A 142,483-nucleotide genomic window follows, 5' to 3' on the forward strand; every position below is an offset into this window, starting at 1 on the left:
GGGGTGGTCCACTGAGCAGAGCATCCAGAGACATCCAGGAGGTGTTCCAGAGGGCCAAGGACTCACTGGCCAACACCACCCTTCAGGTACACGCGAGGCCAGAGACACCTACCACTCTCACAGTAGATGCTTCCAGCACAGCAGTAGGGGGCGCACTGGAGCAATTCATTGAAGGGCAATGGCAGCCTCTGGCCTTCTTGAGCAGACACCTCTGGCCACACGAACTCAACTACAGCACCTATGGCTGAGAGCAATCGGTGCTGTATCTGGCAGACTGATGCAGGTAACCTGACCTCAGCTTCACCGTGGGGAAAATGTTTCACGGAGATGTACGAAAAACTGTCACAAACACTGTGACACTGGGTTAACAGCAGTGAGAAGGTTTAACACTAATGTACGATAAACTGTGTAAGATATTGTGAAACCAGGTTCACAGTCGGGAGAAGGTTTATCAGTGATGTAAGAAAAACTGGGGCAGATACTGTGACACCAGGTTCACAGTCCGGAGAAGGTTTAATGATAATGAGATAGATACTGAGACAATGGGTTCACAGCAGTGAAAAGGTTTAACTGTGATGTACGATAAACTTTGGCAGACGCAGTGACAAATGGTTCACATTGGGGAGAACGTTTAACTTAATGTACGGTAGATATGGCAGATATTGTGACAACAAGTTCACAGTAGTGAGAAGGTTTAACGGAGATGTACGGTGGACTGTGATGGATACTGTGAAACCAGGTGCACATTAGTGAGACGGTTTAATAGTGAGGTTCAATGAACTGTGGCAGGTACTGTAACACCGGGTTCACAGTATGGAGGAGGTGTAAAGGTGACACGTGATACATTGGTGCAGATACAGAGACACAGATTTAACAGTGGGGAGAAGGTTTAACGCTGATGTATGGTTGACTGAGATAAATACTGTGAAACTGGGTAAGGAGAGGATTTAGCGGTGATATATGGTAGACTGAGGTAGATATTGTGACACCGGGTTCACAGTCGGGAGAAGGTTTATCAGTGATGTAAGATAAACTGGGGCAGATCCTGTGACACCAGGTTCACAGTGGGAAAGAGGTTTAATGGTGATACATGATTCAATGTTGCAGATACAGTGATACCGGTTTCACAGTAGGTAGAAGGTTAATGTACAGTAGAATTAGGCAGATTCTGTGACAGTGGGTTCACATTAGGGAGAAGGTTTAACAGTGATTTTCAGTAGATTGAGGCTGATACTATGACACAGGGTTCACAGTAGTGAGAAGGTTTAACAGTGATGTCCGGTAAATGTTGGCAGATACCATGAAAATGAGTTCACCAAAGTGAGGTTTAATATTGATGTACGATTAACTCTGGCTGATACTGTGACACCAGGTTATCAGTTGGGAGAAGGTTTAATGGTGATGTACAGCAGACTGAGGCAGACACAGTTACACCGAGTTCTCAGTGGAGAGAAGGTTTATCAGTGATGTATGATAAACTGTGGCAGAAAATCTGACAACAGGTTTCCAGTGGAGATAAGGTTTATCAGTGATGTATGATAAACTGTGGCAGAAAATCTGACAACAGGTTTCCAGTGGGGATAAGTTTTACGGTGATATAAGATAAACTGTGGCAAATACTGAGACACAAAGTTAACGGAGGTGATAATGTTTAACAGCACTGTACAGCAGACTGAGGAAGATACTGCTACACTGGGTTCACAGTGGGGAGAAAGTTTAACGGTGATATACGGAGGAATGAGGAAGATACTGTGTGACCGAGTTCACAGCAGTAGTTAGGAGGTTTAACAGAGATGTACAATAAACTACAGCAGATGGTGTGGCATCAGGTCAACAGTGGGGAAAAGGTTTCATGATGATGTATGTTATAATGTGGCAAACACTGTGACAATGGATTCAGAGTTGAGAGATAGATCAATGGTGATGTACGGTAGACTGAGACAGATAATTTGACACCAGGTTCACAGTGGGAAGGAGGTTTAACAGTGATACACGATTCAATGTTGCAGATACAGTGATACCTGTTTCACAGTAGTGAGAATGTTCAATACTGATGTCCAATAAACTGTGTCAGATACTGTGACATCAGTTTCACACTGGGGAGAAGGTTTAATGTTGTTGTCCAGTGGGCTGAGACAGATACTGAAATGCATGTCCTTCAATCCAAAAAGCAGAGTGACAGGTAGATGAGCTTAGAGCCTGGATTGGCACTTGGAATTATGATGTGGGGGCTTATAGTGAGACCTGGTTACGGGAGGGACAGGACTGGCAACTCAATATTCCAGAATACAAATGTTTTAGATGTGATAGAACAGGGGGTAAAAAAGGGGGAGGAGTTGCTCTGCTTGTGAAGGAGGACATTACTGCCGTGAGGTAGCAGGATGGTTTGGAGGGATCGTCCAGTGAGGCAGTTTGGGTGGAATTGAGGGGTGGAGGAGGCATGAGGGCACTAATAGGAGTGTATTATAGACCACCAAATGGGCCAAGAAGATTGGAGGAACAAATTTGTAAGGAGATAGCATATATGTGTAATAAACATAAGGTAGTGATCATGGGAGATTTTAACTTCCCTCACATTGATTGGGATACCCATACAGTAAGAGGGCTGGAAGGGCTAGAGTTTGTCAAATGTGTACAAGATAGTTTTCTTAATCAATACGTAGAGGAACTGACTCAGGACGGTGTAATACTGGATCTCCTGTTAGAGTACGAGATAGGTCAGGTGTCTGAGGTTAATGTTGGAGAACAAATTGAGTCTAGTGATCACAACTCTATTAATTTTAGGGTAGTTTTAGGGAAGAGCAAAGAAGGGCCTAAAGTTGAGGTTCTGGATTGGAGAAAAGCAAATTTCGAAGGAATAAGAATGGATTTGGGGAGTATTGAGTGGGACATGATTTTTTCAGGAAAGGATGTAAATGAAAAATGGAGAATATTCAAAGAAGAAATGTTGAGAGTACAGAGTAGATGTGTCCCAGTGAGGATCAAAGGAAAGGCTGGAAGTCATAGGGAGCCCTTGGTTTTAGAGGAATATTAGAAATTTGGTTAGGAGAAAGAGGGAGGTGTACAAGAGGTATAAACAACAGGGTGATGAGAAATTGAAAGAGGACTACAAGGAGTGTAGAAAAAATCTTAAGAAAGAAATAGGAAAGGCCGAAAAGAGACACAAAGAGGCTTTGGCAGGCAGAGTAAAAATAAATCGAAAGGGTTTCTATAGGTACATTAAAATAGTGAGGGATAGAATTGGACCCCTTTAGATAGGGAGGGTAGGCTATGTGAGAAGTCAGAGGAGAAGGGGGAAATTTTAAATGATTTCTTTTCCTCAGTATTCACTAGGGAAAAAAATATTGTACCAGTTGAAGTAAAGAAAAATAGTGGAGAGGTCATGAATCATATAAGGATAACCGAGGAGGTAGTGATGGCAGTGTTAAAAAAGATAAAGGTGGAGAAATCTCTGGGTCCAGACAAAGTATTCCCAAGGACACTCAGGGAGGCAAGTGTACAGATAGTGGGGCCATTAACAGAGGTATTTAGGATGTCACTGGTCATGGGGGTAATGCCAGAGGATTGGAGGGTGGGTGGCTCATGTTGTTCCGCTGTTTAAGAAAGAGTCCAAATGTAAACCTGGAAATTATAGACCCGTGAGTCTGACGTCTGTGGTGGGTAATTTAATGGTAAGTGTTCTGAGGGATGGCATTTACAAATATTTGGAAGAACATGGATTGATAGGGAGTAATCAGCATGGTTTTGTCAGGGGTAGATCATGCTTAACAAACCTTAAAGTGTTTTTCTAGGGGGGGGGTTACAAAAAAGATTGATGAAGGGAAGACTGTGGATGTTGTCTATTTAGACTTTAGTAAAGCTTTTGACAAAGTTTCCCATAGGAGGTTAGGTAAAAAGGTAGAGGCATTAGGTATAAATAAGGAGGTAGTGAAATGGATTCAGCAATGGTTAGATGGGAGGTGTCAGAGAGTAGTGGTAGAAAATTGTTTGTCAAATTGGGGGCCGGTGACTAGTGGAGTTCCTCAGGGATCGGTCCTGGGTCCACTATTGTTTGTTATACATATTAACGATCTGCAAGAAGGGGTGGTGAATTGGATAAGTAAGTTTGCAGATGATACAAAGATTGGTGGTATTGTGGACAGTGAGGAAGATTACCATAGCTTAAAAAGAGATATAGGAAAGCTAGAGGAGTGAGCTGAGAAATGGGTGATGGAATTTAATACCGATAAGTGTGAAGTGTTGCATTTTGGAAAGGCAAATCTAAATAGGTCATATACATTGAATGGTAGACAATTGAGGAGAGCAGAGCAACAAAGGGATTTGGGAGTTATGGTAAATAGTAGCCTCAAAGTTGATACTCGGGTAGATAGAGTGGTGAAGAATGCATTTGGAATGTTGGCCTTCATAAATCGGAGTATTGAATTCAAGAGTTGGGATGTTATGATGAAATTGTACAAAGCATTGGTGAGGCCAAGTTTGGAATACTGTGTGCAGTTTTGGTCACCAAATTATAGGAAGGATTTAAACAAAATAGAGAGAGTGCAGAGAAGGTTCACGAGAATGTTGACAGGATGTCAGGGTTTGAGTTACAGAGAAAGGTTGAGCAGCCTGGGCCTTTTTTCTCTGGAGTGTTGAAGATTGAGGGGGGATTTGATGGAGGTTTTCAAGATTTTAAAAGGGACAGAGTCAACGTGATTAGGCTTTTTCAATTAAGAGTGGGGGATATTCAAACCAGAGTCCATGGTTTGAGTTGAATGGGGAAAATTATATGGGGAATATGAGGGGGAAATTTCTTTACGCAAAGGGTGGTTGGGATGTGGAATAAGCTTTCAGCGGAGGTGGTTTTAAAATTTTTTTATTTATTTTTCATACTATAAACCACATTGATCAAGATACATACATTTTCCTTTTCAAATATATACAGTGTCATTTTCTCCCCACCCCTCCCTCTTCCCTTCCCACCCTCCCTACCTGCCCTCCCATTCATTCAAAGCTCAGAATCCAAGATACATCAAACCCGCCAAACAATGTTGTCACTCAACAAAAACAAACAAAAAATTCCACTGAGTCAGTTCTTTTCATTTTCTTCTCCTTCTGTCATTTTAGGTGGTAGATGTCCCCAGTAGGTTTTCTCTATTATGTTTCATGTATGGCTCCCATATTTGTTCAAATATTGTAATATTATTTCTTAAATTATATGTTATTTTTTCTAATGGAATACATTTATTCATTTCTATATACCATTGTTGTATTCTCAAGTTATCTTCTAATTTCCAGGCTGACATAATACATTTTTTTGCTACGGCTAGGGCTATCCTAACAAATCTTTTTTGTGCACCATCCAAATCAAGTCCAAATTCTTGTTTTTTATGTTACTTAGGAGGAAGATCTGTGGGTTTTTTGGTATATTGCTTTTTGTGATTTTATTTAATATCTGGTTTAGATCTTCCCAAAAATTTTTCACTTTTTCACATGTCCAGATTGCATGAATTGTTGTTCCCATTTCCTTTTTACAGCGAAAACATCTGTCAGATACTGTTGGATCCCATTTATTTAACTTTTGAGGTGTAATGTATAGCCTGTGTATCCAGTTATGTTGTATCACACGTAATCTCGTATTTATTGTATTTCTCATAGTTCCTGAGCATAACTTCAGCGGAGGTGGTTGAAGCAGGGACGTTATTTACATTTAAGGAAAGACTGGATGATGACATGGAGGGGAGAGGATTGGAGGGTATGGACCAGGTGCTGGTCAGTGGAACTAGGAGGGTGGGGATTTGTTCCGGCATGGACTAGTAGGGCCACACTGGCCTGTTCTGTGCTTTATATGGTTGTATAGCAATGAGAGTTTTAACAGTGTTGGATGATAAAATGTGTCAGAAAATGTTTCATGAGGTTCACAGTGGGGGGAAGCTTTATTGGTGATGTACAGTGCATGGAGACAGATGTTATGACACCCAGTTCACAGTGGGGAGGTTTATCAGTGATGTATAATAAACTCTGGCATAAACTGTTATAATGAATTCACAGAGGGGAGAAGTTTTAAGTGTGATGTTCGGGAGACTCAGACGGATACTGTGAAACCAGGTTCACATTAGTGAGAAGGTTTAACAGTCAGGTTCAATTAACTGTGGCAAGTATTGTGACACCAGGTTCACAGTGCGGAAGAGGTTTAAAGGTTGCAGATACAGAGACACAGAGTAAAAAGTGGGGAGAAATTTTAATGGTGATTTTCGAGAGACTGAGGCAGATATTATTTCACTGGGTTCACAGTAGGGAGAAGGTTTAATGGTGATGTATGGTTGGCTGAGGTAGATACTGTGACACCAGGTTCACACTGGAGAGGAGGTTCATCAGAGATGTACAATTAACTGTGGCAGATCATGTAACACCAGGTTTACAGCAATGAGAAAGTTTATCAGTGATGTACAATAAACTGTGGTGGATAATGTGACACCAGGTTCACAGTGGGGAGAATGTTTAACAGTAGATTGAGGCAGGATATCAGACACCAGATCACAGTACTGAGATGGTTTAACGGTGAGGTACAGCAGACTGAGGCAGATACTGTGACACCGGGTTCCCAGCAGCAGTGAGAGGTTTAACATTGATGAACAATATAGCAGATGCTGTGGCACTAGGTTAACAGTGGAGAGAAGTTTTAATGGTGATATACTGTAGACTGATGCAGATACGGTGACACTGGGTTTGTAGTGGGCAGAAGTTTTGTCAGTGATGTTCAATAGAGTAAGGCAGATTCTTTGATGCCAGATTAACAGTTTTGAGAATGTTTAACAGTGTACGATAAATTTTGTCAGATGCCGTGAAACCAGGTTCACAATGGGAAAAGAGTTAATTGAGATATACGGGAGATATACAATAGACTGAGGCAGATACTGTGACGCCGTGTTCACAGTGAGGAGAATGTTTAACGATGATGTATGGTAAATTGAGGTAGATACCATGACTCCAGGTGCACAGTAGGGATAAGTTTTAAAAGTGATGTACGGTAGACTGAGGCAGATACTATGAGATCATGTTTACAGTGGGGCAAGGTTTAACTGTGATGTACGATAAACACTGGCAGAAACTTTGACAAATGGTTCACATTGGGGAGAAGGTTTAATGGTGATGTATGGTAAATTGAGATAGATACTGTGACACCAGGTGCACAATGGGAAATAAGGTATAACAGTGATGTACGGTAGACTGAGGCAAATACTGTGACACTGTGTTCACAGTGGGGAGAAGATTTAATGATGATATACAGTAAATTGAGGTAGATACCATGACTCTAGGTGTACAGCACGGAGAAGGTTTAATGGTGATGTACGATAAACTGTGGTAGGTACAGTAAAACCGGCCTCAGTGGGGGAAAAGTTTACTAGTGATGTACGAGAAACTGAGGCAAATGCTGTGACAGTGGGGAGAACATTTAACAGTTCTGTATGATAAACTGTGGCAGAGAAAGTGACACTGTTTTCACTGTTGGGAGAATGTTTCATGGTGACGTACGATAGACGTACGCAGATACTCTGACACCAGCTTCACAGGGGGGAGAATTTTTATCAGGGATGTACGGTGGACTGAGATAGATACTGAGACAATGGGTTCACGGGAGTGAAAATGTTTAACATTAATGTACGATAAACTGTGTCAGATACTGTGTCACCAGGTTCACCGTGGGGAGAATCTTTAACGAGATGTACAATAAACTCTGGCAGATTCTGTGACGCTGAGTTCACAGTGTGGAGAACGTTTAATGGTGATGTACAGTAGACTGGGACAGAAACTGTGACACCAGGTTCAGGGCAGTGAGAATGTTTAACAGTGATGTATAAAAAAACTCTGGCATATACAGGATCACAGTGGAGAGTATGTTTAATGGTGATATATGGGAGTCTGAGGCAGATACTGTTACATCAGGTTCGCAGTGGAGGGAAAGTCTATGGGTGATGTAAGGTATATTGAGGCGGGTATTGTGACTCCAGGTTCACAGTGGGGAGAAGGTTTAAGTGTCCTGTACGGGAGACTGAGGCAGATACTGTGACACCGTGTTCAAAGTGGGGAGAATGTTTAACATTGATGTAGGATAAATTGTGGCAGATCGGGTGACACCAGTTTCTTAGTTGAGAGAAGGTTTAATGGTGATGTTCGGTAGACTGAGGCATATACTGTGACACTGTGTTCACAGTGGGGAGTTGTGTCAGTGATGTACGATAAACTGTGGTAGATACTGTGGACACCAGGTTCACAGTGGGTTGAAGCTTGAACGGTGATGTATGGAGGTGTGACAAGGATAATGTGACACCGTTTTACATTAGTGAGAAGGTTTAACAGTCAGGTTCAATGAACTGTGGCAGGTACTGTGACACCCGGTTTACAGTACTGAGAAGGTTTATAAGTGATGTACGATAAACTGTGGCAGAAATTGTGAAACCAGGTTCACAGTGGGAAGAATGTTAAAAAGTGATGCATATAACACTATTGCAGATACATTTACACCAGGTTCACAGTAGGGAGGAGATTTAAGGGTGATGTATGGGAGACTGAGGTAGATGCTGTAACACCAGGTTTACAGTGGGGAGAAGGTTAAAAGATGATGGACGGTAGACTGAGGCAAATACTATTACACCAGGTTCACAGGGGGGAGAAAGTTTAACGTTGATGTCCGATAGACAGAGACAGAAACTATGAGACAGGATTCAGATTCGTGAGAAGGTTTAACAGTCAGGTTCAATGAACTGTGGCAGGTACTGTGACACCAGGTTTACAGAACTGAGAAGGTTTAAAAGTGAGGTACATTAAACTGTGGCAGATACTGTGAAACCGGGTTCAGTGTGGGAAGAATGCTGAAGGTGATGTACAGTTAACTTTGACAGATACTGCTGACACCGGAATCAGTGCAGTGAAAAAGTGATGTACAATAAATTCTGGCCTATACTGTGACATCAGGTTCATATTGGGGAGAAGGTTTAACGGTGATATATGGTAGAGGGAGGCAGATACTGTGATACCAGGCTCATTGTATTGTTCATTTATCTTAATTACAACATCTAATTTATATCTCCATTTTTTTGTGGCAACTTCCAAACATTGCATAAACTTCTATTCTAGACAGATTTTGTTCATTTAAATAGGTCACCACAAAAAGCCCAAATCGTTTGGTCTCTTAAGTACACTGCACAAAATTAAATTTTTACTTGGGTTTAGTTCAACGGCACTTCAGTCTGCTTCATTATTTTTTCAGTCCCTCGTTTTGTGTTTTCTGCTATGCCCAGCCGTTTCGCCAAATAGGCATCCAACCTCTGTCTTCTCAGCTTGACCCAACATCTCCTCTGTAAACTTAAGCAAACCAAGGAGATCAAAGATAAAATTTTCACATTTGCATTTTCAAAAACAAAAATGGTGCTGTGATTTGCAGTTTCACATCATAAGTCCACTTGCTAAACTTGCAAGCAACTGCATCGCATCCTACAGCTGGAAAATTGCAAGAGAACTACTTGGTTAAAGCAAAGATTCCACCCAGCCACCCCATTAAAGGTCTCCAAGTTAACAACAGAGAGCAACCTGAAAGTTAAATACAAAGATCTCTATCAGGAAGATTAATGGGCTTTTAAAAAAAAATCATTTCCACTATTGAAAGAAAACTCCTCAGGGAACACCAGGCTCTTGTTGAACAATTTCTGTTGTATTCCTCAAAATGGTTTGAATCTTGATTTCAAGCAGTGTCATTTGGTTAGATTGTTGGTCTAGAACAAACCCTGCCCACACACTCCCTTAAATACCTGCAAAGTCCTGGTTCAGCTCTGCTGCATGCTAAAGCTCTCAGAGCTTTTCTGAAGAGATAGCGGACTTCAGATGCTGGTACGTTGAGTCACAAAAACACTAATGCTTCCCTGAACAACACACCTCTCTCTGAAAACCAACAAAAACCTTCCCGAGTGGTAATCATTCACCTTTTGAGCACCAAAATCTGGTGAACTTGATATATGTTAAATTCTGTGCACAGTATAAGAATGGCCTGCAAACAGTGGACTTGGAGGAATTAGAAGTGAGATTGGACTGTGAACCAAAGAACTTTTCTGAACTTACACACACATTACACACACGTGCACTTTGAATTAGAAGGGGGGTAAGTTAGATAAAGTAAGTTAAAGTAGTAAAATAGTGATAAGTTAAAGTCTTATCTGTTTTCATGTTTAAAGATAATTAAAATCAGCTTTTGTTTAAGTAACCATTTGTCTTGGTGAATATTTATTGCTGCTGGGTTTTGGGATCCTCTGGTCTCGTAACACAGCACCAAGCTTCAGAACAACCCCCATTCTTTAGGTTATAATAATATTCCATTAATGGGTCCCGGCATCTTTTCAAAGTTATTAATTGACTCTTCAATAATTTTTGTAAATATCAACAAGACATAATATCATTTCACTGTTGTGTCTGTATCGTAGGAGAATTCCCTTTCCGTTCGATCAGAATTAGAGTTTTGGGTGCTGTATTTGAGAAAAGATGTGCTGGTGTTGGAGAAGGTCCAACATTAGTGAGAAGGTTTAACAGTCAGGTTCAATGAACTGTGGCAGGTACTGTGACACCAGGTTTACAGTACTGAGAAGGTTTAAAAGTGATGTACGATAAACTGTGGCAGATACTGTGAAACTGGGTTCAGTGTGGGAAGAATGCTGATGTACAGTTAACTTTGAAAGATACTGCTGACACCGGAATCAGTGCAGTGAAAAAGTTTAACAGTGATGTACAATAAATTCTGGCCTATACTGTGGTGAGTGTATGAGGAACAATTGTCGACTCTTTGACTGTACTAGTTGGAGTACAGAAGGATAAGGGAGACCTCAGAGGCATTTCAAATGCTGGAAGGCTTGGACAGAGTACATATGGCAAAGATGTTTCCCATGGTAGGAGATTCTAGAACAAGGGACATAATTTCAGAATAAAAGGGTGTCAATTTAAAACGGATGTGGAAAAATTGATTTTGTCAGTGGGTCGTGAACCTGTGGAACTGAGGTCATTGGGTGTATTTAAAGCAGAGATTGACAGGTAGTTGATTAGTCAAGGAATCACGGGTAATGGGGAGAGAGCTGGGCAGTGGGGGTGAGTGGAAGAATGGTGGAACAGACTCAATATGCCTACTTTTCCCCTATATCTTGTAATCTATATCCTGCGAAAGACCTAGACAACCCTCCTCTTGTATTCCATTTTCAGAAAACAGTCTGCATCATGAGTTTACGTCACGTGAACCCATTTCTGATTGAATCCCATATTACATGTGACACAAAACAAATTCTGCATTCAGAGGATTGCAGCTTCCTCATTTTAAAAATTGTTATCGAGCAGCTCAAATGAGATTTCTTGCTTCTTTTTGTGAAAGGGGAAAAATTGCCTTTAAAATGTATAAAATAGGAGAGAGAAAAGCAGAAGAATTTTTATACAAGTGGAAATTGAAATTAATGGTTGGTAATAAAGATACACCATTGTTGAAACATTTGATTAATATATGGAATAAAATAATTGATGAAATTGGTGGAAGTGGATGTACATCACCCAGAATGGCTTTGATTCGAAATCCTCGTCTCTTTTTCAAAGGATCATCAATTTCTGGATAGCTGGTTTCGTAAGAGGATTATAAATGTTGAAGATTGTTATGAAAGGGGTCAATTCATGTTATTTGAGCAACTGAGAAATAAATATCGTATAACTCATTGCAATCTTTTTTGCTATTTCCAACTAATAGCATATTTGAAGGATAAGTTAGAACCAACCATGTTGTACTGAAATAGAAATTCCTTATAAAGAGGAATTGTTAAAAAGTTTACTTCTGTGATGTCCTCTTGATTACAAGTAGGAACTTTTAAATGAGGAGTTCATAAGTCGAGACAAACGTGGGAAATGTATCTGAATATTGTAATTGATTGGCAAATATTGGCAGATCCATACAAGTTTCTCAATGTATGATACGAATTAGTTCAGCATAATTGTTTTTACATCAGTCATGTAGCAGATGTCAGCAAGGATTTTATCTGAAAGCTGCACCTGGAGTCAGGTGACTCAGGCAGTTGGATTTGAAAAGCTCGACAGGAAGCTGATTTGGCAACAGAGATCATTTGATCCAGGGGAGTTGTATTAATTCACTTCAACTCAGCAGTCTGGAACTATTGACCAGAGTTCCACACTGCAGCAGTGAGGAAGGAATTCACAACTCGTTTTTCTTCTACAGTTACTTCTTCCACCAGAGAAATTGAATAGAATAAAATCAGAATTATCAGATCGATGTTTGAAGTGTGGTGAAGATGTAGCAACTTTATTGCATTCAACTTAGCTTTGTCCTAATGTGAGATCTTTTTGGGGAGAATTACAAATTTTTTGGAACAAGTTACAGAGTTGTTTATCCGCAAAATCCAACTCTATTTTTATTAGGAAATATTGAAGGAATAAGGCCCAAATTAAAACTAGTAATATATCAATTGAAATTTGTTAAATTAGCATTAGCAGGGATGTGGAAATGTATTGAACTTACTCGGAAATCAGATAAATTTTTAGGGATGCCAAGATGACATGCAAAATTTCAAAATTGTCTTCCTTTAGAAAAAATTACATATAGCTTGAGAAATATATACTCTATCCTTTTGCAAATTTGGCACATGAATATTCAAATATTAGGCTTCAATTTGTAATAATGCCCTTTCCATCCCTCCAGACATGTGAGATTCTCCTCTAAGATGTAAAATTTTTAATTAGGTGTGTTAGATTTCCTCGCCACCGCGAACTCTGTGGAAATAGAGGACTAGCACAGGGCACAAGAAAACATCAACATCTGAGAAGCAGAGGATTCAATACAGTGACCATGGAAGCAGACCAGTGAGGGGTTCTGCAGCTGAAGGACCCACATAGGTGACAGGCTGTTGGTAAATTGAGGAAAGGAATCTACGCAGGCTGTGGGCTTCTGGACAAAGACGTCAAGGAACTTACACCACGCTGTGGATTGCTAAATACTGGTTGGAAATTGGCTAAAAGGGTGTCAGGTATCAGACCTGGGATAAGAGTGGGTCCTAATGGGTTCCTAATCATGTCAGAGGTTCAAAAGTGGAGCTCACATTGCCAATGACTTGGATTGGTCTGTGAGCATTGAAAGACAATCCACAGACCATCAGTGACTTGGCCCAGGATTCAGGATGGTGGAGGGGGGGAGCAGGAGAGTATGAATTTTTTTTGCTTCCTTCTCTGACCGCAAGAGGCATTTCAGGCAACTTCTGTCAATGGCGAATCTGTCTGTCTTACAGCAGGAAATCAAATCAATTTTGTATCATATGATACTTTTTAATTACATGACAGTAAATTGTCTCCTAAAATAGAGAGAGAGGTTCAAGTTTCAAACTATTACAAACTCCACTCACCAGAGCCAACTGGATTATACCTCTTCCCATGTTTTTTTTTGCAAGGACACCATTGATTTTATCACAACTCCTCTGCTGCATCTGTCCTGTGACAGATTATATATTTTATATTGTATGTAAATACGTTTTTGATGGACGGATTGTAGGAGTCATGTAGGTCACAAACAAACACTAACAATTCGCAAAACATCTCTTACTTAAAATGCAAGAGCTTTGCTGAGAGTGAGTCATTCAGGCGCCGAGAGCCTTTGCAAAAACAAAACAAGGAGACTGTTTTGCTAAATAATTTCAAAAGCAGGTGTAAATGGATTATTGTTTTTAAAGCAACAGATAAATGGACTCAGAAGTTTTCTGTTCTAAGAAGGTCATGTGCTTTTGCAAGCAGAGAAGAGTCACCAAATAGGCTTTTTTCTAAAAGATAAAGATGCAAACTGGCATCTTGTTGAAACCCGATTTTGAAGACGGGTTGTGAGTTCTCAGTTCAGCCTGTTGAAAAACCTTGTTCTACATACAAGAGGAAATGGCTGGCTAGAAATGGTGTTTCAACTGAAACAAAAGGAACTCAATGGTGTCCTGCAGAAGAGGTTATTATTTGGAAAACCCTGATAGTGAAAGTTTCTTTGGCAAGTCACCAAAGTGACTGATCAGAGGGAATCAGTTTTGTGTGTCCAATGAACAAGAAATCCCTCTCTGAAACCAACAAGGGCCTTCCTGGAGGGTAAACATTTACTTTTAAGCACCAGATCTTGGTGAAAAGTCATAAATGTTGAATTCTGTGCATAGCATAAGAATTGATAGACACCAGTGAATTTGTAGGAGTGTCAAAGCACTTTATACACTTTAAATACACCTGCATTTAGAATTAGGAGTTACATTAATAGTGATAAGTTTAAGGTTGATTGTTTTTTTGTTTAAAAAAAATAAAAATTTCATTTGTTTAAGTATCCATTTGTCTTGGTGATTTTCTATTGCTGCGAGGTTTTGGGGTCCTCTGGGCCTGTAACAGTCCCAAGATGAGGTCTTCTACTCCAGGACACCCAAAATGTCTTGTTTCTTCAATAAATGCAGATTCCCCCTTACTGTCATTGAAAAAGCCTGCACCTATATCTCCAATTCTCTTTCTGCCCTTACCCCACCTCCTCTTCGGCACTACAAGGACAGAATCTCACAGGTTTCTCACTTACTACCCAACAGCTGCCACATCTGACACATTATCTTTTAACACTTCCAACTTCAGCACCATCCTCTAACCTGCAACATCTAACCTGCTCCACTCATATCCTCTTTTCACAGGTGCACGTCTTTCTGTGACTCCCTCGACGGCACTACCCTCTCCACCCACCACCACCTGATGCACTCCCCATTGGAACTACAGAAATTGCCAAACTTGTCCCTACATCTCCTCTCACCTCCATCCAAGGCCACAATCAGACCTTCCAGTTGAGGCAGAGTTTCACATGAACCCCATCCATCCTAATTTCCTACATTTGGACGACTCAGTTGACCTCGATATCTGCAAGATCAAATACAGACTGGGTGAACACTCTGCTAAACACCTGGGCTCTGTGGATCTGTGAACACAAATGTTTCTAATTTAAGTCGCCACTCACCTCTGTCTGATTTCACTGTTTCCATCTCTTGATCTATTGCCCATTTCAATATATTTACTCCTTGAAGGCAGAAGACTTGACAGTGGTGTTTTCTCCATATAGTTTACCTTTGAACAACTGGCAAAATTAAGTGGCAGTTGTTGCAGAATGAATGAGGTTATTGTTCAAAATCTGCCTGTGATCGAACGTATTCTTGGACTGAATAGACATCTGGGCCAAATGGCTATTTAAAGACAATCTGTACATGATTGTACATCCTAAAGTACAATGACTACTTCTATCCACTAAAGATTGTTAAAGAGCAAGAATAGTCAATACAATCACATAAAATTCTTATCCACACAGCACACGTATTACTACACCAAACAATCACTCCTCCTTATTGGTCAGGAAGGGCCTACACTTCCCAAGGAGGCTGAGGAGGTCAAGGCCAACGCCTCTCATCCTGAGATTTTACAGGAGCGCAGTTGAGTCTCCTGTCTGGCTACACCTTTGGATGGTCTAGTAGCTGTAAAGCATCAGTCAGGAATGATGCAAAGAGTTGTGAGGATCACTGGGGTGTCCCTTCCTTCTGTAGATGACATTTACTGGGAGTGTTGTTCAAATAGGGCTCAAGGAACAGTAAAAAGACCATTTCCGTGCAGTGTACAGCATCTTTAACCACGTCCATCATCAAAATCAGGACTGCCAGGCTGGGGAATAGCTTCTTCCCACAGGCTGTGAGATGGATGAAAAGTATCCTGTAAGTGCGATAATCACCCCAAATATTTATGTATTTAGCGGCTACTTCGATAGAGCTACTAAAGCAACACACACACACACACACACACACACACACACACACCACACACACACCAGGCTAGTCAACACAAGACTGCTTTATTCAGACTTTACAGGCTTCTTTAATTTACTGCATGTCCCGGGCTCCATGGGTCAAGGTGGAACATCATTATGAGTTTGCTGCCAATCCACAGGACCACAGGTTTAAATTAAGCCCTGAGAGTGTCCCACGCCTTTCAGCAGGAGAATCCATAGATCAATGTGCCATTCCTCAGCACACAGCACCACGCGTGGTCAGTCAATTAAATGAATGAGTTCCCAGCTGTCTGTCTTATGAATTCACGCACCTGCCAAAGAACCTTGCCCACTCGGCCCACAAGACAACTGCTACATCCCCCCCCCCCCCCAGAACCGTCACCAGAAACTAACCCGCTGTCTTGCTGACCATGGATCCGTTATTTTGCTGAAGGCAAAAATGAGTGGCTGGTGGTCTGTGAACACAGTGAAATGCCGACTCTCCAAAACAAATCAGAAGTGCCGTGTGCCTTGATACAATGCACGATATTTCATATCCAATGGCCATCAATGTCGGCTAAAGAATGTGAGATGTTGGCAATGGCCCTCGATGTACTGTTTTGGAGGTATTGAAATTCGGAGAGATAATACCGGGAAATTCATTGAGCAGGACAGCGTAGGCATCTTTGTGCAGGGTCTGGACCCCGAGATGGGAAACTCTCCCTTTGCTGCAGACTAGTGGGTATGTTTGAAAAGTGGTAGCATGAACCAATTTCCTCCAATTCACGTCTACTAGCAAGTCATGGGACTTTAAAAAATTTGCACCCATAATGGGTTGTGCAATGGAAGCCAATACGCAATTCCAATGGAATGTCACACCTCCTATCCCAAACATGACCCGTCATGTGCCAAAGCAGGGAATTATCATCCCATTTGCTGTTTGAAGAGCCAGGTATTGTTATTGATGTGGTTTATATTTCAAAATAGGTTGGGTGGGAGCAAACGGACCTCAGCACTTGTGTCTACAAGAAACGTGTCGTCTTGAAGATAAAATAGGCCCGTTCTTGTACCAGCTGCCGAGGCCAATAATAGAAGCTGGTTTTTCGTTTCCTGCCTTTCTTCTGTAATAGGTACGTGGCAGGACACATTTATGGGCATTTTTCCCACAATGGCGATGGTAAAAACACCATTTTTGCCGCCCGTCAGCGTCTTCATCCTTCTTTGACTGAACTGCTCTTCGAGGGAGGCAGTGTGGGTAAAACTAAAATATAAGAAGGGTGAGGTTATTATTATAAGGGTATATTATAGGCCGCCAAATGGGAAGAGGGAACTAGAAGAGCAAATGTGCAAGGAAGTAGCTGAGATGCCCAATAGGAATAGGCTTGGGGAAAAAGAGACCCCCATTCAAAGTTGTCTCATATCGACCAATTTATTTTTTAAATGTAGATTATAAGATAGTAGCTAATAGACTTGCAAAGTATTTGACACGTTTAATACGTTGATCTAGCAGGTTTCATTAAGAATAGATTTTCTTCTGAAAATATAGACCTCTGTGAAAAGTTTACTGCCCATTGGCAACAATCCTTGAAAAGAGATGAATCATCACCCAACAGAGCAGCCCAGGAATAGGTCATTTGGTGAACAATGTCTGTGGTGACCATGATGCTCATTTAAATTAATCCCATCTGTCAGCACATGGTCCATACACATCACCCATTCCCTCTTGTTCATGTGCCCAACCAAATGCCTCTTAAATCGTGGTGATTTCACCATTATCTTGGCAGCGTGTGCCAAACCCCCAACGCACTGTGCAAAACCCTGTCTCACTTCTCTCCTTTTCCTCTCTCATGTTCAATATAGGTATTGTAGTATTTTTACATCTCCCACAGGGGTGGGGGAAGAAGAAATCTACCTTCTCCAGGACTAAAATAATTGGATAAATTTCAACCAGGTCATCTCTCAGCCTCAAATACTCCAAATTTGTCCAACCTCTCCTTAGACCCAATGCTCTAAACCAAGCAACCCCCTGATAAACTCCTTTTGTCATGCAGCAACTAGAAATGCAGAAAACACTCGAAATGTGGCCTAACCACATTTATATTTCATGCCCTGCTCAATGAAGAATACTTTCTTTAACACCCTCCACTTGTGTTGCCTCTTTCAAGGAGCTCGCGCTTGGACCCCAAGATCCCTCTTTGCAACAGTATGACAAGTTCTCTCAAAGTGCAAGACACTTGTCCAGATTAAACTCCATCTGCCATTTCTCTGCCCACATTTATAAGTCATCTGGTTTGGAAGAGAGAATACAAGGGGAACTGGGTGAATCAACAGGAGTGAGAGTGAAACCTGGGGAGGGGAAGGGTGGTGGGCAGGGGTGGTGGGAAGGGTGGTGACCTAGGACAGGGAGGAATGTGTGGAGAGAGATTAGCAAACCAGAATGACAGGATGAAAGCAGTCCCTGGTAAAAGCAGAAAGGGGGAGGGGAAGATGTGACTCCAGCGTGTCGTAGGTGGCAGAAATGATAAAGTGACTGGGGATTGCATGTGGTAATTAGGAGTCCGTAATTATTTGAAAGATATTACTGCAAAATATATCAACAATGAGTAGGAAAGTAGCTTCAGTCTATTCTCCCTCTCAGAAAGAATTAGTTATAAACAAAACAATCTTTCAGCACAGCCAGGGGCAAAAGGGCTCTTAATTTAGTCTTACAATCAACAGACTTTGAAGTTACCCACCGTAAATGACTCAAAATTCAATTCTCAATTCACTGGTGGAAGTATAAGAGCCAGTGGCTTGCCTAATCAGATTAGCCTTATTCTGAGCATCCATATCGACTTCCACGCCATCAAATGCAACCCCAGTTGTTGATCCCCAATATTTTCTATCCTTACCCACTTTGCGACCACACCTACCTGAAACTGGAACAAACAACAACTAATTTTTCCATGTATAAATCATATGCAAAATAATTTACCCACATTTTCACATCACTGTAGCCACTGAGAGATAACTTCTGCCCATCAGGAAACTGCACCAGCCACTACAGGGTGCTATTTACCTTGGTGTTACTGACTCTTTTCCAGTGTTACTTTCAATCATAATGACATACTCAACATGCACAATATTTCTTTTCTTACTGACCAGAACTATAAAGCATTGAGTAAAAATGAGAAAAGCTCAAGTCAACCAGGAGATACAAACTCCTGACCGCAATGTTGAGGTGCACATTTGCTACATTATTGAAGTCTCACACAGCTTACAACAGATATTCAAAGTCAAGCAATAACAGAAATAACAGAATATTACAGCACGGTACAAGCCCTTTGGCCCACGATGTTGTGTTGATCTAGATATTCCTAACAAAAGAATAATACACTGTAGCAGCTACTATGGTAGATGCTACTTCTTTTCTTTTGCTTGGCTTTGCGGACGAAGATTTATGGAGGGGGTAAAAAGTCCACGTCAGCTGCAGGCTCGTTTGTGGCTGACAAGTCCGATGCGGGACAGGCAGACACGGTTGCAGCGGCTGCAGGGGAAAATTGGTTGGTTGGGGTTGGGTGTTAGGTTTTTCCTCCTTTGCCTTTTGTCAGTGAGATGGGCTCTGCGGTCTTCTTCAAAGGAGGTTGCTGCCCGTCAAACTGTGAGGCGCCAAGATGCACGGTTTGAGGTGATATCAGCCCACTGGCGGTGGTCAATGTGGCAGGCACCAAGAGATTTCTTTAGGCAGTCCTTGTACCTTTTCTTTGGTGCTCCTCTGTCACGGTGGCCAGTGGAGAGCTCGCCATATAACACGATCTTGGGAAGGTCCCAAGAAGGTAGATGCTACTAAATAAAGGCAAACACATACAAAGGTAGTCAACTCAATACTGCTTTATTGCAGACATACACAGACCTTTTGTTCCCTGCCTGTAAATTAGCTCGTTAGTGAATACCTTCCGGTCCACAGGATCAGCAGGTTAAGGCTACGAGCCATGAGTGCCCCACGCCTTTAGGCAGGGGCCTTCATCTGATCCACTCACTGTACTTTGCCTCCCAGCACTGTTAGCCCACGATGTGTGAGATAAGTCTGTGCACTGACGGTGGCAGTTCGTAATACCGTACTGTGCGCCCGCTTCAACCCTGTTTTTCTTTCACCCATGTATGCCTGTCGAAGAGTCTCTTAAATGCTCTTTATGTTATTGTAATGGATAAATATATTTGGAGAAGTTGGTAATATTTGGGATTTTGGTAAGATTGAGTGTAGGTTACATAAATACACACACACATTTTAAAACAGATCTTATTTGAAAGACTGAAGAAATATTGAAGATCTCTGGAGAATGTTATTCACATTCATAAAATGAATGACCATTGTTTGGAAATGGAGCCGGATGACTTAAAGTACCTTTCTGCGGGGTGCTTTGAGGAAAATCACTCCTGGGTTTTGTTTATATAGCAGCTTGAGCAGAAGAAATTAGTTCTGTTGTGAGCAATGAACTCTGTGGTAGCGAGAAGAAAGAAGTTACCATCTGGAAAACCCTGACGGGGCAAGTTTCATCAGCGAGACATTGAGGTGAATAATGGTGGTACCTCAGTTTTGGAAATCCTGGAACAACAAATCTCTCTCTAAAAACCCTACAAGAACCGTCCTGATTGGTAAACATTTACCTTTCAAGCACCAAAACCTGGTGAAGTTTGTACATGTTCAATTCTGTGCACAGCAGAAGATTTCCATGCATCCAGAGAACTTGGAAGAAGGAGAAGTGAGATTGAAATGTGAACCAAAGAACTTTTCTTAAATTTATACACATTACAAACATGTGCACTAAGAATTAGAAGGGGGTTAATTTGGGTTAGTTAAGTATAGAGTTAAATTAAAATTTCATTCTATTTTCATGTTTAAATTTGATTAAAAATAACTTGTTTTAAAAACCACTTGTCTGGGTGAATGTCTATTGCTACTGGTTTTGGGATCCTTTGGGCTCGAAACAATATCTGCTTGGGTAATGACATTGGGCCTGTTTAAAATAGGAAATGGCTTCTACCAGCAGGAGTTTCTATTTGAGGGAAATATTGATAGGTGGCTGGTCACATACGTTTCCCAAAAATTAATACCCTCTCCCTCCCTAAACCACATTCAGCCCCATGACATCTTTCTACGTTGCATTACTGGGACCACCAAGGACCTGATCCATTTCCCATCTCTCCTTGCAATGCCAATATGGCAGCTGCCATTAAGAACTGACAAATCACATTTTAATTCAGCAAGCAAGATGAAAATCATCCTGACGTCCTGCTTAAAAACAAGGGTCAACAAACCTTCCTAATTTTGTCACTTCATTTTTATTTGGATTCCCATGGGGCATTAGTAAAAAATGTCCCATCCATTGGCTCACCAAATTATGAGTAAAATCATGATCCCTGTTCATGAAAACCCATAACATTCAATGTTACACAGATAATCTAGGAAGAATTCTGTAATAAAGTTGAATGAAACATTGAAAGAATTTCCCCCTTATAAACGCTGAGATTATGGTGCGCCAAGAGACCAGGTGAGCAAAAAGAGGTCAAATCACTGCCACACTCGGATAGTCCAAGATGGCACGGACTCCCCTTCACTGATGAGAAGGAGCCCACTCCTAGCACCATGTATGGGCTGAGGAGCCCTACACTTCCACGTAGCGGCAGCCAGCTGGAGAGTGACAACACGACACAATGACATAAAGCTGGAAGTCGGGAAGTACGTCACCAGAAGTGGGTGGGCCAGCGAGCACACATGGGGAGTTTAAAACAGTATGTGGTAGCACTTCCACAGCGGATGCTACAAGGTGATAACTTCTTACTTGCTGCAACCAAACAGGTCTGCAAGATACACCAACCTAAATAGAAAACATGACCAGAAATTCAAGAGATCATAAATTCAAAAGGATTGGTGAAATATAACCATATAACTATTTACAGAGCGGAAACAGGCCATGTTGGCCTTTCGAGTCCGCACTTGTTCACTGATTTTGTGCACCCTCTTCAGGCATTGGTCCTGGTAGATCTTCATTCAATAACGATGGACGAATTCCTTCTTCAGCTCCCTGAGCAGCGCTCTCTCTTACTCTGTATTGTTAACACCAAAGTCCCTATATTTTTCAAGGCATTCGGACGTAACTGAGAAACATGACATTTTAGACACATGGTACGTCAGGATCAGAAGGGTTGGAGCATTATTGTTCAGGTGACACAACTTTAAAAAATAACATCTAACTTTATGAAGAATGTGATGCTACAACAGGAAAAAGGAATGGAATCAGACACATTCTATGAGCATTGGGAAGCAAAGAACATTGGATTGGTTTTCCATCCCTTCCTAAGCGACTCAATGACCCCGACAGGTCCTCCCCGACCTGCGACCGTAGTACCACGTCGGGGGAGGGTGGGTCCACGATGGTCGCAAGTCAAGGTTTTGACCGCGTGCGAGGAGATCTGAAGTCTTAGAGCCTATTTTTAAAATCAAATGATTTGACAAATGAGAACAGAGACACAGGACACGTCAAACCCAAAATGTGTGGATTGACTTTGTGACTCAGTGTCTGGGGGTCCATGGGCTGGGGGCAGCCATCTTAATTTCAGTGCACATGCGCGAGTCCTCGGTTGGTCCTTGCGCAAAAGGTTCACTCATTGGCCGTCCGTTGGCACATGCGTATCAGCCGCACATGGTCGAACCGAACACCAAGTCGCGAACCCACCACGCATGCGCCAATCTCCTTCTTACCCCCTTGCCCACCCCCTCCCTCTGGGCAGCTCCCAGCCTCGCCCTGTCGGCACCATCAGGCCCTGCACCGACGCCTCGGCTCTGGGGCCTGGCGGGCTGCAGGACCGTGTGGCTGAGGAAGGTCCCGACGCCGCCACTAACTTCTTCCATTTTGCGCTCGCGGCGACGCGACAGACTCCGATCAGGCGATGCTGCCGCCAACGTCCCGCCTCCTCACAGCAAGAGCCAATCAACCCGCGAACCCGCCCATCAATCCAACCTGACTCAGCGTCCAATCCAATAGCAGCCTCACCGAATCAACCCATTGGCTCGCACAATTGATGCAACCAATCAGCGAGCGAGCGAACACACAGACGCACCCAATCAGCATCGCAAGACAGAAAGCAGAGCCAGAGGAAGGGGCAGCAAACCATTTGGCCCATCAACTTACAACTACCCCAACAACTCAATCAAATCCTTGGGAAACACGGGATCACTTTGTCCTGGCTCCAAGATTCCTCTGATCTCAAGGAATACATTGTACCCCAACTGCAAGGGAGACTATTTATTATCAATCTTTTCCTTCATATTTATTACCACTTACAATTTAATGCCTGTTACTTTTTTCAAAGTATCTGCATCTAAGTTTGATGCATATTATCCCGCTACGAATGGATATGGCAATAAACTCATCACAAGTCCATGGATCCCAATTTCAAATGAACCTTCAACAGGGAAGAGAATTCCAATGATATTACATTTTCATTGAAGACATTTCTTCAAGTCCAAGCAGCCGATCGGTTATTGGGAAATTGTGACACTTGGTGTTCGGCTTCTTTGCATTATCCTCTCTCGATCCAAGCTACCGTGTCCTCTCATAATGTTGTCAGGTCATCTCCCTCGTTCCCAACGACAAAGAGATCCATATTCAAACTTTCCTCCTATCACCCGCTTAAAACAAACCAGAAACAAGTCTGACGATCTTTGCTGCACTTCTCACGCTTTAGGTAAGGAAACCATACATGTGACTCCCGATGTAAATGAGGAAGACCATTTGATGTTTAATTGGAGCATGCGCGCTACTGTGAAGGGTGGAAAGAAGGACACACACTCAAGAAATCAAAGTCAAAGACTCCTTTATTACACTGGCAGCTCTACTTCTATTCTCTCCCCGCTACTGTCAACTAGAGTGTTGTCACATCCGTGTCGGCCTCCAATTGGTCAGTGTTCCCATCCTTGTTGATTCCTGCTGTGTGGGTTCGCCCCTGGGACGAACGTTGTTGGTCCCCATTGACTCTGCGTGGTCACCACATTCATCGGCCATCTTGTGTACAGGGTGGCATCCCAGTTAACATGATCCCCCACCACCCCAGAACCAGTGATTGGAGCACTGTTCGCTGCTTTTGGTCACCTATATCTGCATTGTTGGGGCTGAGTGGAGACCAGTTTGCTAATGTCCAGATGTGGTGGCTTGAGGTGTTCAATGGTGAAAGTCTTCACAGTTACCGTGAAGTGTGGAATGAACGATACACACCCAAGAAGTCAAAGTCGAAGAATGGTTTGTTGAACAGGAATCTCTTGTATACCCTCCCGCTGCTGACGACAGGACTTTTAAGAGACGGCAGCACTGGCCTAGGATTGGTGGGTGTTCCCGCCATTGCTCATTGCTTCCCGCTGTGCAGGATGTCACCTGGGATGAAGTTTGTTGGTTCCCGCGTGATCTTCGCAGTCACCGGGTTCGTCAGGCATCTTGTGTACTGGGTTGCGTCCCGGTTAGCGGGAGGCAACAACCATATATTATGGAAGAATGTGGAGCCCATATTTACAAAGGGTGGGTGTGAATATTCCCTTTCTCCTTTAGGCCTCAGTTTATGAAAAGGGACAATAAAGTAATCAATGCTCCCGTTGGTGGTCCCTTGTACTCATTTTTCTTCTTTTCCTTTTAGCAAGGGGATGGAGGGGGCAATGGGGGTGGTCTATGGGGAGATTTCTTTCTTCTTTCTTTTAACGATGCCAGATGTATTTGTATTTGATTTGTTTCATTATTAAGTGTGTGAATTCTATGGAACCAAACTGTGGAACACCTTTTCCAATTTCCAAATTTGTTTCCAGCTCTTCTATTTCTGACATGTATTTCTTCTTCATCCCTTTTGTATGTGATATTGTTTGTCCCCATAATATACAAAACAAGTGGGCGAGGAGGCACAGTTCGACTCGCAGAATAACTTTATCTGGTCACTAATATCCTTCCCAAAATCTGGTTTTTGAAGATGGGTGGGGTTCAAAGGCCATCTCTGTGAATTAGTTGTTTTTTTTCTGGCATCAAGATAGACAGGGTCAAAGGTTCAAGATAAGTATTCGCACGAATGTTCTCCGAATTTGCTGTGTTGATAACAAAGAAAGGCCAATCCGAGTCGAGGAATAATGGGGGGATTGGCCTCCACACATCTATATCAAATTTCAATCTTTCAGAAAAGCCAAGGTAGTTTTGGCTGCTTTTATTCGGGATATTGTCGAGGTTGACTTGTCCAGAACAGGATCCAGCAAAAACTAAAGTCACCCCTCCAAGTATATTTTGTCGTTCCCCCGATACCCTGAGAAAAATATCCTGAATAAAGAATCATCACTGTTAGGTGGAGGGAAATTTAAAAGTATCCAGGATTCTGAGTAAATCTGACCATCAACTAATACATCTCAGCCTTGTGGATCAATCATCGTCTCTCAAAGTGTTGTTATTGATCGCCCTGGCCTTGGAGTGAAAGAATGACGATGATGCCTGTCCTACCGATTCTTTCCTCAGTTTCTTATGCTCCTGTGTGGGAAGATGGATTTCTTATAGAAAGGCAATATCAATTTGCAGGTTTTTTTTCTGTAGGGTGAACTGGCCACTGACTTCACCAGCAGGCCTCGAAGTGACCCCGCCATTTTCATCACCATGAGACACCTCGATCTATTCTGGAGGTTTCCATTTCTATTCCTTACCGTGTTTGCTTTCAGATTTACTTTTTATGTCATTCTGCTGATCCAAGTTCTTTCCTTCTTTATTTGTAAGTATTTGGACTCCTTTTTCTTGGCAGCCAGCCCCAAGAATAGTTTTCTCCACAGATGTTGGAATTTGCTCAATAGCTGAATCTAGTTGCTTCGACTTTGGTCTGTGGTCCATACTGCAGCTGTCTGACCATAAGTGGGGTTGAGGGTGTTTAAAAGATGTAAAATGTATGTGTTTGGAGAGCCCCTGGGCCAGCGTCCGTCTCACTTCACTACATCATGTGACCCTCATGAGGAGATTTTGATGAAGGTTTGCTTGGATGGGAATTTGTGGAGGTACACCACCGGCCTACTGCAGGGGGAATCTTCTGTACCTGTAAGGGGACTGGACAACACCTGGCCGGCTGTCAATCAGTCGGCCTGAATGGATCAAGCCCCACCCAATCGGGTGTCAATTACCCTATGGGATATAAGCCTGCGCCAGCTTCCCAAAGCTCACTCAGAGTTACTACAGCTACAGCCAGCCTGGCTCTGTGGAAGTCTTTGTGATTTAAAGCTTGTTGTGCAGTCTTGTGTGTGTCTGATTCTGGCTAACAGCGCACCACAATTTAATCCACAAAATTTTCCCATGGCTGCCATGGAAAAACTCCTGAGTGCAGGGAGCCTTGAAGTCGTCCCAGAAGCCCAGACATGCTTCGAGATCTGGCAGCACGCGGTCAAGGCAATCATGGAGGCACACACAGGCGGCATCCTGGACTCAGATCGGAAGAGGCTGGACCTACTCCGGTCAAAGCTGGGTCCCCATGACTTCCAGGCACCAAAGGCTGCTCCACGTACAAGAGCACAATGGACACTCTCAAGAACTTGTACAAGCCCCCCATGAATGCGGTCTGTGCAAGATACCTCCTCAGCTCCCAAGCCCAGCAACCCAGGGAGATGGCTGAGTCTTACCTGGGACACATGCGAGAATTTGCCTGACCGTGTCTGATTGAACCCAGGGAAGGCTGATCCGGGACCCCTTCGTCTGAGGGCTACACTCAAGGGCCATCCAGCAGAAGCCGCTGGAAGATAATATCTACACCCTAACTAAGACAGTGGAAGTGGTCCGAACCCTGGAAACCTCAGCCCTGCACCTCGAAGCCTTTGATTCCAGGTTCCCCCAGGCTCCCTCATGGCCTTCTCACACTACAGCTGCAGCCCTAGACCGAGCTGGGGAGGAGAATGTCGCTGCGGCAGGTGCTCTTAAAACCAGCCGGCAGCTCAGCGGCCCTCTATGACCTCCCTGTTACAACTTCTGCCTTCCCTGACTACAAAGGTGCAGCATCCGGCTACGCCAGCGACGATTGCCATGTGTGCCCTGAGCACCTGGACCAGACCCCGCCCCTGACAGTGCCGCTCGGCGACAACTACAGCGACGTCATTTCCAGCTCATGGTGTGACGTCACTTCTGGCTGATGTAATGGCGTCGATGCCACCATCTGCAATGACGTCACTTCTCCCGGCACAATGAACATGAGTGGGGAAGGAGGACAGCCACACAGCGGGCCCCCACGTGCTGACACCAGATTGGGTCAGGCAGTGGACGACACGGAGGGCTCCCGACAATGATGAGAATGACGTAGTCAACACAGGTGATTACCAGGCCGCTCTGCCGATGCTCTCCATGCCTGTGTCCACCATCGGCTGTCGCACGCTGCATCCTTCAGCCCAGGACGACGCCATCTGGGCGTACATCCCCATCTCCAGGCAGCTATGGGGTGCGCAGGACCTCCTTGACCACCAGGGGCCGCTTCAGCCCTGGGGGACGAACATATTTATTTATGAATATTTTCAAAAATATACTTAATAAATGTTTCAATATCATAATATATGAAACTTTTTCTTACAAACAATAAACAAAAGCCAAATGGTCCCTCCCTCCCTCCCTCCTTCCAAACAAATGAATCCGCTCACCATCAAAGTTTATATATCTTTAAAATATATAGTATCCAATTGGGGAAACCATGCTTAAATAAATTTAATAGTTGCATTTATTGTCCTTTTTCTTTTTTGGGCCCCAATGTGGTCCAGGTCTGGCTGCCAGATCTTTACAAAAGTGTCATATTTGTTCTTTACGTTAGATGTGATGTTTCCATGTGTTTCCAGCTGTCCATTTCTGCCGTCCATTCTGCGATAAGTAGAGGGGAGTCCGACATCCAAGTGATCGCACCACTTTTTTTTGCTCCAGCCAATGCTATTTTTATCAATGAGATTGTATATTTGTTCAATTTGTTGCTGACATCCATAACATTACCTAGTAGATAGCACTCTGGGCTGCCTGTGAAAGCCACTCCTGTTATCCCGATTAATTTTTCGGTGATGTCTTGCCAAAATGGCCTCACCTTCACCCACGTCCATGTGGCCCGTCAAAAGGTTCCTGTCTCAGTCCCACATCTTTTTTTGTTTATCATTTACATCAATTCAAGCGTTAACTCAATAAAGAGAATATCATATAACAACAGAATACAAAATGATCCAAAACCTTTGGTCTATTTTCTCCCCACACCCTCCCTCCTCCTCCCCAAAGAATAATACAGTAGGTATTATTCCCAGAGTTATTTGATTTTCTAGCTAATAATTCTTAACCATGAACTAAAAAGAGTGGGTGATGTGGAGGATGTGGATGGACTTTTATTCTCCATATCCATGTACCATTCCCGATCTGATTCCTTCAACCAGAAGTCTTTTTTTTAACGTGACACCGTTTTGCATTTCATTGTCCCATCCCTCGTTACAAAACTCTCTGCTCTCCACGTTAGTGCTGCACATTGCTTCACTGCTATGTTTGATGTTTATCTAACTTCAGTTTTGTATCTGCTTCATATATATGACCAAGCACAAATATTCTCACGTCCTTTTGTATTTTAATCTTCATAATTTGTCCTTATAATTTACTGAAATCCTTCCAAAATTCTTCCACTTTTACACAGCTCCAAACCGAATGGAAAAAAAAGTCTCGATCACCTGATTACATTGAAAACATTTCTCGGAATAATTGGAGATAAGTCCATTTAATTTATATGGAGTATAGCAGAATTGATGTGGAGATTTTTATTTTTATATCTGGCATTAATCATATTTGTAACTCCCTTGACACAATCTTGACCCTATTCTTGAATTTGTATATTTCAATCTGCTTTCTACCTTTGTTTCAATTTATATAAATCCTTTTCCCCATATTATATTTGATGTCTAGAAAAACTCCTTCCCACATCTGAAACACATTTCTGATGTTTAGGTCATTTCTCTGGGGTAAGATAAAATTGGTGTAAAATATTAGACTGAACCAGTCCATATCCTGCTTTTCTAATTGATGTCGTGCTGTCCTTACACCAATCTGACCAGCTTCTTTCTGAAATCGTCAAATCCAAGTCCGACTCCCATCTTTTTCCTGTGAACTCTGCTATCCTGGTTTTAAATTTTCTCTCTGGAGAGCATCGTACATTTCATTGATAAATTTGGGTGTATTCCCTATCCAGACTCTTTGTTCCATTTAACTAATTTTAGGTGGGGTCAATGTTGGTCCCCATCTTTCTCTTAAGAACAATCTAAGCGGGAGAAAATAGAAGAAGGTCCCATTGGCCACTCCAAATTTGTGTTTAATTGTTTGAAGAATTTCTTCCGTGTTGCAATCTTCAAAATATCTTATACCTCTGTCATAACACAAATTTAATATTCTATTGCCTTTGTTCATATTTTGACACATTGGTACTTTTCTTGAGATCCCTACCTTTTTTCCCTACATTAATTTCTTGCCATGTTCTGAACGGATATATCTGTCTTTTTTTCTCGTGATTTGATTCTCCATTTATTGATAAAATACTTTGCTTCCCTCTTCCATTGTTGTCAGGTTCATGTGGGTCCCACAGGTTGAGAACCAGACCAAAGCAAAGGTACAAAGCACACATTTATTTCCGGGATGGAAGCAGGACAAACCTCAACACACACAGTACGCAGGGGGTAAATATACACTTCCAATAACAAGGGAAAAACTGACAGAGACTGGGGGAAATTACATGAACGTACACATTCAACAGTCAGGATCAAGGTTATACTACGAACCCCCACTCCTTGACTGGTACAGACACGGCTCTTGCTACCTGACCTCGAGTCTCACCCCAACCCAGTGTGGAAGGTGCTACTTATGAGCGACGAGGACTCGAAAGAGGCCGACCAAAGGGGCACATGGTCCTTATAAATTCTGGGGGCAGTACTGGGAGGGCCAGTCACTCAGGGCAGGCTGGGCCCCATTGGCTGCTGTGGTCAATGGCTCAAAGCTAAGTGCAGGGGCTCAGCAGGGGCCAGTCGAGGTGATACACCTGGGCCATTTGGGTGAAGGTCAAGGCTGAGTCTGAGTCTGGCCGGGCTGCCTGCATTGCAGCTCCTGGTGATTTAGGTGGGCCAATTGGGTGAAGGTGAGGCGTGAGTCTGGCCGGGCTGCCTGCACTGAAGCTCCTGGTGATTTAGGTGGGCCAATTGGGTAAAGGTCAGGGTTAAGTCTGGCTGGACTGCCTGCACTGCAGCTCCTGGTGATTTAGGTAGGCCAAATGCAAGGGTCACCTGGGTGACCTTGATTGGCAGGTAGTGTGTCCTCTGAACATGAGTGCAGCAGCGCCACCTGGTGATGGACACTGCCTCTCCATAACACACACACATGTGAAGGCATAAATGCGCACACACAAACACACACACAATCATACAGATGTATACATGCATACACGCATACACACTCACCCACTCCTGCACACACTCACACACAGGCATGCAGATTGATGTACACACACACACGAGTGCATGCACACATATACCTTCATACAAACATGCACACACACATTCATGTGCACACACAAATGAACAGATACACACACAGGCGTGCAGTCACACACACATGCACCTACGCCTCCATCCTCATGAACTCGTGCACAAACACATGTACACATGCACATGCACTCACACATGGTCTCACAGACTCTCACACACAATTGCATAAATCAAGATGAAAGTGGGAAAATGTTTTAGGCAGAAAAATAGATCAAAATGATTGGAAAATGTTACGTAAAGATAATCCCACGACTGCGGAGATCGGGCCGGCACAACGTGCGGAAATAAACAGTGGCATAGAATCATAGAAGATAGGAGCAGGAGTAGGTCATTCGGCCCTTCGAGCCTGCTCCGCCATTCAACGAGATCATGGCTGATCTTAAAGTTCAGTACCCCGTCCCCGCCTTCTCTCCGTAACCTTTAATACCCTTATACTGAAGAAATAGATCTAACTCCCTCTTAAATATATTTAATGAACCTGCCTCTACTGCCCTCTGTGGCAATGAATTCCACAGATTCACCACCCTCTGGGTAAAGAAATTCCTCCTCATCTCGGTCCTAAATGGTTTGCCTATTATCCTCAAACCATGGCCCCGGGTTCTGGACTCCACCACCATTGGAAACATCCCATCTGCATCCATTCTGTCCAGTCCTGCCAGAATTTTATATGTCTCTATGAGATCCCCTCTCAATCTTCTAAACTCCAGCGAGTACAATCCCAATTTGCGCAATCTTTCCTCACAAGTCATTCCTGCCATTCCAGGTATCAGCCTGGTGAATCGCCTCTGCACTCCCTCTATTGCAAGAACATCCTTCCTTAGATAAGGTGACCAAAACTGCACACAATACTCCAGGTGTGGTCTCACCAAGGCCCTGTACAGCTGCAGTAAGGTATCCTTGTTCCTGTACTCAAACCCTCTTGATATGAAGGCCAACATACCATTTGCCTTTTTAACCGCCTGCTGTATCTGCATGCTCGCCTTCAAAGACTGGTGTACAAGTACCCCTAGGTCTCTCTGCACTTCCCCATCTCTTAATCTATTGCAATTCAAATAGTAATCTGCCCTCCGGTTTGTATTACCAAAGTAGATAACCTCACATTTATCCACATTGTCGTGCATTTGCCATGTATCTGCCCAGTCCCTCAATTTATCAAAATCACACTGGAGCTTCCTGACCCCCTCTTCCATCCACACAACCCCTCCTAGCTTAGTTTCATCTGCAAATTTGGAGATATTACATCCAATCCCCTCATCCAGATCATTAATGTAAATTGTGAACAGCTGGGGTCCCAGTACAGATCCCTGTGGCACCCCACTGGTCACCGCCTGCCACTCAGAAAACTCACTAACATGATCCCCAGGATCGCAAACCAGCGTGGTTGGAGGCTCGGGCAGTACAAGACACGCAGCCCTAGAATGGGGCTGGCCAGACTGCCCATTACCAAAGCAAGATCAGGTTGGGGAAGAAGGCAAGAATGCAAGAATATTCCCATGGGCGGGAATCCCATTTACGTTAATCATGCGGCTGATTTCAGCCAATCAAACCAACGGCGAGAATTCCAACTGTATAAAAGGAGCCTTTCCAGCCACAGTAAAGTCAGAGTGTGTGGGTTTGTTCATAGTAGACTCTACAATCACCTACGTGAGTTGGGCCTTACAATCAACCTGGCCAAATGCCAGTTCAGACTGAGCAAGATTGACTTCCTGGGTCACAGGATTACCAAAGACGGGGCCACACCACTACCCAGCAAGGTGGAGGCCATCCGCAAATTCCCGAGCCCCAGAACGACCAGAGGACTACAGGAGTTTGTGGGGATGGTCAAGTTTTCTCACAGGTTAATCGCTGCAGCTGCTCGAGTCATATGCCCAATTTTCACCCTAGCAAAGGACTTGACCTGGGATGACTCTGCACGAGTATTTGTGGAAACTACGCTCCAGTCTACCCAGGCCAAACGCACCCACAGCCCTCACAGTCGATGCCTCAGGAACAGCGATTGGTGAAGTTCTGGAGCAGCAGAAAGGAGAAAGTTGGCTTCCGCTAGCTTTCTTCAGCAAGCATCTGCAGCCCTCAGGATTTCGACAGAGAGCTACTGGCGCTGTACTTAGCCATCTGCCACTTCCGGTACTTTCTCAAGGGAAGGGCTTTCACGGACCTCAAGCCACTGACATTCACCCTGGCTAAGATCTCCGATCCCTGGTCGGTACCCCGATGGAGACACTTGTTTTACATCTCGGAGTACACCACTGATGTGACACATCTCAGGAAAAGACAACATGGTCACGGACGCCTTGTCAAAGCAGAGTATCTACTGTCTGGCTAATGGACTGGACTTCGTGACACTGGAGAAGGCACAGGAGCAAGACGACGAGATCCCTCAGTACGGTCCGCCGTCACGGGGCTCCAGCTTCAGGACATCCCAGAAGATACAGGTAACACTGACCTCCTGTGTGATGTGGCCGCCAGACAGGTTTGACCCATCGTCCCAAAGGCATGGAGGTGACAAGTTGTCAACTCCATCCACGGGCTGGTGCAGCTATCAATCAGGACTACGGTCTTGCTAAAGACCAGGAAGTCAGTGTGGCATGGATTGTGGAAACAAGCCAGTGGGTGGGCCAAGATGTGCACGCAGTCCCAAACAGACAAGATACAGCAACACACCAAGGTCCTCCCACAGACTTTCAAGTCAATGGAAGGAAGGTTTGACCACATCCACGTGGACATAGTGGTGCCTTCACCAATCTCACAGGCTTTCCACTGCCTGTTCATGGTGGTTGACCGTTTCACCCGGTGGCCAGAAACAATCCCCTGGCTGACACATCCACTAGGTCCTACTCCAAAGCACTCCTCTAGTCCTGGGTACCAAGGTTTGAACTACCACACCACATAACCTCTGACATAGGAGCACAATTCACCCCCAGCCTGTGGAGTGATGATGCCAACCAGTGGGGCATTCAGCTACACCAAATGATAGCATACCACCCGCTGTCCAACGGGATGGTGGAGCACTTCCACAGGCACCTCAAGGTTTCCCTTAGGACCAGACTCAAGGACTCCAACTGAGTGGACAAACTTCTGTGGGGTCTGCTAAGCATTCATACAGCACTGCAGAAGAAGACCTCCATACACCCTCCACCGAGCTCGTCAACGGAGCACCACTCATGGTCCCTGGGTATTTTGTCCCACTGTCCAGAAGACAACAGGAGGATACAATCACCTTCCTGGATAGCCTGTGTGCACAGGTCAGTTACCTGGCTCCGATCCCACCCTCCAGACACAGGCAAGCCAACTTCAACATCTCCAAAGTCCGTAAAGACTGTGAGTCCATGTTCGTGCACAGAGGGCCAATACAGAAGCCTTATGAAGACCCCTTCCAAATCATCCCAAACAACAGAGCCATCTTCGAATTAGACATTGGTGGCAAACCATAGGTTTCCACCACAGACAGGCTCAAGCTGACACACGCGAACCCGACACAACCTGTGGAGATGCCAGCACCTCGTCACAGAGGCAGATCTCCAAAGGCATTGAGGACTGCATCCACGGACACTAGAAACTGTAGCAATGTTTCTTAGGGGGCGGGGTGGGTCATGAACCGCCACCACGGAAATCAGGCTGGCACAACGCACAGTAACAAACAGCGGCATAACTCATTAACTTGACACCCGTATCACGAACCAGCGTGGTTGGAAGCTGGGGCAGTACAAGTCAGGCAGCCCTAAAATGGGGCTGGCCAGGCTGCCCAGCTAACAGAGCAACACCAGGCTGGGGAAGAAGGGGATTCGTATGGAAGAATTTTCCCGTGGGCATGAATCCTGCTTATGTTATTCATGCGGCTGATGTCAGCCAATCAATCTAACGGCGGGAACTCCAACTGTATAAAATGCACCTTTCCAGCCTCTAAAAAGGCAGAGCTTCAACTCCCAGGGCTACAACGCAAATTATTAATGTTACCTACAGATTTGTACAAAATCATTGTTTGCATCAACTCTCTTTAATGCCTCAAAAATTAAAAAGATTTAATATCTTCAGAATTATGTCTCAGATGTGATAAAGAGATAGGTTCTTTTTGTCATTTGACTTGTCTGTGTCTTAAGGTTCAACCATTTGGGATATAAATTAAAGTATTTTTGGAGGAAATATATTAAGGTTAAACTTCCATTGGATCCAATGTTAATTTTGATGGGAAATATAGAGATGAAAATGAAGGTTTACAATGTCTCAAACTGAATTTTAACGATCAACTTCAGGTGTTTGAAGGAAATGTGCAGCCATGATTCGGAGATGGGGGATGGATTTGGGGATTCAGAGCTGGGATCTCGAAATGAGATCTTGTATTCCTCTGGAAAAATAACATAATTTACATGATAAATATCACTTTGGTTTGGAAAATATGGAGCCATATATACAAGAGGTTGGTTGGAAAACTGAAGCTCTCAATGGCTCATCCTGGTGGAGATTCGTGGTTTCATGACAATTGGTTCGAATTTATATTTCTCTTTGATAAGCTCCTTTTCCTTTTTTTTCTTTTTGGTCGACTTGTGAGGGAAGAGGTGATGGGTAGGAAGGAGTTGTGGGGTAATGGAGAGGGAGGGGGTAATGGGTAGGGAGGTGTTGGTGGGCAGGGAGGGGGTGGTGCGTAGGGAGGGTTGTTGGGGAGGGAGGGGTGATGGGGAGGGAGGTGGTGATGGGTAGGGAGGGGTGATGGGGAGGCAGAGTTGGTGGGTCAGAAAGGGTGATGTGAGGGAGGGGTGATGTTGACCCCCAAGTCCGAGGTGCTTTGGTGCTCTTCGAGCAGTGGATGAACTGCTTCAGTAACTTCCTCGATGCTGCTGCTGAGGTGGTCAACGTCGACAAGAAGAAGTTAAAAATCCTCAGGCACGAGTCGGCCAGTGGGCCTTCCTGACAATCCAAGGCAGTGCGACTCACAACGAGGCAATGTCTGAGCTACAGCTGCTGTACAAGACTAAAGTGAACGTGGCATACCCCCGTTACGTGCTGACGTCCAGAAAGCAACAGCCTGGTGAATCCACTGGAGTTTGTCTGGTCCCTGGTCACACAAGGAAAAGACTGGGGAAACTCATGACCACTATATCCCTGACCCAATGCGTGGAAGAACTGATTTGAGACACCTACGTGTGGGATTTGAGGTCAGATTATATCTGGCAACGACTCCTCGAGGAGGACTGGCTCCCACTCAAAAGGCTCAATCAGAACCTTAGACTCAGCCCAGCGCCATACGGTGTCGATCGCGGGCAGAAAGGAACCATCTCCGTATGTTCCACCACAAGGGCCTTCCGCATGGGACTATGCATCAGGCGCTACCGACCTGACTACGGCTGCAATCACGCTGTCAGCATCGTTGAGATGCAACTTCTGTGAGCAGTCCAAGCATTTGTGATGCCTCTGCCCCACGAGGGTGAGCTACATGTTCAGTCTATGGGAAGAGGGGCCATTACCAGAAAGTCTGCAGGTCTCAACTACAGTCCGGGAGCAGTGCGGCGTGCATTCCTGAGGAACTTCTGGCGCTGACCGCATGCGCGATAAGGGGAGCGCCATGTTGTTGGCCATCACTCCCAACCTCGGCACCTCCGCCTACCACCCTGACAACATCACTTCCGACCAGCACTACTCCATTTCCGTCTTCTTCTTCATCGAACATTGCGTGGTCAACATGGGGGTCACCATCTTGGGAAGGCCTCCCTGCTGATGACATCGATGAAGGGATGTCTATCCTGCATCAGTCACCCTGAATCAAGCCAGTCCTCACGCGATCTCAAACTCCATGATGTGGATCAAGTTGAATGGGCACAAAACAAATGGTCTTTTCAATAGCGGCAGCACGGAAAGCTTCGTGTACCCTGACATGGTCCAGAGACTTTCCCTACCAGTCCGACCCATGACCAGGATGGTTTCAATGGTTGCAAGGGACCAACAGACCAGTATCTGGGGGTATTGTGTAGCATCACTTATGGTGGTGGTGTGGGGGGGGGGGGGGGGAGTGTTATAACAATTTCATATTGTTAATTTGGCCTCGCCTCAGCGCACGGATCCTTCTGGGCCTTGACTTTCAGAATCAGTTCTGGAGTGTGATGATGGCATTCAGGAGACCCTAAGTATCGCTGACCATCCACAGCCATCAGTGCCCGACACTGCCTTGTGGTCCTAGCACGCAGCCACCGGCACCGTCCTGCGGACTCAGTACCCAGTCTCCGGCACCATACTACAACCACACCATGCTACGGGTGCTGCCCTCCATCACAGTTCGTGAACCTCACCCTGGATTGTAAAACAATGGCCACCTAGAGTAGATGCTATAGCTTGGAAGACATGTAGTTCATCCGGGCTGAGGTTAAATGACTCCTGGCAGAGAGGATCATAGCCCCTAGCACCAGTTCCTGGAGGACACAGGTCCTCGTGGTCAGAGGTGCGGTCAAGCCCTGGATGGTAATTGATTATATTCAGACCATCAACCATTTCACCCAGTTGCATGCGTTCCCGCTTCCCCGTATCATCGACTTGGTCAATTAAGTTGTTTAGTACAGCATTTTTTCGACAGTGACCTCAAGTTAGCCTACCATCAACTCCCCCTCTGTCCAGCTGATCAAATATATACAGGCTTTAAGCAGACGGAAAGCTCTTTCACTTCCTGCGGGTGTGTCTCGGGGTTACTAACGGTGCTTCTACCTTTCAGAGAGTGATGGAATAGATGGTGGAGGACAGACAGCGACGTTCCCCTACCTTGACAATGTCACCATCTGCAGCCATGACCAGCAGGACCACGACGCGAATCTCGCAAAGTTCATGCATATGGCCAAGTCCTTCAAATGCGTGTTCAACACGCAGCGCCTGGCCCTTCTTGGATGTATCATGGTACATAGTGTCATTGCCCCCAACCCAGACCGCATACAACCCCTCATGGAGTTCCCTGTCTCAAACTCCCTGAAGTCGTTTAAGGGGTGCCCAGAGCTATTTTCATATTATGCTCAATAAGCTTCGCCGATAAGGCCCACCCCCTAATTCATACAAACACCTTCCCATTGTCGGCGGATGCCCAGGCTACTTTTGACCAAATTAAGGGATACATCACAAATGCCACGATGCATGCCGTGGATGAATCTGTCCCCTTTCAAGTGGAGAGCGATGCCTCCGATGTCGCACTGGCTGTCATGTTAAACCAAACAGGCAGTCCGATTATCTCGCACCCTGCACAGTCCCGAACTCCCGAACTCTGGTACTCCTCTGTCAAGAAGGAGTCTCAAGCGATCGTTGAAGTGGTGGCCACTGGTGACACTAACTGGCCGGTAAAAGATTTACTTGTTGACTGACCAGAGGGCAGTGGCCTTCATTTTCAGTGCCAAACAACAGGGTAAAATCAAGATTGACAAGATTCTGAGGTGAAGGATAGAATTGTCCACCTACATCTATGACATCTTGTACCAGCCGGGTAAGCTCAATGTCCCCTCGGATGCCCTAGCCCGAGAGACGTGCGCCAGCATGCATCTCGACCATCTCCAGATCCTCCATGACCACCTATGTCACCCCGGAGTCATGAGGTTGTATCATTTCATTAAAACGTGAAACCTCCTGTACTCCGTTGAGGATGACTGGTCCATGACCAGACACTGACAAATGTGCGCCATGTGTAAACCTCAGTTCTACCGACCAGAAAAGGCACACCTCATCAAGACCGCCCGCCCTTTCGAATGACTCAGTATCGATTTCAAGGGCCCCCTCCTGACCACAAATAGGAACGCCTATATCCTGACGGTGGCGGACAATTTCTCCAGGTTCCACTTTGCAACCCCCTGCCCAGATACGACCTCAGCTATGGTCATCAAGGCCCTGAGCAGTATCTTCTCTCTTTTTGGGTGCCCTGACTACATCCATAGTGACCGAGGGACCTCGTTCATGAGTGAGGAAATGCAACAGTACTTTTTTGGCCTGAGGCACAGCCACCAGCAGGATCACCAGCTTTAACCCCAGAGGTAATGGCCAGGTGGAAAGGGAGAACAGCACCGTCTGGATGGCAATGGCCCTGGCCCTCAGATCTAAAGATTTGCCAGTATCCCGCTTGGTAGGACGTCTTGCCCAAAGCCCTCCACGCCATCTGGTCTTTACTATGCACCGCTAATATGACAACCCTGCATTAACACCTCTTTGCTTTTCCTAGATCACCGAATGGTTCCTCCATCCCTCCCTGGCTGACCACCCCAGAGCCGGTTCTGCTTCGGAAGCACGTCAGGGGACATAAGACGGACCCACTGGTTGAAGCGGTGCACCTCATCCATGCAAACCCTCAATACGTCTTGTGGGGGGGAGAGACCAGCAGCGTGAGTCGGGTAGGGGGGGGTGCGTGGGAGGATACCGGCAGTGTGAATCAGGTGGGGGGGAGAGACAGCAGCATGAGTGCCAGGCAAGGAGGGAGGGGAGAAGACTGGCAGCGAGTCGCATATTAAAAGTAAAAGAGCCACATGTGGCTCACGAGCCGCTGATCGGCCACCTCTGCTCTAGCTGTTGGTGGTGGGAGGGGAGTGCTTTTCCCGCCCCTGGTTTGCTGGGTTTTGTCCTGCTGCTGTTGTGTTATAGCTGTTACTATGGTTGTGGTGTCACCCCCGCTTGTGGATTATGTTCTGGTGGGTTCCATTTTTATTAAAGGTGGGTGAATGTAGTGATATGATTGTATGTGCTGGCTGCCCCTCTCTACGGGTGTCCTTCTAACTTGGCTCCTCCCTTAGTCCTGCCCATGTGACCCCAGCCATAAAGGTCGAGTCCCCTCTCCTTCCCGCTCCTTCCTAGCCTTGGACCCGGGCCAGCAGTCTCTAGTACAATAAAGCCTATCGTTCCCCTCAGTCTTTGTCCGAGTCATATTGGGGATAATGAGAGCGCCCAACAATGATCTATTTAAAAGACTGGAAAGAATGGGAACTTGTGACAAAGCATATGACCAAATAAGGATAAGACTAAATAAAGAGTTTGGGGTCACAAAATCAGGGAATGGGAGAAGTAAACAAGGGCGGGCTTTAAGACAAGGAGAGGAACAGCATTTGAGAGGTTAAATGAACAGTTCCTCAGTTAAATGACCAATTCAATTAAGAAAGGAGTGGTTTATGAACACAAAGAAATGCATAAAAATGAAAGTAAATATATCAGTGAATGTGCCTTGTCTGAAGGACACCCGCTCTTGCAAGAACGTTGAATAAAAGGTTCTATCACTTCACCCACTGACTCTGTGAAATGATTTCTTCACTTAGCTGGGTTTCTCACAGGAATCAGTTACAATTTAATTCTGTTTTCTTCTTCAAATATAATTAACAACTACTTTTCTTGAAGTAACCCTGTGCTGTGGTGCCTATCTATTGCTGCTGGGTTTTGGGGTCCTCTGGACTCCGTAACAATATGTACTGGAATGGAGTAATTCATGTTCTATTCTGTGATTTTAGATGAAATATTAAGAAAGAGAGAAAGTGTTGGGCCTGGACGAGAAGGGCCAGGCTGCCTGTTTCAGAGCTGGAATTGTGAGATGGTTCTAGGAATCATCTTTGAATATCTGTACCATGTCCAAAGTCTGGTAACTCGTCATGTAGAACTGTAAAGTCAGGCAGTTTTTACACCTTAAAAGGAGATTTTCTTTGTGGGGGGGGGCGTTTCCTCAACTTATAATCATATAAATTATAACAGATCAACATCAGGCAGCTTTTACACCTGAAAAGGAGATTTTCTTTGGGGGGGGGGGTTTCCTCAACTTATAATCATATAAATTATAATAGATCAACATCAGGCAGCTTTTACACCTTAAAAGGAGATTTTCTTTGGGGGGGGATGTTTCCTCAACTTATAATCATATAAATTATAATAGATCAACATCAGGCAACTTTTACACCTTAAAAGGAGATTTTCTTTGGGTTTTAATTGGCTGGTTTCAGTGACATCACAATCGCCATTTACTCTATAAACATCGTGCAGTGGGCAAGTTGTCAGACTACTTCACGACTCTTGGATATCCTGACGACTTAGCTGAACACATATCACGATGCCGCAAAGAATTACACCGATTTACTTCCCATCACATTGGACCATTCATCGAATGAGTACGATCTCAGAGGAACAAGATTTCACCATCTTCCTACAAGATGAGGGAAGTTCAGGTCACTGTCACCCCAGAGAACATCCCATTCGAATTGCGTGGGAGGAGGATCTGCCTCGAAGACCATGGCAGATCCTCCTTAGAAAGATCCTGAACCGGGTGGCAGTGGCCTGCAGAATGTGCTGCGGTCACTCATAGACCATTCCCTGACCGAAAAACATCCTCGTGCACCAGTCAGTTGCTTAACTGACAACATCAACATTACGCTGCCCATCATCTCTGCATCGAAAGTGGATAATAGGTCTAAAATGTTAATAAATTATGGAAGGTTCACTTTCAAAAAACCGAGAGTGCAAGTGTCCTATCTGCTTTTACCTTGAGGTCTGGCAGTTCATGCCCTCTGCATATGAAGTGAATATGCTGGGTAGAAGAGTTAAGATGTTATTATAACTGTATTCTGAAAGATAGAGCAGACTTTTAAATGATTGCTGTGAATGACTAAGAAATGGGTATTGGGACACTCACACAGACAGGTCAGCTACAACTCACAACATTCCAGACAACTCTCCATTCTCACCTCTTCCCTAAAGCCAGCTCCTGGTCCTCTGCACAATAACACGAGGACCTGCTGTTACACAAACCAGCTGTCAGACGCAGCCCATTCATAAACGGCTTCCCGCCCACAAACAGCTGACGGTGCGACAAGCTTGTCAAAGAGAATGTGGAAACATCATAAGCCTGCAGACCGAGCAAGGGCCCTGATGGCTTGGCTTTAGTGTCTGGAATTCAACTAACCCCGTTCCAAATCATGAAGACTCTCCTCCCCTCCCCGACTCGCGCTGCCAGTCTCCCCCGTTGGAACCAAGGGGTTAAGTAATCATGGAAAATATGCCTATGTACTATTCATTATATATTCATTATCCATTACTATGTAACAATTTACTATTTACTTCAATTATACTGTTTAAGGGAAATATTAATGCAATTAAGTAACAGCCACAGTATGTAGAAAAGTTGGCTGATTATTCTTCTTTTCTTTGGCTTGGCTTCGCGGACGAAGATTTATGGAGGGGGTAAAAAGTCCACGTCAGCTGCAGGCTCGTTTGTGGCTGACAAGTCCGATGCGGGACAGGCAGACACGATTGCAGCGGTTGCAGGGGAAAATTGGTTGGTTGGGGTTGGGTGTTGGGTTTTTCCTCCTTTGCCTTTTGTCAGTGAGGTGGGCTCTGCGGTCTTCTTCAAAGGAGGTTGCTGCCCGCCAAACTGTGAGGCGCCAAGATGCACGGTTTGAGGCGTTATCAGCCCACTGGCTGATTATAGTATGTGTAGAATTTGCTGCCTCCAAATACAAAGAGAGAAAATACTTTCATCCCCAAAGTTACACTGCTCATTGTAAAGCACACATGGGAGTAAGAGGATAGCAGATAGGAGAAGTTAGACAGGATGAGGTTGGAGGAACCATAGGGACAGTGATTTATTCTGAAACAGGCCAGTGACAGGAAGATAAGTGTATTGCAAGGATAAGCGATAAGACTACCATGACTGAGAATGTCAGAGACAAATAAAATGGATAAACCAATTTAGTAGGAATGATGTCATAAGGGTACACGGGAGGTGTTGATTAGAACAGAAGACTATGGCCAGCCGAGAACAAAGAAATAATTAGAAATATCTGGGGTATGAATTGACTTCTGATCAAAACAACAGGATGTTCTGGCCTTGGGGATTAAGATAGGAGGTCCACATCATCGATAATTGCAGAGCAGGAAATTGCTTGAGATAAATCTTATGCAAGGAGTCTATCAAAGAAAGCCAACTCTTGGTCAATGTAACAATGTTGATGTATATAAACAGAAGAGACTGGACAGTAGGTGTGAGTCTTGGGGAATAGCTCACCGAGAAGGTGATTTAAGAAACAAATGACTGAATCAGAGCTCTGTTAAGTTTTATTCTTGTACTATGTAATAAACTGATTGTGAAACCGAATACCTTCTCCTATCACTTCATTCAACGAGCACGCTGGACTCAGACGACACAGACCAAATTGAGGGTAGGGTAAGGCCAGAGTCCGACACAAACTAAACCATCCTGTCCCTCAATAGCTACCCGAGTGTTACCCTGGGCAGGTGTCACTATTTCCCCTTTTACAGGAGGGCCACTACCTGGTGATGCCACCCATGCCTTTTGTCCGACATTCTCTAGCTCGGGAATGGGATCAATGACTGTTTTTCCACTGGAATAGGCTGTATATTTTTAACCTACTCTAATTTTACCAGATTCTCCCAAATATATATTCCATGACAATGGGGTTAAGGGCGTAACCAATGTGGCCTTCATCGTGTGAGGTTGCATCAGACTGAGCATGGAAACTAAGTACAAGGGCACCGAGTGCCGCTATGAACCAAGGATCTACCTGTCTCAGGTGTTCTGAAAGATTGGTGCAATGTTCCAGTCAGCTAGACTTTGCCACATCATCTTCGTGGAAATGTTTTCATAGACAAACATTTATGACCACAAAGCCATCAGGTAGTCGTCAGCACGGAATTCCTGCTGACACAGAGAGACCAGGACTTGATGGATAATGTGGGGTGGTCCTCTGAGCAGAGAATCCAGAGACAGACATCCAGACCTCCCTCTGGTTAAGGAGAGTGAGGCCATCATGGACAAGGAGTGTGGCCTGAAGGACCAGGTCAAGGAACTTGAGCTGCAGCTCGATGATCTTACTCTGGTTAGGGAGAATGAGGCTATTGTAGACAATAGCTACAGGCAGATGGTCGCACAGGGGCTCACGGGATGAGGGTCAGTGGGTTACCGTTAGGAGGAGGAAAGGGAGGGGTCAGATTCATGTGCAAGCACCCAAGTCTGTAATCTTCAGAAATCAGTACTCCACCTTGAATACTGAGGAAGGGGATAGTCAGACTATGGTGGGCAGAGGTGTGGTGTCAAACTCTGTAGGGAAAAAAGGAAATGGGCGATAGTGATACGGTGAGGGTTGGTAGGATAAGGAAAGAGACAAGTTTAAATAATTTGAGGGAGGAAAAGCAGGAAGTGTTAAACAGATGTTGCAGTGAAAATTGTTAGAATGGTAGAGAGGAGGATATGCAGAAGGTAGGATATAGGAGATACCTGAGTTATATTTATTTTAATGCGAGGTGCGTAGTAAGGAAGCTGGATGAGCTAAAGGAGTGGATTGACATGTGGCATTATGATATTGTGGCCATTAGCGAGATATGGTTGAAAGAAGGTTGTGACTGGCAGTTGAATGTTCCAGGATTTTGCTGCTTTAGGTGTGACAGAGTTGGTGGATTAAGAGGGGGAGGTGTGGCATTACATGTCAGGGAGGATATTACAGCAGTGCTGAGGCAAGACAGACTGGAGGGCTCGTCAAGAGAGGCAGTGTGGGTAGAGCTGAAAAATAAGAAGGGTGAAGTTACTATTATGGGGTATATTATAGGCCTCCAAATGGGGAAAGGGAACGAGGAGAGCAAATGTGCAAATAGGTGAGATATGCAAGTGAAATAGGGTGGTGTTGGTTTGGGATTTCAATTTTCCAGACATCGATTGGGAAATGTAGTCAGTAAAAGGGCAGGATGGCTTAGTATTTATGCATTGTGTTCAGGATTGCTTTTTGCAGCAATATGTTGTGACGCCAACTAGAGTGGAAGCAGTGTTCGATCTGTTGTTTCGGAATGCAATGGGGCAGGTGACAGAGGTGAGCGTTAGGGCGAACCAGATCCAATGATCATGGGTCCATTAGTTTTAGCTTAATGATGGAAAGGAATAGGTCGGGTCCGAGGTTGAAGGTCTTCGAGTGGGGGAAGGCCAGCTTTGGAGAAATGAGAAGGGATTTGCAGAGAGTTGTGTGGGCTGAACTTTTTCCTGGAAAGGATGTAGAGAAAATTTGGGGGACATTTAGTGGTGAGATTTTGAGAGTACAGGATCTTTATGTTCCAGTCAGGCCAAAGGGGAAGAGTAAAGGTTCGAGGGAGCCATGGTTTCCTGGTGAAATTAAGAGGTTGGTTCGGGACAAGAGGGAGACCTACACCAAATATAAAAAACAAGGGATTGAGGAGATAGGTAAAAAGGGATGAGGTGTCCATAGCCAATCAGGCAAAGGTGAATCCTCAGGGTTTTTTCAGATATGTGAACAGTAAAAGGAGGGTTAAACATAGAATAGGTCGACTGGATGATGGGACCAGTGAACTATGTCAGGAACCGTATGAGATGGAGAAATATTGAACAATTTGTTCTCATCTGTATTCACGAGGGAAGCAGACATTGGGCTCTACAAGATAAGAGAGGCAAAGGGGTTAGTTATGGAAAGAATATGGATTAGTAAAGTGAGAGTTTTGGAGCTTCTTGGGTCAGTTAAGGTGGATAAGTCTCCTGGTGCTGATGGGATTTTTCGCAGGACTTTAAGGGAGGTGAGGGAACAAATAGTGGGGGCATTGACAGTGATTTTTCAAAGATCACTGGAGGAGGGTGTGGTGCCACGGGATTGGAGGGTTGCAAATGTAGTTCTGTTGTTCAAAAAAGGCAGTAGGTGTAGGCCAAGTAATTATCGGCCAGTAATTTTGACTTCGGTGGTGGGGAAGGTTATGGAGGGTATTCTTCAAGATAGGATGTACAAATATCTGGATAGGCAGAGATTTATTGGGGCACCCAGCATGGGTTAGTGAAGGGAGAATCATGTTTGATGAATCTTGTTGAGTTTTTTGAAGAGGTGAGGAGAAAAGTAGATGAAGGTAGGACGGTTGACGAGATCTATTTAAATTTTAGTAAAGGCTTTTGATAAGGTACTGCATGTAACGTTAGTTAGGAAGGTTCATCACTAGGGATTAATAGATAGTGAGATGGGTTCAGAGGTTGCTGGGAGATAGACAGCAGACAGTCATGGTGGACAACTGTCTGTTAGGATGGAAGCCTGTGACAAGTGGTGTGCCTCAGGGATCGGTGTTGGATACCCTGTTCTTTATCATTTATATTCATGATTTGGTTCAGGGGGTGGTTAACAGGGTAAGCAAATATGCAGACGATACAAAAATTGGGGAAGTGGTGGATGGTGAGGAAGGTTTTCTTGGATTACAGGATTTGGTTTGTTTAGAAAAGTGGACTGATGGAATTTAATGTTGACAAGTGTGAGGTGCTGCATTCCGGAAAAAATAATCAAAATATGACCTATGCAGTTAAGGGGAGGGTGACGAGGAATGAGGAGGAACAGAGGGATCTTGGAGTTATGGTACAGAGTTCACTGAAGGTGGATTCCCATGTAGACAGGGTGGTTAAGAAGGCATATGGTCTGCTGGCCTTCATAAATCATAGCATAGAGTGTAGGAGCTGGAAGGTGATGCTGCAGCTCTTTAAGGCATTGGTGAGGCCAGGTTTTGAGTTTTGTGCTCAGTTCTAGTTTCCAAATTATACGAAGGATATAGATAAGGTGGAGATGGTGCAGAGAAGATTTACAAGAATGTTGCCTGGCTTACAGCATCTGGATGAGAGGGAGAGATTAAGGAGACTGGGACTTTATTCATTGGAATGTCAATGACTGAGAGGGGACTTGATGGAGGTATTTAAAATTATGAAAGGAATAGATAGACTAGACATAAACAAAATCATTCCTCCGAGGGCAGGGAAGTTTGGAACAAGAGGCCATGAGTTAAGGGTAAGAGGGCAAAACGTTAGGAGAAATATTAGAGGATGCTTCTTCATTCAGGGAGTGGTGGCAGAATGAAATGTTCTTCCGAATGAGATAGTTGCAGCAGGGTCCCTTCTGTCATTTAAGAGATGGTTGGATGTGTGCATGGAGGTGAGGGGGTTGGAGGAATATTGGCGGAGAGTGGGAGGATTGAGCTAGTGGATTTGTTCTCGTGAACCGGTGATAACTCGAAAGGCTGACATGGCCTGTTTCCGCTCTGTAAATGGTTATGTGGTTACATGGTGACACAGTTTTGCATTTCAATGTCCCGTCCCTTGTTACAAAACTCTCTGCTCTCCACGTTAGTGCTGCACATTTCTTCACTGCTGCTATGGCTGTTTGAAATTTTTCCAAATTCATTTTTGTATCTGCTTCATAAATATGATTCGTATTTTTATCTTCAGAATTTGTCCTAATAATATACTGAAATCCTTCCCAAATTCTTCCACTTTTACACAGGTCCAAACCGAATGGAAAAAAAAAGTTCCGATCACCTGATTACATTGAAAACATTTCTCGGAATAATTGGAGATAAGTCCATTTAATTTATATGGAGTATAACAGAATTGATGTAGACAATTGTAATTTTATAACTGACATAAATCATATTTGTAACATTCTTGACACAATCTTGACCCTATTTCTTCTTGAATTTGTATATTTCAATCTTCTTTCCACCTTTGTTTTGATTTATATAAATTCTTTTCCCCATATTATATTTGATGTCTATAAAATCTCCTTCCCAAAAATTGAATATTCTATTCCCTCTGTTCATAGGCAATAACACATATTTACACACTGGTGCTTTTCTTGAGATCCCTACCTTTTTTCCCTAAACATACATTAATTTCTTGCCACATTCTGATCAGATCTATCTGTTTTTTTTCTAGTAATTTGACTCTCCATTTACTGATAAAATACTTTGCTTCCCCTCCTCCATTGTTGTCGGGTTCGTGTGGGTCACAAAGGTTAAGAATCAGACCAAAGCGAAGGTACAAAGCACACTTTTATTTTGGGGATGGAAACAGGACAACAGGGTCGATGTGTCAAGAAAACCTCCACACACAGAATACGCAGGGAGTAAATGTACACTTCTAATTAGGAGGGAGAAACCATCAGAGCCTGGGGGAAATTACATGAACGCACACATTCAACATTCAGGATCAAGGTGATACTGTGAGCTCCCACCCCTTGACCGGTATGGACATGGCTCTTCCTAGCTGACCTCGAGACTCACCCCAACCCAGTGTGAAAGGTGCTACTTACTAGCCATGAGGGAGTCGAAAGAGAAAGAAGAAAGGGGGACATGGTCCTTTAAAGTTCTGCGGGCCGTGCTGGGAGGGCCAATCTCTCGGGGCAGGCTGGGCCCCGTTGACTGCTGTGGCCAATGCTCGAAGCCAAGTGCAGGGGCTCAGCAGGGGTCAGTTGAGATAATTCACCTGGGCCAATTGGGTGAAGGTCAGGCGTGAGTCTGGCCAGGATGCCTGGACAGCAGTTCCTGGTGATTTACGTGGGCCAATCGCAAGGGTCACCTTGATGGCTTGGAGTGAGTCTTTGGCCTTGATTGGCAGGTAATGTGTCCACTGAACTGGAGCACAGCAGCGCCTCCAGGTGGTGGATACTGCCTCTCCATTGACAATCCACCCCTTCGGAAGACATGCTGATTGCCAATAAAGTGCGACAGGTAATAAGAAGATTTAATGGGGCAATGCAAGGGTGCATATAAATTGACAATCACATCATGGAATAACTATAGCAATGATAACAAAAATAAGTGCAATCCCCCAGTGAATGATAGTCACCCAAATGCCCCTCATGGAGCCAAATGGCCCCCAGGATCCCCATGAGGTGGTGATGCTGGTCCCTGGATTTTTGAATTTTGGCCATTGAGTCCCGAATGTGGTCAGTCAGGTGGGTGATGTTAAAGGATTCCTTGGGAATGTAGGTGCAGCACTCCTGGCCAATGACAGCACAGCCGCCAGCAGGTAGTCCAGGGCTATCTGATTTGGCATTTCCACCATAACTCTCTCCTTCAGCTCCACAACTGTCCAGGTCAGGGTGTCCTGTGTATGGTGCAGGGACACTGCTGTCTCGTTGGCCAACATCTCTAGGAGGGTGGTCATCTGGGTCACTTCGTTGGAGAGCCATGCGGTGCCATATCTGAGGAAGGCGATCATCCAGAATAATTCGCCTGCAGTAAGGGCACGTTGCAGTGGTCGCTAAAAGGCTGGGTGCTCCCATAGGTCATCAAGAGAGTGGATGTAGGGCACCTTGAATGTGGGGAAATGGCAGCCCTACCAGGTGGCAGTAAGCTAGGAGTAGATATGGTGGCCACCTACCCAGTGGGTCCCATTTATGGTCCAGGGGCCCCCCACCTTGCTGACACCAACAGAGGTGGTGATGTGGAGGCCGGTTACATTGTGTGCTAGCCGTCACAGCTGCCGTCTGGGAGGGTGGAGGTGTGTCTTTGGGGGAGTCTTAACCAACACTTCTTTGGTCTATGGAGGAGCTGTGGGATGATGCAGAGTGTCGGGACTCGAGTGGTGGTCCAATTTTAGGCAGGCAAATACTGGTTCCTGAAGCATCCACCCCATCGGGAGTCAGTGGAAGGAATAGTGTTGAGTTAACCCAAACCCACTGAAGCAAAGAGTCTCGGTAGGCAGTTCATCTGAGAGTCGTCTAGTTGGTTGGGGTTGAGTGGTAATGCTTGATTGGTGTGTGCTGGAGTTTGGACACAGACCCTGCAGTCTGAACTATTCGTGGTGGTGATGAAATCATAGGTAATGCAGAGGAACGTGATCACCGATCTGACATTGCCAATGGTTGCCGCTAGCAGCAAGGGTAGAAGCAGTGCTTGCATGTCCTGTGGGGTTGAAAAAAAATTCATTGTCCCTTTGTGAGATGGTGGGTGTGGAGACAGGAGAGTTTGCTTTGGCCCAGAATTGCGAACTACTGGGAATATCCTGGACTGAACGTGACAATCTCCCCCAACTCTCCCCAATACCTCACTCTCAGGGGTTTTTGGGGGCTCTGGTTCCATGGATGGGAGTGTTGAATGTGGTGAGATATGGGGTTGTCTCCTTGGCTGGTGGGGCGTGGGTTAAAGTGATCCACAGCCTGTTGCAGCACCGTCAGCTCCACCCCCCACCGACCCACCTTGATGTGTGCGAGTGGGTCAGAGTGCAGATGCTCTCTGTGAACTGGCCTTTCATCCTTTCAACCAACCAGGATGCCTGGGGGTGATAGGGGATGTGGAGCAGCCAGGATATCCCCACCTCAGCAGCCCAGTCTTGGGCTTTAGACCCCGAAAAGTGTGAGCCAGGATTGAATCGCTCCTCCAACAGGATTCCGTAAATGGAGGACAGGGGCTGTAATCCTTTAATGGTGTTATTCTGGTCGGCTTTCTCACAGGAAGTCGAGCACGTCGATTTTGGACTGATTCAGGGTGAGGGCGACCCTGAACTGTTCTGTCCATCATCATGTGCTGTAAACCCCTAGATGGCTGCTTTTGCGGTGAGCCCAGGCAGCCAGTGCCCCATTGTCAGTGTCTGGTGGGGAGGTGGAGTCAGTGCATCTTTGAGCAACTTTGGCCAAGGCCACATTGTGCGCAGCCTCCTCTATGGTGTTGCAGGTCTGGATGTCTACGTGGTGAACTGTGATCTCTCTGTGGGGGCTTGGTCCCAGAGCAACTGCCCGTGGTGCTGTCCCCAAAGGGGGCATCGTGGATTTCTCACCCTGTCTCATGCCATTGGGCCATACAGACCACCATGCCATTGGCCACTGCCCATGAATCGGGGTGGATGTTAATGGGCCCAGTGGTGTCCTGAAGTGTGAATGCCATTGCTGCCAGTTCAGCAAGTTGGCTGGAGCCCCCCTCTCCCTCTTTGATGATGACGTTCCCCATGGTAGAGTAGAGAGCCGCTGCCTTCCGGTATTGATTACCCCCTTTCCAGCGGCTCGAGCTGCCTGTGATCCAGGCTTGTATCTGGCTGTGTGGGCTCACTGCAAAATCAGCCACCGATGGGCTGACAGCACATGACAATGGGCAGAACAGTTCAGGGTCGCCCTCACCCGGAATCAGTTCAAAACCAACGTGCTTGACTTCCCCATCTGTCAGCAGGTAAAGTCAAGAGGAAGGCCAACAGGGCCTCCGGGACAAATTTGCTGTGGCATGGGAGCTGGTCGTGTATGGCAGATCAATGATATTGGACTCCTCCCTCACCAAGATTAAAAAAATACCTAGTATATCCTGACCATGGTGAATACGTATTCTGCTGCACTGGTGGCAGTGTCCTGTGAGAAAGCCAACCACAATAACACCATTAAAGGATTACAGCCCCTGTTCTCCATTTACGGAATCCTGTCGGAGGTGCCGATCCAATCCGGGCTCACACTTTTCGGGGTCTAAAGCCCAAGAATGGGCTGCTGAGGTGGAGATATCCTGGCTGCTCCACATCCCCTATCTCCCCCAGGCATCCGGGTCAGTTGAAAGGATGAAAGGCCAGTTCACGGAGAGCATCTGCACTCTGACCCCCTTGCACACATCAAAGTGAGGGGGGGTGGCTGACGGAGCTGCAACAGGCTGTGAATCACTTTAACACACGCCCCACCGGCCAAGGAGACATCCGCATATCTCACCACCTTTAACACTCACATCCCCGGAAACAGATCCCCCCAAATCCCCCGAGACTGAAGACTTGGGGAGAGTATGGGTACAACAGCCATGAAGTCCACCCCAAAAGGGGGGAGATTGTTGCTTTCAGTGCTGGAGATTCCCAGTGGTTCGCAATTCTGGGCCTAACCAACCTCTCCTGTCTCCACACCCACCATCTCACAAAGGGACAATGAGTTTTTTTTTCCACCCCACAGGAACATGCAATGCCTGCTTCTACCCTTGCTGCTAGCGGCAACCATTTGCAATGTCAGATTGCTGATCACGTTCCTCTCCATAACCTATGATTTCACCACCACCACGAACAGATCGGACTGCTGGATCTGTGTCCAAACTCCAGCACACACCAAACAAGCATTACCACTCACCCCCAACCAACTGGACGACTCTCAGATGAACTGCCTACCGAGACTCTTTGCTCCAGTGGGTTTGGGTTAACTGTATGGGGTGGACCTAATGGCAGCTCACCACCCCTGGTATCTCTGCTTAACACTATCCCTTCCACCGACTCCCAATGGGGTGGATGCTTCAGGAACTGGTATTTTTCTGCCTAAAAGTGGACCACCACTCGAGTCCCGACACTCTGCATCATCCCACAACTCATCCATAGACCAAAGAAGTGTTGGTGCAGACTCCCCCACAGACACACCTCCACCCTCCCAGTCGGCAACAGTGACGACCGGCACAGAGGGTACCCGGGCTCCGCACTCCATTGGTGTCACCAAGCTGGGGGGCCCCTGGACCTTGAATGGCACCCACTGGGAAGGTGGCCACCGTGCCTACTCCTGGCTTCCTGTCACCTGGTAGGGCTGCCATTTCTCCACATTCGTGGTGGCCTACATCTACTCTTTTGATGACATAGGGGAGCACCCAGCCTTTGGTGACCACTGCAACAAGAGAGCTTTTACTGCAGGCGAATGGTTCTGGATGATCGCCTTCCCCAGATATGGCACTGCATGGCTCTCCAATGAAGTGACCCAGATGACCACCCTCCTGGAGATGTTGGCCAATGAGACAGCAGTGTTCCTGCACCATACAAAGGACACCCTGACCTGGACAGTTGTGGAGCTGGAGAAGAGACCTATGGTGACAATGCCAAATCGGATGGCCCTGGACTACCTGCTGGTGGCTGTACTGTCATTGGCCAGGAGGGCTGCACCTACATTCCCAAGGAATCCTCTAACATCACCCATCGGGCTGACCACATTCGGGACTCAGTGGCCAAAATTCAAAAATCCAGGGACCAGATCCACAAGCATCACCACCTCATGGGGACCCTGGGGGCCATATGGCTCCACGGGTGGCATTTGGGTGACTATCATTCACTTGGGGACTGCAATTATTTTTGTTATCATTGCTATAGTTATTCCATGATGAGATGGACAATTTACATGCACATCGGCATATAATAAGACCTTCTTATTACCTGTCGCACTTTATTGGCAAGCAGTGTGTCTTCCGAAGGGGTGGATTGTCATGGAGTGGCAGTGTCCACCACCTGGTGGCGCTGCTTTGCTCCAGTTTGGTGGATACATTACCTGCCAATCAAGGTCAAAGACTCACTCCAAGCCATCAAGGTGACCCTTGTGATTGGTCCACCTAAATCACCAGGAGCTGCAGTCCAGGCAGCCCGGCTAGACTCAACCATGACCTTCACCCAACTGGCCAAACTCAATCACCAGGAGCTGCAGTCCAGACATCCATGCCAGACTCACACCTGACCTTCACCCAATTGGCCCATGTGAATCACCTCGACTGACCCCTGCCAAGCCCCTGCACTTGGCTTCGAGCATTGGCCACAGCATTCAATGGGGCCCAGCCTTCCCTGAGTGATTTGCCCTCCCAGCATGGCCCGCAGAACTATAAAGGACCATGTCCCCCTTTGTTCTGCCTCTTTTAACTCCTCGTGGCTAGTAGGTAGCACCTTCCACACTGGGTTGGGGTGAGTCTCGAGGTTAAGTAGGGGAGGGAACTCACAATATCACCTTGATCCTGAATGTTGAATGTGTACATTCATGTAATTTCCCCCAGGCTCCCTGCGTACTCTGTGTGTAGAAGTTTGCCTAACATATCGACCCTGTTGTCCTGTTTCCATCCCCAAAATAAAAGTGTGCTTTGTACCTCCGCTTTGGTCTGGTTCTTAAACTGTGGGACCCACATGGACCCGACAACAATGGAGGAGGGGAAGCAAAGTATTTTGTCAATAAATGGAGAGTCAAATCACAAGAAAAAAAGACAGATAGATCTGATCAGAACGTGGCAAGAAATTAATGTATGTTTAGGGAAAATTGTAGGGATCTCAAGAAAAGTACCAGTGTGTCAAAATATGAACAGAGGCAATAGAATATTAAATTTGTGTTATGACAGAGTATAAGATATTTTGAAGACTGCTACATGGAAGAAATTCTTCAAACAATTAAGCACAAATACGGAGTGGCTAGTGGGACCTTCTTCTATTTTCTCCCACTTAGATCATTCTTAAGAGAAAGATAGGGACCAACGTTGACCCCACCTAAAATTAGTGAAATGCAACAAAGAGTCTGGATGGGGAAAACACCTAAATTTATCAATGAAAATTCAAAACCAGGATAGCAGAGGTCAGGAGAAAGATGGGAGTCGGACTTGGATGTGACAATTTCAGAAAGAAGCTGGTCAGATTGGTGTAAGGACAGCACAACATCAATTAGAAAAGCAGGATATGGACTGGTTCAGTCTAATATTTTACACCAATTCTATCTTACCCCAGAAAAATGACCTAAGTATCAGAAATGTGTTTCAGATGTGGGAAGGAGATTTTATAAACATCAAATATAATATGGGGGAAAGGATTAATATAAATCGAAACAAAGGTGGAAGGAAGATTGAAATATAAAAATTCAAGAAGAAATAGGGTCAAGATTGTGTCAAGAGTGTTACAAATATGATTAATGCCAGATATAAAATACAATTCTCCACATCAATTCTGCTATACTTCATATAAATTAAATGGACTTATCTCCAATTATTCCGAGAAATGTTTTCAATGTAATCAGGTGATCGGGACTTTTTTTTCCATTTTGGTTTGGACCTGTGTAAAAGTGGAAGATGTTTGGAAGGATTACAATATATTATTAGGACAAATTATGAAGATAAAAATACAAAAGGACGCGAGAATATATGTGCTTGGTCATATTTATGAAGCAGATACAAAACTGAAGTTGGAAAAATATCAAATAAACTTTCTGAGTCCAGCCATAGCAGCAGTGAAGAAATGTGCAACACTAACGTGGAGAGCAGAGAGTTTTGTAACGAGGGATGGGACATTGAAATGCAAAACTGTGTCACCATATAACCATTGACAGAGCGGAAACAGGCCATGTCAGCTTTTCGAGTCCACACCGGTTCACCAGAACAAATCCACTAGCTCAATCCACCCACTCTCCGCCAATATCCCTCCAACCCCCTCACCTCCATGTACACATCCAACCTTCTCTTAAATGACAGAAGGGACCCTGCTGCAACTATCTCATTCGGAAGAACATTCCATTCAGCAACCAGAATCTGAGTGAAGAAGCATCCTCTAATACTTCTCCTAAAGTTTTGCCTTCTTACCCTTAACTCATGGCCTCTTGTTCCAACCTTCCCTTTTTCTCAGGGGAATGATTTTGTTTATGTCTATTCTATCTATTCCTTTCATAATTTTAAATAGCTCCATCAAGTCGCCTCTCAGTCGTCGACATTCCAATGAATAAAGTCCCAGTCTCCTTAATCTCTCCCTGTAATCCAGATGCTGTAAGCTAGGCAACATCCTTGTAAATCTTCTCTGCACCCTCTCCAGCTTATCTATATCCTTCCTATAGTTTGGAGACTAGAATTGAGCACAGTACTCCAAACCTGGCCTCACCAATGCCTTAAACAGCTGCAGAATGTCCTCCCAGCTCCTACACTCTTCACTATGGTTTATGAAGGACAGCTGACCATATGCCTTCTTAACCACCCTGTCTACATGGGAATCCACCTTCAGTGAACTCGGTACCATAACTCCAAGATCCCTCTGTTCCTCTCCATTCCTCGACACCCTCCCCTTAACTGTATTTGTCCTATTTTGAATATTTTTTTCTGGAATGCAGCACCTCACACTTGTCAACGTTAAATTCCATCTGTCAACTTTTCCAAACAAACCAAATCCTATAATCCAAGAGAACCTTCCTCACCATCCACCACTCCCCCTATTTTCGTATCATCTGCATATTTGCTTTCCCAATTAAGCACCTCCTCAACAAAATCATGAATATAAATGATAAACAGGGAACCCAACACTGATCCCTGAGCCACCCCGCTAGTCACAGGCTTCCATCCTAACAGATAGTTGTCCACCATGACTCGCTGCTTTCCATCTCCCAGCCACCTCTGAACCTATCTCACTATCTATTAATCCCTAGCGACTGAACCTTCCTAACTAACCTTACATGCAGTACCTTATCAAAAGCTTTACTAAAATTTAAATAGATCTCGTCAACCGCCCTACCTTCATCCACTTTTCTTATCACCTCTTTAAAACATCAACAAGATTCATCAAACATGATTTTCCCTTCACTAACCCATGCTGGGTGTCCCCAATCAATCCCTGCCTATCCAGATATTTGTACATACTATCTCGAAGTATACCATCTATAATCTTCCCCACTCGGAAGTCAAACTTACTGGCCGATAATTACTTGGCCTACACCTACTGCCTTTTTTGAACAACAGAACTACATTTGCAACCCTCCAATCCCGCGGCACCACACCCTCCTCCAGTGATCTTTGATAAATCATGTCAGTGGCCCAACTATTTGTTCCCTGACCTCCCTTAAAGTCCTGCGAAAAGTCCCATCAGGACCATGAGACATCCACCTTAATTGACCCTAGAAGCTCCAAAACTCTCGCTTTACTAATCCTTATCCTTTCCATAATTAAGCCCTTTGCCTCTCTGATCTTGTATAGCCCAATGTCCGTTTCCCTCGTGAATACAGACGAGAAAAATTTGTTCAATATTTCTCCCATCTCATACGGTTCCTGAAATAGTTCACTAGTCCCATCATCCAGTGGACCTATTCTATGTTTAACCCTCCTTTTACTGTTCCCATATCTGAAAAACCCTGAGGATTCACCTTCACCTTATTAGCTATGGACACCTCATCCCTTCTTTTTGCCTTTCTAATTTCCATCTGAAGGTTCTTCCTGCAATCTAAGTAATGACCAGACATCTCCTTAATCCCTTGTTTTTTTTATATTTGGTAATAGGCTTCCCTCTTTTCCCAAACCAACTTCTTAATTTCATCAAAAAACAATGGCTCCCTCGAACCTTTAGTCTTCCCCTTTGGCCTGACTGGAACATAAAGATCCTGTACTCTCAAAATCTCACCACTAAATGCCCCCCAAATTTTCTCTACATCCTCTCCAGGAAAAAGTTCAGCCCACACAACTCTCTGCAAATCCCTCCACATTTCTCCAAATCTGGCCTTCCTCCACTCGAAGAACTTCAACCTCGGACCCGACCTATTCCTTTCCATCATTAAGATAAAACTAATGGACCCATGATCACTGGATCCGAAGTTCTCGCTAATGCTCACCTCTGTCACCTGCCCCATTGCATTCCCAAACAACAGATCGAACACTGCTCCCCCTCTAGTTGGCGTCTCAACATATTGCTGCAAAAAGCAATCCTGAACACAATGCATAAATACTAAGCTATCCTGCCCTTTTACTGACTGCGTTTCCCAATTGATGTTTGGAAAATTGAAATCCCCAACCAACACCACCCTATTTCACTTGCATATCTCACCTATTTCCTTGCACATTTACTCTCCTTGTTCACTTTCCCCATTTGGAGACCTATAATATACCAAAATAGTAACCTCAACCTTCTTGTTTTTCAGCTCTACCCACACTGCTTCTCTTGACGAGCCCTCCAGTCTATCTTGCCTCAGCACTGCTGTAATATCCTCCCTGACATGTAATGCCACACCTCCCCCTCTTGAACCACCAACTCTTGTCACATCTCAAGCAGCGAAATCGTGGAACATTCAACTGCCAGTCACAACCATCTTTCAACCACGTCTCGCTAATGGCCACAACATCATAATGCCACATGTCAATCCACTCCTTTAGCTCATCCAGCTTCTTTACTACACTCCTCACATTAAAATAAATACAACTCAGGGATCTCCTACATCCTACCTTCTGCAAATCCTCCTCTCTACCATTCTCACAATTTTCACTGCAACATCTGTTTACGACTTCCTGTTTTTCCGCCCTCAAATTATTTAAACTTGTCTCTTTCCTTATCCTACTAACCCTCACCGTATCACTATCGCCCTTTTCCTTTTATCCCTACAGAGTTTGACACCACACCTCTGCCCATCATAGTCTGACTATCCCCCTCCGCAGTATTCAAGGTGGAGTACTGATTTCTGAAGATTACAGACTCGGGTGCTTGGACATGAACCTGATGCCTCCCTTTCCTCCTCCTAACGGTAACCCACTGCACCTCGTCCCATGGGCCCATGTGCGACTATCTGCCTGTAGCTCTCGTCTATGATAGCCTCTTTCTACCTAACCAGAGTAAGGTCATCGAGCTGCAGCTCAAGTTCCTTGACCTGGTCCTTCAGGCCACACTCCTTGTCCGTGATGGCCTCACTCTCGCTAACCAGAGGGAGGACTAGATATCTGTCTCTGGATTCTCTGCTCAGGGGACCACCCTGCAGTATTCATCAAGTCCTGGCCTCTCTGTGTCAGCAGGAATTCTGTGCTGACCACTATCTGATGGCTTTGTTGTCAAAAATTTTGTCTATGAAAACTTTTCCACAAAGGTAATGTGCCAAAGTCCAGCTGACTGGGACATTGCGCCAATCCTTCAGAACACCTGAGACAGGGAGATCCTTGGTTCATAGAGGCACTTTGTGCCCTTGTACTTAGTTTCCATACTCAGCCTGATGCAGCCTCACACGATGAGGGCCACATTGGTTACACCCTTAACCCCATTGTAATGGAATATATATTTGGGAGAATCTGGTAAAATTAGAGTAGGTTAAATACATACACACATTTTAAAACAGATCTTATTTGAAATACTGAAGAATTCATATTCAGTTACATCACAGAAACGATGGAGAATGCTATGCACATTTCACAAGTAGCTGCTAATTGAAATGAGGTCATGAAATAACTAGACCATTGTTTTGGTTTGGAGACAGGCTGGCTGGTTGAATATCTACAAAATGCCGACAGAAAGGTCACCCCAGGGTTTTGTTTAGCTAAGACAACAGCTTGACCAAGAAGGATAACTTCTGTTGTTTGCTGAAGAGGTGGGTGGGGGGGGGGGGGTTTGCAAGTGAGAGAGTCACAAGGGCTTTCTAGTAGTCTCAATTGGAGTGAGAGAGAGAGAGAGAAAGGGCTGAAACAAGCTTTCTCATCCAGAGTGTGTGTGGCACTGAAAGCAGCTAAACAGTGCAAGCCAGGAGAAGATTGTATGAACCAGAGTGGCAGATGGCTGGAAGCGCTATCTGTCTGATGTTTCTCTCAGAATAAGTGGAACAGGAAGGAACACAGTGCTAGCATGAAAGAAAGAGGTTATTATCTGGAGAACCCTGATGGGCCAAGTTTTATCAGCGACACATTGAGCTGACTAATGGTGGTAGCTCAGTTGTGGAAATCCTGGAACAACAAATCTCTCTCTGCAAAGCCTACAGAACTTTCCTGAGTGGCAAAGCCTGATGAACTTTATACATGTTCAATTCCTTACACAGTATCAGAATTGCCTACAACTAGTGAACTTGGAAGAATGAGAAGTGAGATTGAACTGTGAACCAAATAACTTTTCTTAAATGTACACACACATCATACACATGCGCTTAGAATAGAAGGCGATTAAGGTTAGTTAAGTTAATAGAGATAAGTTAAAGTTTGATTCTGTTTTAATATTAAAAGATAAATAAAACAACTTATTTTTAAATAACGACTTGCCTTGGTGAATGTCTATTGCTGCTGGGTTTTGGGGTCCTTTGGGCTCATAACACCATAGTCTGGTGACGTACATGGACCTCCTTCCCACTCCATCCATTTTGGACCCCCACATGAAGAGGGAAACTGCTCTGGTAATAGCCAGGGCAGAGGTGTGTGGGATGGGCCACGCCTGCATCACACGCAGCAGTACCGAGAGCACCTTGCACCTGATGACCAGGTTCTTCCCCATTACTGCTAAGGAATGTCATTCCCACAGACCCAATTTCTGGTGAACCTTTACAATCGGCTCTGACCAATTCTTGTTGCATGCCTCGGCCTCTCCAAGCCAGTTCCCCGACACCTTCAGGTAGTCAGATCTGACTGTGAAGAGGACAGCGGACTGATTTACCAAAGTGCATTCCTCGCTTTTGTTCCAGTTTACCCTGGAACATAGCATTGTATACTTCTGGGCCCAGCCACTTCCAGACTTGTGTACAACTCAGCCGGTCTTCCAGAACTGGGGGTCTCTGTGCTGGTCCCTGTCTCCTGGAGCTGGGGGACTCTACACTGCTCCCTGTCTCCTGATATTGGTGCTTTGTTCTCTACCAGTCCCACAACACAACCCTGACCCCTTTACGGAATGTAGAGGTACAGAAGGATCAGTGAAAATATGGGTAGTTTTGCCAGGGTGGGGTCCATCCAGGAGCCTGATAACAGCAGGGAACCCGTGGAAGGGGATGGAGGGCATTCGATGGTGCACCAGCAGGACACTGCTGAGGGTGCGGATTCCCTCGGGCTCTCGAGGGTAGAAGGCGCAGGTTATTCCAATGGTTTAGGTGAGGTCGACCGTTTACATCCTGTACCACACGGATTGCAGGCTCTTCAATCTGAGGCACCTGCAAGCTCACTCCAAGACACAAGAGGAATTTGTCCGTGAACTACTCTTTGCAGATGATGCCCCTTTTGTTTCCCATTCAGAGCCAGCTCTCCAGTGCATGATGTCCTGTTTTGCGGAAACTGCCAAAATGTTTGGCCTGGAAGTCCAGCCTGAAGAAAACTGAGGTCCTCCATCAGCCAGCTCCCCACCATGACTACCAGCCCCACCACATCTCCATCGGGCACACAAAACTCAAAACGGTCAACCAGTTTACCTATCTCGGCTGCACCATTTCATCTGATGCAAGGATCGACAAAGAGACAGACAACAGACTCGCCAAGGCAAATAGCGCCTTTGGAAGACAACACAAAAGAGTCTGGAAAAACAACCACTTGAAGAAACACACAAAGATCGGTGAGTACAGAGCCGTTGTCATTACCACGCTCCTGTTCGGCTCCGAATCATGGGTCCTCTACCGGCATCACCTACGGCTCCTAGAATGCTTCCATCAGCGCTGTCTCCGCATCATCCTCAACATTCATTGGAATGACTTCATTACCAACATCGAAGTACTCGAGCTGGCAGAGTCCGCAAGCATTGAATCCATGCTGCCGAAGACCCAACTGTGCTGGAATGGACACATCTCCAGAATGGAGGACCATCGTCTTCCCAAGATCGTGTTCTATGGTGAGCTCTCCACTGGTCACCGAGACAGAGGTGCACCAAAGAAGAGGTACAAGGACTGCCTAAAGAAATCTCTTGGTGCCTGCCACATTGACCACCACCAGTGAGCTGATAGCGCCTCCAACCGTGCATCTTCGCACGTCACAGTTCGGCGGGCAGCAACCTCCTTTGAAGAAGACCGCAGAGCCCACCTCACTGACAAAAGACAAAGGAGGAAAAACCCAACACCCAACCCCAACCCCAACCAACCAATTTTCCCTTGCAACCGCTGCAACCGTGCCTGCCTGTCCCGCATCAGACTTGTCAGTCACCAATGAGCCTGCAGCAGACGTGGACATATCCCTCCATAAATCTTCGTCCACGAAGCCAAGCCAAAGAGAGAGGTGAGGCCAGGGTCCAAATTAGAGCAGGCGCAGGTCATCAAAGGTGAACATAACAGGTGCCTGGAACTGTGATGAGGATACTAAGGGCTGGTAGAGGTAGGTAAGGAGGGGGTAGTTGTGTTCCGATGAGGGATTGATGAGGGAGAGGCCACATGGATGGGACTTCGAGACAAGGAGCCTCTGATTGTCCAGGGATGGGGCCTGTAAATAGACCCGCAGACATCCAGCACATAGCATCTTTGACCCAGTACCATCAGGAAGGAGATATGGAGGAACAAAATCAGGCTGACAGGCAGGGAAATAACTTCTTCCCACAGGACGTGAGATTGACAATGTAATGTGAGTTGAATGGGTCTGTGGAATGAAAAGGTTGAGAGGGATGTGGACTGTTTCCAAGCAGCTTGGCCAGCAGAAAAGAAGGGCCGAAAGGACTGTTTCGGAGTTGTCTATCTGGATCACACTTTTGAGTTGAATCCTTAATAAAATTCATGACAGGCTGGACTATCATTTTAGATGGAGATTTTAGATTGACACATGCAGCACGGGAACAGGCCCTTTCAGCCTATGAGCCACAACCACTCAATTACACCAATGACCTACAACCCCCAGTACATTTTAAATGGTGGAAGGACCAGGAGCACCTGGTGGAAACCCACGCAGACACAGGAATAATGTACAACTCCCCAGTGACAGTGTCAAATTCAAACTCGGCTTGCTGGCCTCTTGACAGCATTGTTCTAACCGTGGCACTAACCTCACCACTCTCAATGATTCCCAGGATTCTTCCTCCTACTTTCCATGAGTTGTGATTGCTTCCAATACCAGTGCCCTTGTTTCCCTAATGCTCTGACCCCTGCCCAGTGACTCTGTCCCCAATGCCTCTCCCTGGCCGGATGATCACCACTCTCTTTCCCAGGTCTCACCCAAATTTTAATACCCCAATTCCACTCACCCACAGGGCCAAGGGTAACGAGGAGGGGGAAGCTCCTGGCTGTGGTCACAAAGCTCGTTGAAGGACAATGGAAGCAGGAGTCCTGGAGCAAGAGGTGAAGGGCAGAGTTTACTGTAGCAACCAGCTGAACTGGGCTACATTCTCCAGGGTCGGGGGAGAGAGAGGACTGGCTCAGATGGGACAGATATCCCTGTGCCAAGGGTCAGGGGATTCCCCAGCTTGGTGAAGGTATGGGACGCTGCCACCGGGAAGGAGATGGAACACTGCCCTCCCCACATCTCCACTGTCTGGGGGTCCCAGGAGCAGCTCAGATTCCAAGGCCTATAGGTGGGGAAGGGGGATGGGTGATCGATTGGAGAGGATCCCAGTGAGAGAAAGGGTTTGGTGGGAGGACAGACCTGATGGAGGATGGGCTAATTGGGGTGGGGTTTGGGGATGGGGACTTTGGGCTGCGCATGTTGGGGGACAGGGGCTTGTTAAAGGCCCTGGTGGGAGGCAGGAGCTCTGGGGATGGTCCAAGAAATGGGCAGAGCATTGGGGAAGGGCCCAGAGGGGGACAGAGGCTTTGGGGATGGGATCGGTGGGGGAGAGGGTCTTTGTTGACAGGCCCGCTGGTGAACAGGGTTTTGGAGATGATCTCAACAGGGGAGGGGGTTGGGGACAGGCCTGGTGGGAAATGGGGGCTTTGGGGATGGTCCTGGTGGGTGACAGGGGACAGTATTGGGGATGGACCCAGAGGACGGAGACCACCCTTGGAGCTCTGCTTCACCATCGGGTCACTTACATTGGCCCACGGACGTGCTTTGATCTGTGGGAACTTGAATTCGGTGCACTTGGGGTTCATCTCCCGGATCTGCACCCTGGTTGAGGTCCCCAACACCTGTTGGAACAGAAACCACCTTTACTACTGGCTCGAGGTGAGGGGAGCAGGAGGGTGACAATGGGAGGGGATGCAGTGTATGTGTACCAGGTCAGGGACATGGGACGAGCCCTAGAACTGGGGTGGTGGTGAAGGCTGAAACCTTAGGAGCATTTAAGAGGCTCTGAGTCACGTGGATGAAAGAAGAACGGAGGGTTATAAGGGAGGGAGGGGTTAGTTATTTTTATTTTGGTAGGAATACATCGGTCGGCACAACATCGAGGGCTGAAGTGCTTGTACTGTGCTCTCGTGTTCTATGTTAAACCTGTTGGTCTTTCAGCAAGTGGAGATGTCAGGGCGGCAACGCTGTCGACTGGCACATTCCAGGCTGCAGGAGTCATGCGGAGGGATGGACAGTGGGTTGGCGCAGCCAACACGAAGGCACTATGGGGATGGATCATAATCCTCCCATTACCAGGCACTGAGAGGCTGAGACCAAGGGGAACTCCTCTAACAGCAGAGGGGGACAGTAACCACACGGTATCAAAGTGGTGGCAATGAAGGTAAACAGAGACGTATACAGCAATGTGCAGTGAAGGGAATATCTGGATACAACAGGAGGAGGAGAAAAGACTTGCAATGGTCTTCCTCTTTGTAAATAATTTGTAAATAAAGTCAATTTTGTGGGGGGGTGGGGCGGGCAAGAGAAAAGCCTTACTCAGTCAACTTTGCTTCATGAGATACATTCTCCGATCCAGGACATCTCTTCTGCACCCGCTCCAAAGTACAAGGTCAAATTTATTACCATTGGATAGCACAAGTACGACCTGAGAAATAGGGTTTCTGGGGTAAACACATGCCAACACACAACCAAGCCCTCACACCAACAGACAAATGATACATGTGCAGCACGTCCAGAAAAATTACTTGATATTGTTGAATAAGTAGCAGAGTCGAGGAGTATTTGTATGAGCAGCTCATCAACTATTGTTCCACATTTTCCCTGCCCAGAGGGAGAAGTTGTTCTTGGGCCTGGAGGTACTGGCTCTGAAATTCCCAGATCTCTTTCCCGACGGGAATAGCTGGATGATGCTGTTGGCCGGGTGAAGGGGTCCTCGATGATTTAGTCAATGATCGTAGTGGATCACATTGATATTTGGGGTGGTGGGGGGCAGGAGTGTATCCCCAGTGTTGCTCTTGGCCACTTTAGGTCCTGTGGATTGACCTCTGATATTTTTTTAAAATATAATTTATAAATTAAATCCACAAACATTTCACAATTAATAATAACACAAATCAAACGCAAATACGTGTCATAGTTAAAAGAAAGAATAAAGAAATCCCCCCATAAACCACCCCATTCCCCTCCATCACTTTGCTAAAAGAAAAAGAAAAATGAGGACAAGGGACCCCCAAACAGGAGCACCGATTACTTCAACATGTCTTTTCATAAACTGAGGCCTTAAGGAGAAAAGGAATGTCAGAGCCTCATTTAAATATTTAAACACACCCTTTGTAAATATGGGGTCCATCTGCTTCTAGAATATATGGTTATAGTGGCCTGCGACCGGGACGAAACCCATTACACAAGATGGCTTATGAACGCGGTGACTGAACAGACCCTGTGAGAACCAACAAACTTCATCCCAGGTGACATCCTGCACGGCGGGAAGCAATGAGCAATGGCAGGAACACCCACTACTTCGAGGCCGGTGCTGCAGTCTCGAAAGACCTGTCGTCAGCAGCGGGAGAGTATATAAGCAGAGCTGCCAGTTCAACAAACCCATCTTCGACTTCTTGGGTGTGTATCGTTCATTCCACACTTCACGGTTAAATATGCTGGATATTGGTGCGAAGCAAGAGACTTTCAACATCGACCACCTCAAGCCAGCACATCTGGACATTATAACTGGTCTCAAGTCAGCCCCCACGACGCAGATATAGGCAACCGAAAGCAGCGAACAGCGCTCCAATCACTACTTCTGGGGAGGTGGGGGTTCATGCTAACTGGGATGCCACCCTGTACACAAGATGGTTGACGAACTTGGTGACCGCACAGAGTCCACGGGGACCAACAACTTTTGTCGCAGAGGAAAAACCGCACTGCAGGAATCAACAAAGGTGGGAGCACTGACCAATTGGAGGCCGGCACGACTGTGACATCACTCCAGCAACAGCAGTGGGGAGAGAATTGAAGTAGAGCTGCCAGTGTAATAAAGCAATCTTTAACTTTGATTTCTTGAGTTTGTGTCCTTCTTTCCACCCTTCACAGTAGCGCGCAAGCTCCAATTTCACATCGAATGGTCTTGTTCATCTTACATCAGGAGTCATGTGTACAGTTTCCTTATCTGAAGCGTGAGAAGTGCACAAAGATCGTCAGACTTGTTTCTGGGGTGTTTTAAGCAGGTGATAGGAGGAAAGTTTGAATATGGATCTCTTGGTCGTTGGAAAAAAGGAAAATGACCTTACAACATTATGAGAGGACACAGCAGCACGGATCGAGAGAGGATTGTTATATAGAGAATTTAGGTTAAAATGACTTAAGTTAAAATGTGATGATTAATCATAAAAAGGGAAGCCAGAACGGACAGGGAGCTTACTAGCAGCCAAGGACACAAGGTTCAGCTGGATATGTTTTTTTAAACATATCTTTTCATGGTCATAGTGAGAGACATGCTGGAGACAAAAGATTGATAAGAAGGGTGAGAAACAGAATTTAGTGTATGTAGAGTTCGCAGCGTACGTAACGAACGTGATAATTAAAAATGCAGTTATACTTAGAATGCTTTTGCAATACTAACCAATTAAAACAGTATTAATAAGAAGGGGAAGGGCAAACAATAAGGGCATAAAAATCAATGCACTGTATGTATCGGGGCTTAACTGGTGAGAAGCCAGTTGAGTCCAACTCTGCAGACTTGTAAATAATGCTTGTCGTGTCATCAGTTTTAAAGAGACTCATGTGTGAGAAGTTTTATTTCTGACAAATGGGCTTCGTCCGGGATCTACACTCCGGCCGTGAGGGGAGGCGAGAAGAGGGACATCGGAGGCGGTGCACCCCGCTGAGTTCAGCGGCTCCTAGTCCCTTGCTCGTCGCTTCGGGCGGCTTGAGCGAGTGGTATCCGGACAAGGTGACACGACAAGACGGAGAGGAGAAGGGTGACGGTTCAATCCCCGGGAAGACACCGGTAAGTGACGACTTACGATTGTGGTGTGGGGATTGGGTAACAGGTGTAACGGGATACACCTGTTTGGAAAAAAAACCTAACGTAATAGATCAGGTATAGAGCTTTTGTCGTGGCGTGAGGACCCTGTTGTGGGACTCTAGGATAGACCCCAGGGAAACCTCGGCGGTAACCGAAGGAGGGTCAGCACCTCCGACGAAGTGCCGAGAAGAGAGGGGTCAACCCCAGGGAAACCTCAGCGGTAACCGAAGGAGGGACAGTACCTCCGACGAGGCGTCTGAGAAGAAGGGAGTAGGGTCCAGAACGAGAGGGTCCTCAGCAACGATAAACAGATCTAGGTGGGAAAATGGGAGGATCAAAATCTAAGGGCTCGTCTGAAAATTCAGGACAATTCCTGGGAGTTCCCCTTGACAGCCCTTTGGGGAGAATGTTTGAAAATTGGGATAGTAAAAGATATCGAGACAAAAACAAGAAAAAGATGGTCCAATATTGTCTCCTTTGGTCGAAACAACCTATTAAAGGTTCCTCGATCTGGTGGCCGAAATTTGGATCTGATGAGGATTGGGTTAGACGAGCATTAAACATATATGTAAATTCGAGACCAAAGGTGAATCAAGAAGAGTCAGCGTATGCATTTTGTTGGGTTCCCTGGCCAGGATCCTTAACAAAATGTTTTAAATTGAGGGTAGCGGGAGAAAAAAAGTGGGAACCTCTGGACAACCTTCCCCCTCCTTACATTCCCCCGGTGCCTACTGCGCCCGAGGAAAGCTCATTACCGGAGGGGAAAGGTGATGAATCTGATTGCCCAGAAAGGGGCCGGGAAAAAAAGGATGAATTAAGGGAGTCGGACCCTAAACTTCCACTGGTAAACCGACCCTGGACAAGATCCCAGACTGGTCCAGGACCATCAAAGTTTTCAATAAGCCTAAATCCCCTGAGGGAAGTTCCTATGGGAGGACCGGGAGGGGGAACGGGATATGTGAATGTTCCCCTAACTAGTACAGAGGTGCGGGGATTTAAGAAAGAAATGAAAAAGTTATTGGAAGATCCTATAGGACTGGCTGAACAGCTCGACCAATTCCTGGGACCAAACACATACACGTGGGAAGAGATGCAGGCAATAATGGGAACATTATTCTCACCCCAGGAGAGGCAGATGATTCGACGGGCTGCCCTCCTCATGTGGGAATATGAACAACCTGGGGACCCCAGACCCCATGAACAAAAATATCCCTTAAATGAACCCAGGTGGGACAAACGAACACCCGAGTGATTGGCAAGTATGAGACAATATAGAGAGTGGACAATTAAAGGGATACGGGAGGCTGTGCCAAAGGGTCACAATTTCACCAAGGCATTTGGGAACCACCAGGGGAAAGATGAGTCCCCTACTGATTTTTTGGAGAGGGTGAGAAAGAATGTCCAACAGTATGCGGGCTTGGACCCTAGTACACCAATGGGTGAACAGCTTATTCGAATTGAATTTGTTTCCAAATCATGGCAGGACATTAGAAAGAAACTAGAAAAGGAGGAGGACTGGAGCGAAAAACCCCTAAGTGACCTGTTAAAAAAGGCGCAAAAAGTATATGTGCAGAGAGAAGAAGATCAAAAGAGGGCGACAAAGGTTATGGTACAGACTATCCGACAGATGAATGCCGAATCCAGAGGGGAAAGAAAACAAAACCTTCCTCTAAACAATCCAAGATATCCAAGAGAGGGAAGACCCCGGAGGTTCGTTAAGTGCTATTACTGCAATGAGGAAGGACACTTTAAGAGGGAATGCCCCCGATACAAGAGGGAATTGCGTGCCCTCGAACTTATGGAAGAAGATTAGGGGGGGTCAGGGGTTCCAAATGTTAGGGACCAAGTATAAGAGGGAACCCCTGGTAAAACTAAAAATTGGTCCCAAGGGAGAAGAGGTGGTGTTTATGGTGGACACAGGAGCGGAACGAAGTAGTGTAATAACTGTGCCAATCGGAACTGAGCCTGTAAAAAGTAATTTGACAATTTCTGGGATAGAAGGGGCTCCCAGAATGGTATCAATAATTCCCCAAGTAACAGTGAAACTGGAAGAAAGAGAAGGGGTACAAGACCTCTTGTTGTTACCGTCGGCTGGATTTAACCTCCTAGGAAGGGACTTACAGGCTCTCCTAGGTTTGGGTGCTCTCCCTGTGGATGGAGAAGTGCGAGTCCACCTCTGTGCTCTAAAGGAAGAGGATGAACGGCAGATTGACGAGAGAGTCTGGTATAAGGAGGGAAATCGAGGAGGTCTGGACATCCCACCTTTACATGTCACATTAATACCAGGTCATCAGCTGGTAAGGAAACGTCAGTATCCTATTTCTTTGGAAGGGAGAAAAGGGCTACAGCCGGTAATTGAGACTCTAATACGAGACGGACTATTAGAAGAATGCATGTCACCTTATAACACCCCTATACTCCCAGTGAAAAGTCAGATGGATCCTATCGCCTAGTTCAGGATCTAAGAAGTTTGAATGCTATTGTTCAGACCCGCCACCCAGTGGTGCCTAATCCCTATACTATTATGAGTCGGATTCCCCCAGACCATGAGTGGTTTAGTGTTATCGACTTGAAGGATGCCTTCTGGACGTGTCCATTAGAAGAGGAAAGTAGAGATATGTTTGCGTTTGAATGGGAAAATCCATGGACAGGCAGACGGAGACAGCTTCGGTGGACTGTATTGCCCCAAGGGTTCACTGAATCTCCAAACCTGTTTGGACAAATGCTAGAACAAATCCTGGTGGACTATCCACAATCTGATGATTCCCAACTAATGCAGCATGTGGACGATTTACTATTATCAGGACCCAAGGAACAAGAAATGAGGGGAGATACAATTAGACTCTTGAATTATCTGGGGGAAAAGGGTCTACGGGTGTCCAGGAACAAGTTACAGTTCGTTGAGAGAACTGTGGTATATCTGGGACACCAGATAAGTAAAGGACAGAAACGGATTACCCCTGAACAGATTGCGGGAATCACTAGAATGCCGTTACCCCATAATAAGAAGGAAATAAGACAATTCCTGGGACTCTTAGGTTACTGTAGGTTATGGATAGAGGACTACTCAGCTTTGGTGAAGTTTATGTATGAAAAATTGACAAATGAAAATGAATATCCATTGAAATGGACCCAGGAGGAGGAGGGATGGTTCGAGGACTTGAAGCATCGCCTGACACGAGCCCCAGTACTCACTCTGCCCTCTTTAAAACAGCCCTTCCAGCTATTTGTCACTCATAACCAAGGAACAGCTGTGGGAGTTTTAACACAGGAAAAAGGCGGTCAGCGACACCCAGTGGCTTTCCTTTCCAAAATGATGGACCCAGTGTCTCGCAGATGGCCGACGTGTATCCAGGGAGTAGCGGCTGCTGCTCTGTTGGTAGAGGAAGTACGTAAACTTACTTTTGGAGGAAAGATGACTGTGTACACCTCCCATTCTGTGAGTGTTTTATTAACACAAACTGCCCATCGATGGCTGACTGATTCTCGCATATTAAAGTATGAAACCATTTTAATGGTCGGAGAAGATCTACAGTTTGCAAAGATTAATAGCTGCAACCCAGCTCAGTTTTTATACGGCAGTGAAACAGAGAGAGAGGTGGAGCACGACTGTGTCGAGTTGACAGATCTTCAGACCAAGACCCGAGAAGACCTTTGCGATACTCCGCTGGGAGAAGGATATGAATTCTACATTGACGGCTCCGCTAGATGTGTTGACGGAATGAGAAGAAGTGGGTATGCTATAATAGAAGGAAATACTTGGAAAGTAGTAGGATCCACGAGACTACCTGGAAGCTGGTCAGCACAATCCTGTGAACTATATGCCTTGCAGAGAGCCCTCAGAATACTGGAAAAGAAAATTGGAACGATTTACACTGATTCCAAATACGCATACGGGGTAGTGCATACCTTTGGTAAGATCTGGAAGGAGCGTGGTCTAATTACATCAAGAGGAAAGGAATTGGCACACGAACAGATGATTACTCTGACTTTAGAAGCCTTGACATTACCCCAGGAAATAGCAGTGGTCTACATACCAAGCCATCAAAGGGGAGATACCCCGACAGCAATTGGAAACAGACTGGCTAATGAAGAAGCCAAAAGGGCAGCCATGCAACAAGAAGTCCGTTTGCTGACCTTAATCCCAATAAGACAAGGCATAAAGAAGGCTCCCATTTTCACTGCTAAGGAAGAAAAGGACATGGCTCAGCTGGGCGCAAGCCAGCTGCCTGATGGAACATGGAAGACACCAGATGGAAGAATGGTTCTAAATAAAGAAATAACTCGCAATATTTTAAAACACCTGCATCATCAGAGCCACTGGGGCACCCAAGCCTTATGTGACACAGTGCTTCGAGAATATGTGTGTAAGGGAATCTACACCTTGGCCCAACAGGAGGTGCAGAATTGTCACCTATGCACAAAAATTAATAAGAAGGTAATGAGGACAGGGACCATGGGAGGTCAACCATTAGCCATACGCCCTTTTCAACGTATCCAGATTGACTTCACAGAGTTACCTCAAGTCCAAAGATGGAAGTATCTGTTGGTGATAATAGATCACTTTACCCGATGGGTGGAAGCCTTCCCAACAATAAATGCTACAGCCTCTACAATAGCTCGCCTCCTCCTAGAACAGATAATCCCCAGATATGGTATAATGGATTCTATAGACTCAGACAGGGGTCCACATTTTTCTTCAAAAATCCAGCAATTGATTTGTAATGCATTACAGGTCTCTTGGAAATTGCATACCCCTTGGCATCCACAAAGCTCAGGGAGGGTTGAACGTATGAATGGAACCCTAAAAATGCAATTGACAAAATTAATGGTGGAAACTAAAATGCCTTGGATAAAGTGTCTGCCCCTGGCTTTATTGAGAATTCGTACTGCCCCACGAAAAGATGTAGGATTGTCCCCTTATGAAATGATGTTTGGGCTTCCCTTCTGGAGTACAGTTGAGGGGTGTCCCACCTTAGGGGAAGGGGATATATTTGTTAGGAACTATTTACAGGCACTGTCACGCTCTCTTACAGATTTACGAAAGAGAGGACTATTGGCACAAACACCGCCTCTAGACTTTTCTTTACACAAAGTGGAACCAGGAGATTGGATCCTCATCAAGACCTGGAAAACTGAAAAATTCCAGCCCCAGTGGGAAGGTCCATACCAAGTTCTCTTAACTACAGAGGCTGCAGCACGAACAAGAGAGAAGGGGTGGACGCACGCATCCAGATTTAAGGGACCTGTAGAGGCGCCTCAGGACCCTGATACGAACTCAGATTGGACTTGTGTTCCTGGAGAAAAACCTCTTACCTTGCGATTTCGCAGAAAGACTTGATTCACAATGTTATTGTTATGTTCTTTGATTTTTGTTAGTTTGCCTATGTCTTTATCAGGTGTGAAATGTAAGAAATGCAGAGACACAGTGGTCCTGTTTCAGGACCACATTTGGGGAAGAAAGGAGGGTAATTTTATTTCCCATACCTCAGTTCCTGAGAAATGCTGGGCAGAATATACCACCCAACATCCATATACCCCTTGTGTGGAAAAAGAAGGAAATAATATGGGTCATTATATACAGATTCCTAATACCACTCCTTTCCCTCTTAACAGTTGGAAGGGTGACTCAGGCCCACCATGCCCTGATGGACTCTGGTTTTGCATACACCAGCGTACTATTCCAATGAAAAGTTCCACTCCACACTCGAAAGTGCCTGCCCCTTTAAGACAGCCGGACTTAGTTCGAGTCCATCCAAATAACCATGAAAGTTTCGGTCATGCAGTTGGGGGAGATAACCTTTTTGTAGATCTTGCAACTAAAATTGCAGGAACTTTTAATGTAACCAATTGTTGGGTCTGCGGGGGTCCACGGATGTCAGAGCAATGGCCTTGGTGGGTGGAGTCCCTCAATTCATTGACCATGATTTCCCGTATTTGGACAACTAACCGAACGAGATCAAGAGAAACTTGGTCTCTCTCTAACGTCCCCTCTGGTTTTTATTGTCTCTCACGAACCGGCAAATACCCAGTAGGAAAAAGTCCCTGCAAGGCTGTATGGATTCGCATTTCGCCTGGTATTTTCACTTGGTTTCCTAAACCCCTGACTTGGTTCTTATCCACTGTTTTTAAAACTAATTGCCTACCCCTGTCTAATAGCAGTATTCAGTTTTGGAATTGTACCAGTTCCACCATCACAGGACCATACCAGTCAAACCCTGTTCTTAAAAGAGTTTGGGAAAGGGGGTATGGAGTATCCCCAAATGGATTATTCTGGGTATGTGGTAATAAAGCTTATACTCGTCTTCCCTCACAGTGGAGTGGAACTTGTTTCCTAGGAATAATCCTCCCAGAATTTTTCCTCCTACCCCACGATCACGGTCATAAATTAGGAGTGAAGGTTTTTGATACATTACACCGTCAACCCCGCTCTAGCACGGTACATTTGGGACAATGGGGAGATGATTGGCCTCCAGAACGCATAATTCAATATTATGGTCCCGCTACATGGGCTCAAGATGGATCCTGGGGTTATCGTACTCCTATTTATATGTTAAATCGCATTATTCGCTTGCAAGCAGTCCTTGAAATTGTTACAAATCAAACAGCTCTAGCCCTGCAATTACTTGCATCCCAGCAAGGTCAAATGCGCTCTGCTATGTATCAGAACCGTCTGGCCCTAGACTATCTCCTAGCCACAGAAGGAGGTGTATGTGGAAAGCTTAATTTGACTAACTGCTGCTTACAGATTGATGATAATGGCCAAGCCATTCGAAAAATCGCTGATAATATTCGTACTTTGTCCCATGTACCGGTTCAAACCTGACATCCTTTTGCAAAATTAAATTAGATAGACAAATGGTTTGGAGGAACCTGGTGGCGTACCTTATTGTGGGTCATCGGAGGTATTTTATTCCTCCTACTTGTTTTGCCCTGTATTATTCCCTGTCTACGCAGCCTGGTGATTTCCATGGTCCAACAGGCTATGCAACCAGGGGGACTGGGAGACCCCGTTAGAATTTTACTTCAACACGAGATTAATTTATCATGAAACGTTTCTCTTCCCCGAGTTAAAATCCCCATTCATATATATATAATACACACATTTTAAAGAGAGAAAGGGGTGGATTGTTATATATAGAGAATTTAGGTTAAAATGGCTTAAGTTAAAATGTGATGATTAATCATAAAAAGGGAAGCCAGAACGGACAGGGAGCTTACTAGCAGCCAAGGACAAAAGGTTCAGCTGGATATGTTTTTTTTACACATATCTTTTCATGGTCATAGTGAGAGACATGCAGGAGACAAAAGATTGATAAGAAGGGTGAGAAACAGAATTTAGTGTATGTAGAGTTCGCAGCGTACGTAACGAACGTGATAATTAAAAATGCAGTTATACTTAGAATGCTTTTGCAATACTAACCAATTAAAACAGTATTAATAAGAAGGGGAAGGGCAAACAATAAGGGTATAAAAATCAATGCACTGTATGTATCGGGGCTTAACTGGTGAGAAGCCAGTTGAGTCCAACTCTGCTGACTTGTAAATAAAGCTTGTCGTGTCATCAGTTTTAAAGAGACTCATGTGTGAGAAGTTTTATTTCTGACAGTACGTTGAGTTAAAAACACCGTAATACTTCCCTGAACAACACACCTCTCTCCGAAAACCAACAAGAACCTTCCTGAGTGGTAATCATTTACCTTTCGAGCACCAAAGCCTGGTGAACTTTATATATGTTCAATTATGTGCACAGTATATGAATGGACTGCAACAAGTGGACTTGGAGGAATGAGAAGTGAGATTGGACTGTGAACCAAAGAACTTTTCTGAACTTACACACACATTACACACATGTGCACTTAGAATTAGAAGGGGGGTAAGTTAAGTAAATTAAGTTAAAGTATTAAAATAGTGATAAGTTAAAGTGTAAATCGTGTTCATGTTTAAAGATAATTAATATCAGCTTTTGTTTTAGTCACCATTTGTCTTGGTGAATATCTATTGCTGCTGTGTTTTGGGATCCTCTGGTCTCGTAACACAGCAACTTCAGGTTATGATAATAGTCCAAAAAAGGGACCCGGCATCTTTTGAAAATTATTAATTGACTCTTCAATAATTTTTTGTAAATATCAACAAAACATAATATAATTTAACTGTTGTGTTTGTGTCGTTGGAGAAGTGCCTTTCCATTCAATCAGAATTAGAGTTTTGGGTGCCGCATTTGAGAAAAGATGTGCTGGTGTTGGAGAAGGCCAGAGATGATTTACTGGAATGATATCAGGAATGAAAGGGTTAGTGTATGAGGAACAATTGTCGACTCTTCGAGTGTACTAGTTGGAGTACAGAAGGATAAGGGGGACCTCAGAGGCATTTCAAATGCTGGAAGGCCTGGACAATTAAAAACAACATTTGTTAAAGTATCCCTTTGTCTTGGTGATTTCCTATTGCTGCTAGGATTTGGGGTCCTCTGGGCCTGTAACAGTCCCAAGATGAGGTCTTCTACTCCAGGACACCCAAAATGTCTTATTTCTTCAATAAATGCAGTTTTCTCCATACTGTCTTTGATAAAGTCTGCACCCGTATCTCCAATTCTCTTTCTGCCCTTACCCCACCTCCTCTCCAGCCGAACAAGGACAGAATCCCTCAGGTTTCTCACTTACCACCCATCAGCTGCCACATCTGACTCGTTAACCTTGAACACTTCCAACTTCAGCACCATCCTCTAACCTGCTCCACTCAGATCCTCTTTTAACAGGGGCACATCTTTCTGTGACTCCCTCGACGGCACTTTCCTCTCCACCCACCACCACCTGATGCACTTCCCATTGAAACCGCAGAAATTGCCAAACTTGTCCCTTCCTATCCTCTCACCTCCATCCAAGGCCACAATCAGACCTTCCAGTTGAGGCAGTGTTTCACATGCACCCCATCCAACTTAATCTCCTACATTTGGTTGACTCAGTTGACCTCGATATCAGCAAGTCCAAATAGAGACTGGGTGGCCATTTTGCTGAACACATGCGCTCTGTGGATCTAAACTTGAGCCTCCTGTGGCCTACCATATCAATTCTCGAACCCTTCCAACAACATTTCTGTTGGCCCCATCCTTCACCAAGGTGAGGGTAAACAATCTTAAAGAAAACACATTATATTCCTCCTGGGCAGCCTTAAACTCTATAGCATGAACACGAATGTTTCTAATTTAAGCAGCCACTCACCTCTGTCTGATTTCACTGTCTCCATCTCTTGATCTACTGCCCATTTGAATATAATTACTCCTTTAAGGTAGAAGAGTCGACATGGTGTTTTTCCTATATAGCTTGCCATTGAACAACTGGCAAAATTAAGCGGCAGTTGTTGCAGAATGAATGGTGTTATTGTTCAAAATCTGCCTGTGATCGAAAGTATTCTTGGACTGAATAGACATCTGGGCCAAATGGCTATTTAATGATAATCTGTACATGATTGTACATCCTAAAGTACAATGACTACTTCTATCCACTAAAGATTGTTAAAGAGCAAGAATAGACAATACAATCACGTAAAATTCCCATCCATACAGCACACGTATTAATACACAAAACAATCACACTTCCTTATTGGTCAGGAAGTGCCTACACTTCCAAAGGAGACTGAGGAGGTCAAGGCCAACGGCTCTCATCCTGAAATTTCACAGGAGCGCAGTTGATTCTCCTGTCTGGCTGCATCATTGGATGGTCTAGTAGCTGTAAAACATCAGACAGGAATGATGCAAAGAGTTGTGAGGATCACTGGGGTCTCCTTTTCTTCTGACGATGACATTACTGGGAGTGTTGTTCAAATAGGGCTCAAGGAATTGTACAAAGACCATTTCCATGCAGTGCTCAGCATCTTTAACCACGTCCATCATCAAAATCAGGACTGCCAGGCTGGGGAATAGTTTCTTCCCACAGGGTGTGAGATGGATGAAAAGTATCTTGTAAGTGGGATAATCATCCAAAATATTTATATATGTAGCGGCTACTTTGATAGAGCTACTAAAGGAACACACATACACCAGGTTAGTCAACAAAAGACTGCTTTATACAAACTATACAGGCTTATTTTATTTACAGCTTGTCCCGGGCTCCATGGGTCAAGGTGGAACATTATTATTTGTTTGCTGCTGATCCACGGGACCACAGGTTTAAATTAAGCCCTGTGAATGTTCCGCACCTTCCGGCAAGAGAATCCACAGATCAGCGTTCCATTCTTTGGCACGCAGCACCACGCGAGGGTTGTCAATTAAATGGATGAGTACCCAGCTCTTTGCCTTATGATTTCACGCACCCGCCAAAGAACCTTGCCCACTCAGCCCACTAGACAGCTGCTACACCAACCCCCCCCACCCCCACCCAGAACCCGTCGCCAGAAACTGAAACACCAGCTGCATGCACCTGAGGTGGACCCCCTCGCCGTCTGGGCTTGGGGCACTGAAGAGGTGAAGCGGGATCCACATGGGCAGGCTTGAGTCTGTCCACATTAAACAGCTGTGAATGCCCACCAATGTCCAAAGTATAAAGAACCCCATCTATCTTCACCACGTGGAAAGGACCCTCATACAGTCATTGTAACGGAACTCCTGGGATAAAAACAAAATCAATATCCAGGAGTGGTGGGGGAACATTCTGCTTAGAGGATCCAAGCCAGTGGTTAGGAAAAGGTTTGCTGATCGCGACACCATGTCGAAGCTGCTGAAGGATGTTCAGATCAGAGTTGGTTGTGAAATGAAAGTCCCATGAAACTGTAAGGACCGTACCATAAACCATCTCTTCGGACAATGCAGACCTATCTTCCTTTGGAGCCGTGCACACTCCCAATAGAACCCAGGGCAACTCATCAACCTAATTGAGACCGGTGAGTTGGGCCTTAAGTGCGGACTTCAGATGCCGGTGGAAACATCCACAAAGCCGTTGGACCGTGGGTGAATTCTGTTCCGCGGTCTGAAGAAATGTGGGTCGGGAAACCAAATCTAGCCATCCAATTGAAGATGAATGCTCTGGCCTTTGTCTCAGTGTCACTGGATGGCAAAGGGACGGCCACTGGCCAGCGTGTGAAACATTCTACGTCTGTTAGAATGTATCTCATGTTTTGAGATACTGGCAATGGTCCAAGCAGGTCCACATGCATGTGTTCCAACTGCCTGCGTACCGATGGGAAAGGTTGAAGAGGTGCCTTAATGTGGCACTGAATTTTGGCAGTCTGGCAGGAGGTACATGTTCAAACCCATTGAGCGACACATTTTTTCAGTCCATGTCATACATATTTATTTGACATGAGCTTGACAGATGTTCTGATGCATGGATGAGACAAGCTGTGTATCTGGTCAAAAAGACGTTGCCTCCAAGATGGTGGAATCACTGGTCGAGTGTAGCCCAAAAACATGTCACGAAGTAAGGTTGGCCACCCAGTTGTGCTGCCCCCTGCTGTATGTCCAGGTTAGTAATGGCCGTACTGTATGCCTGAACATCGGGGTCCATTGTCTAGACACTGGCTAATTCCAGAATATCAATGTCACGCTGAATATGATATACAGTCAGTCTGGACAGAATATTCGTGACGGCATTGTTTTTACCAGAAATATAGCGCACGTCCATGGTAAATTCTGAAATATATGATAGTGACCCTGCTGTCTTGCCGGCCATGGATCCGTTATTTTGCTGAAGGCAAAAACGAGCGTCTGGTGGTCTATGAACACAGTGAAATGCCGACCCTCCAAAACAAATCAGAAGTGCCATGTGGCTTGATACAATGCACGATATTTCATCTCCAATGGCCAAAGATGTCAGGAAAAGAACATGAGGAGTTGGCAATGGCCATCGACGTACTACTCAAGAACCACACCCAGGGCCGTACTCGAGGCATCAGGACTAAATGTCAAGGAAGTGTCGGGGTTAGGATGGGGGAGCATTGCTGCGTTGATTAAAGCATCTTTGGCATTGCAAACTCAACCTCTGCCTCTGTTCTCCAGGGATCATCCCTGTGCTTTGTGGTGAGGATCGGAAACCATGGTCGAAGAATGTCAGTAGCTGCTGGAATGAATCGGTGAAGAAGTTTTTCATGCCCAAGAATTTCTGCAGGCCCTGAACCGTGGTAGGTGTTGGAAAAGCACAGACTGCCTCTACCTTGATGGTTAAGGGAAATACACCATTGACCATGATCTTGTGTCCCAGGAAGTCGATGGTGGACTTGCCAAATTGTTATTTGCTATGGTTGATGGAATTCCTGCAGCCATTGGAACAGACAGCCTAAATGCAGTTGGTTATATCCTGTTCAGTTTGACTGGCTTTGAGGACGTCATCCAAGTAGATGGAAGTGAACTCTGCCCAAAGCATCTATAAGATGCTAGAAAGTTTGAGTGGCATTCTTCAGCCCAAATGGTATCTTTAAGAAATTCAAAAAGCCCAAAAGGGGTAACAATGTCATCCTTATAGACCAGGATCTGACTGTATCCCTTGACAAGATCAACTTTGGAGAAAACATGGAAAATGTGCAGATGGGCAGAAAAATGTTGCATATGAGGGAGAGGGTATCTGTTGGGTGTAGTTAATGAGCCTACAGTAATTGCCGCAGGGTCTCAATCCATCTGTTTTTTTGGGTACCGTGTGGAACGGTGATGCCCAAGGACTGTTGAAGCACTGAATGATGCCTAATATCTCCCTTGCAGTAAACTCTGCCCTTGCCTGCCGCAGTGAATCAGTTGGAAGATGATGAGCCCTGGCGTAAATCGGCAGGTCTGAAGTGTCTATGTAATGGGACACACCTTGGTCTGTTTTGGAGGTGTTGAAATTAGGAGATAATGGTGGGAAATTCATTGAGCAGGACAGCATACGCATCTTTGTGCGGGGTATGCATCCCGAGGTAGGAAATTCTCCCTTTGCTGCATACCAGTGGGTATGTTTTCAAAGTGGTGGAATGACCAATTTCCTCCACTTCACGTCTACTGGCAAATCATGGGACCTTAAAAAATTTGCACCCAAAATGACCTGTGCAACGGAAGACAATACACAATTCCGACGGAATGTCACACCTCCTTTCCCAATCGTGACCCGTCCTTTGCTAAAGCAGGGAATTGTAGCCCCATTTGCTGCTTGAAGAGCCAAGTGTTGTTATTTATGTTTTTTTTTCAAAATAGGTTGGTTGGATATTTGCACTTACTAGCGTCGTCTTGAAGATACAATAGGCCAGTCGGTACTTGTGCCAGATGCCGAGGCCCCAACTGGCAGCCGTTCTTTTCATTTCCTGCCTTTTTTCTAATAGATAAATGGCGGGACACATCTATGTGCTTTTTTCCCCATTGGCGATGGTAAAAACACCATTTTCACCGCCTATCAGTGCACTCATCCTTCTTTAACTGAACTGCAGATATAGGAGGCTTGTAGGACACGGTAGATGGATCTACTGATCAAAGAGGCTGTTTGTGAGCAGATGATTGCATTGCAGTATGATCGAGCCTGTCAGCCTCCCACGCTACATCATGGGGATGGCAGAAATCCATGTTAACGATTGGTATTGCGACACGACCTGGGAGTTTGGACAGGAATAGAATCTCAAAAAGTAAACAATGAGAATGGCCATCTGCTAATACGAGCATCTCATTCATTAGATCAGATGCATCCCTGTCACCCAGGCCCTCCATATTTAAAAGCTCATGTCTAGTCAATTCCAGGAGAAATAGGCAGAACCTGGTTTAACTGCAGCCGTGGTGGCAGCTGCTGCAGTCGTTGTGTCCATGATCACTGGAGATTCAAGCTTCGGCTGAATTTTGCATTCGGGGCTCACCATTTCTGGCGGCAACTTCGGTACAGCTACTAAAGTCATATACATACCCATGTTAGTCAACACAAGACTGCTTTATTCAAACTTTACAGACTTCTTTTATATACCACATTACTTGTCAGGGAAGATATTACAGCGGTGCTCAGGCAAGAGACTGGAGGTCTCATCGAGGGAGGCAGTGTGGGTAAAACTAAAAAATAAGAAGGGTGAGGTTACTATTATAGGGGTACATTATAGTCTGGGAAATGGGAAGGGAGAATTAGAAGAGCAAATGTGCAAGGAATTAGCTGAGATCTGCAGTAGGAATAGGGTGGTGTTGTTTGGGGATTTCAATTTTCCTAACATCGATTGGGAAACACAGTCAGTGAGAGGGCAGGATGGCTTAGAGTTTATACAATGTGTTCAGGACTGCTTTTTGCAGCAGTATGTGGAGATGCCCACTACAGGGGGTGCAATGTTCGATCTGTGGTTAGGGAATGAAATGGGATGGTTAACTGGGTAAGCAAATATGCAGATGATATGAAAATAGGGGGAGTGGTGGTGGTGAGGAAGGTTTTCTTAGATTACAGGATTTGGTTTGTTTGGAAAAGTGGACTGAAAGATGGCAGAAGGAATTTAATGTCGACAAGTGTGAGGTGCTGCATTCCAGAAAAAATAACCAAACTAAGACATATGCAGTTAAGGGGAGGGCATCGAGGAATGCAGAGGAACAGAGGGATCTTGGAGTTACGGTACAGAGTTCCTTGAAGGTGGATTGCCAGGTAGACAGGGTGGTTATGGCATATATCATAGCATAAAGTACAGCTGGAAAATGATGCTGCGACTGTTGAAGGCATTGGTGAGGCCAGGTTTGGAGTATTGTGTTCAGTTCTGGACTCATTTGTCAAAGGAAGGATATAGATAGATGGAGAGAGTGCAGAGAAGATTTACAAAAATGTTTCTTGGCTTACAACAGCTAGAATCCAGAGAAAGATAAAGGAGGGCTCATCGAGGGAGGCAGTGTGGGTAAAATGAAAAAATAAGAAGGATGAGGGTATATTATAGGCTGCCAAATGAGACATGGTGAGACATTATTAAGAGTTTGCTATCGATCCATGGAACCAGCAGGTTTAAATTAAGCCCTGTGAATGTCCTGTACCTACCCGTAGAAGACACCACAGATCAACGTGCTGTTCCTCGGCATGCAGCACCGTGCACGTGTGGTCCATTAAATGGGTGAGTGCCCAGTGGTCTGTTTTATGGTATTGCGCGACGTCGGAGAACTGCGTCACCAACGGTTCACAACGTGGGCTGTGTGCCCGCTTGGCCCTCTACATATATTTATTTAGTTGATTCATTTGGTCATTACGTGCTGCATATTGTGTGCTTTTGTGCAGGCACCATGGTAGTTTTGTCGGGTTGTAGATGTACGACCCAGTGCATCACTCCATGGATTCACAGAATATAACAGCACCGATACAGGCCCTTCAGCTTTTCTAGTCTGTGCCAAACTCTTATTCTGCCTTGTCCCACTGACCAGCAACCAGTCCATCACCCTCCATCTCCCTCGTATCCCTGAACTTGTCCAAACTCTTCATTGCTAACATTGAGCTCACATTTCCTCATGCAGCTGGCAGCTTGTTCCACTTTCCCACCACCTTGTGTGGAGAAGCTCCCCCTCATGTTTCCACTAAACTTTTCCCCTTTCATCCTTCGCCCATGTATTAAGGACTTTTCCAAGAGGCAGTCTCAAGAAAACAACCTCTATCCTCAAGGACCCTCACCACCCAGACCAGGCGTACTTCACACTGTGATCACCAGGGAAACAGGTCCAGGAGCATGAAGACGAACACCCAATGGTACAAACACAGCTTCTCCCCCTCTGCCATCAGATTTTTGAATGGACAAGGAACCACAGTCACTCCCTCACTTACTCTTCATTTTGCACAAATGGATTTCTTTTTTTAAAATGTAATTTAGATCAATATTTGCACCTGTATTATTGCCACAATATGACAAATTTTCTGACATGTTCATCACAATAAATTTTTAATTCTGAACACTGCGCGTACATCAGAAAACAATCATAGCTCAAAAAACATTTCAAAAGATGAATTAACTATTTCCATGCACCCTCCCCTTTTATGTCTATTTTTCTAAATCCACTCCATGATCTAGACTTCTCCACTTAAACCCAACCCACATTTCTTCTCCCATTCAAAGTACTCAGTAATACACCAAGAAAGTAAAATAAAATCTCAATGCTGGAAATACTCAGCAGGTCATCTACTGGAAAAATAATCGGAGTTAAAACCTTCAGGTCGATAACCTTTCACTGGGATTCAGAAAGATGATCAAACAAACCTGATTCTCTTTGCTGAGAAAAAGAAGAGGGGAAATAACAAACTGAATACGTGGGATGAAAAGCCCAAGCTGCAGAAATGGCAGTGGTGCTGGATGAGTGGAGTCGACTCATTGATCACCACATCTGTCTGGATGGAGGGGTAAAGGATAAACAAGACAAACATGATGCCGTCACTGTGAGGAACAATACCACAGCTGCAGAGAATCTGAAATGAAGGAATGGTGAAAATACTTGTTTTTGGATCAATGTGACAAAATTTGACCTGACAAAAGAAAACAAAATTGTTTTGCCCTGCCATTACTCTCTAGATCAGGGGTGTCAAACTCAAATTCACAGAAGGCCAAAATTAAAAACTTGGACTAAGTCGAGGGCCGAACTAAATATTTATTGAAAATTTTCAACAACATCTGTATGTTTTCTCTTCTTTCAACATATGTAATGCTGTGTCCATTTTGGCCTGCATCAGGACTCAGCATTTCCTGCTCACTCCTCAGGCTCGAGGCCTCTATTCACCCTCGACCCATCATCTCTCTATCTGACCAGTCCTTTACCCGACCTCTACTCACCCCTCACTCCACTCGCTCTGCCTCTACCTACCCCATCCTATACACGCCCCTCTACTGCCTCTCCCCTCAACCTGTTCCTCCCTCTACCCGTCTCTCACCCTCTAATCACCCCTCCCCTACTCGCCCTGCCCCTTCCCTTTTACCTCTTCCCTATCCACCCCTCCTTCTACTCATCCCTCCCTCTAACTGCCCCTCGCACCACCATAACTTCCCCTGCCCATTACTCCTCACCTACACCCTCTGCCTACCCCTGCTTACCCACCCACTCAGGCCCAGTGCGCTGCCGATCAGCTTTTGCGGACAGCCACCATCTCTCTCTTCATGTGCAGGGCCAAACCAGCTGTCCCTGGGGTCCGCGCGGGTGCAAGCGCTGAAGGCCGTGGCGACTGGGAGAAGTGCGCTTGTGCTGTGGAAGTGTTGTCCGGTGCCAGTCGCGCGGGGCTCGCGCTTCCCAGGGGCCATACGCAGCCTGCCATGCCCGTCGCGCCGACAGGAAATCACAGGCGCTCGCCAATCCGCCGCACCGCTCGACAGGTGGGAGAAGTGACTGGTTGTGCGGGGAGCGTTCCAACCGGCTTGCCGGCTGATGACATCGACAGACTTCTCGTGTTACAATTTCTCGTGTTACAATGGGGAAGGATGTGCAATGAAGGGGGAGGATGGTGGGGGTGACATTACCAAAAAACAGCATCGGTGGGCCACCTCTAATACATTTTTGAAATGATCTTGCGGACCAAATATAATTATATCGCGGGCCACATTTGGCCCGCTTGCCAGAGTTTGACATGTGTGCTCTAGATCAAGGGCACAATAAAATAGTCCAGAAGCCAACATTATGAAATTGAACAGAGAAGTTATACCAATCGGCAGCAAGAGATAAAACACAGTTACATGATTCCATGAAAGTGGTGTCACAGGACGACAGGGTTCTAAAGACAGCTTTTGTCATCTTGGCCTTCATTAATTAACATATTGAAAATAGGAATTGGGAAGTTATGGTGAGGTTGGATAAGTAGATGGTCAGGCCAAATTTGGAGTATTGTGTGGAGTTCTGGTCACCTAGCTACAGGGAGAGTATTAGTAAGATTGAAAGAGTGCAGAGAACATTTACTAGGATGCTGCCAGGTCTTCAGGAGTTGAGCTACAGGGAAAGGTTGAACAGGTTGGGACTTTATTCCTTGGAGTGTTGAAAAATGAGTAAGAGATTGCTTAAAGTGGAATATGAATGGGAATAAAGGCTGAGAAAGACTGCAGTGGACCCAATTGTGAAGGAAATATTTTGCCTGAGAAAAATTGTCACTGGCCCATTTCCTCTGGAGTTATGAAACCACGCACAGAACAAGTCAATGAGGTACACTTAAAACAGTGGTTTTCAAACTTTCTTTCCACTCACCTCCCACTTTAAGTAATCCCTTACTAACAGAGCACTTCTGGCATAAGGATTAAGTAGAATATGATCCGGGGGGTGGGGGTGGGGTTGAGGAGGAGTTTGAAAATCACTGCTCTAGATGAAAAGGTTTCTGCATCTCAGTTTTAAACAGACATCCTTTTATTCTGAGGTTGTTCCCACTGATCCTAAACTCTCCCACGACTGGCAACATCCTCTCTATCCAGCCCTTTCACTATTCATCAGATTTCAATGAGGTCCTGTCTCATTGTTCTAAACTCGGGCGAGTCCAGGCCCAGAACCATCAAATGCTCCTCAAACATTATTCCTCTCATCACCAGGATCATTCTTGTAAACCACCTGTGGGCCATCACATCCTCTCTTAGAAATGGGGCCTAAAATTGCTCACAACACTTATTAGATCAGGACAACCAGAAGGTGGTCACGGGAGGGGAAGCCAGCTGCAGGACTGCCTCGAGTCCCTGGATTGGATCGTGTTCAAGAACTCACCTGAGAAACTGAATCACTGTACCAGGAACATAGCGAACTTTATCAAATCAGCTGTGGACAAGGGTGTCCCCACCAAATTGTTCAGGGAGTTTTCTCAACCAGAAATCCTGGATGAACAACAATATCCAGAAATTGCTGAGAGCCAAATCACAGTTTGGAGATACAGATACACAAGGAGCCAATACGAACCATGGAAAGCCATCTCGCAGGTAGTGGAGATTCAGCATGAGAATGGAAACAACAAAGGATACCCATCAGCTGTGTCAGGGGCCTAAATGACATAAAGTGCTGCAAAAACAAATCTGGTGCAGTGGGAGATGGCAAAGCCTCACTCCACATGAACTCAATGCCTTCTACACCTGATATGACCACTAGTACAGGGAAGAACCACTGCACACCCCTCCCCCCCTACATCTCTTGATGATCTGCTGCTATCAGTAACCGAAATGACAACATGGGCTGCCTTCAGGAGAGTGAATCAAAGGAAAGGATCAAGCCTGGATGGAGAACCCAGCAGAGGACTGATAACCTGTGTTGACCAACTGGCCATGGATATCTTCAACATCTCACTCCGACAGGGAGTGGCACCCACCTGTTTCAAATAGGCATCAAACATACCAGTTCCAAAGAGTGGGGTAATCTGCCTAAATGATGATTGACGAGTGACACTCACATCCAGTGATAGGGTGGATTGAGGGGCTGGTGTTGAAGTACATCATCTCCTGTCCAAAGGGCGACATGGATCAATTCCAATTTGGTTAATGCAGTACCAGACCTATGGCAGATGCCATCTTCACTGGCTCTGCCAAAACCCTGAAACACCCAGATGACAAAGGTGAATCCATCAGAATGCTCTTTATTGACTAGAGTCTGGCATTCCAAACCATCCTCCCATCAAAGCTGATGAGGAAACTCCAAAGTCCTGGGTCGCCACAACATACTGTGCAATTGGATCCAGAATTTCTTCACCTCCAGTCCCCAATTAGTGTGGATTTGCCCTCCTCCCCCCCCTGCCCTCCTCCCCCCCCGCCCTCCTCCCCCCCTGCCCTCCTCCCCCCCCCTGCCCTCCTCCCCCCCCCTGCCCTCCTCCCCCCCCTGCCCTCCTCCCCCCCCTGCCCTCCTCCCCCCCCTGCCCTCCTCCACCCCCCTGCCCACCTCCCCCCCCCTGCCCTTCCCTCCCCCTCCCCTTCCCTCCCCTCCCCTCCTTGCCCAGCCTCCCCCTCACCCTCCAACTCCCCCTTCACCCTCCCCCTTACCCCTGCCTGGCCCCGCCCCCTCCCCTCATTCACCTGCCCCGCCCGCTCCGGGCTCCCGCCCCTCCCATCCCCCTCCCTCTCCCTCATCCGCCTCCCCTCCCCACCCCCTGCACCGACGCCTCGGCTCCACCCAAACACCCCGCCGGTACCGGCCACTCCCGGATGGGTCCCGGCGGGCTGCGGGTCGCCCGCTTTCCCTGGACCGCGCGGCTGAGGAAGTTCCCGGCGCTGCCGCCAACTTCTTCCCATTCGCGCCCGCGGCGACGCGACGGACCCCGATCAGACGACGCCGCCGCCAACGTCCCACCTCCTCACAGCACGAGCCAATCAGCCCGCGAACCCGCCCATCAATCCAACCCGACTTCAGCATCCAATCCAATAGCGGCCTCACTGAATCAACCCATTGGCTCGCGCAACTGAAGCAACCAATCAGCGAGCGATCGAGCGAACACACATGTGAAACCAATCAGCATCGCAAGACAGAAAACAGGCAGTGGAAGGAGCAGGAGACCTTTCGGCCCTTCCACTTACAACTACCCCAACAACTCAATCAAATCCTTGGGAAACACAGGATCACTTTGTCTTGGCTCCAGGATTCCTCTGATCTCAAGAAATACATTGTACCCCAACTGCAAGGGAGACCATTTATTATCAAACTTTCCTTTATATTTATTACCGCTTCCAATTTAATGGAGGACACAAGTGGTTGTGTCAGCCAGCTGGACCGCCTCGGGGAACCTCATGGAGCAGGCAATCATGGTGAGAAGGTAACTCATCCCGCGGGAGGCCAGTAGTGACCCTACAATGTCATTGTAGATGTGGCTGAACCTATGTGGTGCTGGCTCGAATGTCTGGCATGGTGCCTTCACGTATGTCTGTATTTTGATCATCTGGCAGAGTGTGCAGGCCTTAGCCCACTGACAACCTGTTTCTGGAGGCTCAGCAAGACCAACCGATTGACCACCATTTTGACAGTACTGATGGCCGGGTGCGTCAGATTGTGCACCTCATCATAAAACTGCCATCTCAATGCTGTCGGCACGATGAGGTGGGGTTTGCCATTGAAATGTCGCAGAGGACCGTCTACTTACCAGGATCGATGTTAACATCGTCTAGCCTGAGCCTGGACATTGCTGTCTTGCTTGCAAGGATCTCAGGGTCATCCTGCTGTCCCCTGCCGAGGGCTAAGTAGTCTATTCACTGGGACAGGGCCTGGACAGACTTGATTGCGGGGATGGGGCAATGCGTCACCCACGATGTGTTGAATGTCTGTAGTGAACTCAGACTCATATGAGAGGAGTCGCTGCTGCTTGGCCGACCACAGGTCTAACACTTTATGGAAGGCAAAAAATAATGGCTTCTGGTCCATGAAGACACTGAATTGTCTACCTTCCAAAAATACCTTAAGTGCCTGACTGCCAGGTACAGCACCAATTGTTCTCAGTCAAAGACGCTGTATTTGAGTTCAGGTGGCCAGAGGTGTCTGCTAAAGAAGGACAGGGGCTGCCATTCCCCTTTGATGAATTACTCCAGTGCATCCCCTACTGCTGTGCAGGAAGCATCTACTGTGAGAGTGGTGGGTGTCTCTGGCCTGGCGTGTACCACAAGGGTTGTGTTGGCCAGTGCGTCCTTGGCCTTCTGGACGCCTCCAAATCCTATTGTCCCAGGTAATGTCTTTACCTTTCTCCGCATGATGAGGGCCACGGGGAGGCGTGGCAAGATGGCGTAAGGATCAGACGTGCCTTCCAGTCCTCTCCTGACTCTATCTTAATGTTTTGTCTAGAAATGCCCGTTAAAATTCTTTAAAAGTTTAGATAACTTCAGTGCTGTTAATTTAACTTATGATGGTAAAATTGGTGGAAAAGAGCAAAAAAAAAACGACAACAGATTATCAAAAAACTACATTTTCCAAAAGTTCAAGTTTTGGAGCCTACCTACAGGAAAGACATCGAGACTCAGCCTGAAATGGATCCCAGGAGAAAGGTACAGCTTTCGGATGTTGAGTTCAATATTACATCGGTAGAGCCCTCTAAAGAGGATGCCAAACAGCCTTTAGAACAAAGAGTTACTCAGGTTCGCACATGTGCAGTAGCATCTGACGGCAATGTTATGAATGAACCACTTGTAGTAACATCAGTTGAAGTACCGGCTGGGGAAAGGCATTTGTCAACTGTAGCGGTGGCACTGCAAACTGCACCTTTTGAGATAAAAGAACCTATACAACTTGATGGACTGGAGAAAACCCCGGCCAGCGTCCTCCAGTCATTGCTGGAGAGGCTGTGGCAGGGGTTTCCACACGCAGCTATACTACAAGGAAGACAACCAGAATGAAGGAAGCAAAAGAAGACCCTTTGGTTATGCAGAAGAAGCAGGAATCTGTTGAGCCAGAATCTCTTCCAATTGAAAAGATTCTTGTGAATCTTGAATCTAAATTATCTTATACAATGCAGGGATTATCCAAGATTATGACTGAACTTGGTACTAGGTTTAATACTCTGTGGTGAAAATACATTCTCAACAGATGGCTGAGTTTGGAGCTTTTAAGCTTGAAGTGAGAGATAAATTTAATTCGTGTGAAGAAGATATATACGAAATACGAGATCATGTTTCAGATGTGACCAAAATGGTCAAAGACTTACAAACTCAAAATAAAGATTTGGTGAAAAAGATTGATTATTTGGAAAACCAATCCAGACGGAACAATATAAAGATTATTGGTTTGCCGGAAGGAATGGAGGGACCAGACCCAAGAAAATGTTTTACTGAATGGATTCCGCAGGTGCTGGGTCAAGACATTTCCCGGAAGATATAATACTGGAACGTGCTCACAGAGCCTTGCGTAGAAGACCTATTTCAGGTCAAAGTCCAAGACCTGTTTTGGTTCGTTGGTTGAATTATTACGACAGAGAAATAATTTTACGAGTGGCTATTAGAAATGCACAAGAGAAAATCACCCTTGATGATTCAAAATAATCGAGTTTTCTTCTATGCAGATTTGAGTCAAGAAGTTATGTTCCAATGACGGGAATTCAATTCTGCTAAAGAGTTGTTGTGGAAGAAAGGTTATAAGGCAACCTTTAGATATCCAGCTGTTTTGAAGGTTTTTCAAGATGGTTGCCAACCAAAGTTCTTTGATTCTCCAAAGGAAGCTACAGCATTTGCTCAAGAGCTGCCAATTACTCGGTTTCAACAGAGACGTAGTCGCCGCGATCTCTAAGGAGACGAGAGATGGAAGAAAAGAGCCGTGCTCCAAGAAGGAATGGTTGTAATGGTGACTCGGCAGTTGGAGCTGATTAAAAGAAGAGTTGTTCTTTTTTTTTAATTTTTTTTTAAAAAAGGAATATTAAATAATGATGATGTTAGTTTAAGATGAAGTGAGAGTTGGGGGAGAGAACTGGATGGGCACTATTTCCTGAAAGTCATCTGCTACGTGTGAGTTATCTCACACCCATTTTTTTTGGGAGTTACCGAATTGCGTGGTTTAGACGGGAGGGGGTATTTTTAACCTCCTACCTGTTATTTTTCCTTTTTTTGTATTATTAGATTAAAGAGTTAAGGGTTTTCTTTTGTGTTTATAAAAAAAAGCATAAGAAAGTATTTGATTGTTTAAAAAACTAAAAATTCATGTGGTTTTTTTTGTAAAGTTTATTCAGTAGATCAGGAATATTTGAAATTTAAATGTGAATGGGATGGATAAGTTTTTTTTAAATATTTTTTCTTTAACTTTAAGGTGAAAGGAGTGGTAATTCTGGTGCATATTATTTTGCTATTTTAGTTATAGAACGAAGGGAATAATGGTGAAAGTTATAAATTGAATTGTACAATTCTTAATGAGGCTTGAATTTTGTTTGTGGCTTATGCTCTATTTGTTGAAGATATAGATTTCGTTGTAGATGTATTTTTATTATTTGGATATCTGAATTTTAACGTAATGTTTGGGGATATTTAAATGTGGTATTGGAGCTTTTATTGGGTAATTATTCAAGGTTAAAAGGGAAAAATGGTGGAAGAGTACCAAATTTGAATTGTACAATGTTTAATGAGGTTGGAATTTTGTTTTAAGATGGCAGTTTATGTGACTAATATGATGTTAGATGTGAAGTTAGTTGATATTTGGTGAAGGTTTATCTCTATACAGAAAGTTTTATTTTTCATCTTTTTTTTTCTCATGCTACAATTTTTTTTAAAGAATTGATTATTGTTTAAGAATTTTTGATAGACAATGTTACTAATTTTACTAATTTTTTATATTAAGTTTGTTAATTATATGTTTCATCTTAACTCTGTTAAATATATGCATTTAAGTTTGATTTAAATATGTTTTTTAAGTCTGATATCTTAGTATTAATTACTTTTCTTTTTGTTAGTATTTTAATCGGTTATGTTTTTGGTTTTTTTTGTAAGTGGGTTTTTTTCTCACATATATTATTAACTTTATTAATTCTTCACTCTTTATATTGGGGGGAAGGGGGGGTTGGACTAATTTGAGTTGGGTTATTAATGTGTAATAATTATTGGGGAGGGTATACTTTATTTAGATTACTGATACTGTATTGTAATTTTATTATTTTGTTCTTAATTTTTTAAATGTAATTCTATATGTTATTCATGTTATAAAATCTTAAATAAAGTTTAAAAACAAAAAAATGATGTCGGCCACTACCGGTATGAATCGGTGATAAAAATTAATCGTACCAGTGAATTCTTGCAGCCCCTTCATTATGTGGGGTTTGAGGAAGCACTTAACAAACTCTACCTTTTCAAGCAGGGTTTAGTTCCGTGCCTGTTGATTTGACCCCCAAGGAAGTCGAACGTTTCCAACCTGAACTAGCACTTAGCAAGGTCTATATAGTAAGTCCAAATTCCCGCAGCCAGGCACACAGTCACATTAGATGGTCTCTGTTGAGCTTCATTGCCACCACTTTGACATATTGTGGTTACTGCCACCCTCTGCTGTTGGAGAATATCCTCCTTGGTCTCAGCCCCTCAATGTAACTAAGAACCCCTAAAATGCCCCTAATGTTTTGGCCTTCATCACTACTCCTGGCAAGGCATTCTTGACACCCACAACTCTGGGTAAAAGAAAATACCCCTGATATCTCCCCTAAATCTTCCTCCCTTTGCTTTAGACAGATGTCTTCTAGTGTTTGCTACTCCCATCTGGGTTTCAGGCAAACTGAAGGGCATCTTTCACTGAGTTTCTGGTTTTCCAGCAGTTCTGGATGTCTGTCTCTGGATGCTCTGCTCCGTGGACCACCCCGCAGTATCCCATCTAGTCCTAGAGTCTCTGTGTCAGACATTCTCTGCTGACCACTGCCTGATGGCTTTGTGGTCAAATGTGTTTGTCTATGAAACCGTTCCCAGGAAGGTAAAGGGGCAAAGTCTTGCTGACTGGAACATTGTGCAGCACCAGGGCCAGGCCAATCTTTCGCAACACCTAAGCCAGGTAGAACCTCAGCACATAGCAGCATTTGGTGCCCTTGCACTTTGGTTGCAAGCACAGCCACACACAATTATGGCCATGCTGGTTACACCCTTGTCCCCATTGATTGACGATGTACACTGTCCTTCTCCAGACTCTATCCATTTTGGACCCCCACATGAATAGGAAATTTGTTTTGGGAATTGACAGGGTGGTGGTGTGGGGATGGGCTAAACCTGGCCCACGTGCAGCAGGACCGAAAGTTCCTTGCACATTGCACCTGATAATCAGGTTTTACCCGAATGACAGAGATGGGTATCTCTGTGGTTCTCCCTGTCTCCTGGACCTGGGGGTCTTTGTACTGCTCCCCATCTCCTTAAGTTGGTGCTTTGTTCTCCACCACCCCCACAAGAAATCCAAGACCCCTGGATGGAGGGCAGAGGCGCAGAGAGATCAGTGAGAACATGGGTAGTTTCAACAGGGTGGGGTCCATCCAGGCGCCTGATAACAGGAGGAACCAAGTGGGAAGGAGGATGCAGGGCATTCGATAGCAGGACATTGCGAGAGAGTGGATTCCTCGAACTCTTGAGGGGAGAAGGCGCTGGTCGATCCATCGGTTAAGGTGGGGCAGGGTATAGACATGGCAGCTGACTGGAATTGTCAGCGGGTTACTGAGACCTGGGAAAGGAGGGGAAGGAGGGTGCAGTAGTGTTCTGAGAGTGCTGAGGGAGAGGCAACATGGGTGCACCTCAAGGCAACGGTCCCCTGATTGATTGCAGGGATGGGCTCTGTAAATAGACTCATAGATATCCAGCACAGAGCATCTTTGTCGCCCTGCCATCAGGAAGGAGATATGGAGGAATAAAAGCAGAGCAGCCAGGGAGGGAAATAGCATCTTCCCACAGGCCATGAGATTAACAAGGCAACATGAGCTGGATGGGAGCTAAGAATGAAAAGGGTGAGAGGAATATGGACTGATTACAACAGCTCAGCTAGCAGGATAGAGGGGCTGAAGGGCCTGTTTCTGTTTTGTCTATCTGGACCAGCTTTTGAGTTCAAGCTTTAAAAAACCCAATCATTTTTAAATTTAATATCAACGGTACAGAATGAATCAAGAGACAAGATGTCTGTCCAGCAGCAAGCGTCGAAGGCACTTCCTGAAACGGAGGCTCTGAAACCACAGGGAGGTTCTGGACGGAAAGAGGCCCAGCTTCTTCTGGAAGGAGGAGAGGAGAGGCAGGGGAAATGCGGGGGAAGGGAAGGGGAGGGGAGGGGCTAGGGTTGCCGTCCACCGTTCACCTCCCCTTTCCTCTACCCCGTTCCCCTCCCCTTTCCACTGCCCGTTCCCCTCCCACATCCCCTCCCCCTTCCCGTCTCCAGTTCCCGTCCCCCGCTCGCCTCCCCCATTCCCCTCCCCCTTCCCTTCCTCCTACTCCTAACCCTAACCCCTAACAAAATCCTAAACCTAACCTTAACACTACCGATACCCACTACCACCACTCCACGTCCCCTAACTCTACCGCCACCCCGTCCACTAAACCTAACTTTATTCCTACGCCTATGCCGCCCCCTAACCCCAACCCTAATGCTACCCACCATCCCCTAACCCCAAACCTCACTCCTCCTCTACCCCCCTGCTCCTACCCCCTTCCCCTATACCTAACACAAGCCCACTTCCCCGAACTATAGACCAAACCATAAACCAAGATATAGCCCGACCCCATGTCTCCTAACACTAACCCTAACTCTACCCAACTTCCCCAACCCTAAACTAAACCCTATCCCTATCCCTTACAACCTACCCCCTTCCCCTAACCCTACCTCCTACCCCTTCCCCATACCCGCACCCCCTACAACTACCCCCTTCCCCTACCATACCTCCTACACCTTCCCCATACCCACACCCCCTACAACTACCCCCTACCCTATCCCTTACAACCTACCCCCTTCCCCTAACCCTACCTCCTACCCCTTCCCCATACCCGCACCCCCTACCACTATCCCTACCCTATCCCTAACAACCTACCCACTTCCCCTAACCCTACCTTCTACCCCTTCCCCATCCCCGCACCCCCTACCACTACCCCCTACCCTACCCCTTACCACAACCCCTACCCTTACCCCCTTCCACTACCCCCTTTCTCCTACCCCCTTCCCCTCCCCCTCCTTCCCCTAGGTTAGGGGTAGGAAGGGGAAAGGGAAGGGGGAGGGGAAGGGGAGGAGGAGAAAGGGAGGGGAAGTGGGAGGGTTAGGGGAGGGGATGGGGGAGGGGAAGGGGAGGGGGAAAGGGGAAGGGAAGGGCGGAGGGGAAGGGGGAGGTGAAGAGTGGAGGGCTGGGGTTAGGGCATAGTTGTGAGGGCAGGAGAAGGGGAAGGTGAGCGGGAGGGGGTTGGGATGGAGGAGGGGTAGAGGAGAAGAGGGGAAGTGGGTGAAGGGACATGCAAGAGGCAGGGAATGGGGTTGGCAGGGCCAGAGGGATACGACGGGGAGGGGTTCAGGCCATCATGATGTTGTCCGTCCTCTGTTCAGCTGGGATGCGAGGTTCTCTGGACTCGTGTCTTGTCTCTGAGATCACTCCTTCTCCTGGGAAGAGAAATACGAGTGATAGAGATACTGTCTCTGAGGCCTGATCACAATGACTTTGGAGGGTCCCAACTCTTTCCCCATCATCCCCCCTACCCCTGAACACTGGAGCCTTTCCCCTTCCTCTGCTTTACCTGAGGAAGTCTGTTTTGGCGAAAACCACGATCTCTCTCTGCAGAGCTCAGAGCAACGTGTGTCCATCATGCAACACCCTGGTTCTCCACGATATGGCAGCAAGATGTTAGACAATCATGGATGGATCAGTCGAGACCATTCAGCTGATCCATCTGAACCTACCCCACAACAATGTTACCCACCCCTCCCTCACACCAGTACTCTCCATTTTTCTTGAATTCCTGTCCATATTAAAATCCTTTTCATGCCTTTTTTGGACCAGCCTCCGCTACTACCCCGACAATGCATTCCAGCCACCCACTACATTCTGTGTGAATAAAATGTACCCCTCACGTCTTGCCTAAATTTCCCTCAGCTCACCTTATTTAGACGTCCTCTGGTATTCTCGCCCCAGGAATGCACACAATATTCCAAGTGTGGTCTGACGAGAATTTTATACATCTGCAACGATACCTCTCGGTTTTTGAACTCAATCCCCTGACTCCTGGAAGCCAGCGCACAATACACCATCTTAAACTCCCTCTCAATTTGCACAGCAACTTTGAGCGATTTATGGCGCAGGATCTAAATATATCTCAGTCCTGCACACTGTTCATAATCCTGCCATTAACCAAGTGCTCTGCCCACACATTCTTGTAATCCGCATTCAATGAAGATATTGGTCTATATGAAGCTACTTTTAATGGGGCTCCAACCTTCTTTGGAATAACTGTTATTCGTGCCCTTGAAAATTACTCTGGAAATAAACCTGGACCAGTTGCTTATTTAAGTACATCTGATTTACAGGATTGAACTCCATCTGTCACTTCTCTGCAAACTGGATGACCTATGACAACCTTCTACACTGTCTACAACATCTCTACCTCTGTGTCATCCCCTGACGTACCCACCCTTCCACTCCCATCATCATTCATAAAAATCACAAAGAGCAGGGGTCCCAGAGCAGATCCCTTTGGAGCGCCACTAGTCATTGTTCCATCTACTACTACCCTCTGTTTTCTGCAGACAAGCCAATTCTGAATCCACACAGCCAAGGCTCCATGGATCCCATGCCTCCGGACATTCTGAATGAGGCCACCGTGGGGACCTTGTCAAGCACCTTACTAAAATCCTCGTGCAGCACATACAGACCTTGACCTTCATCTATTTCCTTTGACACCTCCTCGAAAAACTCAATTTGACTCGTGAAGCAGGACCTGCTCCTCACAAAACTATCCATGAGTTTGCCCAGCATGTTTGGGCATTGCCCTCGGCCCCAGAATCTGCAGACTTCCTGGCCAGTTCCTCCCTTACCCCTTCCCAGAGCTTCCGCATCCATTAGAACATCAAGCATTGCTGCTCAGTACAGGCCCTTTGGCCCATAAAGGCTGTACTGACCTTTGTAAATGTTCTCCTCAACCTTTACCTGTACCACACCCATAGGAACATAGGAAGTGGGAACAGGTTAGGACAAAAATGGCCTATCGAGCCTGCTCCGCCATTCAATACGATCATGGCTGATCTAATTTATGACCTAACTCGACCTACCCTGCCTTCTCGCCATATCCCCAAATTCCTCTATCATGTGGAAATTCTGTTCCCTCACATCCACATGCTCGTCTCAGAGACTTTTATATGTACCTATTCTACCAACCGCTACCACTTTCTCCGGTGACGCATTCAAAGCTCTCACAACTCTCTGCATAAAAAAAATCTCCCCTCACCTGAAGCGGATGCTCTCTGAGATTTGCACCTGACACTTTAGGAAAGGTTTCTGGCTGTTCATTCCATCTAAGCCCCCCACAATCTTATTTAGAATAAGTTATTAAGCTGTGGAAGGGGCAAGTTGGGTGAGGGAGGAGGGGAGAGAGCTGGTGGGGGAGGGGTGAGAGCTGGTGGGGAGGGGACAAGGCCGTGTTGGGGAGAGGGATCAGGACCGCGTTGAGGTGGTGAACGGACAGACATGGGTGGATCTACCTGCCGAAATAAAGGAGCAATAAGAAGGACATCTCGGGATCTACCAGCATCTTCTGGGGCTTGATGTCTCAATGGAAAACCCCCTGAGGATGGAAGTAGGCCATGCTCTGCTACAGCTGGTACATGAACATCTGGCAACACAACGATATAACATGAACCACTCTGCCTCCACACTTGCCAGGTCTATATCCTGAGGGTAAGGGGAGGTGGGTGAAGGGCCCCTCCCTGCCAATCAACATCCATCCTCATCATCCTCTCCACCCCTCTCCCCTCACTACCCTTTCTCTCCTCACCAATACCCATTGAGACCCTCATGCACCCTTCATCGATATCCAGTCCCCAGCGAGACTCAGCCAGTAAACTCCTTCATATCCTCCAACCCCACCATCCAAGCTTGCCCCAGTGGACAACTTGACCACCCAGACCCACAACCACCTTGATGTAGATCATGGGAATGGGCTGCTTGGCCTTGTTGAAGTGCTGGGCCATGCAGTGAACCGTCTCGGGAACATAGTCCAGACCCAGATTCAAATAAACCTCCTCTTTCTCTTAGACACAATACAAACATGTCAGCTGGATTTACCCTACAACACCCAGTGCCTCTCCCAACTGGAGTGCCAGCCCCTCCTGCTCTCTGTAGGCCTGATGCCCCCACTGCTCAACACAACATGGCATGAATCAGCGAGCAGAGCGTCAACAGGCCGTAGTGGACCCGTCCGCTGCCCCATCATTCGGCTTCTGGTGAGACTGCACAAAATGTGCAGCTCTGACCGCCCTCCCTCGTGAGGCAAGTATTCACCGGGAGAGAAAAACCATTGACGTTTCGAGATGAGAAATGTTTGCAGCCGGGTGTTGGCTGGGGTCGAACATGTGTAGGTTGAGTTGTTGGGACGATTCAGAGCAGGCATTGATTTGGAAGGGCACCAAAAGGTTCTGGGGAAGTGAGTTATGTGGGAAAATACATTCGTGAAATGAATTGGGAAAACAGACTGGAGGGGCTGAGTGGCCGAATTTGGCGACCTTGTCTTGTGGTCTTGGCTGCTGCTGTCTGGAGTTGAAATGGCAAGAGGTCATGAGTTAATGGGTGAGGAGCAGGGCAGCCAGCGTCAAGGAGTCGGCACTGGTCAGAGGGGCAGGATGGAGGCAACAGAGAGACTGCAGCGAGACAGATCGATTGAAGGAATGGGGAAGGTAGCAGCAAATGATATGCATCAGAGTGAGGGTGGGGTGGGTGCAGGTGGATCTTACCTTGACTACAGAGGAGTAGAAGTTGAGAAGAGGGACGATGATGGTGTGATCCAACTTTCGCACGATCTGCAGTTTGCGGTTCTATGGCGAGAGAGGAACGTCAGCAAGGCTGGGCGATGGGTCGGGGACCTGAGGGGCGACTTGTCCAAGTTGAGGGGGGAGGCGGAGAGGAGATTCGTCAAGAGGTCAGAGGTGGGGAACTCCAAGGGAGGCCGAAGTGGGGGACTTTTCGAGAGTCAGTTGCGGGGACTTTTCGTGTCGCTGGAGTGGGGACTCGTCAGGGGGTTCAATGAAGTATCATTTCAGTTTTTATGATTGTTTTCCCAGCTTCTACTAAACAATTAATTTGCAGAAAATCTCTGATATTTGCCAGGTGTGTGTGTGTGTGTGTGTGTGTGTGTGTGTGCGTGTGTGTGTGTGTGTTTGTGTGTGTGGGGAGGGTGGGTGCTGTTGTGGGTTTGTGTGACTTTCTCTGTTTCCAAACCCCATGGCCTCTGTCAGATGCTCCTCTTTCCACCCACCCTTCAAAAATGTGTTTGGGGTGTTTGTCAATTGGGTGTAATGGTGTGAAACGGGCTCATGTGTCGCAAAGGCCTGTGAACGTGCTGTAGGCCCTAAAGTTAAATATCAGGGTTTTTCATTTCCACACAACTGCTCCTCCCCCTCACCTTGAATCTCTCGTCCTGCAAGATCTTCTTGATGGCAATCAGCTCTCCGGAGTCCACCAGCCTTGCCTGGTACACCACACCGAAAGATCCATTGTCGATGATTTTATCATCTGTGCAGGACACCACCTTGGGGACGTTGGGTCCATGACACGGTGTGGCCACCTCTGTTGTGACCTTATTGCCATGTCCTCTGGGGCAGAAGCAGCAGCATTTACACACCCAGAGGGTACACAACAGGTCATTTATCCCAACCCAGCCTTGCTGTCCAAGTTAGTCTCTACCCCTCCCTCTAACTCCCTTCCAAGGGTCACCTAAATGTCAGAATTAATCCTCTGGTGGTTCGTTCCAGCCTCTCAGTAGAAATATTGCCACCCCAGGTCCCTCTTTGATCACTCTCCTCAGACTGAGGCCAGTTCTGCAGCCGTTCACTTTGTTTACAACCCTCCCTCCATGGGAGCACGTCCCGGGGAGATGAAGCACTCTGAACCCCACCACGGGTTTAGCAGAAGCCCTACACATTCCCAGAAGCTCAGCAACACCGTGATCTTCTATGATGCAAGCGAGACCTCGTCGCATGAGGGAGCAGGTGGTGCGGAGAGAGCCCCACGCTTCACCGCTCAACTCTGCTGGGTCCGCCGCAGCAGAAACACTTTCTAGCACCTTGATCCAGGTCCACTGGGGGAAAGAATCCTATCCCGGTTGGGGGGGTGTGGGGGTGTATGCAAGGGTGGAAGCGATCTTGTAACCCGGGGGGGGGGGGGTGGGTGGAAGAGCGGTCCTGTCTCTCAGTGGACAGATCCCATTAAGGTGGAGGGGGAGCTCTGTCCTATTTCTGTTGAAAGGTCTACTTTCCATCCCCCTCACAACTTCTCTTCTCCCTCAGACACCTCACACTCTCCCCTGCCCCGATTCCTCTACCACACTCTCATCCACCACCCAACACCACCCCCATGGTTTTCCCCAGTGCCTTCCGTCCCCTCGCACCCCATCTCCCCAGCTCAACCCTATGTCCCCTACCTCTGATCCAATCTCCCTTGACATTAGCCTGTGGTGCAACCCCATTCCTTGGTTCTCCCCTCCACTCCTACAGACCCCATCCCTGTATTCCCTCACATGCCATTGTTCTCCCCTCCCCAGTCCCCTCCAGCTGCCTCATAAAGTGCCCTGCACACAGGATGGGGAGAGGGGATTAAATGCAGCCTCCATTCTCTCTGCGCACACTGGGTGAAGGATGGTGCCAGAGGAGGCTCTGTCCCAGTCGGGGAGCCTGTAACAGGCTCTTTATCTCACCCATGGGTGCAGTGTGCATTTAAACACAACCCTGTTGATCAGAGGGTCCCTGGGATGAGACTGCGTCCTATTCCGACACGTGGGCCAGAATCCCCTTCCAGGAGAGGCATCTTTCTCTTGTTGCTGTGCCATGGCACGACTCAGCTATGGCTGCCCCATGCAGTGACATCATCACCCCCTCTGTGTCATCATCTCCCCACTCTGTGACACCTCCCCTCTCTGTAACACCACTAGTGTAATGGGCAGGGACATCCAACCATTTAAACCCTCCTCAATTTCCCCAAGCAAGGGGAGAATAATTCAGCTGGTCTAAATTACTCGTTGTTATCTATTCTAACTCCTAGATATTTGATCCCATTTTGCCGCCACATTTGTTGACTATTTTCTTGACATTGGCTCTAATCCCCCTTCCTAAGTGACATGATTTTGCACATATCCCAAAAGAACTTATACCCAGAGATCTCCCGATAGTCCTCCAGGGTGGAGCACAACTTGGGCAAAGAGTGTGTCAGGTCTGTCAGATATATCAGAACAACTTCTGCAAATAAATTGATTTCATGCTCTTCCTGGCCTGTTCTGAAACCTTTAATGCCTGAATCCTGGCAAATGGCCTCAGCTAATCGCTCCATGGCCAGTACAAACTCACTCACTGGGGGAGTGGGGAGGAGTCAGACCTTGATTGGCATGCCTATTGGCTACCTCTGTCCCTCTCATCTCGACATCAGTGGCTCAGGTTGGGGGAGTCTGCGCTGCCTCCTGCAGTGCACAGCAGCGCTGCTGGACCACCTTTATCTCCTTATTTTCCTGGGCCCTCTCCAAATCTTTCCTTTCTATGATCTCACATTGGTTTCTCAGGAGAAACACTGGCAGCCAAAAGGCACCCTCTGATTCCCCTTAGATTTTGGGAACCCCGACTTCTTGAAGTGGGACAACACGTGGTGACCTATTTTCTCAAGATGTGGATCCAGGAGCTTGGACCAGTCTACCAGTTTGCCGTGGTCCGCCAGCATGCTTGCCAAGCTCCCCAACCCTGCACTCTCGTCAGTCCACCCGCAGATCTTGTTCTCCCTGCTGCACTCGATTTCCTGCCCCGATTCCAAAGCATCTCCACTGCAGCTGTGTTCAGTCGGAACTCGAAGGACCCTGCTCACTGCACCAATTATTATGTGTGTGAAACTGATTCGAGGGTTCCCAAGGGTGGCGAATTTGAACACAGTTGTCTTTTATTGACACATGTAGTGAAGTCGCATGAGGAGTAAAAGACACACACAGACATAAACTCGCCGGATTAATCGATACACTTGCAACCACTCGTGGATAGAAGACTTGACAATCAACTTGTCACATACGATACCTTGAACAGGTCATTCATTCACTCATTGATCTTGGATGCCTCTGGGTGGTAGGGGATATGCAGGTGGCCCCAAATACTTGGCATCACCACCCATTGCTGGTTGGACGTTACCCGATAGGGCATTCCACATATGGAGCACGCTTAAATGGTGCTTGGTTGGCCCGCTGGCAGGACATCCGCGTATGTGCTGACCATCGTGAGAACATATCACTTTTTATTTTGACAGGGGAGAGGCCTGATATGGTCAATTTATCAGACTTGGCCAGCTCCCGAACCCCAGCGAATGTGGCCCTTGGTTTTAATTGCTGACAAATAGGGCATTTGGCCATCACAGTTCTTGCAACATTATGAGACCCCCAGATCCTCTGTCCATCATAGTGCCCCCATATGCACACATTTATGATGCACCAATGCTGCCAAGGCTCCGGGGTCACTCTGCTTGGGGAAAATGGTGGCAGAGCATATTTGAGCAGCTCAGTCCACAGTGGCATCGCGTCAGCTTCAGTAGTTTTCCTGGAGGTGTGTCCATCGACGTGGTGGACCCTGACTATTCTTTTGTTGTTCCATCTCTCAGAAGATCTGCCAGTGCTGTTGTCCTCAGAGCAGGCAGCCATGGATCTGCCTCCCTGTCTCCTGCTGCCAACCCATCCACACTGACGTGTTGTTTGGCACAGCCCAGAAATCCTGTTGCACTAATTGGAAAAGAGGCTCCTGGGCCCGCCTGGTTGTCCCTTTTCGTATCAGTGCCACAGCTGCCAGCTTGGACAGTTGGCTCTCCCCTCCACCACACCCTCTTGTGTCAGTACTTTATCTGTGGTGGGCTGGAGCGCTCCCACCTTACACCGCTGTTTTTCGCACCTCCACCAGCCAGAGCCGTCAGTAAACCAAGCTTTTTCCTGCTGTCCAGCATCGAGGGTGTTGAACGGTTTGCCCCAGGCCATGGTGCCAAGCTCTTCTCAGGGTCATTCAGGTGCGAGGCTGTCACTTTCGGGCAGGACATGATCTGTTCTTGCAAGTGGCTCAGCCCTTCGGACCTGGCCTCTGTGCGGTCTGCCATGTACCACTTCTTTGGTCCGCTGTGAGTGGCATCCGCAGATTTAACCCATCACATGTTGGGGAGGTGTGGCTGGAGTGTAACTGTCTCTGCTTCCATCTGGTTCTCTGTGGTGAGCAGGCGAGCATCTGACACTCAGATGGGGAGTCGCGGGAGGCAGCTTCCAGGAGGGAATTGAACCAGAAGCTGTGTGGGACTCGGTGGCCTTGCCTCTTTTGCTCAAGGCTCCACTAGGCAATTGTCTTCATGGCAGAGACAAGTCATTCGAAGGGTCTTCCAGTTTTGAGGGATTGGTGGGTGCTTGTGGTCAGTGGCAGTGGTGTTCAACAGCGTGTTTTGCCATTTAAGAAGCCATTTGTTGTTCAGGTCATCAATGAAGCGGAGAGTTTTTTTTTCTGGGCAACATTGTACAGTAGATGGAGGGGCAGGGAGAGATGGGGAATATGTTGGCACCAGTAACCCAAAAGACCCACAAAACTTTGTGCCTCAACTTGTTGGTGGGCACCGCAATGAGGATTTTGCTTTGAGCAACCATTGATATTTCTCTGCTGCCTGGATGCTCAGGAAAAGGACTGTTGGACTAGGACCCTGGACCTTTTCCAGGTGGTGCCTCCCTGGTGTCAGTGTCTGGGGTGTTGCTGTTGGTGTCCAAGACATCCTAAAGTGGGCCAGAGGTTGTGGTACATGGAGATACCAATGACATAGGGAGGAAAAGGGAAGAGTTCCTGAAAAGTGGGTCCAGGGCGTTTGGTGAGAGCTGAAAATAAATAGCACGAAGGGAGTTATGTTGGGATGACTGTCTGGGCCATGCGACAGTGAGAGCAGGAAGAGAATGAGGTGGAGGATGAAGGCGTGGCCTGAAGGTGCAGGTTAAGAGCTCCTTGAGGGCATCCTATTTGCCTTGCTCGGGAGGCTGATGTCAGAAGTCGATGAGCCTTGCTGCCATGTCCTGATGAGCAAGAACATCATGGAGGAGTAATGGATGTCATCAGCGGTGATCTCTTGGAGGTGGAACTGGTCCTTGGCCTGTTTGAACCCCACGTGTGGCTGCGACATCCAGAACATTGACAGCTTCAACCAAACCATCTGAGGAGCCGCCTGGACCGTGATCTTCACATCCAACTGAAGGGCTGGGTCCTGCTGAGGTCACCACTGTAGCAGACACTTCTGTTGAAGAGAGAAGTGAAACGGGGTAGGATATTGGGGATGGGGGTGGGGGGTGGTTTCTTTATTCTTTCTTTTATAGATGCCACACATTAGATGAGCATTATTATTAATTGTGTGAATTTGTTGTGGTTTTAAGTTTATAAATATTTTTTAAAAATGATCGGCAGGACCACGAGTGGCAGATAGGATCATGGGGACTCTGTCCCCCCAACCCACCCACCCCAAATATCAATGGGATAAACCGGGTTCATTGTCAATGTCGTCGAGGATCCCTTCCACCTGCCCACAGCATTTGGCAGCTCTTCTCATCAGGAAAGAGGTCGAGGAATATCGGAGCCAGTAGCACCAGGCCCAGAAACAGATTCTTCCTGCGAGCAGTGAGAATAGAGAATGATGGATGACCGGCTCAGACAAAGACTCCATGACTCTGCTATTGATTCAACAGAATTTATTTCTTTTTTGGGAGGGACTGCATGTGTATCATTTGTCTCTCTGTGCGTAGTTCCCGTTGTGTGTTTGCAGAGGTTTCCATCATGAATACAGTTTCCTCAGGTTAAATTTGAACGGGTACAGAGGAGCTTTCCTGGATTGGAGAATGTATCTCATGAAACAAAGTTGACTGAGTTCGGGCTTTTCTCTTTTTCAGCCCAAAATTAACTTTATTCTAAAATTATTGACCAAGAGGACAACTGTTCCACGTCTTTTCTCATCCTCGTGTTGCATGCCTATATTCCCTTCACTGCTCATGTTCTCTGTTTAACATCATTCAAGCACTTTGACACCTTGTGGTTACTCCCTGCACTCTGTGGTTGAAGGGGTTCCCCTTAGTCTCCGCCCCTCAAGACCCGGGGGATGAGAGTCCTTCCCCACAGCGCCCTCGTGTTGGCTGCACCAAGCCTCAGTACATCTCTCAGCAACCTGGAATAGGCCGGTGGGCAGTGTTCCCTCACCCACATCTCCATGTGCTAAAAGACCAGCAGGTTAACGTCGAACAGTTATGCCCTTCGGACCTCGATGTTGCGCTGACCTATCAATTCCAAGCAAAATAAAAACTAGACCCTTCCTCCTTCATAACCCTCCATTCTTGCAATGGAGGGAGTGCAGAGGCATTCACCAGGCTGATACCTGGAATGGCAGGAATGACTTATGAGGAAAGATTGCGCAAATCGGGATTGTACTCGCTGGAGTTTAGAAGATTGAGAGGGAATCTCATAGAGACATATAAAATTCTGGCAGTACTGGACAGAATGGATGCAGATGGGATGTTTCCAAGGATGGGAAAATCCAGAACCCGGGGGCATGGTTTGAGGATAATAGGCAAACCATTTAGGACGGAGATGAGGAGGAATTTCTTTACCCAGAGAGTGGTGAATCTGTAGAATTCATTGCCACAGAGGGCAGTAGAGGCAGGTTCATTAAATATGTTTAAGAGGGAATTAGATATATTTCTTCAGTATAAGGGTATTAAAGGTTACGGAGAGAAGGTAGGGATGGGGTACTGAACTTTAAGATCAGCCATGATCTCGTTGAATGGCAGAGCAGGCTCATAGGGTCGAATGACCTACTCCTGCTCCTATCTTCTATGTTTCCTTCATTCATGTGTCCAAGAAGCCCTTAAATGCCGCTAATATTTCAGCCTTCATCACCACTCCTGGCAAGGCATTCCTGGCACCCACAATTCTGTGTAAAAACAAGTACCCCTTATATTGCCACTAAACCTTCCTCCCTTTGCTTTGGGCTTCTAGTGTTTGCTTCTCTTATCTGGGTTTCACGCAGACCAAAGGGGATCTTTCACTGAGATTCTGGTCTTCCAGCAGTTCTGGATGTCTGTCTCTGGATGCTCTGCTCAGGGGACCACCCCACAGTAGCTCATCAAGTCCTAGTCTCTGTGTCAGCAGGAATTCCATGCTGACCACTGCCTGATGGCCCTGTGGTCAATAGTGTTTGTCTATGCAACCATTCCCATGAAGTTGATGGGGCAAAGTCCTGCTGACTAGGACATTGTGTGGCATCTGGGCCAGACCAATCTTTCGCAACACCTGAGCCAGGTAGAACCTCAGCACATAGTGGCTTTTGGTGCCCTTGCACTTTGTTTCGAAGCACAGCCATACACAATAGCCATGCTGGTTAGGGTTATTCCCCCATTGATTGACGATGTACATGGTCCTCCAGACTCTATCCATTTTGGACCCCCACATGAATAGGAAATGTGTTTTGGGAATTGACAGGGTGGAGGTGTGGGGATGGGCCACACCTGCCTCACGTGCAGCAGTACCAAGAGCTCCTTGCACCTGATGACCGGGTTCTACCTGATTGACCGAGTTGGGCATCTCTGTGGTTCTCCCTGTCTCCTGGAACTGGGGGTCTCCTTACAGCTCCCTATCTCCTTGAGTTGGTACTTTGTTCTCCACCATCTCCACAAGACAACCAAGACCCCTGGATGGAGGGCAGAGGCGCAGAGAGATCAGTGAGAATACGGGTAGTTTCAACAGGGTGGGGTCCATCCTGATGCCTGATAACAGGAGGAAACCAATGGGGAAGGAGGATGCAGGGCATTCGATAGCAGGTGGGGCAGGGTGTAGACATGGCAGCTGACTGGAATTGTCAGGGGGATACTGAAACCTGGGAGAGGAGGGGAAGGAGGGTGCAATTGAGTTCTGACGAGAGAGTGCTGAGGGAGAGGCAACATGGGTGGAACCTCAAGGCAAGGGACCCCTGAATTTTTTGCAGGGATGGGCTCTGTAAATAGACTCCCAGATATTTAGCAAAGAGCATCTTTGTCCCCCTGCCATCAGGAAGGAGATATGGAGGAATAAAAGCAGAGAAGCCAGGGAGGGAAATAGCTTCTTCCCACAGACCGTGAGATTGACAAGGCAACATGAGCTGGATGGGAGCTAAGAATGAAAAGGTGGAGAGGAATATGGACTGATTACAACAGCACAGCCAGCAGGAGAGTGGGGCCGAAGGGCCTGTTTCTGTGTTGTCTATCTGGACCAGCCTTTTGAGTTCAAGCTTTAAAAGACCAAACTATTTTTAAATTTAATATCAACGGTATAGAATGAATCAAGAGACAAGATGTCTGTCCAGCGGCAAGCGTCGAAGGCACTTCCTGAAACGGAGGCTCTGAAATTACAGGGAGGTTCTGGCCGGTATGAGGCCCGGCTTCCTCTGGAAGGAGGAGAGGAGGCAGGGATAATGTGGGGGAAGGGAGGGGGAGGGGAGGGGGTAGCGATGCCTTCCTCCATTCACCTCCCATTTCCTCTACACCGTACCCCTCCTCATTCCCATGCCCATTCCCCTCCCCCATCACCGCCCCATTTCCCGTGCCCTGCTCGCCTCCCCCGCTCCCCTCCCCAACCTTACCCTAACCCCTAACAAACTCTATCCTTAACGTTAACACTACCGATACCCTTAAATACTACACCATGTCCCCAACCCTAACTCTTATTTCTACTCTGTCCCCTAACCCTATTCCTACGGTGTCCCCTAAACCCAACCCTAATCCTACCCACCTTCCCCAAACCCCAACTCACACCCCACCTCCTACCCCCTTCCCCTAAACATATCACAAGCCCATTGCCCTGAACTCTAAACCTAACCCTAAACCTCGACCTAACCCGAGCCCACATCTCCTAACCCTAAACCTAACTGTACCTCTACCCGTCCCTGACCCTTATCTTAATTCTACCCACCTTCCCCAACCCTAACCTAAACCCTACCCCTATCCTCTACACCTACCCCCTTCCCCTAATCCTACCCCATACCTGCACCCCCTACCACTACCCCATTACCTACCCCTACCCTCTCACTACCTCCTTTCTCCTACCCCCTTCCCCTATCCCTCCTTCCCCTAAGTTAGGGGTAGGAAGGGGAGGGGAAGGGAAGGAGGGGAAGGGGAGGAGGGGAAGGTTAGGAGGCGAAGGGGAGGGGCAAAGGAGAGGGGAAGGGGAGGTGAAGGGAGGAGGGCTGAGTTTAGGGCATAGGTGTGAGGGTAGGTGAAGGGGAAGGTGAGTGGGAGGGGGTTGGAATGGAGGAGAGGTAGGGGAGAAATGGGTGGGGGAAGTGGGTGAAGGGATATGGAAGAAGTGGGGAATGGAGTTGGCAGGGCCAGAGGGAGAAGGGGAGGGGTTCAGGCCATCAGGATGTTGTCCGTCCTCTGTTCAGCTGGGCTGCAATGTTCTTCTGGACTCGTGTCTTGTCTCTGAGATCGCTCCTTCTCCTGGGAAGAGAAATACGAGTGATAGAGATGCCGTCTCCGAGGCCTGATCACGATGACTTTGGAGGGCCCCAACTCGTCCCCCATCATCCCCCTCCCTACCCCTGCACACTAGGGCCTTTCTCTTCCTCTGCTTTACCTGAGCAAGTGTGTTATGGAGAAAACCACAATCTATATCTGCAGAGCTCAGAGTACCGTGTCTCCATCAGGTAACACCCTGGTTCACCACGACATGGCAGCAAGATGCTGGACAAATCATGGATGGATCAGTCAAGTCCCTTCAGCTGACCCATCTGAACGTACCCCACAACAATATTACTCTTCCCTCCCTCTCACCAGTACCTTCTGCTTTTCTTTTATTTCTGTCCTGAAATTAAAATCTTTTTCATGCCTTTTTTGGACCAGCCTCCATTACTACCCCTGGCAATGCATTCCAGCCACCCACTACATTCTGTGTCAACAAAATATCCCCCTCACATCTTGTCTAAAGTTCCCTCATCTCATCTTATTTAGACGTCCACTGGTATTCTCGCCCCAGGAATGCACACAATATTCCAAGTGTGGTTTGACTAGAATTTTATACATCTGCAACGTTACCTCTCAGTTCTTGAACTCAATCCCTGACTCCTGAAGGCCAGCACACAATACACCATCTTAAAATCCCTCTCAATTTGCACAGCAACCTTGAGCGATTTATGGAGCAGGATCTAAATATATCTCTGTCCTGCACACTGTTCATCATCCTGCCATTAACCAAGTGCTCTGCCCTCACATTCTTGTAATCTGCATTCAATAAAGATATTGGTCTATATGAAGCTAATTTTAATGGGTCTCCAACCTTCTTTGGAATAACTGTTATTCGTGCCCTTGAAAATTACTCTGGAAATAAACCTGTACCAGTTGCTTGTTTAAGTACATCTCTATTTACAGGATTGAACTCCATCTGCCACTTCTCTGCAAACTGGATGACCTATGACAACCTTCTACACTGTCTACAACATCTCTACCTCTGTGTCATCCCCTGACGTACCCACCCTTCCACTCCCATCATCATTCATAAAAATCACAAAGAGCAGGGGTCCCAGAGCAGATCCATTTGGAGCGCCACTAGTCATTGTTCCATCTACCTCTACCCTCTGTTTACTGCAGACAAGCCAATTCTGAATCCACACAGCCAAGGCTCCATGGATCCCATGCCTCCCGACGTTCTGAATGAGGCCACCGTGACGACCTCGTCAAGCACCTTACTAAAATCCACGTGCATCACATACAAACCTTGACCTTCATCTATTTCCTTTGACACCTTCTCGAAATACTCAATTTGACTCGTGATTCAGGACCTGCTCCTCACAAAACTATCCATGAGTGTGCCCAGCATGTTTGGGCATTGCCCTCGGACCCAGCATCTGCAGACTTCCTGGCCAGTCCCTCCCTTATCCCTTCCCAGAGCTTCCGCATCCATTACAACATTAAGCATTGCTGCCCAGTACTGCCCAGTACAGACCTTTGTAAACGTTCTCCACAACCAACTAACCCTTACCCGTACCACACCCATAACTATGGGTGGATTAAATATCCAATTAACTTCTTTCTGAAGTAATGTATCATGAATTTGATGTTGATTCCAATTTTGAATAACTTTTCATAATTCTAGTTCAGCTCCTTTAAAGTTAGATCCATTATCAGAACATAATTTTTTTACTTGACCACGTCTAGGAATAAAACGCCAAAGAACATTAATAAAAGAGTCTCTGTCAAGCAATGACGCTACTTCAATATGAATTGCTCTCATAGTCAAACAAGTGAAAATAACTCCATATCGTTTTTCAACACTTCGTCCTCACTTTACTTGCAAAGGACCAAAATAATCAACTTCCACGGATGTAAATGGGAATTCATCAGGTGAAACTCTGTCCTGTGGTAAATCTGCCATTTGTTGTTGTCCAGGTTTTCATTCTCTCTGTTTGTCACAAAGAGATGAAACCTCATGATTTCATTATTAATATATTTAAGCACTGATGTTCTATCAGTCCAAAACACAGGATCTGCTAACTCCATCTGTAATTCTCTTCTTAACATAGCGTCCATTTTGCTCGCCATAATAGCAGCAGTCAATTCCATTCAAGGTCTTGTGACTGACTTTAATGGAGCCACTCTGGCTTTTCCCATTACAGATCCACCATCTACTCGCACTTGGTTATTTCACAGGACTCAGTAACTGACAGGATCAAAACCACCTTCGCTTACATCAGAAAACTGGTGTAACTGAGCAAATGTGGCCACTCCAATGTCTGTTGACATCAAAACTTCCAAGTATTTGAAGACGCTCAATCTAATTTTTCCAATCTTGTGCAATGGATTCTGGATTAGTTTCATCCCATCAAAATTTTCTTCTGCACAAAACTGGTATTTTCCCGAGCTGATCATTAGGCTGAATTCGGCCAATCGGGAGAAGAGGGTGTGCAGCTGAGACTTGTGTTGTGCCCAGTCTCTGCTGGCGACAAGAATGTCATCCAGATAAATGAACACGAAATTCAAATCCCTGCGCACTGTATCCATGAGGTGCTGGAAGGTCTGGGTGGTGTTCTTGAGCCTGAAAGGCATGCATAAAAATTCGAACAAGCTGAAGGGGGTGATGATGGCCGTTTTGGGGATGTCCTCGGGGTGCAATGGGATTTGATGATACACGCACACTAGATCGACCTTGGAGAATACTCTCACACCATGCAGACTGGCCATAAAGTCCTGAATGTGAGGGATGCGGTAACGGTCAGGTAATGTCGTGTCATTAAGCCGTTGATAATCTCCGCAGGGGCACCATCCATCGGAGGCTTTTGGGACCAGGTGGAACGGCGAGGCCCAAGGACTGTTGAAGCAACGAATGATCCCCAGTTCCTGCAGATGTGAGAACTCCTCTTTCGCTATCTGGATCTTATCTGGCGGGTTTAACAGTAATGTACGATAAACTGTATCAGACACTGTGAACTCGGTGTCACAGTTGGGAGAATATTTAACGGTGATATACAGTAGACTTTGGCAGATACTGTGACACCAAGTTTTCAGTGGTGAGAAGCTTTAACAGTAATGCATGATAAGCTGTGGTTGATACTGTGATACCAGGTACACAGTTGGAAGAAGTTTTTACGGTGATGTAATATTAACTGTGGCAGATAAAGTTACACCAGGTTCACATTGGGGAGAAGTTTATGGTGATGTACGGAAGACTGATGCAGATATGGTGACACCGCATTCACAACGAGGAGAAGGTATATCAGTGATGTACAATAAACTGTGGAATATACTGTGACTCCAAGTTTACAGCGGGGAGAAGGCTGAACTGTCATGTACGATAAATGGTGGCAAAAACAGTGAAAAATGGGTCAACGTGGGGAGAATGTTTAACGGTGATGTACAGTCGACTTTGGCAGATACTGTGACACTGTGTTCACAGTACTGAGAAGGTTTAACAGAGATGTATGGTAGAATAAGGAAGATTCTGTGACTCCAGGTTTACAGTAGTGAGAAGATTTAAAAATGATATACAATAAACTGTGGCAGATACTGTGAAACCTGGTTCACAGTGGGGAGGAGGTTAATTGTGATGTACAGGAGACTACGTAGATACGTTGATACTGGGCTCAGAGTGGGAAAAAAAAGCTTTATTGGTGTTGTATGGGAAACCGAGGCAGTTACTGTGACACCGGGTTCATAGTGGGGAAAATGTTTAACAGAGCTGTACGATAACCTTTGGCGAATAAAGTGACACCAGCTTCATACTGGGGAGAATTTTTAATGATGATGTACACTAAACTGTGGCAGATACAGTAACACCATGCTCACATTGAGGAGAAGGTTTACTGGTGATGTACGGTAGAGTGGCAGGCTCTGTAACACCGAGTTCACAGTAGTGAGAAGGTATAATAGTGATGTACGATAAACTGTGGCAGATACAGTAAAACTGGACTCACAATGGGGAGAAGGTTTAATGGTGATGTGTGGTAAACTTAGGCTGATACTTTAACACCAAGTTTACAGGGGGAGAAGGTTTAACGTTGATGAACGGTAGATTGAGGCAGAAGCTGAGAGACAGCATTCACAGTAATGTGAAGGTTTAACAGTGATTTACTATAAACTGTGTCAGATACTGTGACAAGATGGCGCAGAGGGTAGACGTGTGGTTCCACCCTTCCCCAGTTAGACTATCAAATGCTCGATTTTAAAAGTTGTAAAAGTGATTAAAAATACTGTTCATAGACTTTGGAATAGTGGTGGATCGAAATGGCTACAAATGTGAAAAAATCGAAAACTCAGTTCCAGAAAGAATTACCTTACAAAAGTGTTGAAGAATTGTGGCCGAGTTCAAATTGAGCAACGGAGTAGTCGACTAGTATCTCCAAGCCTCAGAGGACTCCTGCCCGGCTAAGTATTTAGTCGGCACCACTTGCGCTATCTCAAGATGACGACAGCTCAGCGATGAGTTCAGCGGTTTTGACTCGTGCACTCATGATCACAGGCGTGAGGGCGGGCCAGCTGAGTGAGGACAGGCCCGTGAGCCTGCAGCATTGCCTAGTGGTCAGGAGAGGTACAGTGTAACATCAGAAGACGCACCTGCGCAGTCGGTGGCGCTACCGGGCATGTGCAATGCGTCGAGGGTCCACTAATGCTTTGGAAAAGGTGTGAGCTGTGGGGGAGTCTGAGCGACGGTTAACTGACGAGGCCGGCACACTGTTATCGGGTATCCAGACCAGCAACAGCACCGGAAGAGGACCTATTGCTATGGAGGAAGAAGATGCTCAACTTCATTAGAGTTTGAAGAACTGGAGACTGAGGCAAAAGACGGTCGGCCTCAAAGGGAGGTGATGGATCCTGGACTGGATTCTGTGTTTCCAATTCTGGAAGGGATTGCTCAACTCATGGAAGATATGGCAAATATATCAATGCAGATGACTCATCAGATGACTCAAGGATTTTTTGGAAATGAAAACTAAAATGAACACTGTGTGTGAAGAAATAACTTTTATGAAGCAAGATATTAATGTAGTTAAGAGTGATGTTACGAGATGGACATGATCAGTGGACACTGTGCAAGAACATTTTTAAAAGATTGAGGAGGCTTTCTTGAATGCAAGAATCAAGTGGAGCGTAATAGAGAAAAAATGGAAAAGTGGAAGATCCTTTTGTAGATTGGGGGATTTCAGAAGAAGGAATTATTGAAGAAGTTTGACCCATTAGAAAACTAAAGGCGTAGAAATAATGTTAAGATAGTAGGTCTTCCGGAAGATATGGAAGGTTCGGATCCGGTGAAGGTTTTGAAGAAATGGATCCCAGAAGTGTAGGGCAGGTAATTCATTCCGGATGGACTGGAATTAGATCGACCAAACAGAGTGTTAAGGAAGAAACCGTTTCCAGGCCAATTACCACAAGCAGTTTTGATTCGCTGTTTTAAATATCAAGACAGAGAGATGATCCTCCGATTGGTGGTGCAGAAAACACGGCAAAATCAGGCTCCACTGATGGTTCAAAATAATAGGGTTTTTTTTAAATGCAGATCTGAGTCAAGAAATTATCAGAAGAGACCGAGAATATAATTCAGCCTAAGAAGTATTGTGGCGAAAGGGATATAAATTTGCTTTTCGTTATGCGGCAGTATTGAAAGATTTTTATGGGAATTTTCAATCTCAGTTTTTTGAAAATGACCAAGATGCTTTAATATTTGCTAATTCATTGCCAGATGTTCGAGGAAATGGGTGATCGTCACCATTGTCACCGAAGGGAAGGGTCAATGGGAATGGAAATGGGAAGATTGGAAAATATGGAAAGAATGGAAAAAAGTTGAATTGACGCAAAGTCTTCTCGATATTGAAGATCCGGAACAATCATTGGGACTGGAATCACTGGGTTGAATGTTTTTGTTTCAGGACTTTGTGAAAGTCTGACTGGGGGTGGGTGACACTGAGTCCTTTAGTCACCTGCCACTTGTGGACTTTACCACACCCAGATTTTTAGGGGGTTACTACTCTTGAGTAGCTTGTTTAGGGATTGATTTTTCTCTTTTTTTTGGAATTTTTAAAATAGGTGGGATTCGAATACAGCGAGACTTAGAAGGGGAGAATTATTTTATAGTAGGATTCACATTTGTGAGAAGGTTTAACAGTGATATACTATGAACTGTGTCAGATACTGTGACACCAGGTTCACAGGGGGAGAAGGTATGTTGTAGGGTATGTTGAGGTAGATAACTTGACACCAGGAGTAAAGTGGGGATCAGGTTTAACGGTGATGTACTGTAGACTGAGGCAGATACTGTGACACCAGGTTCACATGGGAATAAGGTTTAATGGTGATGTACGGTATGTTGATGTAGATCATGTGATACCAGGTGCACAATGGGGATAATGTTTAACGGTGATGTATGGTAGACTGAGGCAGATACAGTGACACCAGGTTCACATGGGGATGAGGTTTAATGGTGATATACGGTATGTTGAGGTAGATAATGTGACACCAGGTGCACAGTGGGGATAAGGTTCAACGATGATGTCCGGTAGACTGAGACAGTTACTGTGATGTTGGGTTCACAGCAGTGAAAAGGTTTAACAGTAATGTATGATAAACTGTGTCAGATACAGTGACACCAGGTTCACAGTGGGGAGAAGGTTTAACAGTAATGTACGATAAACTGTGTCAGATACTGCGACACCAGGTTCAGAGTGGGGAGACGTTTTAACGGTAAAGTACAGTAGACGTTGGGATATAATGTGACGCTGAGTTCAGGGCAGTAAGAAGGCTTAATGGTGATGTACTTTAAACTGAGGCGGATACTTTAACACCAGGTTCACAGGAGGAAAAGGCTTAATGTTTATGAACGGTAGACTGAGGCAGAAAATGTGAGATGGATTCCACAGTAGTAAGAAGGTTTAACAGTGATTTACTATAAACTGTGTCAGATACTGTGACATCATGTTCACATTGGGGAGAACGTTTAACAGTGATGTACGGTAAATTGAGATGGATACCGTGACATCGGGTGCACAGTGGGGAGGAGGTTTATCAGTATATACGATAGACTGAGATCAATACTGCGACTCCAAGTTCACAGTAGTGAGAAGGTTTAATGGTGATGTACAGTAGACTGAGGCAGATACTGTGACACCAGGTTCATGTTGGGGAGGAGGTTTAACGGTGATATACTGTAAATTGAGATATATACCGTGGCACCAGGTTCACAGTGGGGAGAAGGTTTAACGGTGATGGACGGTAGACTGAGGCAGATTCTATTACACCAGGTTCACAGCGGGGGAGAAGGTTTAACGGTGATATACTGTAAATTGAGATATATACCGTGACACCAGGTTCACAGTGGGGAGAGGGTTTAACGGTGATGGACGGTACACTGAGGCAGATTCTATTACACAAGGTTCACAGGGGGGAGAAAGTTTAATGTTGATGTACGATAGACTGAGGCAGAAACTTTGAGACAGGATTCACATTCGTGAGAAGGTTTAACATTGATGTACGATTAACAGTGTCAGATACTTTGACATCAGGTTCATATTGGGGAGAAGGTTTAACGGTGATGTACAGTAGAGGGAGTCAGATGCTGTGACACCAGGCTCATTGAATTGTTGATTTATCTTAATTACAACATCTAATTTATATGCTCCATTTTTTTGTGGCAACTTCCAAACATTCCATAAACTTCTATTCCAATCAGATTTTGTTCATTTAAATAGGTCACCACTAAAAGCCTAAATCGTTTGGTCTCTTAAGTACGCTGCACAAAATTAAATTCTTTACCTGGGTTTGGTTCCACGGCACTTCAGTCTGCTTCATTATTTTTTCAGCCCCTCATTTTGTGCTTTCAGCTTTGCCCAGCCGATACGCCAAATGGGCATCCAACTCTGTCTTCTCAGCTTCACCCAACATTTCCTCTGTAAACTTGAGAAAACCAAGAAGACTAAAGTTAAAATTTTCACATTGGCATTTTCAAACACAAAAATGACGCTGTGAGTTGCAATTTCACATCAAAATCCCACTTGCTAAACTTTCAAGCAACTGAATCGCATCCAACAGCTGGAAAATTGCAAGAGAACTGCTTGGTTAAAGCAAAGACTCCACCCAGTCACCCCATTAAAGGCCTCCAAGTTAACAACAGATAGCAACCTGAAAGTTAAATACAAACATCTGTATCAGGAATATTAACGGGCTTTTAAAAAAAAAAAAATCACTTCCACTATTGAAAGAAAACTCCTCAGGGAACATCAGGCTCTTGTTGAACAATTCCTGTTGTATTGCTCAAAATGGTTTGAATCTTGATTTCAAGCAGAGTCATTTGGTGAGATTGTTGGTCCCTGCCCACACACTCCCTTAAATACCTGCAAAGACTTGGTTCAGCTCTGCTCCATGCTAAAGCTATCAAGCTTTTCTGAAGAGATAACAGACTTCAGATGCTGGTACATTGAGTCACAAAAACACTAATGCTTCCCTGAACAACACAACAAGAACCTTCCCGAGTGGTAAATATCAACAAGACATAATATCATTTAACTGTTGTGTTTGTGTCGTTGGAGAATTCCCTTTCCATTCAATCAGAATTAGAGTTCTGGGTGCCGTATTTGAGAAAAGATGTGCTGGTCTTGGAGAAGGTCAGAGATGATTTACTGGAATGATATCAGGAATGAAAGGGTTAGTGTATGAGGAACAATTGTCGACTCTTCGACTGAACTAGTTGGAGTACAGAAGGATAAGGGGGACCTCAGAGGCATTTCAAATGCTGGAAGGCTTGGACAGAGTACATATGGCAAAGATGTTTCCCATGGTAGGGGATTCTAGGACAGGAGAGCATAATTTCAGGATAAAAGGGTGTCAATTTAAAACAAATGTGGAAAAATTGATTTTGTCAATGGGTCGTGAAACCCACGTGAGGTCATTGGGTGTATTTAAGGCAGAGATTGACAGGTATTTTATACGTCAAGGAATTAAGGGTAATGGGGAGAGAGCTGGGCAGTGGGGCAGAGTGGAAGAATGGTGGAACAGACTCGAAGGCCTAACTTCTGCTCCTATATCTTGTGATCTATATCCTGCTGGAGACCTAGTGAATCCTCCTCTTGTATTCCATTCTTAGAAAACATTCTGCATCATGGTTTTATGTCACGTGAACCCATTTCCGATTGAATCCCATGTTACAAATAACCCAATGCAAATTCTGCATTGAGAGGACTGCAGCTTCCTCTTTTGAAAAATTGTTATGGAGCAGCTCAAATGAGATTTCTTGCTTCTTTTTTTGAAAGGGTTAAAATAGAATCAAATAAAATAGGAGAGGGAAAAGCAGAAGAATTTATGTACAAGTGGGAATCAAAATTAATGGTTGGTGATAAAGATACACAATTGTTGAAACATTTGATTCATATATGGAATAAAATAAATGATGAAATTGGTGTAAGTGGATGTACATCACCCAGAATGGCTTTGATTCAAAATCCTCGTATCTTCAGGATCATCAATTGCTGGATAGCTGGTTTCGTAAGGGGATTATAAATGTTGAAGATTGTTATGAAAGGGGTCAATTAATGTCATTTGAGCAACTGAGAAATAAATATCGTATAACTCATCGCAATCTTTTTTGCTATTTCCAACTAAGAGCATTTTTTTTTATTTTTTATAATTTTTTATTTTTCACACCATAAATCACATTAACCATGATACACATATTTTGCTTTTCACACATATACAATGTCATTTTCTCCCCCCCCCTCCCTCCTCCCCTCCCACCCTCCCCACCTACCCCCTCCCGTCCATTTAAGGTATAAAATCTAGGATACATTAAACAAGTCAGACAATGTTGTCATTCAATAAAAATACACCAGAAATTCCACTGAGTCCATTCTTTTCATTTCCTTTTCCTTCCGTTAACTTAGGTAGTGATTGTCCCCGGTAGGTTTTCGCTATTGTGTTTAATATAAGGCTCCCATATTTGTTCGAATATTTCAATATTATTTCTTAAACTATATGTTATTTTTTTCTAATGGAATACATTTATTCATTTCTATATACCATTATTGTATTTTCAAATTATCTTCCAATTTCCAGGTTGACATAATACATTTTTTTGCTACGGCTAGAGCTATCTTAACAAATCTTTTTTGTGCATCCTCCAAATCAATTCCAAATTCTTTGTTTTTTATGTTACTTAGGACAAAGATCTCTGGATTCTTTGGTATATTGTTTTCTTTATTTTATTTAATATCTGATTTAGATCTTCCCAAAATTTTTCTACTTTTTCACATGTCCAGATTGCATGAATTGTTGTTCCCATTTCTTTTTTACATAGAAAACATCTATGAGATACTGTTGGGTCCCATTTATTTAACTTTTGAGGTGTAATGTATAGCCTGTGTTTCCAGTTATATTGTATCATATGTAACCTCGTATTTATTGTATTTCTCATCGTTCCAGAGCATAACTTCTACCATGTTTCCTTCTTTATCTTTATATTTAAATCCTGTTCCCATTTTTGTTTAGTTTTACCATTTGTTTTCTTGCAGTTTAATATACATATTTGTTATAAATCTTTTGATTATCATTGTATCTGTAATCACATATTCAAAGTTACTTCCCTCTGGCAAACTCAAACTGCTTCCTAATTTATCCTTCAAGTAGGATCTCAATTGGTAATATGCCAGTGCTGTATCTTGAGTTATATTGTATTTATCTTTCATTTGTTCAAAGGATAATAATCTATTTCCTGAAAAACAATTTTCTATTCTTTTAATCCCTTTTTTCTCCCATTCTCTAAAGGAAAGGTTATCTATTGTAAAAGGGAGTAACTTGTTTTGCGTCAATATTAGTTTTGGTAATTGATAATTTGTTTTATTTCTTTCTACATGAATCTTCTTCCAAATATTGAGTAGATGATGTAATACTGGAGAACTTCTATGTTGTACCAATTTTTCATCCCATTTATATAATATGTGTTCAGGTGTCTTTTCCCCTATTTTATCTAATTCTAATCTAGTCCAATCTGGCTTTTCCCTTGTTTGATAAAAATCTGATAGGTATCTTAATTGTGCGGCTCTATAATAATTTTTAAAGTTTGGCAGTTGTAAGCCTCCTTGTTTATACCATTCTATTAATTTATCTAGTGCTATCCTCGGTTTCCCCCCTTTCCATAAAAATTTCCTTATTATTTTCTTTAACTCCTTGAAGAATTTCTCTGTCAGTTGTATTGGCAATGCCTGAAATAGGTATAATATCCTTAGAAAAATGTTCATTTTAATACAGTTTATCCTTCCTATTAGTGTTAATGGTAAATCTTTCCAATGCTCTAAATCATCCTGTAATTTTTTCATTATTGGATAATAATTGAGTTTATATAGTTGGCCGAGATTTTTGTTTATTTGTACACCTAGGTATCTTATTGCTTGCATTTGCCACCTAAATGGTGATTCTTTCTTAAATTTTGAGAAATCCGCATCATTCATAGGCATTGCTTCACTTTTATTTACGTTGATCTTGTAACCCGACACTTCTCCATATTCCTTCAATTTCTTATATAATTCTTTTATTGATAGTTCTGGTTCTGTTAAGTACACTATAACATCATCCGCAAATAGACTGATTTTATATTCCTTGTCTTTTATTTTTATCCCTTTTATATTATTTTCTGTTCTTATCAATTCTGCTAGTGGTTCTATAGCTAACGCAAACAATAAAGGTGATAGTGGGCATCCCTGTCGTGTTGACCTGCTTAAGTTAAATTGCTTTGATACATGTCCATTTACTGTCACTTTCGCTAATGGTCCCTTATATAATGCTTTAATCCAATTAATATACTTCTCCGGTAAACTGAATTTTTGCAATACTTTGAACAAATAATTCCATTCTACTCTGTCAAAGGCCTTCTCTGTGTCTAAAGCAACTGCTACTGTTGGTGCTTTATTCCCTTCTACTGCATGAATTAAGTTAATAAATTTACAAATATTGTCTGTTGTGCGTCTTTTTTGATAAATCCAGTTTGGTCTAGATTTACCATTTTCGGTACATACTCTGCTAATCTATTTGCTAATAATTTAGCTATTATCTTATAATCTGTGTTAAGTAAAGATATTGGTCTATATGACGCTGGTGTGAGTGTATCTTTCCCTTGCTTTAGTATTACTGTAATTATTGCTGTTTTACATGAATCTGGTAAGCTTTGCGTTTTATACTAAGAGCATATTTGAAGGATAAGTTGGGACCAACCATGTTGTACTGAAATAGAAATTCCTTATAAAGTGGAATTGTTAAAAAAAATTATTTGATGATGTCCTCTTTATTACAAGTAGGAACTTTTAAATGAGAAGTTCATAAGTTGAGACAAAAGTGGGAAATGGATCTGAATATTGTAATTGATTGGCAAATATGGGGAGATCCATATCAGGATCTCAATGCAAGACATAAATTAGTTCAGTATAATTGTTTTTACATCAGTCATGTAGCAGATGTCAGCAAGGATTTTATCTGAAAGCTGCACTTGGAGTCAGGTGACTCAGGCTATTGGATTTGAAAACCTCCTCAGGAAGCTGATTTGGCAATAGAAACATAGAAACATAGAAGATAGGAGCAGGAGTAGGTCATTCGACCCTTTGAGCCTGCTCCGCCATTCAACAAGATCATGGCTGATCTTAAAGTTCAATACCCCGTCCCCGCCTTCTCTCCGTAACCTTTAATACACTTATACTGAAGAAATAGATCTAAGTCCCTCTTAAATATATTTAATGAACCTGCCTCTACTGCCCTCTGTGGCAATGAATTCCACAGATTCACCACCCTCTGGGTAAAGAAATTCCTCCTCATCTCGGTCCTAAATGGTTTGCCTATTATCCTCAAACCATGGCCCCGGGTTCTGGATTTTCCGATCCTTGGAAACATCCCATCTGCATCCATTCTGTCCAGTCCTGCCAGAATTTTATATGTCTCTATGAGATCCCCTCTCAATCTTCTAAACTCCAGCGAGTACAATCCCAATTTGCACAATCTTTCCTCATAAGTCATTCCTGCCATTCCAGGTATCAGCCTGGTGAATCAACTCTGCACTCCCTCCATTGCAAGAATATCCTTCCTTAGATAAGGTGACCAAAACTGCACACAATACTCCAGGTGTGGTCTCACCAAGGCCCTGTACAGCTGCAGTAAGGTATTCTTGTTCCTATACACAAACCCTCTTGAGATGAAGGCCACATAACATTTGCCTTTTTATCCTCCTGCTGTACCTGCATGCTCACCTTCAGAGACTGGTGTACAAGTACCCCTAGGTCTCTCTGCACTTCCCCATCTATTAATCTATTGCCATTCAAATAGTAATCTGCCCTCCGGTTTGTATTACCAAAATGGATAACCTCACATTTATCCACATTGTAGTGCATTTGCCATGTATCTGCCCAGTCCCCCAATTTATCCAAATCACACTGGAGCTTCCTGACTCCCACTTCCGTGCACACAACCCCTCCCAGCTTAGTGTCATCTGCAAATTTGGAGATATTACATCCAATCCCCTCATCCAGATCATTAATGTAAATTGTGAATAGCTGGGGTCCCAGTACAGATCCCTGTGGCACCCCACTGGTCACCGCCTGCCACTCAGAAAATGAGCCATTTATCCCAACTCTCTGTCTTCTACCTGCCAGCCAGTTCTCAATCCACATCAATACTTTGCCCCCAATCCCATGAGCCTTGATTTCGTAAGCCAGTCGTTTATGCGGGACTTTATCGAAGGCCTTTTGGAAGTCCAGGTACACCACATCCACTGGCTCTCCCCCATCTATTTTACCTGTCACCATCTCAAAGAATTCCAATAGATTTGTCAAGCACGATTTACCTTTTGTAAATCCATGTTGACTCTGTCCGATCCCTTCTCTGCTAGTCATATGCTCCGCTTTTACATCCTTAATAATGGATTCCATCATTTTGCCCACTACTGATGTAAGGCTCACCGGCCTATAATTCCCTGCTTTTTCTCTACCCCCCTTTTTAAATAGTGGGGTAACATTAGCTACCCTCCAATCCATGGGTACTGATCCTGAGTCTATCGAGTTCTGGAAAATAATTCTTAAAGCATCTGCTATCTGAATGGCCACTTCCTTGAGTACCCTACGATGTAGATTATCTGGTCCTTGGGATTTATCTGCCTTCAATCCCATCAATTTCCCCACAAGACCATGTCCTTAGAGATACTGATTTCTTTCAGTTCCTCCCTTGCATTAGTCTCTATGTTTCCCAACATCCTTGGGAGGTTATTTGTATCCTCTCTTGTGAAAACAGAATGAAAGTAAGAATTTAATTGGTCTGCCATTTCCTTACACCCCATTATATATTCCCCTGATTCTGACTGCAAGGGACCTACTCTGGATTTCACCAATCTTTTCCTCTTGACATATTTATAAAAGCTTTTGCAGTCGATTTTTATATTTTTCCGCAAGCTTACTTTCATAATTTATTTTTGCTCTCTTGATCACGTGATCCAGGGGAGTTGTATTAATTCACTTCAATGCAGCATTTTGGATCTATTGACCAAAGTTCCACACTGCAGCAGTGAGGAAGGAATTCACAACTAGTTTTTCTTCTACAGTTACTTCTTACACCAGTGAAATTGAATAGAATAAAATCAGATTTATCACATCAATTTTTTAGGTGTGGTGAAGATATCGCAACTTTCTTGCATTCAACTTATCTTTATCCTAATGCAAGATCTTTTTGGGGAGAATTACAAAATTTATGGAACAAGTTATAGGAGATGTTTTTCCACAGAATCTGACCTTATTTTTATTAAGAAATATGGAAGGAACAAGGACCAAATTAAATCTATTAATATATCAATTGAAATTTGTTAAATTAACGTTAGCGGTGATGAGGACATGTATTGAACTTACTTGGAAATCCCATATATTTTTAGGGATGCCAAGATGACATGTTGTATTCCTTTGGAAAAAATTACATTTCGCTTGAGAAATATATACTCTATGCTTTTGCAAAATTGGCACCTGAATATTCAAATATCAGGCTTCAATTTGTAATAATGCCCTTTCCATCCCTCTAGACATGTGAGATTCTCCTCTTAGTTAATTTTTTTTAATTTAGATTTGTTAGATTTCTTCGCCACCGTGAAATCTGGGGAAGCGGACGACTAGTGCAGGGCACCAGAAAACAGAAAGACCACACCCCACCAACATCTCAGAAGCAGAGGATTCAATCCACGGGTCAGTGACCAAGGAAGCAGACCAGTGGGGGGTTCTGCAGCTGAAAGACCCACAAAGGTGGCAGGCTGTTGGTGACTTGAGGAGAGAAACCCACGCAGGCTGTGGGCTTCTGGACAAAGCAGTCAAGGAACTCACACCAGGCTGTGGATTGCTAGAGACTGGGTCAAAACTGGCTAAAAGGGTGTCAGGTATCAGACCTGGGATACGAGTGAGTGCTAAATGGTTCCTAATTATGTCAGAGGTTCAAAACTGGAGCATACATCTGTGAGCATTAAAAGAGAATCCACAGACCCTCAGTGACTTGGCCCAAGATTTGGGGTGGTGGGGGGGGGGGGAGCACTCAGTCTTTCTCTGACTGCAAGAGGCATTTCAGGCAATTTCTGCCAGAGGTGAGTCTGTCTGTCTTACAGCAGGAAAAAAGCAATTTTGTGTGATATGACACTTTGTAATTACATGACAGTAAATTGTCTCCTGAAATAGAGAGAGGTTCAAGTTTCAAACTATTACAAACTCCACTCACCAGATTATACCTCTTCCCACTTTTTGTTTTTGCAAGGACACCATTGATTTGATCACAACTCCTCTGCTGCATCTGTCCTGTGACAGATTATGTATTTTACATTGTATCTAGAGATGTTTTTGAAAGAGATGGATTGGAGGAGTCGTTTAGGTCACAAACAAACACATACACTGCACAAAACAGCTCTTATTTAAAATACAAGAGCTTTGTTGAGAGTGAGTCATTCAGGCGCCGAGAGTCTTTACAAAGACAAAACAAGGAGACTGTTTTACTAAAGAATTTCAAAAGCAGGTGTAAATGGATTATTGTTTTAAAGCAACAGATTAATGGACTCAGAAGTTTGAGTCCAGTGCAGTCATCTGGCTGATACCAGTTTGCTATTCTAAGAAGGTCATGTGGTTTTGCAAACAGAGAAGAGAGACCAAATAGGCTTTTTCTAAAAGAGAGAGTGAGAGAGAGAGAGAGAGATGGCAAGCCAGCATCTTGTTTTTAAGACGGGTCGTGAGTTCTCAGTTCAGCCTGTTGAAAAACAGGAAATGGCTGGCTAGAAATGATGTTTCACCTGAAATAAGGGAAACAAAAGGAAATCAATGGTGACCTGCAGAAGAGGTTATCATTTGGAAAACCCTTATGGGTCAAGGTTCTTTGGCAAGACACCAAAGTGGTTGATCAGAGGGAATCAGTTTATGTGTGTCCAATGAGCAGGAAATCCCTCTCTGAAACCAACAAGAGCTTTCCTGGAGGGTAAACATTTACTTTTAAGCACCAGAGCTTATCATTCATATTCAAATTCATAAATGTTGAATTCTATGCACAGTATAAGAATTGATAGACACCGGTGAACTTAGAGTTGTGTCAAAGAACTTTATGCACATTAAATACACCTGCACTTCGAATTAGAAGGGGGTAATGGAAGGCTGTTAACAGTGATAAGTTAAAGTTTGATCCTGTTTTTTTTAAAAAGAAAATTAAAAACAATGTTTGTTTAAGTATGAATGGTGTTATTGCTTAAAATCTGCCTGTGATGGAAAGTATTCTTGGACTGAATAGACATCTGGGCCAAATGGCTGTTTAAAGACAATCTGTACATGATTGTACATCCTAAAGTACAATGACTACTTCTATCCACTAAAGATTGTTAAAGAGCAAGAATAGACAATACAATCACATAAAATTCCCATCCATACAGCACATGTATTAATACACAGAACGATCACACCTCCTTATCAGACAGGAAGGGCCTACACTTCCCAAGGAGCCTAAGAAAGTCAAGGCTAATGGCTCTCAAACTGAGATTTTACAGGAGCGCAGTTGAGTCTCGACCATTGGATGGTCTAGTTGCTGTAAAGCATCAGACAGCAATGATGCAGAGTAGTGACGATCACTGGGGTCTCCCTTTTTCTGTAGATGACATTTACTGGGAGTGTTGTTCAAATTGGGCTCAAGGAATAGTACAAAGACCATTTTGATCTAGTGAACAGCATCTTTAACCACGTCCATCATCAAAATCAGGACTTACATGCTGGGGAATAGCATCTTCCCACAGGCTGTGAGATGGATGAAAAGTGTCCTGTAAGTGTGATCATCCTCCCAAATATTTATATATGTTGCGTCTACTTCGATAGAGCTACTAAAGCAACACACACACACACACACATACCAGGTTAGTCAACACAAAACTGCTTTATTCAGTCTTTACAGGCTTCTTCTATTTACACCGTGTCCCGGGCTCCATGGGTCAAGGTGGGACATCATTTGTGAGTTTGCTGCAGATCCACGGGACCACAGGTTTAAATTAAGCCCTGTGAGTGTCCTGCACCTTCCGGCAGGGGAAATCACAGATCAACGTGCCACTCCTTGACACGCAGGACCACGTGCATGCGGTCAATTAAATGGATGAGTTCCCAGCTGTCTGCCTTATGATTTCATGTGCCCGCCAAAGAACCTGGCTCTCTCGGCCCGCTACATAGCTGATACACACCCCACCCCCCACCAGAACCGTCGCCAGAAAGTAAAACACCAGTTGCATGCACCTTAGGTGGACACCCTCATCGTCTCGGCTGGGGGCAATGAAAGGGTGAAGCAGGATCCAAATGGGCAGAGGTTTTGTCTGTCCCAACTAAACAGCTGCGAATGTCCCCCAATGTCCAAAGTCTACTCAAAACCATCCTTCTTCACCACGTGGAAAACGCCCTCATACGGTCGTTGTAACAGCACTCCTAGGTCCTGTCTGCGCACAAAAACAAAATCAGTGTCCAGGAGTGGTGGGGTACATTCTGTTAAGGGGATCCAAGCCAGTGGGTAGGAAAAGCTTTGCTGATCGCGATACCATGTCGAAGCTGTGGAAGGAAGTTCAGATGAGAGTTCGCTTTGAAATGAATGTCCCATGAAACTGTAAGGACCGTACCATAAACCATCTCTGTGGACAATGCAGACATATCTTACTTTGGAGCTGTGCGCACTCCCAAAAGAATGCATGGCAACTCATCAACCTAATTGGGACCAGTGAGTTGGGCCTTAAAAGTGGACTTCAGTTGCTGGTGGGTACGTGGGTGAATTGTGTTCCGCGGATTGAATTAATGTGGGTAAACCAAATCTAGCCATCCAGTTGACGATGAATGCTCTGGCCCTTGTCTCAGTGTCACTGGATGGCAACTGGACAGCCTCTGGCCAGCACGTGAAATGTTCTACAACTGTTAGAATGTATCTCATGTTTTGAGATTCTGGCAATGGTCCAAGCAGGTCTACATGCACGTGTTCCAACTGTCTGCATACTGGCAGGAAATGTTGAAGAGGTGCCTTAGTGTGGCACTGAATTTTGGCAGTCTGGCAGGAGGTACATGTGCAAACACATTGCACGACGCCTTTTCTCAGTCCATACTATACATATTTATTTGACATGCACTTGACAAATGTTCTGATGGACAGATGAGATAAGCTGTGTATCTGGTCAATAAGGTGTTTCCTCCAAGATGCAGGAAACATTGCTCTAATGTAGCCCAAAGACATGTCACAAAGTAAGGTTGGCCACCCAGTTGTGCTGCCCTCTGCAGTATGTCCAGGTTAGTAATGGCCGTACTGTATGCCTGAACATCGGGGTCCATTGCCTGGATACTGGCTAATTCAGGAATATCAATGTCACCCTGAATATGATATATAGTCGGTCTGGACAGCATATTCGTGATGCCATTGTTTTTACCAGATGTTATCCAAGTAGATGTAAGGGAACTCTAAATCTCTGCCCAAAGTGTCTATAACCAGCTGGCAGGTTTGAGCACCATTCTTCAACTCAAGTGGCATCCTAAGACATTCAAAAAGCCCAGAAGGGGTAATAATCACCGTTTTAGGAATGTCTTCCTTATGGATGGGATCTGATGGTATCACATGGCAAGATCAACCTTGGAGAAAGCACAGAAATTGTGCAGATGGGAGGCAAAATCTTGCATATGAGGGACGTTAAGACAGTGGGTCTTATCCTGAGATATGGTCCGCTGGGCTTCATAAATCATAGCATAGACTAGAGTATAGCTGGAAAGTGATGCTGCAACTGTTTAAGGCATTGGTGAGGCCAGGTTTGGAGAATTGTTTTCAGTTCTGGTCTCCAAATAGAGGAAGGAAATAGATAAGGTGGAGAGGGTGCAGAAAAGATTTACAAAAATGTTACGTGGCTTACAACATCTCGAGTACAGAGAAAGATTAAGGAGACAGTGACTTTATTCATTGGAACGTAGATGGATGAAGGGGGTTACGATAGAGGTATTCAAAATTATGAAAGGAATAGATAGACTAGACGTGAGTAGACTCTTTCCCCTGAGGGCAGGGGAGGTTGGAACAAGAGGGCATGAGTTCAAGGTAAGGGTGCAAAACTGTAGGAGGAATGTTAGAGGATGTTTCTTCACTCAGAGAGTGGTGGCAGAATGGAATGATCTTCCAGAAGAGATCATTGCGGCAGAGTCCTTTCTGTCATTTAAGAGAAGGTTGGATGTGTCGATGGATATGAGGGGGTTGGAGGGATATGGCCAGAGTGTTGGAGGGGAAAACTAGTGGAGTTGTTCATGTGAACTGGCACAGACTAGAAGGGCCAATATGACCTGTTTCCGTGCTGTAAACAGTCATATGGTTATATGCGCTGGGCTCCACAGGACAAGGTGGGACCTCATTAAGAGTTTGCTGCCGGCAGGTTTGAATTAAACCCAGTGAGTATCCCAAGCTTTCCGGCAGGAGACACAAAAATTCGAAAAGATGAATTAACTATTTCCATGAACCCTCCACTTTTATGTCTATTTTTCTAAATCTACTCCATAATCTAGAAATCTTTACTTAACCCAACCCACATTTCTTCTCCCATTCAAAGCACTCAGCAATATACCAAGGCAGTAAAATAAAAACTCAATGCTGGAAATACTCAGCGGGTCATCTACTGGAAAAATAATTGGAGTTGAAACCTTCAGGTCGATAACCTTTCACTGGGATTCAGAAAGAAAATCAAATTAACCTGATACTCTTTGCTGAGAAAAAAGAAGAGGGGAAATAACAAATTCAATATGTGGGATGAAATGCCCGAGCAGCAGAAATGGCAGTGGTGCTGGATGAGTGGAGTCGACTCGCTGATCAGCACATCTGTCTGAATGGAGGGGTAAAGGATAAACAAGACAAACACGATGCCGTCACTGTGAGGTACAATACGACAGCTGCAGAGAATCTGAAATGAAGGAATGGTGAAAATACTTGTTTTTGGATCAATGTGACAAAATTTGACCTGACGAAAGAAAACAAAATTGCTTTGCTCTGCCAGAACTCTCTAGATCAAGGGACACAATAAAATAATCCAAAAGCCAACGATATGAAATTGAACAGCCAAGTTATAGAAATTGGTAGCAAGAGATAAAACACAGTTACATAATTCCATGAAAGTGGTGTCACAGGAAGAGAGGAGAGGATATCATCAGGAGGGTGGGCCAGCCCATGCCTATACTGGTCAGTTCATACAATACCATTTCATTACCAGCAACTTAGAAAAAAACCTAGGTTTTCAACCTGTGAAAAGTGCAGAAGAAGCAAGGCCGACCTTCCAGAAGGAACCTCAGGAGCAGTTAGAGATAGATCCAAATCCTCAATGTGGAACCCAAGAGAAGCTGGAAGAAACGTCTGCATCCTTTGCGCCTCCAGAGACGCAAGATATCACCAAGATCTTTGGCCTGGGGGTGGGCCAGGAGAGTGAGCGTGGAATCCGACCCAAGCCTGGCTTGACTAAGGAGACCAGGGGGGTGGGTGCCCGAATGTGAGCGCGAGTTCGCGGGAAGGCGAATGACTGTATGCAGTGGCCCATCTGAAGATGCTCCTCTGGTGCTACTGAGCTTCTCAGCATGGATGGATGTTCTCACATGCAGGAAATCCGCAGTAGGGCAGCCAGGTATGAGGTGGAGGAGGACAACTCAGAAATTCGAGAAGAAGAAGAGCAAGAATGACTATTTGCTGCAGTTGGACTTACTGAAGGAAGGCCTTAGGCTTTAAGAACATCTCCATCTCCAATGAAAGCTGTTGTTTAACCACAGACACCTTCCCCAGTCTTTAAGGCCCCTGTAACAGGGATGGAAGTCAACTTCATGTCTACAGAACTGATCCAACCAAATGAAAAGATGATGTCTTCTATGACCTACTATTTTGAAACTTTAAATGATCAATTTGCTGGTATAAAGGAAATAATGGCTGGTATGTGTGAATAAATTACATTTATTCTAGTTGATATTAATAAGAGTTTAACAGCAGTGGACACTGGACAAGATCAATTTAAGAAGATCGAAGACATTTTTATTGACCGTAAGGACCGTGGGGCCCATTATGCGGAGAGAATGGATCATATTGAGGAGTTGTTTACAGGCTAGGATGTCCAGAAGAGAGATTTGTTAAAAAACATTGATTCGTTAGAAAATCAAAGTTGTCGAATTAATATTAAGATAGTTGATCTGCCAGAAGATATTGATGGTTCAGATCCTGTAAAATTATTTCTGGAAATGGATTCCAGAGATGTTGGGAGTCGAGACTTTTTCGATAGGGCTCATAGGGTGTGAAGGAGAAAACCTTTTCTGGGTCAAATGTCAAGAGCAGTTCTTTTAAAATATTTGTGATATCAGGATAGAGAAATTATATTGCGGCTTGCAGTTCAGAAAGCTCGCCTTGATCAAAGCCCAATGATGGTTCAAGGCAATAGGGTTTTATTTTATGCTGATTTAAGTCAGGAGATTATTAAGTGACAGAAAGAGTTTAATGTGGTCAAAGCAGTGCTGTGGAAGAAAGGGTATAAGTTTACTTTTCGGTGTCCGACGATATTTAAGGTGAATTATGGGCCAGATCAGTCTCAATGTTTTGAGAGTCTTTATGCTGCATTATCTTTTGCAAATTCCTTCCCAGATTTGAAGGAATTGATGGGGAAAATGCCCGAGGTTAAAATTGGGAAGGGAACAGGGAAAAGAATTGGAATCAGAATCGGTGAGTGATGTTGAAGATGAAGCTCAAGCTCAATGTGGGTGTTACCATTGGGATGTTTTAATGTTCGGTTGGGGGGTGGTGATTGACTCTGCTACTTCTAAAGCCATCTGTCACTTGTGGTATTAACTGCAGCTGGTCCACAGAGGGGGGTCCGACTTTTGTAGTTGTAGATTTTTACATTTTTTACAGGGGTTTCTTATTGTTTGAAAGGGGGGGGGTTAGGTTTTTTAAAATATGTAATTGCTCTGTGAAGTGCCAATCTCAAGAGGAAATTAAGTTATGGCTCATTTCAATTTTGTGACCTTCAATGTTAAAGGACTTAATAATCCGATGAAAGGGAAGGGAATATTGGCATATATAAAGAAAATGAAGGTTGATGTTGCCTTTTTGCAAGAAACTCATTTGTCTGAGAAAGAACATATGAAATTGATGAGAGATTGGGTAGGACATGTTTTTGCATCTTCATTTAATTCGAAAGCTAGAGGTGAGTTACTTCTTTGGTTCATAAGAAGTTACCGTTTCAGTTGGAATCATTCTCTGCCACATTGGGTCGAGAGCTGTTGGTGAATTGTAAAATTTTTGCAGAAGCATGGACTTTGATGAATGTTTATCCACCCAATTAAAATAATGAAGATGTTATTTGTGAAATTTTTTGAATCTGGGTCAAGATAATGTAAATATTTTGGTTGGTGGGGAATTTAATTGTGTGTTGGATAAATTTCCAAAAACTGTACAAAGAACCAAAATGGCTAAATGGATGTTAGACTCAATGAAAGATTTGAATTTGGTGGAAATGTGGAGGAAGTTCATTCTGACAGAAAAAAGACTTTTCTTTTTATTCACCCAGACATTATCCTTTTTTGAGAATCGACTTTTGCTTAACATCAGCACAATTACAGGGTAGATTTATACATGCAGAGTATATGAGTAGGATTTTATTGGATCATTCCTCATTGTTAAGTAGAAGTACACAATCCTTTTTCCAGACATCTAAAATCCGGAAAGCTCCAAACATCAGCAAGTGGGAGAGAGATGGCAGCGTGAGTCAGGCAGGTGAGGAGTGGAGCAAAAATATCAGTGTGACTGGAAGGGAGTGGGGGTGGATACAGCAGCATAATTTGGGTGGGCTTAAATCTGGCTTTCCTAAATCCAAAAAAATCTGAAATTCAGAACACAGTGACCCCCCCTCCCCAAAGGGATCTCGATAAAGTATTGTGCACCTGCACATGTTCTGGTTTGCATAATGTAGAGACCCCTTATCGGTGAAGGTTTAATGGGATGTTTTTGAAGCAACCAAAGTTTCTAAGTTAAATCAAAGACCATATTCAATCTTATTTGCCAATTAATACATATTTAGTACAAAGTAAATTTGTTTTGTGGGATGCTTCAAAAGCTTATTTAAGAGGTCTGATAATCAATTATTCTGCAAGAATTTAGATGCAGCATTTGGCAGAGAGGCAAAATTTGGAGAAGGAAATAACAATTTGAGAGAAGGAATTCCAACGAAATTCGACTGTGGATAAAAAGACTTTTTTGATTCAGTTGAAACTGTTATAATATAATGCAAACATATAAATATGAAAAATTAATACAATGATCTAAATAGAATTACTATGAGTAAGGAGAAAGAGCGCATAAAGTTTTGCTTGGCAATTAAAGACTGAACAGGCATCAAGGACAATAAATGCGATAAGAAATAATATAAGAGTTACTTTTAAACCTCAGGAAATGAATGATGAATTTCACTCATTTTACCAGATTTATATCCTTTTGATGTAAGTCAGGATGAGGAACGTGTTGAGTGTTTTTTAGGTAGTTTGGAGCTATCGGTTTTGGACGATAAAGATAGGACAGAATTGGAAGTTCCTTTCAGTGATTTAGAAATTGAAGAAGCGATATTGAATATCACCTGGAGAAGATGGGTTTACAGGAGGGTTTTATAAAGAATTTTATGAAGTCTTGTCTCCTGTTTTGATGGATGTTCTTAAACAAGCTACAGAAGAGCAAAAGCATTTCCAGAATACTTTTGTAGACCTAGACTTAGTTATTGCAAAAAAGGAAGAGCCCCATTGAAAGTTGCCTCATATCGACCAATATCGTTATTAAATGTAGTTTATAAGATAGTAGCTAAGGTATTTGCTAATAGACTTGTGAAGTATTTATCACATTTAATCCATGTTGATCAAGCAGGTTTTATTAAGAATAGATTTTCTTCTGAAAATATTGTTAGACTGTTGACGTTGATTCATGTGTCAAGACATTGTTTGAATCAATCAATGATAGTGGCATTAGATGCAGAAAAAGCCTTTGATCGAGTTGAAAGGTACTTTTTATTTAAATACTTGAAAGATTTAAGTTTGGACCTTTTTTACCTGGTTGGGTTAAAGACTTGTATAAAAATCCCTTGGTGAGGATGGTGACAAATGGACAAATTTCAGATACGTTTAATTTAACACGCTCCACTAGGCAAGGTTGTCCTTTGTCACCATTGGTGATAGAACCGCTAGCCCAAGCTATAAGACAAAATGATAAAATTAGTGGGATTAAAATAAAGGAAGAGAATATAAGGTTCCTTTGTACCAATATATTTAACAAATCCTCAGTAATCGTTATGACATCTGCAAACCTGTTTGGTACAATATGGAGAAATGTCTGGTTATAAGATTAATCGGGATAAGAGGAAGATATTACCAATTACAGAGGAAGATTATCCTGCTTGTAAACAGATTACACAGCTTAGATGAAAAATGAAAATTAAATATTTAGAGGTAATGGTTGATGTGGATTATCAACATTTGTGTAAGTTGAACTATGTTTCTCTATTGATAAAATTAAAGCTGATTTAATCAAATGGAAAAATCTTCCTTTGACATGAATGGCACATGTGAATTGTATTAAAAAGAATAATTTTCCTTATATTCAATATCTTTTTCAATCAATTCCATGTTCACTTCCAAACATAGTTTTTAAAGAGTTATGCAGCAATCAGAATATTTTTATAGAAAGGTACATTGGCTAGAGTATTATTGCAAAATTTAACATGGCTATATGCATTAAGGACGAAAATGGCCTCATTTTCAGAATTATTCATTAAATTATTAGTTAATTATCAGTTAAAATTTATTAATAGGATGTTCAATGTTAATCAACCTCCACACTGGGCTAAAATGTTATTATCACAGATTTCTCATTTTATTATACATCAGTGTATATTTAGATGGACTCCTCGTCTTTTGCATTATTATAATGTGCCAGTATTATGACATTTATGTGATACTTGGTATAAAAGAAATCAGGAAATAGGAACTGGAGATAAGGTTTCATTACAAATTCCATCATATCAGGATAAATACATATCCTTCTCGATGAATAATCTCAGTATTTAAAGATTTGCCAGATGAAAGGTATTCAAGTGTTAGCAGATTGTTTTGAACATGGGATATTTTTTTCCTATGTTAGGCTTCAGTAAAAAATTGAGGTACTGTTAAATTCTTTGCTTGCATATTTTCAAGTACATGCTCCAGTAGTGAAGAGTTTTGGGTGGGAATCGAACATGCCTAAGTTAACTAAGTTTAAAAAATTAATTGTAAATGGGGCAGAAAGGGATTTATTTCAGAAATGTATTCTTTGTTGCAAGAGAAAATGGCTAAACTGGATTTAGATAAATCAAAGCCTAAATGGGAGAAAGATTTATCCTTAGAATTATCCCAAGAAGGATGGACTACTATGTGTGAAGATAGTGAGACTAAATTTGGTGAACTATAATTTTCAACATCAGTTGTATTAAATGCCGGAAAAGTTAAAAAGATATGGATTTAGTCATTCGGATTTATGTTTTAATTGTGGGACTCAAATTGGTACTTTTTTTTCAATTCTGTCTGGTTGTGTGATAAAGTAAGTCTTTTTGGATAAAAATTAAAGAGTTTAAGGTGGAATTATTGGAGACTACTTTAATGTTAGATCCACTGCTTTTTTTTAAATGGGGTATATTACAACTTTAACAATGGGTTTAAGAATGGATAAATCTCAAATTGAGTTTATTCAGTTAGCATGAGCAGTGGCGAGGGAATGTATTGGGATTACTTGGAAAAATTATGTGGATTTAAATATGAATCGTTGGCAAAATGAAAGCTTGTATTTGTTTGGAAAAGTTAACAAATTACGTGATTTTTTAAATGTGAATATTGGTCTAAAATTTACAGTCTTTTGCCTCTCTTCCTTCTTAAAGAGTGGAGTAACATTTACAAATTTCCAGTCCAGACTGAGCAGACAAGGATAGATGGACTTTAAACATGAACATGGTGAGTAATTAGTGAAGCTGTTCATTCAGATATACTCCTTACAACGAGGTAATTCCAAAACACCCAAGTTATAGGGTTCCACATGAGAGGCGAGGCCAATAGCGCAGAGATCAAGACAAAGCAGAATCATACACACCATTACTACCAAGATTTACATTAGTGACATATCAGAGTCAATGCGATACTTTAAGATTAGTTACAGCACAGTAACAGACCCTTTAGGCCCACAAACCTGTGCCTCCCAATTCACCTTCAACACGCTCATACTTTTTGAACAGTGGGAAAAATCTGGACCCCCCTCCCCCACCCCATGGAAAACCTACACACACACATGGAGAACATAAAAACTCCTCACAGAGAGAGTAGGATTTGAACACCATCCCTATCACTGGCAGCGCAACAGAGTTGCGATTCTGCCATCCACTGTTGAACCATGTTGGACGGGAAGAAACTCAAATCAAGGAAGTCAATTAATGGAGAGCATCAATATTTCATGAGTTGGTACGGATTAGTCCAGATTTTGAGAAAAGTTGGATGGACAGTACTTTGCAACAACATAATAAAAGTCAGTACAAAAGAAGCCACAGCGAGCTTGCATGGGAGCCAGGAAGGGAAAGTAGCCACTTCATTGAAATGGAAGCAAGAGAATAGGCTCAGGAGCCAGAACCCAAGTGAGAGAAATTCTGGTTCATGAGCAAGTCACGAAAACCCAATGATGCCTTCCAAAGTTCATTCCAAAGGCATTCATCTCAATTTATTTCTCCAGTTTGGGTATTTTAGATCATTACCATTCCGCAGTATTCTTCAACATGTGTTGTTAAGAGGTGTAACAATGCAGCTCGCAGTATTTGGCCAGCAGATATAATAAGGGATTCACCCTTCCCCCTCTCCTTCATAGTGTCTATTTAAGACAAACATTTTTCTCTCAATTTGCCCATAATCTGCAAAGAAATGATGATGAGATCACGAAATGAAGCAGTAGAACTTCATTCATCTTTTGATTTGATTGTCTAAACAAGTTTAAAAAAAAAATACAGACCTGTGAGGATCTCGGATGCATTGCTCGGGTGGAGGTGGGGGCTGGTACAATGAGGACATTCAAAAGACTAAGATACATGGATGGAAATATAATAGAGGGTAATGAGTGTGAGGTAGGGAAGGGTTAGATTTGTGGTCCTCCGGCGCCCCGGTCCTCCGGCGCCCCGGTCCTCCGGCGCCCCGGTCCTCCGGCGCCCCGGTCCTCCGGCGCCCCGGTCCTCCGGCGCCCCGGTCCTCCGGCGCCCCGGTCCTCCGGCGCCCCGGTCCTCCGGCGCCCCGGTCCTCCGGCGCCCCGGTCCTCCGGCGCCCCGGTCCTCCGGCGCCCCGGTCCTCCGGCGCCCCGGTCCTCCGGCGCCCCGGTCCTCCGGCGCCCCGGTCCTCCGGCGCCCCGGTCCTCCGGCGCCCCGGTCCTCCGGCGCCCCGGTCCTCCGGCGCCCCGGTCCTCCGGCGCCCCGGTCCTCCGGCGCCCCGGTCCTCCGGCGCCCCGGTCCTCCGGCGCCCCGGTCCTCCGGCGCACCGGTCCTCCGGCGCACCGGTCCTCCGGCGCACCGGTCCTCCGGCGCACCGGTCCTCCGGCGCACCGGTCCTCCGGCGCACCGGTCCTCCGGCGCACCGGTCCTCCGGCGCACCGGTCCTCCGGCGCACCGGTCCTCCGGCGCACCGGTCCTCCGGCGCACCGGTCCTCCGGCGCACCGGTCCTCCGGCGCACCGGTCCTCCGGCGCACCGGTCCTCCGGCGCACCGGTCCTCCGGCGCACCGGTCCTCCGGCGCACCGGTCCTCCGGCGCACCGGTCCTCCGGCGCACCGGTCCTCTGGCCCTAATGCAGAACATGGACATTCAAAATACACAGGCTTCAACCTGTTGATGGAAACAGTGTTACCTTTTCCATTCCTGTCAATCTCAAAACACTATGGATGGTGCCATAAGACCTGGAAAGGATCATCGTAAATGGGCTAAAGTGGTTTACGAACAACATCATGCCAAAGAAACACACGAGTACAGTGTTGTAAATCATTTGGCACATCCACTGCAGATGATGCTGCCACATAGGAGAACATCAAAGTAATCTCATTTTTCCAAGAAAATCAAGATAACTGACCTGTTCATGAGCACTGTGTCTGGACTCAGATTCACAAACTCACCTGGCAAGGTCAGCATACAGTCATAGACTAGCTCTACCACTAAACATCCATGATCTGCCCTAAGAGCTGTAGTCACACAAAAGAGAACCATGGGCAAACGTTCGCTCCATGTCGATGATTTGCCACCTGATGTCAATGGTGCTTTTGATCGTCAAGGAAAATGCTCAAAGAAGCTGTTGGCCCTGAAATGCTTAGCCATAATTCAGGTAGTGCCCAGAGGATCAGTGAGAGCTCGGACCAATGCTGACTCGAACTGAGACCCTCGATCTGTTGTAATAGTGCCCAGAACACCAAATGATGGAATCCAATGATCCACAAAAGTCCCATCAATTGTCTCTGCAGAGATGCCGATGATAGGAATTTCATCCTTCCACCTGGTAGTCCTGTCCTCACACGTGAGCAGAAAAGTACATTGCCGAGATGGCAGAAGTGGACCTTTCAAGCCACAAGGTGCACGTGCTGGAAATGGGAATCCAAAACAACAAAATCCCCTAGCTTGAATTTCATGTGCCTGGAGACTTTAGGGCATTGACCCAGCAAGCAAGTCCTTGCCCATAATCCAACATTCTGTTTTAAATGAACCCAGGTAAGATGTTCCTTAACCAGTTTGATTGATGCTGTTCCACCAGGAATAGATAGATTGTGAAGGGAAAATCTCCTGCCTCATAGCTGCCCACACAAATAGCCTAGTCCTTCCTGTTGGGGGAAAAAAGTCAGACCAACATTTCAGCCAATTCATCCAGGGTCACATCTTGAAGATGGAGACCAGAGTTGATCTGGTTACACCGGATGAAATCGGGATCAGTGCACCGTACATGAGTCATGGCATTGAAATTGATGTCAGTAGTTGTATGTAATGTCGCACCTGGATTGGGTACCAATTCGCTTTCTCTCAGATGTCACGTGTGTCCGATGAAAATTGAAGGATGAAGTGCAAGTGCTGAATCTCCCTTGGCAAGTAGAGATACAGTATGCATAAGAGGCTGGTGGTCTATACAAATGGTCAAAGGATGACCTTCCAATAAAAAAGCTGAAATATTGGATTGGAAATTGGGATCCATGAGGGAATTACAAAGAAACATTTCCAAATTGTATCTTCTACTTCAAGAGGAATCTCCAAATCCAGACTTGAATAAATCATAAGAAAGATGGGAATTGGATTTGGGAACTGAAATTGACCCTTTTTGCTGGTCTGACATTTGTTGGGACAGTACTTAATGTTTTTGATAGATTAGTTAATAATAACTTATTCATCAATTATATTTAATGGCACATCAATTAATTTATTCCTAATTTTTCAAATTCATGTTTTAGATCTGAATCCCATCTTAAAATTGATTGTGGGGAAATGCAAAATTGTATTTCCTTAGCAAAGGTGATTTATAATATTAGAACTGGGTATGATACCTACTTCAAAATATGGAAACCATATTTAGATATGGGTTTGGATATCTAATGTATTCACTTCTCCACCCCACCACCACTTTTCTTTCATCTTAATGGTTGAACCTTATCATGTTGGTTTAATTCTACTATTTTATTAATATCCTGCCTTTCCTTTTGGGAGGGAATAGTAATCACAGGAGCTTTGCACCTAGATCTGTATTTTTTTCTTTTATACTTTTTTTCCTCTTCTCACTTTTATGTACAGAACAACATTTATTTTTTTATTCTATTTTGATCATTGAACGTATCATTTGGATACGATTCTATTATTATATTGAACTGTATACAAAACTATAAATATATATTTTTTAAAACAGAAATGTTTCACTGCGAGATAGATAGCTAAGAGTTCTTGCCCAAATGTACTATACTTTGCCTGAACCGGTGACCGCTTGGCTAAAAAAAAACATCAAAGGTTCCAATTGCCCACATACTAGCTGTTCGAACACTGCTCCCAGAGCACTGACAGATGCATCTGTTGTAAGAGACTAAGGCCTTAGGCATTTGATGTACAAGCTTAGTGACATTTGCAAGAAAAGTGTTCACATCATGGAAAGCATACACAAAGTTAAGGTCTTTTTGAAGCAGACATCAGATCCTTTGAGTCGTTCAGCAAGAGGTAATAGAGATGCTGTGGCATTCACCAGGGAACAGCGATAAAAATTCCTCATACCTAAAAACCATCACAATTGGCCAACCTTAATGGGGGGAGGAAATTCTCAAAATTCACGCACTTCCCATTCATCCGGCAAAATACCATGTTGCATAACTCTACGTCCCAAAAATACAAGATCAGCAGCTCTAGAAACACTTTCCTGGGATTTATCACGATGCCACATTCCTCAAGCCTCGGAAACAATGAGATAAGGTGGCTCTTGTGCTTCTCTTCATCCACACTTACAACCAGAATCTCCTCGATCAACACAAGCACCAAAAAAAACCCAAGGCCAGTGAGTTCGTGGTCCATGAACCACTGGAATGTCTGAGCTGCATTCCATAGACCGAATGGTATTCTCAGAAACACGAACATGCCGAACGGGACCATCACTGCTGTCTTCGTGACATCCGAAGACTCAAATGGAATCTAATAGTAACCATGTACTAGATCTATTTTAGCAAATGCATATTTGCCGTGGAGGTTGGCTGAGAAGTCTTGTCAATTTGGAATATTGTATCAGTCAGGCACGGTGGAATTGTTCAGGGGACGATCATCTCTGCAAGGCCGCCAATCCCTAGTATTTTTCAGAACCATATGCAACCGTGAAGCCCAGCAGCTGTCAGATCTGTGGACGACACCAACTCTTGCCAATCCAATCTTGCGATTTTAAGATAATCTGGGGGCATTACGACCTGCGTCTCAGACCCTGCCTTTATATGGTGGCTTATTGCATGTCTGTACACCGTTACGATGGGGTCACGAGGAGAGGAAAACACTTGCGCAAGGCTTAGAAAGGGCAGGAATCAGGTTGAAGGCTTGTCAGGCAGAAGATGGCATTGGAAGGACAACAAATGCAGCTCAGTTGCATTCAAGAGCTGCAGTCCACACAACAACGTTTTTTCAAATACATCACGGAAAAACGTGACAAGAAATCCACTCCCAAAATGGAATTTTCCACATTTACAACTGAAAAACCACCCAAAAAGATTGTAAGACAGAAATGAAGCACGAGTAACCTGTGGCCATGTTTGAAAAAGAGAATCATTTGTAGCTGAAAGAACACATGACATATTAGAAAGACTATGTTCCTCAGGGATTGGAGGGACCAGCACTGATCCAAAGTGACAGATAATTTTGGAATTTTAAATAGAGATGGCAAACAAATAACCTACTCCAACAATTGCCTCAAATTGTTTCCATTTTTCTCAGTTGCCTTCGATAATCTCTCTCAAATGAGAACAAGATCCCAAGACAAAAGAACAGAACCAGGCCACCAGGCCCATCGAATCTGCTCCGTAAATACACACTGAGCTACTCTACACTCCTTCCAATTTCCAGCCTTTTCCGCATATCCCTTCATGCCCTCACTAACGAGATACTTGTCTATTTCTTGTTTAAATACTCCCAGTGATCTGGTATCCACTGCTGTATGAGGCAATAAGTTCCACAGCTCCATGACACTCTGGCGAAAGAAGTTCTTCCCAATCTCTGTTTTGGATGGATAACCTCTAATTTTCTTGTCCTCGACTCACCCACCAAGGGAAACATCTTACCCGCATCCACCCTAACTAAACCTTTCAAAATACAAAATGTCTCCATGAGCTTTCTTTTTTAATTTCCGATACCCCAATGAATACAATCCAAGAGCTGTCAAACACTCCTCGTACATTATATTTTGTATTCTGGGAATCATCCTGATCATTCTCCTCTGAACCCTCTCCAACAACATCACATCCTTTCTCAGATAGGGGGCCCAAAACTGCACCCAGTACTCAAAAGGAGGTCTCACCAGTGCCCCATAGAGCCTCATTAACATCTCTTTTCCCTTGTACACTATTCATCTTGAAATGAATGCCAACATAGCATTCGCTTTCTTCATTACCAATTTCACCTGGTCATTAACTTTTAGTTTTCCTTGCACAAGGACACCCAGGTCCCTTTGCACATCCAAGGTCTGAATTTTCATCCCATCCAAATAGTATGCTTCCTGTTTATTTCCACTGCCAAAATGTACAACTGTACATTTCTCGGTGTTAAATCTCATCTACCATCATTTTGCCCAGTTTCCTAATCTGTCAATATCCTTCTGCAACTTTACGGTTTCTACATTTCCGACTCTGTCCCCTATCTTGATGACCTCCGCAAATTTGGCCACAAAACCATTTAAACCACAATTCAAATCATTAATTTCTTTTTCCTTGGAATATATCTATCCTGCATTCCTTTTATTATTGCCACATGCCATTCTAGAATCGATCATGACTGAACCTGAACATGTTTATTGTGATAAACATCTTCTAATAAATGTTCTGGGTTTAATTTTTAAAAATGTTGTTGTGGCTCCTCTTCATCAACTGTTTGGAAGCTGAATTCACAAAATTTTCCAAATATTTTTTCAGCAATAATTCTGTGGTACAGAGGATTACTCATCTTTCCTTGAGGTTAAAAGTTGCATTTTGATTTTCTTGTCTCAACTGAACATTGTACAAGGTGAAGGCTGATTAAAATGGATTCAGTAATGATGGCCTTCAAATGTTGCATTATTGCTGTAGCTACACAGCTTGAATGATAAACTGGTGTTTCTACAGGGAATTAACTCATGGAAATGTTCTAAATACATTCATTGGAGATAGACCTTTGTGAAAAGTTTATTGCCCATCGGCAACAATCCTTGAAAAGAGATGAATCATCACCCAACAGAGCATAATCCAATCTGTCAGCACATGGTCCATACACATCACCCATTATTCCCTCTTGTTCATGTGCCCAACCAAATGCCTCTTAAATCGTGGTGATTTCACCACTATCCTGGCAGCGTGGGCCAGACCCCCACCGCACTGTGCAAAAACCTGCCTCACTTCTCTCCTTTTCCCCTCTCAGTTCAATATAGGCATCGTAGTATTTTTACATCTCCCACAGGGGAGGGGGAAGAAGAAATCTACCTTCTCCAGGACTACAATAATTGGATAAATTTCAACCAGGTCATCACTCAGCTTCCAATGTTCCAGAGAAAACTATCCAAATTTGTCCAACCTCTCCCCAGAACCAATGCTCTATCCCAAGCAACCCCTGATAAACTCTTTTTGTCATGCAGCAACTAGAAATGCAGAAAACACTTGAAATGTGGTCTAACCACGTTTATACTTCATGCCCTGCTCAATGAAGAATACTTTTTTTAAACACCCTACACTTTTGTTGCCACTTTCAAGGAGCTCGCGCTTGCACCCCAAGATCCCTCATTGCAACACGACTACAACTCTTCTCAAAGTGCAAGACACTTGTCCAGATTAAACTCCATCTACCATTTCTCTGCCCACATTTATAAGTCATCTGGTTTGGAAGGGAAAATATGAGGGGAACTGGGTGGATCAACAGGACAGAGAGAAAACCTGGGGGGGTGTGGGCTGGTTACATGAACTTGGACAATTCCATATTCATACCATCGATTCACAAATTCAATAAGAGATGGTTCCTTTGTATTTGACCTCACCCAGACAATGGAGGAGGCAGAAGACAAAGGTCAGTGTGGGAATGGAATGGAACTTAAAACATCTTGTGACCATGAGCCAAGATGGCCATTGTGATCCAAGTGGAGGCGCTCAGCCAATCTGTCATTTACTCTGGATTGGGTTTCTTGCCACAGAGGGCGCGGACATGGTTGGAGGAGGTGAATTTGAAACTTACCCTTCATGAGAATCCCTGGATGGTGGTAACTGATGTAGATTGCAGGAGAAAATGCCCGAGGACTGGGAGGAATTAGGAATCTATAATTATTTGAAAGATCTTACTGCAAGATTCATCACCAACGAGTTGGAAAGCCGCTTCACACTATTCTCCCTTTCAGAAAGATTTAGTTAATAAACAAAACAATCTTTCAGCACAGCCAGGGACAAAAGGGCTCTTAATTTAGTCTTACTATCAACAGACTTTGAAGTTACCCACCGTAAATGACTCAAAATTCAATTCTCGATTCTCTTCTGGTGGAAGTATAAGAGCCAGTGGCTTGCTAAATCAGATGAGCCTTATTCTGAGTTTCCATTTTGACTTTCACACCATCAAATGCAAGCCCCAGTTTTTTATCCCCAAGTATTTTCTATCCTTACCCACTTTGCAACCACACCTACCTGAAATTGGAACAAACAACAGCTAATTTTAACATGTATAAATCATATACAAAATAATTTACCCACATTTTCACATCACTGTCGCCACCAAGTGATAACTTGTGCCCGTCAGGAAACTGGACCAGCCACTAAAGGGTGCTATTTACCTTGGTGTTACTGACTCTTTTCCAGTGTTAATTTTAGACATAATGACATATTCAACATGCACAATATTTCTTTTCTTACTGACGAGATCTAGAAAGCATTGTGTAAAAAAGAGAAAAGCTCGTCAACCAGGAGATACAAACTCCTGACTGCAATGTTGCTGTGCACATTTGCTACATTATTGAAGTCTCACAGTACTTACAACAGATATTCAAAGTCAAGCAATAACAGAAATAACAGAATATTACGGCACGGTACAAGCCCTTTGACCCACGATGTGTTGATCTTGATATTTCTAACAAAAAAATAATACCCTGTAGCGGCTACTGCGGTAGATGCTACTAAACAAAGGCAAACACATACAAAGGTAGTCAACTCAAGACTGGTTTATTGCAGACATACACAGACCTTTTATTCCCTGCCTGTCAATGAGAATATTAGTGAACACCTTCCGGTCCACAGGACCAGCAGGTTAAAGCTACGAGCCATTAGTGCCCCATGCCTTTAGGCAGGGGCTTCATCTGATCCACTCACTGCACTTTGGTACCCAGCACTGTTAGCCCGCGACGTGTCAGGTAAGTCTGTGAACTGATGGTGGTGGTTTGTAATACTGCGCTGTGCATCCGCTACAACCCTGTTTTTCATTCACCCATATAAGCCTGTCTAAGAGT

General features: G+C 44.9%; 1 protein-coding gene across 8 annotated transcripts; it reads right to left on the reverse strand.

Annotated features, from left to right (window-relative positions):
* Positions 1 to 19,060: 19,060 nt before the first annotated feature.
* On the reverse strand, positions 19,061 to 85,225 carry LOC138745728 (glycogen synthase kinase-3-like). 8 transcript variants are annotated; one of them, XM_069902998.1, is made up of 5 exons: positions 85,041 to 85,225; positions 62,483 to 62,578; positions 27,163 to 27,320; positions 20,462 to 20,540; positions 19,061 to 19,639 (listed from the first exon to the last, which is right to left on the reverse strand). In XM_069902998.1, coding segments are annotated over exons 2-5 (345 nt in total). In that variant the 5' UTR covers positions 62,485 to 62,578; positions 85,041 to 85,225; the 3' UTR covers positions 19,061 to 19,533. The 8 variants fall into 8 exon arrangements, 7 of the variants coding, with proteins under 7 accessions (XP_069759099.1, XP_069759100.1, XP_069759101.1 ...); XM_069902999.1 differs by having other exon boundaries at positions 84,960 to 85,225; XM_069903000.1 differs by lacking the exon at positions 85,041 to 85,225 and adding an exon at positions 63,276 to 63,478.
* Between the last annotated feature and the right edge of the window lie 57,258 nt (positions 85,226 to 142,483).

The sequence above is a fragment of the Narcine bancroftii genome, chromosome 11, assembly GCF_036971445.1.
Source record: "Narcine bancroftii isolate sNarBan1 chromosome 11, sNarBan1.hap1, whole genome shotgun sequence".
Classification (NCBI taxonomy): Eukaryota; Metazoa; Chordata; class Chondrichthyes; order Torpediniformes; family Narcinidae; genus Narcine; species Narcine bancroftii.

Coding starts and splice junctions, on each gene's coding strand:
- LOC138745728 (XM_069902998.1), bottom strand. Junction 20,541..27,162: donor AGCATCGGCAGAGCGGCCTG/GTAATCACCTGT, acceptor CCTTCTTCCAAG/TTCTCTGGATGCATGGAAAT. Junction 19,640..20,461: donor CAGGTTTTGGTGCTTGAAAG/GTAAATGTTTAC, acceptor GCCTTTATTTAG/TAGCATCTACCTTCTTGGGA.